Source organism: Ctenopharyngodon idella, chromosome 3, assembly GCF_019924925.1.
Source record: "Ctenopharyngodon idella isolate HZGC_01 chromosome 3, HZGC01, whole genome shotgun sequence".
Taxonomy (NCBI): Eukaryota; Metazoa; Chordata; class Actinopteri; order Cypriniformes; family Xenocyprididae; genus Ctenopharyngodon; species Ctenopharyngodon idella.
In genome coordinates, this window is record NC_067222.1 from 22,318,959 (window position 1) to 22,463,137 (window position 144,179).

Consider the following 144,179-nt stretch of genomic DNA (forward strand, 5'->3'; position numbering starts at 1 on the left):
ATCATGTAAACACAAACATTTTAATTAGTGGAAACTTAGCTAGCTATAACAAGCTAATTCAGAAAATGCTAATTTGTTAACATGTAAGCAATAGCATGATATAGCACTTGAATGAATACAGCAATATAAAACATTTAACATACCTGCTCTCAAACCAAGCCGCATGAACCACTTTTCATCATGATGGTAACTCTCCAAAAACACATTAACAGAAACTCTTCTAAATACGCATAAAACACTCCCACTTAACATTGATCTTGCACAAAAACCACCCCACCAAAAAACATTATATAACTTCATTTTAACATTTACTCTCCCTTTCGAGTGTCATGGGCAAAGCATGCTGGGAAACAGTAATCCCAGCCCAGTTTCAGTTAAACTTAAGTGTGTCTAAATTAAAAGAAATACGTTCATAAAACTCAAAGCAATGACACAGTCAACAGTTCAGTTTACTTAAAATATATCAGTTCTGTGAACTTGAAAGAAAAATAAAGTGCTAAATACTCATAAAAGTTCATTTGCCTGAACTAACTCAAACCAATTAATTATTTTGAGCATTAGGGCTTACAGTGACAGACACATTAAATTGATCAAAACTGACAGTAAAGATAATGATACAAAAGATTTCTATTTCAAACAAACGCTGTTTTTTGAACTTTGTATTCATCAAAAAAAATAAGTAAAAATGTATCATGGTTTCCACAAAAATATTAAGCCACACATCTGTTTTCAATATTGATAATAATAATAAATGTTTCTTGAGCAGCAAATCATCATATTAGAATGATCTATCTATCTATCTAATGGAAAAAAACATGCTTTTTCAAAGTCACATAAGGGTGAATAAATTACAATAGCATTTTAAATTCTGCACTTTTCCTTTAAGAATTCATGCATGAACCTTGCCATGGGTGAAAATTAGTAAACTAGAGAAAATGGCCCTAAACTGAACCCAAACTTTAGGATTTCAAAGATCCAGACAAACTGAAGACCCCAGAAAAACCTTTAAAGTTGTACTGACCTAAATCTGACACACATTTAAATCTCATGAAGTCTGCACAATTAGCAAGCCTTCTTTGAGAGCTTTTGTAACCAATGCATTTTTAATGCTTTAAGTTGGCAGTCTCTGCATATTTAACATGTCTCTTCTCTTATCCATTGTTTTGTAGTAGAGATGCACATCGCTGAGGTGGGGTCTCCCCCTCTGCCGTCTTTGTGGAGTGACAGTAAGCAAACAAAGGCCCCTGTCTCTCAGGGTGATGTCATTTTGGGTCCCCATCCCCCAGCAAGGGCCAGGAGTGTGTTTATGTGGGTGTCATTAAACTTTCGCATGATTCATGGGAGCAGTTGGGGAGCATCCATGCAATGAGACAAATGATGTGCATGTGTAATGATAAGTGTGTGTGTGTGTGTGTGTGTGTGTGTCACACTCAAGTAAAGATGCTCACTCACACAAACTCATCAAAAGTGACTCAGGCATCTAAGACCCATACACGCTGTCATTTCTTTTGATTGATTTTCTCTCTTTTCTTTTTCCTCACTTTCTTTGTTCATGATGTATTTTTCTCACATTCTCTTCACAGCTGAAAGCAGCACCGAGGTGTGATATCACAGCCAAGAAAATTGCTTTAACCTGCATGCATCCCTAGGTGAATGCAAGAGAGAGTGTGTCTAATGTGCCCTTGTTCTCCACAATTGTTGTGTAGAAAGGAGTCTCTCTCTTTCTGTCTGTTCTGTTCTCTTTTTTTGCTTCTTTCTTTCAAAGAGAAGGGTACATTAAAACATTAAAAACAAGACTCTTTTTGTGTTTAATCCGTGTTTATTAAAGAAATACTTCACCCCCAAAATAAAAACATTGTCATTATTAGTGTTGGGAATAAGAAGCTATTATTCAAAACCAGAGCCATTAAAAAAAAAACCCTACCAGAACTGAATGATTTTTTTGATTTCATTAACAGTTCACACAAGTGCATTCTTCCACCAATGCCACTGAACTCTAAAATACTCTGAAAGTGTTTCCTGGATTACTGTTAAGCACTGCAATTTAAATCTGATTCACTGGCGAATTATTTTTATGAGTCTTTTTCTGTTATGAATCAAACACATACAGCACGACTAGTGTATCGTGAATTTTAGCATGAATGGCGCCGGTTCCAGAGTCCACCACACCACAACTATAATGATAAGGGCACAGAGAAACAATATCGTTGGAATCACGTTTATAATTATTTTTTCCAGCTGATGAACAATAAAAACATTGACAGCAAATCAGGATCCATACTTGTTCATAGAGCTGCAGATGACAAAACTGGAGCGCACCCTTGTAGGCTAATAAACAGAATAATATTGCCCGCTGGTGTGGATGCTAATATAGGTATCTTTATAGTTATCATTCTTGGTGTGAACGGGCCAGGTTCTTTTTTAGTGTATCTGAAATATGCAGTGCAACCAGTGAAGTCCGATTTGCAAACAAACGACTCTTATAAGCCAATTAAAGGAATAGTTCACCCAAAAATGAATTAAATGAAGTAATTTACTCACCCTCAAGCCATCCTAGATGTATATGACTTTCTTCTTTCAGCCGAACACAATCGGAGTTATATTAAATAATATCCTAGCTCTTTGTAATGCCATTGAATAGTTTGCCCGAGTTTTTGAAGCTCCAAAAAGCGCATCCATCCATCATAAAAGTAATCCATACAACTCCAGTGGGTTAATAAATGCCTTCTGAAGCGAAGCAACAGGATTTTTTAAGAAAAATATCCATATTTAAAACTTTATAAACAATAATTACTGTCTTCTGGCAACGGCCATATGTGCATTCACAAAAGAGCCGTCATTCGTCGGGTCAGAGGTCACCCTTCCGCCGGAACTTGACTTTCTCATGAACGCACGTACAGCTGTTGCCAGAAGCTATGATTATAGTTTATAGCATTTTAAATATAATAATAAGCTGGGAAGAGCCAGGATATTGTTTAATGTAACTCTGATTGTGTTCAGCTGAAAGAAGAAAGTCATATACACCTAGAATGGAACAATATTCAATTTTGGGTGAACTATTCCTTTAAAGGGATAGTTCACCCAAAAATGAAAATTCTGTCATCATTTACTCCCCCTCAGGTTGTTCCAAACTTGTATAAATTTCTTTCTTCTGCTGAACACAAAGGAAGATATTTTGAAGAATGTGGGAAACTGAACAGTTTTGGGGCACCATTGACTTCCATAGTATTTTTTTTCTACTATGGAAGTCAATGGTGGCCCAAAGCAGCCTAGTTAAAAACATTCTTCAAAATATCTTCATTTGTGTTCAACAGAACAAAGAAATTTATACAGGTTTGGAACAACCTGAGGGGGAGTAAATGATGACAGAATTTTCATTTTTGGGTGAACTATCCCTTTAAGTCATCGACTAAGGCTCGTTAGACCTAAATAAGTGTATTACACTAAAAAATGCTGGATTAAAAACAACCCAAGTTGTGTTAAAAATAGACAAAGCCAGCGATTGGGTTGTTTTGACTCAGCGGTTGGGTTAAATGTTTGCACAACGTGCTGGGTTGTTTTATTTAACCCAACTATTGTTTTAAAATTACTATATGGCTGGCTCAAAATGAACCCAAAATCAATAAACAGACCCACAGTCATTTTTAAACAATAGTTGAGTTAAATAAAAACTACCCAGGAGGTTGGGCAAACATTAAAACAACCCAATTGCTGGGTTTGTCCATTTTCAACCCAACTTGGGTTGTTTTTAACCCAGCATTTTTTAGTGTAATACACTTATTTAGGTCTAACGAGCCTTAGTCGATGACTAAAGGGATAGTTCACCCAAAAATGAAAATTCTGTCATCATTTACTCCCCCTCAGGTTGTTCCAAACCTGTATAAATTTCTTTGTGTAGAATAAATAAAATATGTTACAACATTTTTTTGTTTTGTTTTAGACCTTTATTGAAAGTTGAAATTTGGCAACCAAATTGCATTTCTGTTTTCCAAATATTTCTCAAATTCAACAGAATCGTTAAGATAGGTCATCTATCTGGTGTGAGGCCTGAAACAGTAGCTACACATTAAGAAATGTAGCACAATCTAGTGATGCTTCCTAATTGATGCCAAGCTAAATGATGCTAGGCCTGAGGATCACAGTGAAATAATAATCCCATGAAAGTGTTTTTTTGAAAATGTTCTTTAGGGGTCACATTACCATCTTAATCTGCCAGACTGACTGGGAGGAGGGCGTCTGCACTGGGGTAAGACAAACGACTTTCCTCCTTATGATGTGTATGGATGTGTACCGGTATCAGGGATGAGAAGGGGGGGTTTATAGTGCTTGAAAGTGGGTCTGTTTAATGAGTTAAAGATAATCTCCTTACGGCACAAATTGTCCACACACACACACACACACACACTGATCCTGCACTCTAGAGGCCTACAACATTCATCTTAGTTTCTGTTTGTGTATGAGTGTGTATGAAAGAGTGAGTGTGTTTCCACATGAGAGGCTTCTGTCTAGATTTAAAGGGGTTCCCAGTCTAGTAAAGTGTTGGACATGATGGATCTATTGTTTATTGTGAAAATAAAAGGCTGTGTCTCACTATTCTGACTAAGGACATTGACGTTTTGTTGTGTTTACTCGTCCGTACAATACATTCCAATTCTTTTCACAAAGCAGAATGACAACATAGTGAGCGTGTGCACTTGTGTGTTTGCGTTGTGTATGATAATGCATGGCATAAGGATGGCGTTGTGACAGCATAGAGGGGTGGGGGGACGTATTTAATGAGTCATCGCAGATGTGAGCTCTGTTCTCCTCACTCCAGGGCAAGAGCGTTAGGCTCCTGAGGTCATCCATCATCAGAGTGTGTGTGGGTGGGTGGGTTTATGTATCCATGAGGGCTGGTGGGCTCCACTGCCAGGCAAATATATTAGAGAGTCATGTTCATTACAAAGACAAATATGCTTATGAAATTACCATGGTAATGGCTTATTTTGCTTTTGTGAAAATACTGCTCTGTTTTTGTTGGGTTTCTAGGAGGAAACTAATATAAACATACAGATACAAAAAGTTTTATGAGTAGGGATACACAATACGTAACTCTATATTGGCCAATTGCAACTGCAATTTTTTTAAATTATCAGCATAAATCTGATAACACTTGACACATTTGAAGAAGATTTTATATATATATATATATATATATATATATGTTATCCTTAAGCTTCAATCTTCAATCAAGCTACAAAACATATATTGCTCATATAACATAAATATGTAGTCACTGTATCGACCAATTTTGACATTCATTCATGTCATTCCCAGTTGCAGGACCTCATCTGGCTTTAGAGTGAATTTATTTATGGGTTCATTACCCTTAAATTCTCTTGTTGAGAGAACAGAAATCATTATAAAGCCATTTGCAGCACTTTGATGGTACGCCTAATGCTGTTGTGGGGGTGCTTGTGATGAAGTCACAGACTATGCATGTTGACATCATGTCAGTCATCTTCAGAGAAGGTCATATGACTAAACAATATGACAAACACTTGACTCTGTCATTCTTTTGACACTCACACACATCCACATCTGACAGCCACCCTAATGCAGTGTACTTCCCCATTCAGTGGGGCCACAGAAACCACAGAGGTAGTTGTGGGATAAAATGTGGAACAACCTGCCGTGAGATAAACGGGGGAAGCCACAAACTGTATAAGGGTGGAGAGAGTGAGTGTGTTTGTTATATTAGTTCTGTGTCCAGCGGATGACTGCAGTGGTTCACCCCATGTGTGATTTCCACCTCTCTGCAGCATGGTTTCACAATCATTTCCATGGTGACAATGAGGACCTCTACTGACGCAGAGCTAAATTTATACTTTTTACCGCCTGCAGTTTTGAGCTTGCAGACATGGCTGGGTGAAGTCACACACTCACAGCTCTAAATTCAACAGGATCATGTAGGATATCTCTGAGGTACATTTTACCCAGCCTGACCTGAACATGTTTGTTTGTGTGATGTCACAGAGGGCGGAAATTCCCATCCTGAGGTTTTGCCATGCACAGTCATCTTATATGATGTGCGGAAGGAGCTCTAACCACAGCTGAGTTCATCAGGGTTTATCAGGCAGACGATTTTCTCTTTTGTTGATCAGGGACCATCTCCATAGTGTTGGGGATAACGCATTACAAGTAACTTGAGTTATGTAATCAGATTACTTTTTCAAGTAACTAGTAAAGTAACACATTACTTTTTCAATTTAAACAAAATATCTAAGTTACTTTTTCACATTTATTGACTGACAACTCTCCTGTCCCCATGTCGAGAGAAATAAAGAGCAGAGGCGTTGTGTGTGAACATGATGGTTATTGTAGTTCTAGACTAAATGTGAACATGCATTTACTCATCTCACTTGCACGAATACATTCAGTATTCCTCAAAAAGAATAAAAACAGTGAAATGCAATCTCAGAATTTTATGCAAACCTGTAAGAATTAACTATATTAAATTACACAAATATACTTTATGTATTTAAACTCACTTTATTCAATGATTTAATTCAACCATACTAATAAGCAAAAATCACTTTAGATTATCTAATAGTGTTCTTAATTTAGAAATAAGAGTGTTGAACTTTCTTCTCCTGTATTCTATTTTTCTTCAATCCAGAATGGCAGCACAGCTGAAAGGTTTGTTTGAGCTGCGCCCTCTACTGTACAGGCGTAAATATGCTTTTCCTTCAGGCTGAGGTTTATTCATGTCACTTTTGGTGTGAAAGCGCCTTTACATTTGCCAAAAATATAACTTTTTTTTTGTTGTTATTAAAAAAACAAACAAGCAAGCCCAGCGCAGGTGAGAAAAAGTAACGCAAACATAATGTAATGCATTACTTTTCATAAAAAGTAAATAAGTAACACAATTAGTTACTTTTTTAGGGAGTAACGCAATATTATAATGCATTACTTTCCCCAACACTAATCTCCACTAAAAAATTTAAAAATGACAAAATGCAGATATATACTTTAATAGAGATTACTGCTGTACAAAATATACTCTTAGAAGAAAAGGTCCTGTATAGAACCTTAAAAGGTTCTGTCAGGTGCTTCATTTACTGAACCTTTCAGGGATTCCCATCATGGGATCATTTTATGGATTTAGTTTTCATTTATTTAATTTGAATTACATTTTATAAATTAAACAGCTCATAAACATACTTTATCACTAGAAAAAAAATCAAATAACCTATTATACATGAAAGTATTATGCAATAATTTAAGGCATTTCTGCCTAGAACCTTTAAGGCATAAAAAAATGCTTCTTTAAAATTGAGTCAAGAACCCTAGGGTTCTACACAGAACCCATTACACCTTTTTTCTAAGAGTGTAACTAGCTATATTTTATTTGTTTTGTGCATTTTATTAGAGAAAGTCAGGTCATATAACAAAAGTGTTTTATAAACCATGCACATAGACCTCATTAATTTTTCAAAATAATTTTTGCGGTCTGTCTTTTAAGAAAATGAGTTGGTATCTATTCCCATGTGTTGCAATTATTCTGTATTCAATTAAGTGTCCAGCATAGTGCGGTTACCGATGGTCACCGGATCCCATATTTACCCCTCATAGGTGTCTAGGGATACTGTTTCCTGACAGACGTTTGAACAAGACACCATGTATGGCCTGCCAAACGTAACTTAATACTGATAATGAAGTTGCTTACTCTATTGGCTCACAACTATAAGCCACTTGTACCCTGACCAGGCCTGAGGTCTGATGGTGTCAGAGTGTGTCTCCTAATAAGTGCCTTTGATTAAAGTCACTTAAATGCAATGTGTGTGTTCATGGATTGGTTGTGAAAGAGATAACCCCTTTTGTGCTTTCCAGCTGGGCAATTTGAAACCATACAGCTGGCTAACTGTAGACCTTAAGGAGGATAAGACACATGCCAACTGTAATTGATACAGCACAGAACTTTAGTCTCAGGTTCTACAGTAATGAATGTTGCTGCTGTTATCTTTATGTTTTAAAAGATGGACAAAAGTCCATGTAAAATAGATGCTCTTCATGTTCTTAATTCTACTTTGCCCTGTTCTTATTATGTGTTCACATTATTTCCACTATTTCTACCGTAAAAGAGCTAATGGAACATCCTTTGGCATTCCGTACATAATTGTCACTTAAAAATAAAGGTTCCAAAAAGATGTTTCTACAGCGATGCCATAGAAGAACCATTTTGGGTTCTCCAAAGACCTCTCAGTGAACAGATTCTTTTGCTTAGTGTGAAGAACATCTTTTTTCCACTATAAAGAATGTTTTGCAATGAAAGGTTATATCATGGAACCATGAATTCCAATAAAATAACTTAATTTTTAAGAGTAGGATATAGAAGTTGAAATGTCATAATAACTGTGGTAAGCTGGTATTAGTCACCACTGCCATTAAAAAGATAAAAAAGTTTTATGTATTCATATAGGCCTATTTGTTTCAATTGTTTAGAAGTAGAACTCTGAAGCATTCATATATAGGAATATCAAACTTTGAGACACATTGCACAAACATAGTAGCCCATTATACCAATTGCCAACACACCAAATAGTCGGAACATTTATTCAATATTTCCATACCACATAAATGTAACATTTTGGCGTGCATGATTAGGAACAAAATGGAAAAGCCTATCCAAATGTTCAGTCTTTGGCGCACACGTGGGTTCTTCAGCGTTAGTATATGAGCTTGTGACTGCAATTGCTGCGATTCAAAGCAATTGAGCAATATCTCTTGACACCACCAATAACACACGCACTCAGCTGCAGAGAAGGCGGGTGGAGAGAGAGAGCGCGCGGCAGCGAGAGAGAGAGAACTAGAGAGAGAGATAGAGAGAGGGTGTGTAGCCTGTACTGTATGTGTGAGCGACGGAGCGCAGTATTTGTGCGGACTCGAGGCGCAGAGACACTCGGTACCGTGAGAGAAAACATAAATACGGATACCACAGAACCAGTCAGGGATCTACAGACACGGAATAATCATCAATATCGAGTCGCGCGTTTGGTCTGCGACGGAAGCCGTTTCCTTCAGACCTGCTGCGGTAAACGATTAATTTATATGGTCCAGCATCTTGGCAGAGACTGATTTATATATGTATACGCATAATTAAGTACTACCTGCTGCTATTTTCATCTTTTGTGTCTGAGTATTCGTCTAATTGACTCATTGATCAAGGCTTCGTTGACAGTGGCAATGATAGTACACATATAGGCTTCTTCTCGAGCTGAAGGACTGCAGTGGAGGACGGGTTTCCCTGGGATACGTTTGGATTTTTTTTTCTAAGGGTAGTAAGGACTCGATCAGCATCCACTTGTGTAAAATGAACATTGAAAATGGCCGTGTGTTATTCTTGACACCTTAACACAGCGGGGAAGATTTTCTTCAGGCATTTTCCAATCAGAGTTGGGTTCCAGCATTATCCAGCTATTATGTAGCCTATACGCTCACGTCTATACGGTTATCATCAGTGTTCATTATTGAGTATTAATTAGAATCAACCCAGGGCCTTCTTGTGATTTCTGTCATCAAAATGCCGGCTGGAATGAAGCCTCTTGAAAAATTCTTGAAGAAACAGACCAATGCACTCACTCGGGCGGGTGGTTTTGGGGAGAAGGCCACCGGCACCGGGGCATCCAGGCGGCGGGCCAGCCTGTCCCGTGTGGTGCCGTTCTTCAGGGAGACGTCTCCCGAAAGCGGCCCGGCGAGAGAGGTGTTCAGCCCGGAGACCGAAGAAGCGCCGTGCTGGCCATCCGCCACTGCGGACATCAGGAGCCCGTCGTTGTCCAGCGATGAGCAGAGCTCAGAGGCGAGTCTGGACACGAACTGGACCCCGCTGACCGCGGACACTCCAGACAATCTAGCGCTGGCGCTGCTGGATAGTGTGGCGGGAAAGCGGTACGCAAACTGCACAGGTGAGATGAGTCCATTTTCCCACTGTTCATGCTCCACTGACAGATATTCTTGGTGGATCTTTGAAGAGCAGGTCGTTTACAACTATAGTGACCGTTTATGGTGCACGCCCGTGTTGTAGCTATAGTAGTGGGTTGCCTACAATAAATAATCGTTTCCGTAAGACTTGTCGCGATTATCAACTGATCGCAAATTTTTTTTGCAATAAATGCGATTATTGTGCACTTTAAATGCACTTTTACTTCAATTTAATATTTGCGTGCATAATATTTTAATAATCAGTATTATATTGCTATAATATAATAATCTGAATTGAAACTGAATAAAAGTGAGAAATATTTTAAACATCTGTAAATGTTTTAATATTTTAAATATTATCAATGTCAACCTGCTCCCGCATAATTTTTTTTTTTCAAATCCTTAAAGGAACATTACAACTTTGAATAAATTACTTCGCACTACGGAGCCCCGCACATGACATGCAGAAAAAAAAAGTTAATCGTGCGCACGGTTTACTAAGTCGCTCCCTTGAGTTACTAAATCGTGCGCACGATTTACTATTTCGTTCCCTCGATTTGATAAATCGTGTGCACGATTTACTACTTCGTTCCCTCGATTTGCTAAATCGTGCGCACAATTTACTATTTCATTCCCTCAAGTTGCTAAACCATGCGCAAAATTTAGCAAATCGAGGGAACGAATAAGTAAATCGTGCGCACGATTTATAAATCGAGGGAACGACTTAGTAAAGCACGTGCACGATTTAGCCTACTGTTTTTTCCTGCATGTCATGTGCGGGGCTCCGTATCTTCCTAAGGTGTGTGGGTATGTTTACATATCAAGGGGAATAAACAATTACATTATAAGTCGCAATTATTTTTTATTTATGAAAATGAATTGCCAAATAAAATTTCATGATCGCAGTCTCGCTAATTCCGCTACTGAGCTCCTCCGTAACTTTTTTTTTACAAGACATTTAAATTGTTGGGTGTTTTGTCATGTCTTGCTATTATTTAAAATATTTTTTGCATTTTTGTGTCATGCCATGAGAATTTTGTTTGTAAGACAATGTATTAAGTTAAAAACAATTCAACATGAATCACGATTTACGTTGGGAATATGATGTAAAATGAGACTGTAGGGCAGTTGTAGAGCAGGACTTTTATCAGGAATTGATTAAATCATGAAAAGTGTTGTACCAGAATGGAACAAGACCTTAAAGGGATAGTTCAGCCAAAAAATGAAAATTTTGCCATCATTTACTCAATCTCAAGTTGTTCCAAACCTGTATAAATTTATTTGACACAAAGGAAGATATTTGGAAGAATGTTTGTAACGAAGCAGATCTCGCCCCCATTTACTACCATAGTATTTTTTTCCCACTATGGTAGTCAATGGGGGGGTGAGATCTTCAAACATTCTTGCAAATATCTTCCTTTGTGTACAGCAGAACAAATAAATTTATACAGGTTTGGAACAACTTGAGGGTGAGTAAATGATGACAAAATTTTCATTTTGGGGTGCACTGTCCCTTTAATTTTGGGAAATATTCTGGCCTCACAGCTGCATTTTCAGGTAAACTTGTGCTGTGTAAACTGTATCACACTTGACAGCTACTTGTCAGTTATGTCGTATAGTGCAGTAGCCTTTCTGTTATTTACTTTAGTCACTAGCTCTATGGTTACAGATGTTATTGACTGCTATTGCGAGAATAATTAGGTCATAAAGACAGTATTTGGGCCGCTTCTGTAAGCTGTTGTATGAATAAGTCATTTTTTGCAGTACCATTATATATTAATTTGTGCCTTTATATATTAAATGAGGAATTATTTCACAGAGATGTGGCATGACAGGGGACCACTGTATTCTAGGAAGGCAGTCAAGACTAGTCGTAAACCTTGAGATTATATTGAGCACTGGCTGGCACCATTTAAAAGGTCACATCAAAAGGTCACAGAGAGTGATGTCATAAAACAAAGTGCTTTCACATTTGTCAATAACAGATCCTATCACTAAATGAGGAACTGGCTGGGAAATATCTTCAAGTAGGGTGGTGCTAGGGTATTTCCACTACTATGGGAAAGCTTATGTCAATAGAATGAAATTAAATGTTTCCATGGTGCTTTCTTGTGTGTTTTCCCTCAAACTGGTGTTATGGATGTTTCATGATCCCACATGTGGATACCACCCACACACACACCTGACAACAACATACAGCACTGAGCACCTGTATGTAGAAAACACCACAAACCAATCAATTCCTGTGCCGAGTGAGGGGGTTTCTATTTTAGTCTGAGACAAAGGACTTTTTACAGGGAAATGACAAATTGTGATGTGTTGTGATGGGAATGGGTTGTCTGTAACAAGTGCATACATGTTACCTGTTCCTGTAAGTTCCAGGACTTTTATGCAATGAAGAATGGCTCTCCCACACATTCATTGGCAGTGATGCTTTGCAGCCATAGTGCTGCAGTTCGCACTGCACATGTGCATTAGAGTGTTTTTGTGAAGTAACCATGGAAACTGCAGGGATTTCTACAGTATGCCGGTGCATAAAGAGAGAACTATGCTTGATGTGAAATCAATGGGCAGACCGGCCGTTTGCCTTGGTTCAATGCGTTAATAGGATGTACGGTAACTAATAAAATGTCCCTTTTTTGTGGACTAGGTAAATGATGATGATGGATAGGCTAGTTTTGGTCTTTTTTATTGGTGTGTGGTGAAACTTATATAAAGGTGAGGAAAGGATTATGTGCACATCAAGCTCAGTTGAGGTAGATTGTTTGTTTAAAGGGATAGTTCACCCAAAAAAAAGGAAAATTCTGTCATCATTTACTCATCCTCATGTTGTTCCAAACCTGTAAGACTTTTGTTCATCTTAGAAACACAAATGAAGATCTTTTTAATAAAATCTGTGAGATTTCTGTCACTCCATTGACAGTCTATGCAACTACCACCTTGACGCTTCAAAAAGCCCATAAAGAGACCGTAAAACTAATCCATATGAATTTAGTGGTTTAGTCCAAATTTTCTGAAGAGACTTGATCATTTTATATGATGAACAGATTTAATTTAATTTCCGTGACTAGTCCGAAATGTCCATTCAGTATAAACTCAATAGTGCAGTCGGCAGTATGAGCATGCACAATGCTAGAGCTATTTAAACAGGTCACGTGCTGCGTTTATCCAATCAATGATACTGACACCACAAATATGCAAATAAGAACGTTACCCCAGGGTTTAGGAATGTACAATGTGAAACGGCAGATTATGAATACCCATGATTAATTGTTAACCTCGGGTAAATTATGAGCAGTGTGAAACGTGAAGGAAGATAACCCAGGATTCCGTTTACCCGGGGTTTAGAATGACCCAGGGTTAACTATTTCAAGTGTGAAAAGCCCTAATGAGGTTCATTCTCGTGTTACGACAAAGTGGTTGTTGTCAATGGAGGGACAGAAATATACATAAAATATCTTGATTTGTGTTTCAAAGTTGAGTGAAAGTCTTATGGGTTTGGAATGACATGAGGGTGAGTTTTTTTGGGTGAACTAACCCTTTAACAGAGCAAAAGATAAAAAGCCAGAGGTGTTTGAGGAACTTGCAGAATTGGAAATCTTTAAACGGACTTAAACCGACTGAAAATTGTGACTTGAAACATTGCTTAATGATTCAAATTCAAAAGTTCATTCAGTATTTCTTTTCAAAATACATTCTAGCTCTTGCTAAACTCTAAAATGATGCCATGACCTAAACTTTCATTCATTTGGTGTGCTTAACAGCTCATGTCTCTTCTTCTCCTTTGGAGGTGATTTTAAGCAATTTATCTTGAACCTCTGCTCTATATCAAGAACAGATCAGAGAGAATTTTTGTCACAGACTGAGACATTTGGCCTCATTCTCAACCTGTTTTACTTCTTTTTTATGTAAAGGGAGATGCCAAGCCTCTAGATAAGACTTACATTTTCTCTACAATTTGTCATTATCGAGGCCCGGGAAATTTTGAAAATGTGCCACTAATCCTGGATTAGCCAACAATGGGCTTGCAATTTGTCTCATCTAGTGTTGTTGTCCGTAGAGTGACTGTGGATTATGGACTGAGGGAAGTCCACTGATCCAGGGTCAAGAGGTAACGCACTGAAATAAGACACTGCTTACATATCAGTCCTGATGCACATGCAGTCAGTTCATCAGTGTTAAGAAGACACACAGCCCAGCTGTTGACCGAATGAGTAACTGTAGACAGATGCACTTTCTGGTACATTATGAATTTAATGATTTTGAAATATTAAAAACCTGGTATACTTTTATTACCTTTATTTCTTGGGTTTTCTATGTGGAATCCAGAATTCCCGGGAACCTTAATTAGCTCTGTTCTAAGACGACACACCCACGAAACAGCTTTATCTCTGGAATGTGCACGGACACCTTATGAGTGTGTGCAATGACTGGTAGTGTGTAATGCAGTGATTTGGTAGGGCTCATTGAACTGAGATTAGCAAGTTGATCATTACATAACTTTGTTTACCTTTAGCCCTTCCAGTTGTGAGCCTGAGGCAAAAGTAGTTCTGTCGGTTGGCGTGTCAGAACAAAGTTCCAGAGGGCAGGGCAAGAACAATGTTATGGCTGTATGATTCGTTAGTGGTGGCAGTTGACAATTTTGGGAAATTTTCCTCCACTCTTATGTGCCGAGTGAGGGGAGTGGCTTGTGACTTCATGCTTAATTGTTTTTGCTGAAATGTTTTTGCAGTTCTTATCAATATATATTATCGAGAATATCATTTTGTATGAGCCAACAAGACTGTTTGGTTGATTTTTAAGAGTATATTTTCACTCCCATATACTATTTTTGATGGCTAACAAATATTAATGAATCAATACATTTAAAAAATTTTGCAAAAGGGTTTTTAATGTCTAGAAGTGACAAATGCTATATTATAATTGCCCTTAACATATATTATTAAAAATGGGCTTAACTATTTATCTTTCCTAAAATACTGATAAAGTGCTTCTTTAACTACTAGTTGTCGTATCATCCAGTCCGTGAGTTCACTGATTTAAGTTTCACAGTTAGTCGTAAGCTGTATGAGTTTGATATGTTTCACTAAACAGAACTGGTTCATTAGAGTTATTCGTTCAGCAGTCGGGACTGCACGGTTTGCCCTGTGTTTTTGACTCACTAAATATAACCAGCTGATAAGAATAATTCATTTGGAAGTCAGACTTGATTGCGCTGTATGTTATAATTCACTAAACATGGAAGAATGCAAACCTTCAACGAAACTGAATTTCATAAAATGATAATGATAAATATGTAAAGGAAACAGGGCATCATTAGTTTCCGGTATTTAAAAAAATGAATAAAAACCCCTTCTTGGTTCCCATACTCTTAAGGTGATGATACGTGGGGCAACTTTTTGAGCAATGTTGCCGTCAACGGGCAACCTGGTGAGACACAGGGCAACTAATTAGGGCAACGGACAGGCAGCAACCAATCACAGAGGAGCAAATCTATTGCCAACCCAATAAATACTTTATTATAAACACTTTTTAGGCACTTTATTTAAACTTTTCAAATATTTTCTTCTTTTTTATTAAATATAAATGCCTTTCTGATCTGATTTGTGATAGGAAAAGAGAGAAGAGCGAGTTTGGCAAAAGGCGGATTTGAACCGTCAAAAGCTACTTTCATGTGCCATACGCCCCACAGCCTACGCCACTTCAGACGTTAAACAGAACGCGTAATATCATTGCGCCTGCTGCACCCATGGTACGGCAGCAAAGTTCCTTGATTATTACGCCGGAATGAGAGTATAGTTCCTAGCCATGTCGGCCTAGAAAATCGCAACTTTTCATTTTCCTCCGGTCTTAGTACACGATGTAACTACAGAAGAGTCAAGTTTTAAATAGGAAAAATATCGAAACTCTTTGGTCATTTTTGAGCGAGATGCTAACGGTCTAATCAGATTCAATGATCTATGCTAAGCTATGCAAAAAGTGGTACCGCCAGACCCGGAGATCAGCTGGTTGGATTCGAAAACGGTAAAACTCTAGGGGAGTTGGAAAATGAGCCTATTTTCAAAAATAGTGGAGTGTTCCTTTGGTAATTCCCTTTGGGTTGACACATGACAACTTACCAGCGTAAAAAGATATATGTTCACTTTCCCTTTCTTCGCTCCACTGCCGCTGAGATGCCACTACCTTGTTTGAATTTTTTCTGAAAGCTCCAAGCCGGTCATGTGATCGGCTGCTTGCATTCTGATTGGAGGATCTCAAAAAATTGCCCACGACCGATCTAAAGTATCCAGATAGAAATTTGTTGCTCATTCTCAATGGGAAAGTGCCCAAGCAACATTGCCCGGCAACATTGCTCAAAAAGTGTATCATCACTTTTAAAGGAGTGAAATGGACTTATTTCCCCCTGTCTGCTGCCTTTCACGTCACATGTCAAGACTTTGCTATAGTAAAGGTCTGGGACTGTGTGTTTCTTGTTCAGCATTGTCATGACGTCATTTTTCTTTGGTTACAGAGTGATGGCATTTACGGCTCAGATAATTTTCTTAAGAGCTTCTGTAGTCATATGCACAAAGATTTCTCCAGGTATTCTCATCAGAAGTTAATGATGGCAAATAGAGATGTAGATGGTCTCTACAGACTGAAGTCTGGTTGAATAAGGACCACCCCACTCTCCATGTGCTGCTTTCCTGTGGGCCGAAACTGTCCTGAGGGTGTTTTAAAGAATCTTCGGCAAGCGAGCAAGTGTGGAGAAAGAAATAAATGCATGGAGGGAGATAGAGAAGTGCAATCGGAGAGAGTGTGTTTGTGTAGGAGGAATGCTGGCGTTTTTTTCTTTTGAAAAGAGTGAGGGATTAGAGTGGAATGACTGCCCACTCACTGGCCTCCCATTGCAGGGCTTTACATAACATTGTGAGGAAAAGCGAGATATCTCTCTCGTTCTGTGTTTGTCACCCTCTCGCCCCCCTTCTCCTTGATCCTTAATGGTTATGCCCACTCCTTTTGTGCTTATCCACGCACCTGGGCAACTCTGCTGGAGAGCAGCGATGGTGTCCACCTCGACTGTGCATTTTGAATATGTTTATTTTGATGTATTTTAGTGCTGCAGAAGTTGTGTGTGGAGGAGGTGCTAATATACAGCAGTGTATTTTCAAGTGTTTGTGTTATTGTGTGATATATGTGATTAATTTGCACTGTTCCTGCATATAGGCAACTTAGGCAACTCTTGCAACAACTCGACACTTGCTTTGCAAATAGCGCTCACAGTTGATTCCTACAGATTTTGGTATTATCGAATAATGCTATTAACAATATTGTTGTATTTGATGCACTTTTGTATCTACCAAATGCATAAACCCATGACTTTGTCATTGTTATAGTGCTCATACTCTTGAGCTACAGGAAAAATAGTTCAATTAAATTGTACTAAACTTTCTTATCAATGCTTTGCAGTGTTATAATAAATATATTTAGAATCTGCTATCTTGGATTATTTTTTCTGTGTGCTCAGCACAGTGCATTCTGGGATTACCGGCAAAGTGTACAAGTAGTGCTGCCTTAGAATTGGGCGTATAAATATATATATTTTTGTAAATAGATGTTTTCGGATGCCATTCTCTCCATGTTCTGATATGGATGTTTGTGTGAACATGTTGGTGCCTCTTAACACAAATGTTCCTGTGTGAAGGAGCCTCTCTCAGACTCAGCACCTGTTCACATGGCAACTGTCGCTCTCGGAAGAGGTGGCGGTGAAGATGAGGTAAATGGAAGGTGGCGGGAACAGTGGGATAAGCGGAAAGCAAGTGTTAGAATTATACAATAAATTTCAGTGCATTTTTTTTGGTATTTGTATTGGAAAAAAAGATGAGCACAAGCTAAATTGTCTTTCGACACTACTAGTAGAGTAAAACAAATGTTAACCAACTTTAAATATTTTAAAAAGTTTTTGTTATATATTTGTGTATATGTATCTATATACCATTCAAAAGTTTGGGATTAGCAGATTTTTTAAATATTTTTCAAAAAAACTTTATGCTCATCAAGGCTACATTTATTTGACCAAATTACAGTAAAAACAATAATATTATGAAATTTACAAATAACTTTTTTTATTTTAATATATTTTAAAATGTAATTTATTCCTATGATCAAAGCTGAATTTTCAGCATCATTACTTGAGTCTTCAGTGTCACATGATCCTTCAGAAATCAATCTAATATGATGATTTGCTGCTCAAGAAACATTTCTTGTTATTATCGATGTTGAAATCAGCTGTGCTTCTTAATATTTTTGTGGAAACCATGATACTATCCCTTGATATTAGTGTAGAAAATCACACTCAGGCTATGTAGACACACTTTTTGAAAGCGATTATAAGGCGGCACTTCTGAAGCGATCTCTCTCTCTCTGCTCTTTTCATTCTGCATTACAAAAACAGCATTGCAGTCACTGCGAGTCAGTGCCTGAATCAAACCATAGCAAATGCGCCACGTGACACCCCTTTGAAGTGACAGCAGAGGTTGCTCTTTTCACCACGCAGTTTGCACACTCAAACACACGCGTGCACACACACACAGATGGCCTCGAGCTCCCGGATCAGTGGCTTGACCGACAGCCCTAATAACAGCCTGAAAACAGCCTCCTGCTTGCTAGAGAGAAGGATGTGATTAGCACACAGTGATCACTCCCACCAAGAAGCAGTTGCACATGGAAAGCCTGTTCCTTCCGAAACAGCTTACCAAAAGAAGATACAGAATCTTTGAGCAGCTTCTCATGCTTTTAGACCACTGACATAAACAATAATGCAGAGAGTGATAAACGTAGCAATGAGTAACATTAATCACTGCGTACTATAAAGGCGATGCAGTTCATTCTTGTAGTTCTTTCACTCTAGTGGAGGAGGGTGATTATGTATACACAACTGTTTAGCCATAAAGGAGCTTTTAGCTTTGATGATCTTCTTATCATCCTAATCAAACATGTGTTAGATGTTATTTTGAAGTATTGGGGCCATTCTTGCTGTGACGATGGGCTTGGTGTGTTCATCTCTCTTCGCCTGCGGGAAACAGAGCGATGGGAGGTGGAAAGTGACACATTTTTCATAAGAAAGTTTATGCGTATGCAGTATTTTACAAACACAAGCTTGGATATCTATTATGTATAAAGGTGTGATAAACTTTTAAAAACAATAGGTAATGAAACTTGACCCCATTTACGTTCTTAGTAAATGGTTTATTGTTCATGAGTGCACTTTAGGAAATATGTTTTTTTTTTTTTTTTTCAGCTTAATAAACTTTTTAGTCTTCAGTGTCACGTGATCCTTCTGAAATCATTTTAATATGATGATATATAGCTCAATAAACATTTATTATTATTATTAATGTTAAAAGCAGTTGTGCTGCTTAATGTTTTTTTTTTCAGGATTGTTTAATGTATTGAACATCTGAAAGAACAGAATTTATTTGAAATAGAACACTTTTTGTATTATAAATTAAACTTTTTATACAGTTTAACTGCACAGTGGCTGCTAAAAATGACAACAAAGCCAGCAAAGATTGCAGTTCAGTCTCCATGTTATTGTTTACACTGTTGTCAAGGATATGCAGCAGAGCAAACATGGGCAGCCATGCCATCGTTTTCAAAAGTCTCCATTTTGGTCCGTTTATACTAAAATGCAACCCCGGCGTTTTCAAACTAAAACGGGGTCTGTAGCGTTTTCGTAAGTCTCAGTTTTTGAGGTTTAAAAATCGCCAGCGTAGTGTAAACGACTGCCGTAACCGTAGCAAAACTTATGTGTTTTAAAATGAAAACGCACTAAACGGGACCTCAGTCTCCATGTTATTGTTTACATGGTTGTCAAGGATATGCAGAGCGAACGTGTGCAGCCACGCCATCATTTTCAAAAGTCTCCGTTTTTGTCCGTTTACACTGAAACACAACCCCAGCTTTTTCAAACTAAAACGGGCTCTGCACTGCAGCATTTTCGAAAGTCTCCATTTTCAAGGGTCGAAAATGCCGGAGTAGTGTAAACGACAGGCGTAACCATAGCAAAAGTTATGCATTTTAAAACGAAAATGCACTAGTGTAAATGGGGCCTTAATGCATCCATGCTAAATAAAAGTATAAACTTATCTCTCTCGCTTACAGAAAAAATCTTACTGACCCAAACTTTTGATTGGTAGTGTATATATATTTATAATATATATACACACACACATTAGAGTATGAATATATGGGTACACTAGGAGTGTGAATGGTTCAAATTACTCAAGGTTCGGTTTGTATCATGGTCAAACCGTTTGTAAAATGGTAAAAGGACTATAAATAAGAACAATTAATAATCAAACTACAAGTAATAGCACAAATAAATACAATAAAGCAAAGATACAAATAAAATAAAGGTTTTCAGGTAGATATTACAGTAGTTTTCAGGTACAGAAATTAAAGTAATCAAACTCAACAACAATGCATATAATCTTCACTGTAAAAATTAAATAAAGATTAATCCTTATTAAAGGTACAAAAGTTATTCAGTCAAGAGCAGTGCTCGAAGTGGGTCAGTACTTCTATATTTGGCACTTCTTCTACCCTGCCCCCCCACACACCTCAGCACCCCTAGTTCCCGTGGCAGTGCCGACAACCATTACACCACACCATCTTTGAATAAATTATGTGATAAAACTGCACATATTTGGATTCGATGCTGCAAGAAAATTTGCAAAACGCCTGCAGCGGTAACGCATAATTTCAGGGCCAGGTTCAAAGGTCGTGCACACGGTTGGCAAACAAATGGGTGCAAAATGAACCCTCTGCTGTGGGTTTGGATTTGTTTGCATGGGTGTTCTGCTCTCTGGTATTCTGGAGTTCAGTTGTGTCGTGCTTTCATGTGGGCACATCTTGGACTGATATTGTTCAGCTATTAAAACATCTCTCATTTTCATGTTATGTAATACCAGTCGCAGAGGTTTCAAATCATTTCTCCCGGTTGACCAGAAAGCAGGCTTTAAAAATGCTTTTTGTGTGTCCTGCTCTAGGAACAATCTCTCCTGGGGCCAGTTTGAACTGGGTTAGACCTAAAAAAGTGGCATGCTTCTAAATTCAGCAAGCTCTGTTTTAGTTTGAAGGCCGTAAGGTGTTTTTTTTTTTTTTTAACTTTTCTCTAGACTGGTGGCTTGACATGGTCTCTTTCTTGCTTTTGTCAGCTTTTGAAAGACTCATAGTGTATGTATTTTTATTTGCACCTGCTTTCTTCCTTCCAAACTGTATGGGAAGTTTTCACCATGAGCATTTATTTCAAAGGATTGTTTCGAGAATAGCGGCGGTCCTCCAGTGGCGTTCATGTATTTACTTATAGTTGGCGGGCCGCCAAAGCAGATTTGCATGTGAATGATGGTGTTTTGTGTTAGGATCCAAAGAAAAGATGGGAGTTGAAGGGTGAAATGCCTCCCAGAATGGATGAATTTTGTGCAGGGGGGGTCGAGATAAAGCAGATACGAAGAACAAGCGCATACAGCCTCAGAGAATGAACAGAGACCTTCAAAACACACACCAATGCGCACACACGGTGCGTCATGCCAAAAGGCACCAACGTGAGCGAGGGAGAGATGAAGGAAAGACGGCGCGAGGAAGAGAAAGGAGAGCATGCGTGGGTAGTGGGGGTTTTAGATGTGATAAGGCCTCCATGGTAACGGAATGTCTATCATGGTTTATGTAATGCCACCCTGGTCCTCTCCATTACGCTCTCCTGAAATCCCAATCTCAGATCTACAGCTGATTACAATCTACATTGACCACATCCGTGCAGCTGGGACTCTCAGCCCTCTTTACAGACAGACGTTTATTGAGCATGAACCCCCTGTGACCCCTAACCTTGAGGTTTACCCATGCCTAAAAACATTTATATATAGACACAGAGGAAAATGAAATTGCTCAAATGTTGCTCTTTCAACCTAAAAGAGTCTATATCATTTTAAGGGTCTTCAGCAGGGGGGGTCTCCAAGGGGTCAGCCAATTATAATTTTTTTAACTCGTTTTATGAAGTTTACAAAGTATGTAACTACATTAATACGTTACTATCCACCTTATTTTTAAAGTAAGAGTGGGCGCTGCCATTTGCAACTTGAATGTGCAAGGCTTCTGGTGTCATTCGCTTCCAGTAATTTTAGCAGAACAAAAACAGTCCGTTATGCTGCTGCTTGATATTCAAATATGACTCCTTGACATGACTCCCCTCCAGTGTGGATCCAGCCTCTTACGAAGACTTCAGATGCCCCTACACCTGTAAAGAGATGACTCTTGCAAGGACTCCAGATGAAGCAAACTGAATCAACATGCACCAATGCTAAAATTTCTATATATCCTAATCTTTTTTAACACGTAAACTTGGTATCTTGGAAAATCTGAGCACAGTTTGAGACATGGCTGAGAATGAGAACTCTTCTGAAACTCTAGACAGACATATTTGAGACATATTACTGGTGTCTAACCAATATAATATATATTCGTACCGATACTAAATGTGACGTGTAAACACTGCAGATCATTGACTGGTCAGAGAGAATCGTCACTGCCAGCGTCATTGGATTTAAAACATGAGACACCAAACCCGCTAGATTTAAATAGTCAGTAACAGCCACCGCAGTATCATTTATTTGGTACTAAACTGCAGTGGAAAAGCAAACCGAAAGTAAAGTGAGCCAAGCCGACCCGAGACGAGTAGTACCACACAGTGGAAAAGCACCATAAGTGGGACTCAAACCCGGGTATGCTGCCATGGGAGTCGGGCGCTCTAACAAGGAGGCTAAAGACCGCAGTCTCTAGTGTCAGTCGCTGGAGCGCCTCTTGAGTTCGAGGGAGTGATGTTTACACGCACAGCTCTTGACTGACTTTCTTTTGTAAACATAAAAGAAGATTTTGAGTGTTTTTGTCCATACAAAGAAAATCAGTGTGGTGCATCCAAAATATTGATTGGACAATGTCTTCTTTTGTGTTCTGCAGAAGAGTTAAAGTAACAAAGGTTTGGAACGGCATGAAATAATGACAGATTTTTCATCTTTGGGTAAACTGTCTCTTTAAGCAAAAGTCTCCATTTACTCACCATGTATTCTCATTAGTGTATTGTAGAAACAATTAAGACCTCAGTTGTGATTTTGAGCCTATATGTACACTAGACAGAGGATAATAAGACCTCTGTCTTAGTGTCGAGACTGCAAAACAAAGAGTGTGAAATGATCCCAGTTTAGTCTCATCAAAGTTGTTTTTGCTGAAACTGAAATTCTTTGAGACGGCCTTCAGTTGCACACACCCCGTTTCCTCCCTTCGTCTAAAGACAGCAGGATTATGGTGTTTTCTTTTGGCAGGAGCTTCTCTCGACCTTAAGATGAAAAGAAAGGGAGTGATTTTCACTTGTCTGAACGATAGGTGTTCTGTACGTGTGATGGGTGTCCGTCTGGACTCCCTGCTGCATCTGCTCAGTTTGGTTCTCACAGTGCGAGAGCATGTGCTGGTGTGGAGAATACATGTGCAGTTTCTATATTTGACAGTGATTGTGTGTGTTTGTGCATGTGATTGTGTGGGTATCTGGATGTGTGTGTGGTGTGTGCATGTGGGTATCAGGGTGGGTGTTGGATTTTACTCTATTCCCACTCTTTCATTTAAAGAGATGCATTTTGTGCCAATCTGGGCAGGAGATTTGCTACACTTTAAGCTTTATCATAATGTAAACTAGTGAGTCGAAAGGGGAAAATGGATGAAAGAACGCTGGAGAACGTGGGGGCCGTCAGTGAAAGAAGGGATTAAATAGAGAAAAAGCATGCGAGGCGGAAAGGTGTCATATTTGTGTCTTCTGTGCCTCATCTTCATGCTGATTTATATTTCCAAGCTAAACATCAGCACTGACTAATTTACCACTAAATATGGATATCAAACGTTTACACGGTTAAGCTGCATTGACATTTCTTATGGAAGCCTGTTTCCACCTAAAACAAGTAATGGACACAGGACATAAAGTTTAAAATAAGAAATATTCACATTGTAAGATGTAATGTCACAAATGAAACATATAAAGTCACAATGATTAGAAATAAAGTTGCAGTTGAAAGATTTAAAGTCACAATTATAAGAAAGTTGCAGTTGTAAGATGTAAAGTCTCAACTGAGAGATAAAATGTAAAGTTGCAATAATAAGAAATAAAATCGGAGCTGTGAGATACAAAGTTAAAATGAAAAGATAGGGTCACAATTGAGAGATATAAAGTCACAACTGAGAGGTATAAAGTTGTAATTATGAGTTGAAGTTGTAAGATATAAAGTCGCAGTATAAGAGAAAAAGTTGTAATTTGCAGATATAAAGTCACAATTGCTTGAAATAAATTTACAGGCTTCTGTTTTTTCTGCTTTTGCAAGGTGCAAAAGCACATAAGCATTTTCTTGTTTTGTTGCGTTGATTTACCTTGATGTGGTAAAATTTTATTAGCATAAAATCTTCTTAAATTTGGCTTGAGTCGAAGCCAAGAGTGTTGAGTAAGGACAGCTGGATGCATTAAATGTGCGTGATGCGGTGATTAATCACGTGTTTTAGGAATTTACTTGGCTCCTCAGAGCAGTTTTGATGCTCTCTGCTAAGCATGATATGCTTGAGGGAGGCAAACAGACCCACACACTGACATAACACATGGCTCAATTACGGCTGCAGCACAAGTTATCGAGAATTATAAACTCCCACCCTAATTTAATCTCAACAGCCATGACAAATGCTAATGAAGAGAGATGGCCATTGCCCTAGAAAATAATGCTTTCATTTGACCAGAGGGGGTTCAGAAGTGTTCCAGTCAGCACTCACAATCACACACGCTCGCTGCAGTGACTAAAAGTGAAGTTGCCTTAATATCTTCTACACCCTCTGCTCTGACACAACACCTCAGCGACTTTAGTAGAGGTTGTGGCGCGCGTCTTCCGTTCGGTTACTAACACGTGCCTCAGAGGGTTTTGTGGCTATCAGAGGTGGTAATTAACCCGGTTGACTCCTCCTCCAGTAATTCCGTTCCTGTTTTTCACACTAACTCAACTGACTTGATTGCCTGCCTTGCCCTCGTTTCTGGCTTTGCATCCTATTTGCTTTTTTGTGGGTTTTACCTTGATTCTTTTGCATATGTCTGTATGCGTACGTATGTCTGTATTTATGTCTTGCTCTCTGTCTCTCATCTATTTTATTTCTCCTTACTCACCATGCAGCCTCTAAAGTCAGCGTTGCCATGGCAACCACAAGAGATCTGCAGTTGCAAAGATGTGGAAGGAGCCTAAAGGCCCCGTTTACACTAGTGCGTAACAGCGTTTTAAAATGAAAGCGATCCTCGTCTACACTGGCGTTTCCACAGCGTTTCATAAACGACCTCCGTCTACACTAAACGACCGAAAAGCTTGTCACATGACCGTTCATGCACACTGGGTATGCGCGTACAACTTGCGTAAACAGTTGCCTCTTGCGCATGTAGGCAGCTGCAGTATTAAAAAATGCTGAGTTTAACTGCACAGTGGCTGCTAAAAATGACAACAAAGCCAGCAAAGATTGTAGTTCAGTTTCCATGTTATTGTTTACACGGTCGTCAAGGATACGCAGAGCGAACGTGGGCAGCCACGCCATCATTTTCAAAAGTCTCCGTTTTGGTCATGCGCCAGAGAAACAAGCGCGCCGCCGTCTTTATAAAATTGTCTTTGAACTTCCGTTTTTGCGGTAGCTCTGTGCATTTCTATGGCATCGCTGTCAAAGAATATTTAGCTGGTGAAGTGGATTTACCTGTTGTAGAGTTAATGAAAGTTATCATGAGCATTATAAAGTTTAAAGCAGATGTCTTAACAAATGCCAGTAGATTTTAAAATGAGCAGTTCGTTCATAAATACGTAAGATCGCTGTGGAAATATGAACTGAAAGTCAAAAGACAACGAGCGCAGCGCTGAAAAGGCGCGGAGCTACATAAGGTCAGAGAATGCATCTTTGCACGAGACGCGGGCAGTGGAATGGGGAAAAAACGCAAGGTCTCGAGATGCGTTTGTTTAAAAGTTGAACTTGAGTGCCACGTTTTTAGAACCGTGTCATGCGCGAGACACTGCAAAAGACACAAGATGTGAGCACAACGGTCATACACGTACATCTAGCGTGTGTTTACATAGAGAAACAATGGAAATGTGAACTTGCATGCCCACCTATGTAGCATATATATATATATAGAGAGAGAGAGAGAGAGAGAGAGAGGTGTGCATGTGACCTTATCTTCCCCAAGCTTCCATTATGCCTCACCTGTAACTCTCGAAAGAGGTGTGACTTCACAGAAACATGCACAGAGGTGTGAAGTATGCAGGTCTGAGCATGTTTCTAGTATGCACATTAGAACGCTTTGAGTGTACCGTAATGACAGGAGGACGTTTGCGTCATTTTTTCGATAATCACACTCAGGACCTGAAACAAACAAGTCTGCACCAATCAGTGATCAGAAATCAGTATGCACAGCAGAGGATGATTGTGGGAATCTTTGCTGTTCAGGTGATTCATTCAACTAAGGACAGTTCATCTTAATTAAATTCATCGTCTCACTGAACCAGTGATACAAGTTTATTTTGTGTCGAAACTACTGCTCTGAAATGGGAATGTATCAGTTGATTTATTTACATGGCGCATGAAAGCTTTAGCATTTTGAACTGAACTGACGTATTTATTATGTGCTACTGACTCTTTTCTCATTCCTCTTGGCGATCACGTTTTTTTATAGTCAAGTATCAATGATTTATGTGCTCCACATTGATATAACCCAGATACATAATCAGCATCATGTCTTCTCATCAGCCAAAATATAGTCCCTGAAAACCTCACTGTCAAGATGTGCCCCAGATCGAAAGATATTACACACATTTCTATTCTTTTTTGTGCATTTCACACAGTTTTTCAAAGTCTTGCTTATTTATTATGCTGCTTATGATTCCCTTTTCACTGTTGACTTTTTTTTATTATTTTTTTTACGCTTTTTACTTTCGTCTGCTGATGTTCGGTCTCATATTGTACAGGCAGATATGCTTGTACAGTACATCACTGCAGCCTTCGGGAGTGTCTGTGATCCAAAGTGGGCCAGAAAGCACCGTGATTTATTCTACCCACAAACCCACTGTCCTTGAGATGAGCTAGCAGAGGTGAAGGCTGGTGCCGTCAGGTTCAACTTTTTTGTTTCTCCACACATACTCACAGAGCGAGTGTTCACAACCTGCTGAACATGAACAGCTATGACGAAGTGTGCACTAAAGTTATCATTTTCTCTGACTCCTTCTCTTTCATAATTCTGTCCTCCTTGTGTCAATCTCTGCAACTGTTTGTTCAGACAAACATGAACATTTTGTTCAATTGTGATGTCACTAATGAGGTTGTGTTCTATTTCTGCAGAAATACTCCTGGATGACTTCATGCTGACACACCCAATCTTCCTGGCCCCAGACAAGTTCCAGCAGGTCTTGCTTCAGCAGTATCCTTTCTCCTCACCAGAAACATAAGTGTCAACCTCTTCAGTTCTGAAAATCTTCAATGGGTGACCATAACCCTATCATAAGGTGATTTATCCAAGTAGAACATGGACCTGGATCATCATCTTTGAATCAGTGCTTCTGTTAGCCAGTTAGTTTTGCGGGGGCGGGCAAGGATAATGGTCTTATCAACCTATCGTTTCAGTTAGCATTAGCATTAGGAGTAAAGTTAACACAATGTTGCCCTCTCTTTGCAGAAACCCTCTCATTTGCTGTAGGAAAGTGGAGTAGACTGTATATATATATATATATTTTTTTTTTAATTAAATAATTTAATTTTTTCATTTTGATTACATTATTTGTTCTTTGTATTTGATTATTTATTAAAAACAGAAGCCCTGTAGTATGGAGAGACATGGTGAAAAAATAGGATTGGAATAAAAATGATTTTTCAGTCCTTTTGCATTTGTTTACAAAAAGTTTTGCATTCCCCTGAGAAACTTTGGATTCACTCCCAAAACTTTTAATATGGGAGGAAAAACTATATTTCAATGCTTTTGCGAGCGATTGCAAAGTGTGATACTTTTGCAAAAGCTTTGTGATTGAACACAAAAGCATTGAATTATAATTTCTCCTCCCATCAATTTTTTTCCCATCATAATATCCCCTTAGTGGCTCTGTACTATAGTGTGACATCATATCCTGTTGTCTGCATCCATAAATTTCACATACTCAAAGTCTAACATGACTGTGCTTTATGGTTTTCCAGACCAAAGGTTACACTCTAGAAAATGCTAGGTTAAAAATATCCCAAGTTGGGTTAAAAAATGGACAAACCCAGCGATTGGGTTGTTTTGACCCAGCGTTTGGGTTAAGTGTTTGACCCAACCTGCTGGGTAGTTTTATTGAACTCATCTATTGTTTAAAAATGACTATATTGCTCACTTAAAATGAACCCAAAATATGTTGGAAATTAACATTTATTAATAAGTTTATAAATAATAATTAAATAATAAACATTTATTAAATTGCTTATTAATAAATGTTCACCTTTTGATTATTACTGTTGCCTCTAGTAATTATGTGTCTGATTTTTAATTTCAAACCTATTTTAGGTTCATTTTAAGCTAGCCATATAGTATTTTAAAACAATAGATGAGTTAAATAAAACTGCCCAGCAAGTTGGTCAAACATTTAACCCAAATGCTGATTCAAAACAGCCCAAATGCTGGGTTTGTCCATATTTAACCCAACTTGGGTTGTTTTTAACCTAGCATTTTCTAGAGTGCAACCTTTGGTCTGGAAAACCATAAAGCACAGTCATGTTAGACTATGAGTATGTGAAATTTATGGATGCAGACAACAGGATATGATGTCACACTATAGTACAGAGCCACTAAGGGGATATTATGATTGGAAAAAAATGGACTCAATCCAAAACTTGGTTAAATCACGTCTAAATTACTAATTGTTTTTCTGCTGAAATTTTGTGGTGAAACGTTAAACGTTAAAACTTAATTATTATTAAGTTTTGTTTGTTTATGTTACTGTGTTCGAAATTAAATTATCGCAGTGACAGCTATGCTAGTTCCCAACATGTTCTCCAATCAGTTTGTTTACTTTGTAACACTCCAGGAAAACTGAACACTTGTCAGTCTTCAAAACACTTCCAAACCTAACGGAATTATCTGCTAAAAACAGTCAACGAACATAGCCGAGAAGCCCAGCGTCTTTCTACTGCAGGGGGCTAAGAGCAGTCGCACATGCTGCTTAAGATTTGGGTCAAAATGATTTACCAATTAGCCGCAATGCTAACCTACCTCTATCAGACTCTGCGGGCCCACCCCCTTTGTCTCTCAGGGGGTCCATCGGGGTTGCCTAAATTCAGATAAGAAGAGTGCAATGTGGGGAATGTGTTTGTTTTGTTGCTTTAGGCAGAGTGTGTATAAGTGTGTGTGCAGAGGACACCCCTCTCTCTCTCTCTGCATAAGTCCCCTCTTATTTGGTGACCTACATTCCTTCTGTGAGTGCCATAGCCCCCCCTATCCAGACCATAATGGCGTCTGAGGGGCTTGTCTGCAGATTTTAAGCACAAAGGTATTCCTGGGGAGGCCCGTCTGCATGCCTCAGTGCTCCTAATGCAGCGTGTCTGCTGCGGATCTTCTGCGGTAATCAGCGACCCTCGCTAATCTTCCCTGACTGCCGTCACCACCTCGCCTTATGATCCACTCCTCTCTTTCTCTTTCCTCTCCCTCCTCCTGAGCCATTTATCTTTCTACTTTCCACACCTTTTTTTTCCCTGGTCTATGACTTGACCTAATCCAGGCCTAATCAGATCTTTTTGTTGTGGCAACATGTCTGCTTCCTGCTAAGAAAAGACCTGTCTCCTACACTTCCCAGTCAGGGCTCATTTAAGGGGTTTAATAAATAGATTTCAAAGCAGGATGATTCCTTTTCAGTCAGGACTGATAGTGCTTTCAGCTCTTCACACGTTGACACACACTCCCGGCGGAGTCGGCCTGGCCGGGCTCCAAACCGCGATCCAGGACTCGTGCAAGGGAACAGAGTTCATCTTTTGCAGCTGCCCAGTGGCTCAGACTGCTGCTGTTTTTTCGGCATCCAAGCAGAGGTGACGGCTCTGGATATAGATTTACTAGATCTGGGATGCCATTTGGAGAAGCTCCTCTTGGGCTTTTTTTGTACGGGAATAGTTGTGTCAATTTTAGATGGGGTGTCGGGAACTGTTTAATTATAGGCAGAGAGGCTCAAGGATACTCCACTTTAAAATTAGTCCGCCTTTCAGGTTTCCTGCTCATATGAGTGGTAGGATTTGGGACAGGGAGTCTTTGCAGATTTTTAGGTCATTTTACGTGTATGTCTTTGCTTAAATGCTTATGTGTTACTTCCCCAACCTGACTTATGTAAGTGTGTGAGTAATGAAAACTCTGTTCTCTGTGTGTTTATGTTGTAGCGTGTGTGTGTGTGGGTGTGATGGGTGTGTTCCATAGCCCTCAATACTTTTCAAAGGTTGTAATTATTCTGTCTGGCCACAGAGGCATAGATTTTGTTTTTCCAGTGTGGCATCTGTGTCAGGTGATCGGACAGCGGCTGTCTGAGTATGTGTTTATCCACATGCACTCCGCAAACCCACTCAATACAATTTCTGTGCTGAAAAACACCAGCTGTATATTGTGTTTTAGGCTACAATAGGCAAAAGGCTATCATCTGTCTGTCTGTCTGATGTGTGTTAATTTATATTCACTTCATGTTATGAGCGCAGGTGTGTATGTGTTGGCTCGTGAGTGTGTCGTTTCTTAACTCCTGGCTCAGATTCAGCTCAGAGGGTAAACAGGGTGAGGGCTGGCCCGGCTGGGATGGAGCTGAGCGGAAACTTGCAGTTCTGACTGTGGCCTTCCGCTATCTGGACACATACAGAGACTTACTGCAGGAGGAGGGAGATCGCTCCAACACCTTCCCAAAGGTACTGCACACGTGTGTTAAAACCTCAAAGGAATACTCATAAATGTTTTTTTCAAATGCACACAAATCATAAAAATAAAAAGCTAAAAACAAACTCACAAGCACATAGAAAAATGTATACTCAAATATTAAAAATAAATACTCAGTAGAAAAATATATAATCAAAAAAAGTTAAATAGACATTGAAAATGATCATATTGTTTCAGTGTAATTGGGTCAATGACGTGACGGGTCATTTTTTTGTCCACGGGCCTTAATAATAATAATAAACAAAGATATGATATCCAAAGTATGTAAGGTAGTACAACTAGATCACTTTCATTGAATCCAAAAGGTTTTAATTATATTTTGCTACATATAAAAGTATTTTAAAGATTTTGAAGTGTCAAAAGGTCATTCGGTTTAACCGTCCAAAGACCAATACAGCCATTTCATTCTTCATCTTAAAATGTAATAAATGTAGATATTTTTTATTCTGGCATGATTTTATAACATCATATATCAACATAATGCAAAATGGTATTAAAATTATGTGTAGAAGTTGTTGCTTTGTTATGAGAAAGAATGTCCGGAAAAATAAATTTCTTTGATGTCATGCGGAGTAACCAATATAAAGGCACCATTTTGGATCAAGTCACGTGGTCAGTATCATGTGACAAGATGTGACATCATTCAGACACCTGCAAAGGACCACATGGTCGTGAAGCAAAGTAACTAACTCTCTACATATATAAATAACTATTTGAAAAATTCATGTTTTCACTTGCTCATACGCATGTCCCGAAACATCAGGTCATTCGGTACAACCGCTATAAAACATGGAAAATGTTGTAATATTTTAAAAACTTAAAATATTACAAGTCAGCTAGATATCAGCCTGTTAGCATTGTTTGAAAACATCGTCATTCGGTATAACCAAAATTTTGGTTAAACCGAATGACTTTTTTGGTGGCAAATTTTGTCCATCTTGTAAAAAAAATGACAAAAGCAGTGTTAATTGATTATAAAAACCACACAATCTCATTGTTAACACTTAATAAAACTTCAAAATAAATTATATCTCCATATCTTCTATTTTTTTTTTTTACACTTTTAAAAACCTTATTGGTCAATGACCCAATTATTTGCAGTATTTGTCAGTAAAATTACCTAAAAATCCCTTAAACTAGATTAATTGATTTGGGAAGAAACATGAGTCTTGTTTAGAGAATATATATTGAATTAAGATTACTTTTCATACCCCAATGACAATTTTTTTCTTGTTTTAGGCATAAACCTCATAAAATTTTGTTAGAAGTTTATTTAGAAAAATAAACCTAATTGCAGATTTGTATATGTTGTACCTTTTGTGCAGTTCTTGGAGTATCATCATTGGTATAAGAAAAACATGGGAACAAAACATATTACATAACCCCACTAAGGAGAATCTTGCTCTTTTTGCCTTCACATCACCTGTGCTCCAAACTTTTTTCCTGTTTGTGATATTTTGTTATTTTCTGTTTTCCTTGCTATGTTTTTAGAAGTCAGACCATAAACTACAACTTTGTTTTATACATTGCCATTTTATTAATATTTAAAATATTTAAATAATTTATAAATTGTTGGTATATAAAGAGTTTCACTTTTCATAATCATCAGTTGCTTTTTCTTCTTTATTCCCTCCCTCCTAGTTTTAATAATAATCCAACCTATGGTTTCAGGATCTGTATTTGTGCGCCGTTCAGGAGCTAAGTCGCTTTCCTGAACTGGTGGAAGACGTCCTGAAACTTCAGCGCTGGACTGAGATATTACACAGCCCGTAAGCATCAAATCCTCTTCATCCTCACAGTGGAATATTAATATAAGCTATAAATGTTTTTTTATGAGCTATAATGGCTGCAGAAATCATAGAGGAACATGAAATCATTTAATACATGAAGACTCAGAGCCTCTTAGTTTTGTGAAGTACAGCATGAGTTGTAAAGTATTAAATGAGGCGCATGTAGTTGCCCATTAAGAGCTTTAGAACCAGATTAATACTTTAATGTGTTGTGTTCGATTTCGATTGTGTCATTAAAAGCCTCTCAACAGGGCAGCAGTCTTTTCATAAACCCTTAAACAGTTTATTTCTGTAGCCCAGTTTATAAAAAATAGGCCTAAATATTTTCTGTTTGACATTAAATTGTCAATGGCATGTTTGGTCTTTCTGCAACTTTAAATTATAAAGATGCCATGTAAACAGAATGTCATTTCCACTGTTTTGGCATACTGGAGTTTAAAATTTCTTGCAGTCCAGTCATAACAAATAGTTTAAGAGCCTGCCATGACTGGTCCTCAAATACCTTGCCCATGCATAGAGCATTTTCCATCCCTGATGCCATTACCAAACTAATTTTAGGATTCTAATCATCTTTTGGAGACAAATAACTTATTTAGTTATTTACACTTGAATAGCTACCTGACTTGTTTTCCCTCCTATCCAACAGAGCCGAGGAAGACAAGGAAAGTCGCAAGAAGCAAGTTCGCCCGCTCTTCCGACACTTCAGACGTATCGACGCCTGCCTGCAGCCCCGAGAGGCTTTCCGTGGCTCAGACGAGAGTACGTTTGAACCTGCGTTTTAATAGAATGCATAAATATTGCACAAACTGACCACAGTTTATTAACTTTGCATTTGCTTAGCTGTGCAATAACGCCCACGAGAATACCATTAGTGAATCATCTTATTCATCTTTTTTTGTAAAAGTGCCAGTCTGCTTCCACTTCATTCAGACCAGGATGACAAATCGGGTCACGGGGTAGCGTCTGCCAAGTTTTATAGATGCAATGAGCTCATCAGATGGAATGGGACTCTTTGTAAGGGCAGTGGCTCAAGCCAAGCTAAGTGATTTCCCAGACCTTAATCAATAGGCAATCTGACAGTACAAAATGCTGCTACCCTGAAGCCTCCAGTGACCCAGTTTCTGCTTTTGTCAGAGCTGCAACTGGTGAATGGAGAGGAAGTCAATACTGTACATACTTAATACTATTCAAAGTTTTGGATCTTTCATTTAACTTGTCATATAATGATTCAGTATAAATGGGTGAAGGTGATGCTGATACTGATATCTGGAAAGTCTAATAGATACATATATATACAACGATCAGGCATAACATTATGACCACTGACAGGTGAAGTGAATAACACTGATTATCTCTTCATCACGGCACCTGTTAGTGGGTGCGATATATTAGGCAGCAAGTGAACATTTTGTCCTCAAAGTTGATGTGTTAGAGCAGGAAAAATGGGCAAACATAAGGATTTGAGCGAGTTCGACAAGGGCCAAATTGTGAAGGCTAGACAACTGGGTCAGAGCATCTCCAAAACTGCAGCTCTTGTGGGGTGTTCCTGGTCTGCAGTGGTCAGTGTCAATCAAAAGTGGTCCAAGGAAGGAGCAGTGGTGAACCGGCAACAGGATCATGGGCGGCCAAGGCTCATTGATGCACGTGGGGAGCGAAGGCTGGCCCGTGTGGTTCGATCCAACAGACGAGCTGTAGCTCAAATTGCTCAAGAAGTTAATGCTGGTTCTGATAGAAAGGTGTCAGAATACACAGTGCATCACAGTTTGTTGCATATCTGCATAGCCGCAGATCAGTCAGGGTGCCCATGCTGACCCCTGTCCACCGCCGAAAGCACCAACAGTGGACATGTGAGCATCAGAACTGGTCCACAGAGCAATGGAAGAAGGTGGCCTGGTCTGATGAATCACGTTTTCTTTTACATCACGTGGATGGCCAGGTGCGTGTGCGTCGCTTACCTGGGGAACACATGGCACCAGGATGCACTATGGGACGAAGGCAAGCCGGCGGAGGCAGTGTGATGCTTTGGGCAATGTTCTGCTGGGAAACCTTGGGTCCTGCCATCCATGTGGATGTTACTTTGACACGTACCACCTACCTAAGCATTGATGCAGACCATGTACACCCTTTCATGGAAACAGTATTCCCTGGTGACTGTGGCCTCTTTCAGCAGTATAATGCGCCCTGCCACAAAGCAAAAATGGTTCAGGAGTGGTTAGAGGAGCACAACAACGAGTTTGAAGTGTTGACTTGTCCTCCAAATTCCCCAGATCTCAATCCAATCGAGCATCTGTGGGATGTGCTGAACAAACAAGTCCGATCTATGGAGGTCCCACCTCACAACTTAAAGGATCTGCTGCTAACATCTTGGTGCCAGATACCACAGCACACCTTCAGGGGTCTAGTGGAGTCCATGCCTCGACGGGTCAGGGCTGTTTTGACAGCAAAAGGGGGACCAACACAATATTAGAAAGGTGGTCATAATGTTATGCCTGATCGGTGTATACACATACATACATAAGACAGTAAAGACATTACATTAATACTGTTCATTTGAACTTTCTATTCATCAAAGAATCCTGAAACTAATACTGTTGCCTGAAAGTTTAACTGAATGTTACAAAAGCAAATTTGACTTTGTGTTGGAGAGCAGGATTGACTGTTTGGTCTTTGTTTAGTCTTCTGCAGGGTTTATACACCAGATCACTCGTACGTGACCATTCGGAGCCGTCTTTCATGCCGGGTCGGGGAGATCTTGGCTCTGGTGAGAGAGAAGCTCCAGTATAGTGAGGACCAGCCCACCCAACCTGCCAACCTTATACTGGTGGCCGTCACCTCATCTGGAGGTAAGAGCATTAAAGTTTGTACCCATAAACACCATGCAAACTTACCAAGACTTCACTTGCACACTAAAACCTCAAACACAACATCATTTGTGTACAACTTTATAATGATCCAGACCTTGATTCACTGTTTGGGGACACAACATTTTTCAAAAATACTTCGATCATCTGCTTTAACGTCACAATCTAATCTGTGTTTGTTCAGAGAAGGCTGTGTTCCGTCCCAGCGACGAGGCCGTTTTCACCACCCTGGGCGTCAACACCCACCTGTTCGCCTGCGAGCCCTCAGAGCTCGAGAGCTTGGTGAGAACCGTGGGCAAGACACTCATGTGGGGAGGGGAGTGGGGGGAGTGGTGTTACCATGGAGACTCTTATAAATAGCAACCATAAATGCCCACACTGGAATGCTCACTTATGATTATTGTGTGTCAAACACCAATGAATTACAATGTTTAGTGAAAGTGTTACCTAAAGTAACTTTTTTCAGTGGTTTAGAAAGCATTAGATTTCCATCAAAATCTTGTTTGAAAGTAGTATCTCGTCACAAGTCAAAGAGAGCGCTTCAGTTATTTAACATCTGAAATTGTTGTTCTGTCATGACAACTCTCGGAGTGATTGGCATGGTAATGGATATGACAATTTTGATGTTTGGTGATATGTTTTGATCTGCTACATTGCTGCTGCTGCTCTTATTACTGCTGCTGTGAGCAAGTAAGACATGCTGCTGCTGCTGTACAATATAGCACACGTGAATTACCCGTAGCAGATCTATACAGGTGGAGCTGGGGAAGGTGGAGGGTTTCAGAAAGCGCGCTGCAACTGCTACAGAAAATGCTGACTAAGTATTTGAAGGTAGAGCAGCGAGCTCATTGGATACTGATACAGCAGGAACCAATCAGCTGTGCCTTATAGCAAAAGATTTCAAGCATGATTTCAGCCTGCACCATCTAGAGTTTAATGACAGAACTTTGTATTTCAGCTTTGCTGTGTGAGAGAAAATATGGTTAGAAACCCAAGGATGTAAGCAAATATTCAATGCTTGGGGGCAATAAATGTAGAAGTTATTTAAAACCCCATATTGACTCGTCCCCCTCAGTGTCTTTTGGTGATTCTGGTCCTCATCCACATTTCTTTGTCGGTCAGATACCTCTCCCTGAGGAGATCCACTGGTCACCAGGCGACAGCAAACTCCATGATATGAGTGCAGAGGAGGTGGCCAATCAGCTGGTGGTGTTCGACTGGGAACTCTTCAGCTGTGTGCACGAGGTCAGGACACTACCGCCCTCAAATCATCAGCATTCAGCAGCGCTTCCCCACACACTCACAGTCCAGCATACAGCTATTTTATTGCATTGTGCACATAATAATATCAAAATATTTCATGTTTCCAACTATTTTAATTGGCAGATATCAGGAGATTCATTCTCAAAGGACAAATTCCTTGTGGTCTGTGCACTAAACTGGTTATTAATTGTTGTTTTTTATATGCATGGCAGATGCTTTTATTCAAAGTAACTTACAGTGCATTCAAGACACATTTTATATGAATGTGGGAAACTCATGACCCTTTTAGTTGCTAGTGTCATGCTCTACCAGTTGAGCTACACTTAATATATAATTTTTAAATTATTAACATTTATTTATTTACTTTTTATCAGTAAACTCAATTTTTAAGATGTTTAAGGTTTTTGCACAAATAAACGTGATCCTGAGTATAAGATTTTCAGATTGTAGAGGTTGTAATGTATATATTTTTATATTTCTATGCTTCAGTTTCTTTCAAAATTTCTAAAAAAAAAAAAAAAAAAAAGTTTTGTTATTGTTACCTAAAAATAAAACTATTAAAAATTGTTTTTTTGGGAGTTGAAATAAAGCTGAAATTAAATATAATATATTAGGTAAAAAAAAAAAACTTAACCTTGAATAAAAGTTAATGTTAAATTTAAACTTAAAAAATTGTTGCCTTGACAACTAACTGAAGTAAAGGTGAAGTACTAAAATTGCTAAAAGAGTAATAAAAATTAATTAAAGCTATATAAAAATATATAAAACAAAAACTAATAAAAAATACAACAGCACGTAAATACTAAAACTTAAACTAAAAACTGAAAATATAAAAATTAAAGCATTGAAAATAAATAGAAAATAATTTAAAATATTAATAAATACTATAATAGTACATAAATAATACTGAAATAAAATAACAGTGCTATAATAACAATTAATGTCCTAAAATGGTCAACAACATCTTAATCTGTCAGTATGCATATTTTTTAGTGCTGTCAAAACGATTAATTGTGATTAATCACATCTAACCTAAAAGTTTGTGTGTGTGTATATATATATATATATATATATATATATATGAGTGTGTGTGTGTGTGTGTGTATGTTCAACATCGTATATTATGAATATTATATATTTACAAAGTTTTGTGTTAGATGTGATTAATCGCTATCAATCGATTTGACAGCACTACTATTTTTAATTGGTATATCCTTATATCCCTATAGGGTGGGTTACTACAAAGTGCTACAAGACACACTTTCTATTGTAGTTTTCCATTGCAATCAAAAGTATGCCTTAGGAAACTGGCTTTAAGTTCAAGGCTAGTCGCATAGCAAAGTTCATGTAAGAACAACAAAACTTTATGGCATGTTATGCAATGTTTTCTCTGTTTCGCTGTGTCTTTGTTCCTGCTCTCGTTTGATTTTTTTTATTTGGGTTTGTTTGAACAGGTGGAGTTTGTGTGTTACGTGTTCCATGGGGAACAGGCCCGCTGGCGCCCCCTCAACCTGGAGCTGATCCTGCAGCGATGCAGTGAAGTGCAGCACTGGGTCGCCACAGAGATCCTGCAGTGCCAGTCGCTTCCAAAGAGGATACAGCTACTGCGCAAGTTCATAAAGATTGCAGCCTTGTGAGTGTATATGTGTTTGTGTAGGGTACAAGCTGAATCCGCATATGAAGGTGACAAAAATGAATTATTCAGAAATTGTAATGGTGTTGACGTCAGAACTGTGAACATGTTAACATATGACCACCCACGTATATCAGCACCTGTTCAGTATTCAGCAACTTGAAGGGGGTGCTAGCAGTTATTTCACATGCAAAGAGGTTAGCCAATCAGAGCAGAGTTCATTTGCATGTAGTTTTAATGGCCCAGTAGCAAAAAAAAAAACAAATTTCTAAAACTAAAACTTAATTCTAAGATGCTGAAAAAGAGTTATGTAAAATTAAATTAATCTGTTTTTGTTGCAAGAAAACTTGACTAATGTCTTAAGTAGACTTAAGGGGGGAAAAATGCAATGCTTTTTATTAAAGTTTATTTACCTCTTATTACTTTTATAGTTCTATTTAATATTTTGAATTAGATTTTATTTGTTTAATATTTTTTTATTTTAATTTAAGTTAAAGTAATTTTGTTATTTGTTAGTAATTTTACAGTTTTTTTTTTACAACTTTACAACTTCTACATTGCTTCAGTTTATTTTTTTGTCAGTTTTAGTCATTTTAATACTTTTAAATGCTAATTTTTATACAACGGAATTCTTAGTTTCTAAGTTTTTCATCTAATATTTATTGTTTTATTTTTTAATCTGTATTTCCAAGTACCAAATATGATTTTTAATAGTTTTAGATGATTTCGATAACAATAACAGCGCTGTCTCATTCTCTGTCAGGTCTGTGTATGTAATCAGTGCTGTTGTGTGTGTGTTTTTAGATGTAAACAGCAGCAGGATCTGCTGTCGTTCCTGGCGCTGGTTCTGGGACTGGACAACCCTGCAGTCAGCCGCCTACGTCTGACCTGGGAAGTGAGTGCATTTGTTTGTTAATCTCCCTCTTTCTTTTTCACTTCTCTTTCTCTCTCGCACTCACACACAGTCTCTTAGCACCTCTGCCTACTCTCGTTCCTAAGAACCGCCGAGTGTTATTCTTGGCAGGAGGCTATTAGCAGTTGTCATGGCAACCGAACTGAATTAGCTTGTGCCGTTCCGAGGGAAATATTTCCATGTCCACCTGTCCCCGATAATGCCTTTTTAAATAAAATCAAAAACCCATAAATCCTGTTTTTTGCCTCATATGTCTTGTGTTGCATATGTGTTGGTTTTCATCCATCTGATTCCTAATAGAGTTTGAATTGGCACATGAAATGTGTTGGTTACTAATTGCATATGTATGTGTGTTTTGGCAGGGTTTGCCAGGAAAGTTCCGGAAGCAGTTTCAGCAGTTTGAGAGCACTGCGGTAAGCAGAGAAAAATCACAAATGCAATATCTTTAATATCTCAATTGTTTCTCCTAGACAGCAATGAGATTAAATGGAGAGCAAACCCTGACATTTGCTTTGGTCTCCTGCTTTCTCTTGAAGAAACAAAAAGACTTCTCTAGAGTTTCAGAACAGATAACAACTTAATAACTTAATAATATTACTTAATAATATCTTAAATGGTGCTCAGAATTGCAAAGATCGAAAGTTAGAGATCTCAGTATGAGCTCAAAAGTTTCTAATTGGTTTCTTACTAAAGCTGCATTTATATGATTTAAAAATACAGTAAAAACAGTAATATTGTGAAATATTATTACGATATAAAACAGTTTTCTATGTTAATATATTTTAAAATGTAATTTATTCCTGTGATGTCAAAGCTGTATTTTCAGCATCATTACTTCAGTCTTCAGAGTCACATGATCCTTCAGAAATCATACTAATATGATAATTTGCTGCTCAAGAAACATTTCTGATTATTATCAATGTTGAAAACAGTTGTGCTGCTTAATATTTTTGTGGAAACCTTGATATAGTTTGTCAGGACTCTTAAAAGAACAGCATTTATTTCAAATAGAAATTTTGGTAACACTTTACTTAAAGTCCATATATATGATGCATTATAAAGTATTTTTAATGCAGTAATTATGCCTTGTAATGCATATTATAAAGCATTAAATGATCTCATGAATAATTGTAACCACAGTTATATACAATATAATACTTATCTATTCATTGAACACCTTTAGAAAGTAAAATGCATTAAAACACATGACAAAACGACCAATTTCAGCTGTAACAATGAATCTGCAAATATTATAATGCATTTTAACTTTGGTTACAATTATTTACGAAAAGATATAATGTACATTACAATATAATGTACACTATGAATATCTTTATAATACATAAAAGCTTATAGAAAAAGTAAAGTGTTACTGAATTATTTTGTTGCAATATACAAGTCTTTATTGTCACTTTTGATCAATTTGTATCCTTGTATTCAAATTGTTCCATGACCAAATCATCAATGTTCATTTTATAACTAATATAACTATAACTTTTATAACTATATCTAACTGTACATCAAAAATGTCTCTTTTGTGTCTATTTTCGTTCCTACTCAGTACTTATAATAAAATAAGTACTCGTATTTCTTTATTTCAAGCTAACACTTGAATGCAGTGTAACTGAGAACCCCATTAAGTCTCTTGAGCTCTGTAAGAGCAACTTCTGAGCAATACAATTTGTCACTCTAAAGGCTGGTGTGACATTATTCAACAGTATTTGTAATTATGATGATGTTTATGTTTGCTACAGGACCCTTCGAGGAACCACAAGTCATACCGAGACCTTCTAGCAAGCCTGAGAGCCCCACTCATACCCTTCACTCCACTGCTGCTAAAGGGTGAGTGTCCCATATGTACAGTAGCACCAGTGTGCTCTCAATCTCTACCTTCAGCTGTTGTCCATATGTGTTCCTATAAAGTCGCCTCCTGCCGCGGCTGACTCTGTGATCTGAAGTGGGTCTGAAAGGCCCCGCCTCATTAATTATCGCCCCTCTGTTCTGCAGCTCTTTACATGCAGGACTGCAGACCCCCTGCAGCCAAACATACACCAGAGATCAGCATGCATGCAAACACATTAGTGATACATACAAACACGTGTGTTTATGATGGGACTTATATTGTTGTTGTTTTTTTCATTGAGCTAATGATATTTTCTATTCTCTAAGCCTAAACTTAACCATTAAAGAAACATTTTTGCATTTTTAGATTGTCATTAAGACATTATTTAGCTCCTTTATGGGTTTCCTTGTGGACCCACAATATAGGAGTTCTGTCATTTTACAAAGCTTAAGGGGATATTTGGTCCCCACAATAAAAGCAAAACCTGACCCACACTTGCTGCGATTCATTAAAAAGTTTCATTATATGCACACGTTGTTGCCTGAAAAACACATATAATTACACAAAGGTCTCATAATGGAGGCTCAAGGCACATTTTCTCAAACAGTAATGGCTAAAACACCTTTTTTATTACAATCTTTCTCTTACATTCTTACATTCTTTTTTTTTATGTTTTTGAAAGAAGTGCTCACCAAGGCTGTATTTATTTGATTAAAAATACAGTAAAAACAGTAATATTGTTAAAAATAATATTACAATTTAAAGTAATTGTTTTCTTTATTAATATATTTTCAATGTAATTTATTCAGCATCATTACTGCAGTCTTCAGTGTCACATGATCCTTCAGAAATCATTCTAATATGCTGATTTGCTGCTCATGAAACATTTCTTATTATTATCAATGTTGAAAACAGTTGTGTTGCTTAATATCTTTGATGAATAGAAAGTTCAAAAGAACAGCACTTATTTCAAATAGAAATATAGAATATATTATTATATGCAGTATATATAATGACCTAAAACTACTGTATGAGCTTATCAAATTTGCTTTCTTCCTCCTTCAGATTTTAAAACCGTACTTGCGCGCGCACACACACACACACGCACCTTTAAATATATGCTCATCCACATTTTCTACACACATTCATACGCACAGCTGTTATATTCCTGTCCCATCTGTGCTCTCTTATGTCTGTAGTCTCTCTCCATGTCTTTTCACTCTCTGTCTCCTTCCCTGTAGGTGCTCATGACTCAAGCCTGTCAGGATCAGTTGAGCATCAAAGTCTTTGCTGAGCATTGCTCTGCGTTTCAGTGTGACACACACATTACATGACTCTATCACGAGACACACAGGCTTCAGAATACAAAACACAGGCTTTACAAAATAGGAAAAAAAGGCTCAAGAACAATGAACACAGGACCAGTCTGATTGATTTTTATTAAACTGATTCATTTTGGATGAACAAAACACTGAGTTCCCTCGCAGCATTTTAATATTCAACAGGGATTCGTCAAATTGATCAAAAGTGACAGTAAAGGCAATTACAAAAGATTTCTATTTCAAATAAAAGCTGTTCTTTTAAACTTTCGATTCATCAAATAATTCTGAAAAAATATACGCACCTTAATATTTTTTCACAAAAAGCAGCTGTTTTCAAATGTTTTCAACATTGATAACATGTTACACTGAAGACTGGAGTAAATTCAGCTTTGACATCACAGGAATAAATTACATTTTAAAATATATTCAAGTAGAAAACAGTTATTATTGTTATCCAAAACTAAAACTATTAAAAACCTGAAATAAAAAAAAAATATTAGATGAGAATCTTAAACTTAAAAAACTTGAACAAAAATTTGAAATGTAGCAACAAACTGAAAAGTTGAGGTGCTAAAATGACAAAAACTGAAATAAAAACTAAAGCTATATAAAAAATTATTTAAAAAAAATCATAAAAAAGACAAAAGCACAAAACCAAATTACTAAAACAAAAATTAAAATGAAAAATTAAAATATAAAAGATAATTCAAAATATTAATAAATAGTATGTAAATAATATTAAACATTACAATACATTGACTTATATTTGTCTGTCGAATACAAATTAATTAGCACATTATTTTTCATATCTCAACTGGGGAATTAAACCATTATTATCACTTATTATTATTAATAATATTATTATTGCCTGGGAATCCTGTTGGAACTGCTCATATTATTATTATTATTATTATTATTACAGATATTGTATACAATATTATTTTTATTGAAAGCCTTAAAATAAAGCTTCTTAAATCTTGAGAAAGACAGAAGGAGAGAAAGAGGAGTTCATCACGCTTCACCTCCTGACCTGCTTCTCTGAGGCGGTTTTAACAAAAAGCCAAACATTAAAAATGCAACACGTGTCACATTTCGCCCCGCCATCACAAACAAACATCCAAAACGACCTCTTCAGCTTTCCTTCGAAGGTCACAATTTTAGCCCCTACTGTGTAGTCTGAAATCTCCACCCAAATCATTTGAGAAGATTTTTTAACATATTATCCATCTAAATTTATGATGAAGATAAAACGTGGCTCCTGTCCTCAGGCATACAGCATAATCAGCATAACCTAATTCACTGGAGGACATGCCCAATTCATTCATTCTACACACGAACATACATACAGTAGTGCACGACTCCTGCTGTATTCACACTGAAAGGATTTCAGATCAGACAACATTTCTGGACACAAATAACACTGTCTGCCATCTAATAACATAATTCTAACATCTTTATCCCAGCAGACACATGACAATTTACACTTTCAAAGCTCCTGCAGACCATCCATGAAAAACAGTGTTCAAATCCATTAAACACCAGGGATTCCCCACCGTCAGACTACAGATGAAGCCATGCTACACTGTAAAAAAAAATATTGTTGCAATCAGTTATCACAACTTAAAAATTAGTGTCAGAATAGTTTTCCCTGATTTAACTTAATATAATTCAAATATACAAGTTGTCACTTAACACAACTTCACATTTTAAGTTGACTAAACTTATAGTACGAACACTTTAGGTTGAAACAACATTTTTTTAGTGTTTTAGTTCAGAACAAAACGAATAAATTTTAACTTGTTATAAAATAAAAGGAACATCAAATTAAGATGTAAGGTGTAATGAAGAAAAACATATTTGACAAAATTACAAAAATATGGATGAATGATATTTGAGAGATGTCATGTCTTATTATTACCATATGAGTAGTGACAGATCAGCATTACAAACCTTAAAAATGATTTTACGAGACATTTCTAAATGTTTGGACTCAGACACATTGCATTGTGGGCAATAGTCCCTGAGCAATAAACTGGCTGTATACTGTAAATTTGGCAAATATTGTCAGTAATCCTTGTATTACAAATCTATTAGGAAAAAAACTTACTGAAAACGTGTTACTATTCAATATACTGTTACAATATACTACTCAATACAATATACTATTCATTTCAGAAAGTATAAAGCATGCTAACTCAGTCTTAGCAACAATAACCAATAATCGAAAGCAAAACACCAATCTAAAAAACTTTGATTGTCCTGCATTACATTAGTGATGTTTCATTCAAATAACTCTTTTGAACTGATTCGTTTCAATGATTCATTTGAATCGATTTGCATATCACTCAGATTAAAAGAGAACTTTGTTTGGGAGTAACATATATTCTACCGTTTGGTAAGATTTTTTAATTTTTTTTTAAAAGAAGTCTCTTATGCTCATCAAAGCTGCATTTATTTGATGAAACATACAGTAATATTGTAAAATAGTACTACAATTTAAAACAACATTGTTCTATGCACTTCCTTAAATTCAAATTAGCCTCAGTTATCAACAAAATCACCATATAGTAGGTCTGCACAGTTGACTACTTGTGAAACGTGCAGAAAGAGAGTGAGCTGACGCTGAACTGCAGGGCTCAAACAGTCGCGTGAAACTGTACGCCTGCAGATAATGACTTTTATTGGCCAATATGTTGGCGCACGGCCTCTCTCTCTCCCTCTCTTTACTCAATCATCTGTATTCAGTACACTCATCCTGACAGCATGTAGTCTCTAACATTCTCCTTCCCTCTCATGTTACCTGTCTCTCTCTCTTTTTTCACCAGACCTGGCCCGGGTACTGACAGATCACCCATCATGACATGATGACTGTTCACTTCTCCTTCTCGCTGGCTTTCTCTTTTTCTCTTTCTCTTTTCTTGCGTGTGAACGTCAAGCTTCAGTTCAGCTCAGCCAGAAAGAAGACGCCTGGCTGAACGAGTGATGGCATGATGACATGTCATTACATAACCGTTCCCTTTATTATGCATTCACTCTCTCTCTCTCTCTCTCTCTCTCTCTCTTTTTTCTTTCTCTGCAGATCTGACCTTCCTTCATGAGAGCTGTAAGACTTTCCATGGGGAGCTGGTTAATTTTGAAAAGATGGTGAGTTGGCACATATAATGGAAGTAATGATATGCAAACGTTAATGCATACACATATTTGCCTAGCTAACTAAACAAGGACATACCACAGAATTCTGTTATGTTTAAAAAAAAGCTATAATTATTTTAATTTTCTACAGACTAGCTTTAACCTTAACACTTCCGCTAACTTTTTAAACTTCTCAATTTTTTTAAATGAAAAAAGAGACATTATTTACATTACATTAACCCACATGTTGTGTTCGGGTCATTTTGACCCAGGGAGGATTTTCCCATACCCGAAAATGCTAGTTAATGTTATTGCATTGGACTAACAGTCTAACAACTTTGTTTTGATACTTTTTGTAATTTTTTTGTGTTTTTTCTCCACATTGTAACACTTGTGATGTTCCCGGTCAAAAAATTGCTTATAAATCTCTCATTATGCTACATCATCACCGAATACTGGATTCAATCTTTTTGTCAACTTGTTTTCTTTCAGTTGGGACAGGTTTTATATTTCTTTTTGGAATTGATCGATCGTAGGCCTTATTTATCTGAGCTTATGTACCTCAGTTTTTGAGTGGAAAAAAGTGTTATTTGTGGATAATTTTGTCAATTTTACATAAAATATGAAAAAAAATTGCATTGTTCATCACACTAGTGTGCTTTAATGTTTAAGCAAAAAATTTGTTTTGAGTCACACTTGTGGTCTTCACAGTAAAAAATCACTGGCCTACAAAAAATTGCTTAAATCTCTTGTTACGCTATTTTTTTCACCAAATATTCAATGTTCAATCTTTTTGTCAACTTGTTTTCTTTAAATTAGGACAGGTTTTGTATTTATTTTTGAAACCTTTTTGATTGTAGGCCTCATTGATCTGAGGTTAAATTGGTCAAAAATGACCGCCATTGAAAATGAATGGGGGAGTCAAAAATCAGAAAAACAGTTAGTGTTCAGGAGCATGTACATCATGTTCATGTTCACATATGTACATGTGGGCTTGCGAAAATAAAGGCCTCGGACCTCTGCATGTGTGGATGCATCCGCACACATACACGCACATTCATGTACACAAACAAACTATTTTGAGTATTACAGGCTTTCTTTTTCACAGACATGAACTTTATCCTCAGATCAATGAGGCCTACGTTCAATAAGTTTCAAAAATAAATACAAAACCTGTCCTAAATTAAAGAAAACAAGTTGACAAAAAGATTGAATCCAATATTTGGTGATAAAATAGTGTAACAGTGATTTATAAGTTATTTTTCTGTTGGCTGGTCATTTTTGACCGGGAACACCACAAGTGTGATTTTGTGCCATTTTGTAATAAAACCAAAATAAAACCATTTCAAAACAAATTTCCTGGTTAAACATTAAAGCAGACTAGTGTTATGAATAGTGCATTTTTTTTTTTTTTTGTAAAATTGATAAAATTATCCACAAATAACGCTTTTTTTCACTCAAAAACTGAGGTGCATAAGCTCAGATCAGTGAGGCCTACGATCGATCAATTCCAAAAATAAATACAAAACCTGTCCCAATTGAAAGAAATCAAGCTGACAAAAATATTGAATCCAATATTTGGTGATAAGGTAGCATAACAATAGATTTATAAGCAATTTTTTGCAAGCCGGTCATTTTTACCTGGGAACTTCACAAGTGTTATAGGGTTTTCAACACAGCACAAGGGTTACGAATAGGATTAAGAATTTAGTTTCCATTAAAAAAAAAATAATAATAATAATGTAAGCAAATGATTTCCATGATTTTATGTCTGTTTGACTTGGGACAACAAGAAGCCAATAACTGGTCAACCAATTACTTGAAGTGATTTCAAAATTTCACAAACTGATGAGAATATAGTGGCCACGTACACACTGTGGTTAAATTCAGTTGTCAGTTCACCTATTACTGCTTAATCCAGTTGTGTTCACACACAGTTCAGTAATTTATGGGAGTGACAACTGCATTCTACAACTGAATTAACTCCCAAAAAATGCAGGTAGTGACAACCGCATTTACAAAAATAACCGTTAATGACGTATTTAAATGCACATGAGAGATGTGTCTCTCTTCTGTATGAGTGCGGTGCGAGAAAATCACAAGGGGAAGAGGTATGAGCTTTGACTCATTTGTGTTTCCAAATCTTGTTAGAAAGAAAAACAGTGAACAAGAACAAGCCCATAATAAACCAAGATAAATCCAAATGCTTTATATTAAAACCAAGACCAAAATATCATGACCCATATCTGTCCACTTTAATATCCCTATAAAATTGATTGCTTTATTAACCAAACCCAAACAAGCCCAAAAACGCTTAGAATAAGTGGTCATGAGCACGTCATCAAGAGCATGCTCTGTCAAGCAGCCTTAAAACAGAAACAAAACATGCCACCTCTCTAAACAGTGGTTGAGTTAAAAATGCAGAACATAACAAGTCTTTGTTCGCTGTATTATTAGTTTTGTCAAAAATAGTGATACCAATCACACGAGATGCTAGAACTTTGCTATAGTTACCATGCTGTCAACCAAAACAATTTCAACAGTGAGTTGTGTTCTGTACACACACACACACACAGCGATAATTTATTGGGCTCACTCCTGTATTTTAATACGGTTGTCACTCCTGAAACTGTACAGTGTGTACATGGCCAGTAAGTGCACAGTAATGTTTTCCAAACATTATGCATTCTTTTCCCCCACAAAATTACAAAAAGGATTGTTAAAAAGAATCTAATGAACTATATGAAGATATCCTGTACAGCTAATTAGTAGCCACAAATACATTATTTTGTCATTGTATACCATTTTTGAATGAATGTCAATCAAATCTCTGTCTCTTTTTCTCTACCAAGCACAAAGTGGCCGAGATGGTGCGAAGCATCAGGCGGTATAGGAGCACTCAGCTAGGTATGTGTATTTCTGCACACACACAGACAGACAGACATTGGCCTGTCAAATAAGATTAGTGCAAAAGTAGAGCATGTCTCCACCCGCCAACATAACAACATACCTACATGCACACATACTTACACACACACACACACACCTGTCTGAGTGGATTAGTTCTTGGAGACTGCTGCTCCACCCTGCCACAGCCCATCTGTTTAGGACAGCACAGCCCTCGGGGGCCACGAGCCACAGGGCACCACTTCAAACACACACACAAGCACATGCCCACAGCGTGTGTATACACAAACACATGCAACAGCTGGATGGCACTTCAAAACATTTATGCTCACAAACAATACGATTTGCTGTTGTACATGTGTTTGCATGTGCATTATGAGTAACAACATCCATTATTGCAGTGTTTGTTGTTTTATGATTATTGAGACACTATTATAGTTTTTAGTACATCGTTGTCATGCAAACTTACCCTTAGTTTTAGTTATTTTTAAAGCTGCAGTCTGTTAAATTTAAAATCATTTTTTGAGCAAGTACATAACCAGCCAGTGTTCAAAACTATCTCCTTACCTTAGCCTGATTCACAACGGTAAGCTTGTAATAATGTTTTATAATAAAATCGGTACTGGTGGGTTTCCGCGGGAAATTCAAGCAGGCAGCTATTCGTCTTTGTGTCATTACGTTACGTCTGTTTACATAAAGAAGGAGTCCCAGCTAGTAGGATATATGGCATGTGGCGAATCATTTATAGCCTTTTCTTACAGCAGCTGCAATAATTAAACTTATCATTTTGATGGTGGATTGTAATCTAGAAAGGTCTAAATAACAATCATCAGTGACAACTGGAGTTCCACCCGTAGTCAAAAGCAAAAGACTTCAGACTGCGGAGTGGCTACAGAAATTGAAATCTACAGGTAACGCTAATACACACTGATGCAAAAACTTGAGGCAATGAGATCCAGGCAGTACAGCAATGATTATGTCAGAGATCAAATTTGAATAAGGAATAACAAATTTATTAATTAAAAATTATAGAGACAAACAAATTATTTAAGTAATTAATAGTTTATAATAAAATCTAGAGTATGATATCTAATAGATAAAGATGAAGATCAGAATATAGAGAAAGAAGGAACAAAATTAAGACATTTGCAGAATAAAATGAGAGGTAGAAGAGAAGAAGCAAAAGATGCAGAAGAGATGCGAGAAGCAGAAAGAGCAAAGAAAAAGCTAAACTATCAAAGACACAGCCCGTTTTATACCATAAGCATAGGAAAACTTACATCCCACTCAAACTTATGTTTCGGTCTAATAAGAAAAGGTCAAACAGACTTATCTATTATGTCATAGTTGGTGTAACGGCTAGGTCAGAGTGGCTGGTTAAATGTCAAAGATAGATGAAAATACGAGGTGTTGTTTTGACACCCTTAAGAGAAAATTGCAGATCTTGCATTATCACATGTCTGCAGAAATGGAAACAGACATATTTTCATACAAAGATACATCAAATGAGCAACTAATTCTGAAAACATCATCGCTTCTGCAGTACTTGGCAGGCGTCCAATATCTAACCACAAACGTGTCATCATAACCTGTCACATTGGAACACTTTGAAGAACAATTTAATATAACAAGCATACATACTCTTAAAGATACAAGAAGAATAACCATAAAGGAGTACATTAAAGAGTAAATACTTGAAAATATAATGAGGATTAATATATGGAGTAGGAGTACATGAATATATGAAATCAAAAGTAATACTGATAAAGCATAAGCCATAAATGATTAACATGAAATATGAATAAAATGCATGAATATGAATATTGACCATTTTGGATCCACCAACACTAAATACACATAGTCACGCAGTGCTGATGTTGTTAACATTAACAATTTGAGTACAAAGTATAACAATAATACAATTTGCACGGCTTGACATGATCCGAGCTAAGCGATCATTAGATTTAATCACCATTGGTAGCACGATTTATTGTAATGCTTTTTTTCTCAGTTGGTCAGAACAAAAGTGGCAGATTTGTTACTTGTTCAGATGACATTTTCTGGTGAAATCTCTTATTTTGTTCATACTTCCAAGACTACAATCTGTGATTTGAAGTACAGTATCCACACCGATGCGGTGACTGACAGCAAACATTAGATTGATCCGCGCTGAGGAGCCGTGCCGATGCACAACCCACGTAAGGATGATAATTACGCAAATAACTGCAATTGCAGGTTTAAGATGGCGACAAAGAGGCAAAACTTACGGACTGCAGCTTTAAACTAAATGAAAATGAGAAACGTTGCTTTGGTAGCTAGCTGAAATAAAATAAGTTAATACATTAGTTTATATATTATTTTATTTCAGTCCATTTTTATTTTATTTCAAGTAATGAAAATGTTATTTATGGTTTAAGGGGCCGTTCACACAACACCATTATCAACTAAAAACATAAAACTTTTTATGCGTTTTGGTCGTTCATTTACACGACAACAGCATTTTGGGGGCCTGAAAACGCAAACTTTCGAAAATGTGTTTCAGAGTGCAAGTTTTAAAAAAAATGATACCGTTATCGTCTCAGTGTGAGCTACAAAAACATGAATTTGTGAAAATGGTGACATCATGTGCATGCGTATTATGTGTTCAGTCTATAGGCGAACAGTAGTGTTTATTTATAAATTCACATCGCCAACTACTGGCCTGGCAGCGTTTTTAGTTGTTTTCGTGGATCCGTGTGAACACGGATTGTTTTGACAACATTGTCGTCTGTACGCAAAACAAAAAAACGCGAAGGAAAAACTTTTCGTTTTTAGTACATCATTTTCATGTAAACCTACCCTTAGTTTTCATTAGCTATAATAACCCTGCATTATTTGTGTTGATACTGTCATTGGGTGTTCAAAAAATAGCCCTGGTGTCTTTTTGTGCTGATCTTAGACTGGTTTTTGAGCTCTTTTACTCTTGGGTTTTCTTGAAGCTTAGAATTGTTGAATGTCAGTTTCTATTTTACAATTATTTTAGGAGATTTACTGCATTGGAATCTCGACTCCCTAGATTCAAATCTTAACAATCACACAAACAAAACATAGCTTCTATGGTAAGCATGACATTCTGTGAGGTCGAGAAGTCGTGACTCTGCACGCACCCACACAGCTTTCGACTGGTCTCATGCATCATCTGGCGTGTCTTTAAAGAGCGTCTGCACCATCACGCCCTGCAAAAGATTTCTTTTCCTTCCTCTCCACACTAGTGTGTTTGTTTTGAGGTTGTCATGCATAATTGTATCATTACCAAGATCATTTTAAACCACTATTGCTATGATCATCAAGTGGTAAACACAAAAACAAACAAATGTGGTTGAGGTAATGGCTTTAAAGATGATTTGTTATTTAAAAACAGATTTGGATGAGATTTTTGGATTGAGACTTTCCTATAAAATATTTTTATTTTCAGAAAAATAATAGTGACTGAATTTTTAATTAGCGAATAGTACTATAATCATCCATTAAAGGGATAGTTCAACCAAAAATGAAAATTCTGTCATCATTTACTGCCCCTCAAGTTCCAAATACTCAGGCAGTTAGTAGGGGGCGAGATCTGCTTGGTTAAAACATTCTTCAAAATGTCTTCCTTTGTGTTCAGCAGAACAAAGACATTTATACAGGTTTGGAACAACTTGAGGGTGAGTAAATGATGACAGAATTTTAATTTTTGGGCGAACTATCCCTTTAAGTTCTTTTTCACTTATTTATATTTGATTAAACTCAATAGACCAACTGGAGATGTGACAGGAAGTTATGGCAAGAACTGGCCATGAGAAAATGTCGTGAGCCAGATTCCAACATATGAGCAAGACACGACTTGCCTGACTTTCATTTGATGTTGCAACTTTATTTATTTGTTAATGACAATTGCATACTAGCTTGTAACATATCAAAACTGCTACATTTTATGCAGTTCTTGTTAATATCAGAGATATATGTGGAGAAAGTGAAAAATCTAATATCATAATAATCTAATATCATCAAATATCATAACTCTCAATATGGCAGTCGCCTTTTAATAGAGGCATTTTTTCTCTAGAATGCACATTAGCCTTTCCAGCCTAAAAATATAGATTTGAGCTAAAGAAAGGAAAAAAAAAAATGATGATATAGATTTTGGTTCCCATTCAAGTATATAGGAACTACTTATATACTAGTGTTCAAAAGTTTGGGGTCAGAAAAATATTTAGTTCAAAATAAATTAATGCTTTAATTCAGCGAGGATACATTAAATTGATCAAAAGTGACAGGAAAGACTTTTACATTGTTACAAAAAAAAAAAATAATAACAATAATAATAATAATAATAATATTCCAAATGCTGTTCTTTCTGTTCATCAAAGAATCTTGAAAAAAATGTTTCACAGTTTACACAAAAATATTAAGCAGCACAGCTGTTTTCAGCATTTATAATAATAAGAGATGTTTCTTGAGCATCAAATCATCATATTAGAATGATTTCTGAAGGATCATGTGACACTGAAGACTGGAGTAATGATGCTGAAAATTCAGCTTTGCCATAATAAATTACATTTTAAAATATATCAACATAGAAAACATTTTTAAACTGTAATAATAATTTGCAATATTACTGTTTTACTGTATTTTTGATTGAATAAATGCAGTCCTGGTGAGCATAAAATACTTTTTTCCAAACATTTAAAAATCTTGCTGACTCCAGTGTTTTAAATGGAAGTGAATTTATTGCCAATATGGCCCCCGAGGGAAACGACTTACCATAAAGGGTTTTTTTTTTAATGCTGCACCATAGTTTAGCAGCACTATAACTCAGCTCAGGTTTTGAAATGAATCACTAAGAAAATAAGTAACCCCTTTCAGCTATTATTTTAGTATTATTGTTGTATCAGTGCTTTGTGCTCTTCTGTAGATGCTGTACAGTGTGTCCAGTTTGTCAGGCTCTGATGTCAGCCTATTGAAGTCGAGCAGCAGGTCTCGTGCGTCAGGGCACTTATTTTCCTGTCTCTTCCTCTGAATGAGGGCTGTAATTATCAGGGCTCATTCTCCCTCCGTCTACCTGAGTGGATTGCCCTCATCCATTTCCATTAGAGGGATTGATGCCCAGCCAAGCGTACGGCACTTTTTCAGTCTGGTGCTCTTTTTAAAACAATAAATTTTTTTCTATGCACAGCAGAGAATTTCATTTAGATTCACCAAAAACAGCATCTTCATCATTGCATATTAAAAAAAATAAATAAAAAAATTTTATGATAGTATTTCATCAGACGCTGTTAATTTATGCTGGTGTTCCGTGACATTCCATCTGTCACCCACGAAACCGAACCCCATTTGCAATGACATTTCTATAGGGTGGCTGATGTTCATTTGGTGACGTGCCGAGGCCAGAGGGCATCCATTTCTATGGACAAATTGCAGCCATTGACATTTGTAAGACCATGCACAACTCCATTTCCCTTAGAGCGGGTTTGAACTTTGGGGGAGCTGCTCGGATGTGAGACTTAATGACTCTGTAATTGTCTCTAATGCGCTCCTGCTGTCAACGTGTCAAAGGAAGGATGCTGCAGCTCAAAGCAGATGATCTCAGATCAGTTCTGTGATCTGTTTTTACTGTTAGGGAAGGAAAATCACCAAGGAAATTATTTCAGAATCTCAAATGTTGCTCCAAGACGTTAATGAGATACTCATGCAAATACTCGTATTTCAATTTGAAACTCTGTATAAAATTGTCCAAGACCAAATTATCTGGGGTCTGATATCTACTTTTTTTTTTTTGTGTTTATATCAAGTTCCTTTAGTAAACGTCTGAGTTGCGTAAATTAAACATGATTAAATTTCCTGAGCTATGAAAAGGTTTTCCAAGATATTGCTAAATTGATCAATATTTTTGTCTACTTAAATATATTTGAACATCCTTAGCATAAGTTTAATGAACACTACTGTTCAAAAGTTTGGGGTAGGTTTTTTTGAATGTTTTTGAAAGAGTCTCATACTGACCAAGGCTGCATTTATTTATTTGATAAAAAAAAAAATACAGTAAAATAGTAATATTTTGAAATGTATGATTTATGTATCATTTAATTTTGTAGAAAATGCCTTCCATAGACTTCGATGTAAAGGCGGATTGACCGTTTTCTTCTTGAGATCAGAGAGGGCGACGTGCAGCTATTCATAGCTACTGAAAGAGCTGCTTTCCTTTCTTTTTCTCTCGGTCTCTGTTCTTGCGGTCTTTTTTTCCGCTCACTTTCTTTTTAAAAAGTGTGGCTTAGCAACGGATGCTGTGAGTGTAAAGTGAGGTCAACTGGACATGAGCGTTTGTGAGCACGTGCATGCCGGTATCTCAGCTCTACCACGCCACCATGTGGCCAGCCACAGTATCACCCCATAATCAATACAGATCATTTCTTCAGTGGAACACAAAAGATGTTTTGCAAAAGAGCAGGTTGATGCTGTTTACTAGCTTTCATTTTTTGCAACCTTGTTTTTTTTTTTTAAATGTCTAAATAAAGTATAAATCTTGATTGTGTGATTGAATGATGCTGAAAAGTCAGCTTTTCCATCACAGAAAAAAATACATTTTAAAATATATTCAAATTGAAAACAGTTTCTGAAACTGTAAAAATATTTCACAATATTACTGTTTTTACTGTATTTTTGATCAAATAAATTCAGCCTTGGTGAGCATAAGAGACTTCAAAAACATAAAAAAAAAATCGTAATTATTCCAAACTTTTGACCTCCAGTGTATACTGTTATAAATATTGCTTACTTATATTTACAACCCGAATTCCGGAAAAGTTGGGACGTTTTTTAAATTTGAATAAAATGAAAACTAAAATACTTTCAAATCACATGAGCCAATATTTTATTCACAATAGAACATAGACCAAATTCCAACACCAAAACTCCAGAAACCCATAACCTCGATGCCCAGACATTTTCACACTGTTTTGAAAGAAGAGGAGATGCTACACCATGGTAAACATGCCCCTGTCCCAACTATTTTGAGAACCGTAGCAGGCATCAAATTTGAAATGAGCTCATTTAGTGGATAAAAGTGTAAAATTTCTCCATTTAAACATTTGTTATGTTATCTATGTTCTGTTGTGAATAAAATATTGGCTCACGTGATTTGAAAGTCTTTTAGTTTTCATTTTATTCAAATTTAAAAAACGTCCCAGCTTTTGCGGAATTTGGGTTGTAAATAATCATAAGGTTTTACAAATTAGAATTTTAGATTTTACAACTTCTGTTTCTTTGGATTTTTTTCTTCAATTGATTTTTTTCTTTGTTTTTTTTCTCACAGCGATGGAGGCCGAGCCGTCCCCTTCTCACCTCCAGACGAAAGCGTATGTTCGGCAGCTGCAGGTCATCGACAATCAGAACCTGCTTTTTGAGATGTCCAGCAAGCTGGAGCCAAAAGACATGTGAAGGGACCAAGTGTACCCACAAGCCATATCTACAAAACCTCTTGTTCCCCCCAATAAACCCAGACACCAAACCCTTCATTCTCCATTGTCGCAGATTAACCCAGCTGGGCTGTCAATCATCTCAGGCTCCGCCTCCGAATCATTGAACGAGGACATTTGTTCATGAAAATGGTGTGAATTGTGCTTTGAGTGATTCTGTGTCGATGTTAATTATGACCACGCATAGGGATCTGGATTCATTTCTACCTTTATTTTTTTCGCTGTTCACGACTGAAGGGAAACCTGTCCTGATTGCACTGCCATCAGTTGAACTGAACCAAACCGGAATAAGCTTAATGCGTACAACTTTTCATCTGGGCCTTCAGAGAAACAGACTGCATTTTGGCCATTCATTATCCTAAAATACATGAGACAATCTGACCTCTTGAACTCTGACCTCTGGTCTTCCCTCTTCCCCTGCCAACATTGGCACTTACTGCAACCCTGTGTGTAACTTGGCTGCAGTCGTTAGATCTTAGTGTTCTGAACAATATGGATCCCCAGCCATCAAATGAGTCCCGAATCCAAGACCAGCTCCAACGTGCAGGATGTTTTCATAAATAACCCGAATAATGTAAATGAAGTCATAATCTAGAAGAAATTCACTTTAACTGGACATTGAAGTGAATGTACAGGAACTTGTTTACTGCAAAAAATGGATTATATTAATATTTCTGTCTTGTTTTTTCAAGAAAAATTATTTTCTTGAAACAAAATTGCATAATAATAATAAAATAATTTAATATTTAAACATTTAATAATTCCAATATATTTAATATAGATTTTAAATATTATATATAATAAACACTACATTTTTTTTTAGATTTATACTTCTAAAAAAATGAGTATAAAAACTATTGTGCATACTCTGAAAACAAATTTTAATATGCAATTTTGTTTCTCAAATCAAATTTGAATTAAAATGTAAATGTATCTTGTTTCAATGTTTAGATATTAGTTCTGAAAAACAAGCAAAAATACTGATAATTTATTTATTTTTGCTGTTTTTAAGCCAAATTTAACTTTCACTGCTGTTAATATATTAAAAATTAGTACCAGACCAAAATGAAAAAAAGACCAAATGCAGTATCTTATGTTTGGACAGAACCACTTATAACGCTTTATGTTAATATAGTTAATATGCCGTTAATATAGTTCCTGATGGCCCAGCTTCGTTTCTAGTCGAGCTTTACTTGGTCAAGCACTTGTTTTCAGTATGCCCTTGTGTTATGTTGAAAGGGCCAATGGTAAAGTTAATTCTCATGACTGGAAAAGTGTTTATTTGCACCCAAGTTTACTCCTGAACGACCCCAATCTAGTAAGTCAAAATTGGCTCTGAGCAGGCCTCTGTACGGGATGACTTGTCTTGGATTGGACTCTCTCAGGATCTCCTCCTGAGGTCATATAAGGGACAGCCTGTAAGGCTGCACTGTACATATGTCATGTAAATAGCAAAATAAATATGAATATGATTCTATTTTATGTAAGAGCTATGAGATGGACTCTCAAGAAGAATATTTGTTTTGTAAATCTAAGAAAATAAAGTATGTGTACAGTTTAAAAGGAGACAACCCAGACAGAGTCTGTGGTTTGCGATGAAAGAATTGTATAGCATATTTGCTGGTTTTGTTGTTTCGGTTTGATATCATTTCTTATCCATTACAGATGACTTGTACATATCCTCTGTTTTGGTTGCATAGTTTTTTTGCATTGTCTGTCTGCAATGGATGAATTGTACAGCATGTAGTTGGTTTAGTTGGATTTTGCTGTTTTTATTTGGTAAAAGTTTCTCATTTTGTTTTTATTTGATCTTTTTAAAGCGGGTATTCTATTGTTGTTTTTGGTTTTGTACAGAAGTCCGTGTTTACAGTGCGTTTCTCTGAAACTCAGACATGTCCAATGAAAGACACGGAGGGCGGGGCAGGCGACACTGCCCCGCCCCCTTTTATTGACATGAGTCAAAGATGCATCTAAAATAAAGCCTCTTGTGATGAGCACTCGAGACGCTCTGCCTCAGTGTTTATGTGGTGCAATAATGGTGTTGAGTTTTATATTGCTTAAAACCACAAAGCTTTCTGGCTGACAAAATGTTACTAAGTATACAGGGATTTTAAAATCACAAATTATGAATTATCAATCAGCACTCTCAAACTTAGAGGATCATAGTAGTACTCTCGGTTCTTGGCCCATTTTGAGTCAGGCAATACCAATTCAGTGATTTTTTTAAATAAAGACTTTAATCAGTTTGAGAGCTCTTAAAGGGATAGTTCACCCAAAAATTAAAACTCACTCTCAAGTTGTTCCAAACTTGTAGGAGTTTCTTTATTCTGCTGAACACAAAAGAAGATATTTTGAAGATTATTGGTAACCAAATAGTTGATGGACCCCTTTGACTTCCATAGTATGGAAGAAAAAAAAAAAAATACTATGGAAGTCATTGGGGACCATTAACTGTTTGGTTACCGACATTTTTCAAAATACCTTCTTTTGCGTTCAGCTGAAGAAAGAAACTCATACAGGTTTGGAACAACTTAAGAGTGAGTAAATGATGCCAGAGTTTTCGTTTTTGGGTGAACCATCCCTTTAACGGTTGCAAATTGGATAAGTCGAATCCAAATTTTGAAAGAATGTTCAGTTTTATCATTTTGCTAACATGATGAAAATGTTCCTTTTGGATGTTCTCGAAACCATCTGTTAGTAACATTAAAAAGCATTAGACGAACGTCCAGCTAAAATGTTGAGCACAGAGAAACGTTCAATGACCGATGTGTGAACATCGTTTTTGTGACGTTATTAAACACCAAATAACTTTGAACAAACATTCTAGGCCTAAGCTACTAACGTTTCTGGAAGAACGTTTGTTCATAACTCTGAGAGAACCAGAACGTTAGCCAAAGTTCTTAGAACGTTCCCTGTTAGTTGTTACGGCCCCAAATGGAATAGGCCTAGCAGAAATAATGACATTCCAAACATAGCCACATTATTCTTTTCCTGTCTTATTTTTTATCATGGACAGAAAAATAATAATGCACGGCCCCTGTGGTCTTCTGTATGTTTGTAGGAACCAGACATATTGCTTGGTGATACTAACATGTCAAATAAATAACACATTTCAACTCCACAAAACGTCATAGAGAAAATCACCTACTCAACAATGTCAAGCCTCTTCGCACACTGACTTTCAAAACAGACAAAATTTGCTGTTGCTCAGCACATTTCTGCATTTTATTATGACAGTACTTATGCAATTATTGAACATGATGACGCTTATTTCAAATGGAGAACATCTTCCTCTTGTTCATGTGGTAGCAATTTACATGGCAGGGGTAAAAAGGAAATAAAACAGTACAGAGAAAATGGAGTCGAGTTCGTAAAACAACTATAAAAATCAATGGCGTTCCTGCTTTATGTTAGGTGTCAGACAAATGTGCTAATGTCATAATTATGAAAATTACAATCAAATTACATGTTGTTGCATTTTTCCCCCCTCCAATATAGTTCCAAGTTGATGCATGTTTAACGACACCACATCTTTAAACATGTTATTCTGTACTCATTAGATTTCGATTTAAATACACTGTAGACACCGAAAATAAAGAGGAACCAACTATTACACCAGCAATTGAGGAGAGAAACACAGAGCTCTTTCCTGTACATGGAAGCAAATTCCTTTCATTAAAGGCAGCAGCTAAGCTAAGCTAAGCTAGGCTAAAGTGTGAAATTTAAAAGCGTTAATAAGATTCAAAGTCGACCATTTCCTTCATAACTCAGTTTGCTCATTTCTACAGTGTAAAGCAAGGGGAAAATAAATGTTTCCATGTCTCAACTGAATTGTGCCACCGTCTGGACATCCATACACATAAGCTCATCGTGTACTAGCCAGCACATTACAATAATAAATCCCAGCAAAAGAGGCTCACAGTAAACAGAACTGTACACAGCAAATATGACCGTTTTGTTAGAATATCCTAGGTCCTTGTCAACCCAGCGGGCTTCCTTACGGATGGGAAATCACGGTTTCCTTGACATTGTGCAAATAAAAGAAAAAAGCCCTCAAAATGGGTCTATTTTTGAGATCTATATACATTTATCAATCATTGTGTAATCCTTTCAATTCAATTCCTCAAATATGTTCTGCACTTGGTTGCGAGATAACACTGAAGTTTCTAGTCAGGGTTAAACAGTCAACGAATTAAGAGCAGTGAAACTCAGATAAAAGTCCCATAATTAATCAAGCGAGAAATATCGTTTCCAGTCAGTGCTTGTCCTCGCTTGCTTTAAAAATTGTTTTAGGTGACTATTGACAACGAAAGTCAGACATAAACTCATCTTATTTCGTTTTAGGATGATTGACGTACAAAATATTTTAGACTTAGCTGCGGAATATCAATGACTTTAAGATTTCTAGAATAGGCTATGTTCGTTGCATCGTTTTGCAAAACTTTGTCCTTTGTATTCTCAGTGTTATCCTGATGCTCATCATTTTTAACCAATGTAAAATGACTTGTAATATTTAAAAAATGTATTAAAACTATATGAAAATAAACAATCACATAAAAAGCTAAACACGTAAATACTTTCGGGGGGCGGGGGGAATGGAAGAATCCAATAGCTACTCCTGAGGGGTTTCAATACTGCGCTGAGTTTTCCGACATTTGAAAAACAAACTCGATTCTCTTTCATTTTATATGGTTGATGTGAGAGGCCCAACAGTGAAGAGAACAGGCCACAGCTATCCGACCAAACTATAATCTGCGCTTCACAGCACTCCGGTAATTGATTGATTTTTAAGGGCTGTGTTCACACAGAAGACGTTCTTCGGTAAGGCGCTGCGTCCGAAAGCCGAAAAATACACGGAGGTAAGAAGTCAACAAGGCACGTCCTAATCCACTGATCGTCACATCCTGACTGATCCCTTCAGCTGATCGATTTTTGAAGGCAGCATAGATGTATCCTTCACTGCCTATGATATATCAAAATCCTGTGTGTTCCATTCAAGAAAATTAGTATTGTAATTTTCTGTTATCACCAAAGCTCTATTTTGTTGTAGTCTGTCCTACACTGCCCGGCCAAAAAAAAAGAAAAAGTTGCTGTTTGGATTTTAATAGGCAAATACTTAAGAGTCTATGAATGGATCATTATTACAGCGATTATTATGTTTCTAGCATGTTATATGTTTGACAATGGTTCTTTTAACCCTAAAAGATGGAGTGTGTAGCTTTTCATTTCTTAAACAAACATGTAAGAAGACACATTATGGCCATATTCCAGGATAACAATGTCAAGATTCACCAGGGTTAAAAGTGTGAAAGAATGGTTCAGAATCATTTTCACACATGAATTGGCACCTCTGAGTCCAAACCTTAATTTCATTGTAAGTCTTTGGGATGTGCTGGAGTAGACTTTACAGAGTGCTCGCCTCTTGCATTGTCCCAAAAACTTACACTGAGGTTAAGGTCAGTGCCAATTCATGTGTGAAAATGATTCTTCATGCTCCCTCCCAACAATTCTTTCACAATTTGAGCCTGATGAATCTTGACATTGTCATCCTGGAATATGGCCATGATACATCTTAATACATGGTTGTTTAAGAAATGAAAAATTACACACTCCATCTTTTAGGGTTAAAAGAACCGTTGTCAAACATATAACATGCTAGAAACATAATAATCACTGTAATAATGATCCATCCATAGACTCTTAAGTATTTGCCTATTAAAATCCAAACAGCGACTTTTTTTTTGGCCGGGCAGTATATATTGTGAGGTACCTTCATGTGCAAACGCTGCCCGCAAAGTCAATGCCTGATAGGGCAGCGAGACAACCTTTCGGACGCAGCCCAATAAAGAAAAGAACGCAGGGTCTCGAGACGCTTGACATCTTCTTAAAAGGGTTAGCTCACCCAAAAATGAAATTCTGTCGTCCCCAAACCCACAAGACCTTCGTTTGTCTTTGGAACACAAATTAAGATATTTTTGATGAAATCCGAGGGTATCTTATCCACACATAGGTACACAAGGTACTACAGGCCAATACTGAGCCCCCGTTCAGACATAAACACTGAAGCTCTGCAATGAAAATAGCGTAGCAGTATGTCAGGGGACAGACGAATTTGTTGAATAAAGTCATTATTTTTGTTTTGTTCTCGTCGCCGGTTTTAACGATGTCTTTAGTACCTTTCTGGACCTCAAAAGGTGCAATGTCGTTGCTGCCTATGTGTGGATCAGATACCCTCGAATTTCATCAAAAATATCTTATTTTGTGTTCCGAAGACAAACAAAGGTCTTATGGGTTTGGGATGACATGAGGGTGAGTAATTAATGACAGAAATTTCATTTTTGGGTGAACTAACCCTTTAAAAATCGTCACTCATGTGCGTAGCAGTGGTGGAAAAGTGAGACGGTCCAAAACGTTATTTTCTTACACAGACAAATAATGAAAAAGCAGCACTGTAGAATGCAAAACGCGTTCTGTGTGAACTAGCACTTACAAGAATTGAAGCACTGAATTGGATGCAAGAATTTACATAAGAATGGGTTTACAAAGATTTTACACATAAATTACACTCGTGTCTTATGAATGAGGCTCAATATCTCTAACACACTTAACTTAGACCATTAAAGCCTCAAATTCCTACAATTGCTGTCAAAATTCCAGTTTTCCCAGGAGTACAATTAAAAAGAACACACATTTAAGACAAAAAAAAAAAGGACAAAAGTGGCTTATAACACCACAAAACAACTAAAGGGATATTCCACATCAATGTATATGGAATGATAATACTGAATCAATTCACGTCCAGCAGGACAGAGGAGAATGAAAGCCAACAGAGACATAAAACTTTAGGATTCTCCAGGACTCTCTGTAGTGCAGTCCAAGTGCACTTATCGTGGTCCCTGGAGACCAATACATTGGAGTAAACACACTAAGAGTCTGCTTAAAACAGAGAGGGCTGGTGAAAGGTTTTGTATAGCAGTTCAACAAGGCCATATTTCTGATTGATTCAGAATTCTTACACTGTCGTTACAGAGTCAGGAGACATTGCAGGGTTGACCGAGGCACACTGTGCAGTGCACATAAACACTGCTCTAACTAACCACAAGCACTGGAGTTTAAGCACAGGGTGATGTTTCTACTGTGAAGAAACCATTACCCATAAGCCCCTATTCATTCTACACTTCCATAACCATATCTTTTACACCGAAAGCAAACATGAGAAGCTCCTGAATGCTAACTCTAAACGTCAAGATTACACTTTTCACACCCTGTTTTCCAATTTTGCCCTAAAAAGAAAAGAAAAAACTTGATACCATCTCTTTTGCCATGCAAAAATGGACTTTGACTGTATTATTTGCCTAGATGTGAAAAAGCCCTTACCCCATCTCCTCCCCCCAGTACATTGCTTAAGCGATTTTAATATTTAAATATATGCCAGAATATATACAAATAGTCCTCTTGTCAGTCACTGCTATACAGGCCGCCCCTCGCTCCGATCCTACACTTATTGAGGGTGCGTGTGGGCATCTGTGCCGTCTTTGTCCGGCAACTGTTTCGTTCTTCTCCTGCAAGCATGTGAGTGAACATTTATTAACGAAGAGGTTCTACATTCCTGCCGAGAGCAGAGAGGCTCATAATACCTTTAAGGGCGCTTAAAAAGAAACAAGGAGAATATGAATAAATGACTATAAAAAGGGCCTCCTGATGGCTAGACGTCCCTCAGGCGTCTGGTACAGTGTTTGTTTTGTCCCCTCTTTGTCCCCGGTAACATCCCCTCAGCATGTTTCCTGTAGTTCTTCAGGTTCTTCAGGTCATGGAGGAAAAATGTGGTCGGAGGGTAGAGTGGGCGGAGTTGAAGGCGTTTATGTTGTTCTCTCCGTCATTTCCACAGTGGAGGGCTTACGAAGGCTCCAAGCTCTTCAGAGCGCCAACCTTTGACTCCAAATCGGTAATCTGAGATAGAAACACATTGGAGTTACACTTAATATTTACATTTTTATAGATGTGGCAGATGCTTTTATTCATAAATTATTTAAATACTGTTCAAAGGCTGCATTTATTTGATCAAAAATACAGTAAAAACAGCAATATTGTGAAATATTATGACAATTTAAAATAGCTAATTTAATCGTCGTTCTAAACACCGCTTTTAACCTGGGGTAACGTTTCACACTTGTATTTTAGAAGCGGGGTTAGCACTGCTTTTTACCCAGGGTTATGAAACCCTGCTCCGGAACAGGGTTAGCACTGCTTTTACGGTGTCCGTTCAGTATAAACTCGATAGTACAGTCGGCAATACAAGGATGCGCAATGCTAGCTGCGCTTATCAAATCAATAACACTGACACCGCAAATATGCAAATAGGACCCAGTGTTTACGAGTGTACAATGTGAATATGAATATAATTTACCCACAATGTGGGTAAATTATGCGCAGTGTGAAACGTGAAGCAAGATAACCCAGGATCCGTTTACTCTGGGTTTAGAATGACCCAGGGTTAACAATTTCAAGTGTGAAAAGCCTTATAGTGATGTTTGCTTTAGCAGGAACCAATAATGTAGTATAAAAACTAGTATTTGCATTCAACTATGTGTCACTATAGTCATTTACATGCTTATTATTTTCTGTTGATCAGATTATTTCAGATCTACACCACCCCTTTCAATCCATTCTAAATTTCATTTGGATTGAGCTCAGTCGGATCAAGTGATGTGTTTACATGAAGTTTCTGGAAATACTGATTTCCAAACGCACCTTCTCCTGGAGATTTTCTGTCTCCACCTTGTGGCTGGCCTCTGACTCCTCTTGTGCTCTGCGCTGCGCAGTCTCCTTCTTCAAATACTCAATCTCTCTGTATAAGGACACACAAATATACACAACACAACATTAAACCCCTTCGATAGGTCACATGAAGGAGTTTTGTCTAAATCCTTCAATCACAAACCCCATGGTACATGCTTATTTTGTTGTGTAATCCCTGAAGTCATTATATTGAGTCTGACTCTTTATTATCCACAATTCCTCCGCACTCACTTCTGCTGGTACTCTTTGATGAGGCGTTTGGCTTTGCTGTACTTGCGCTCCAGCGCCTGGTACTGCGCCTGCGTCTCTTTCAGGTGTTCGTCCACTGCTTGGCACAAGCTCTGAGCCTCCATCCAATAGCCCTCCAACTTCTCCATCCGCTCCTTATTCTCTCTCACCGTCTGCTCCAACTGAGCCCTCTCCATCCGCCAGCGCAGCTTATCCTGCTCAGCGTGAGCCAGCTAGAGACAGAGAGACAGAGATCTTGTCACAAGGGTAAACAAAGGTTGTTTAAAGATCTCTTACAAATGTTTATTATTCTGAAACTTTAAATCTAAAGCAAGGAAACAAGTCATACCTTCCTCTTGAGCTGCTGGATCTCAGCCTGGGTCACAGCATGTTTAATCTGGAGCTGGAGACACAGAGATGGAGAGGGTACTTAAGCGTTAATGTACATAATGTACATTTTTCTTGATTACTGATTTCATATCAGATATATGTCTACAAAACAATTCATTTGAAATTGAAATTATATAATAATATATTTAGCACTTTTAAGACTTATTTTAGGGATGTACAATACTGGTGACCATAATGATATAAACCAATATTCATATTTTTAAAAAATATTTTTTCCCCAATATTGGAAGCAACAGATAATATCAGGCCTTTTATTTTTAATTTTTATATTCTTTTTTTTTTTTTTTTTTAAATATCAAGTTTTAAAAGTACTAAACAGCTATCCATCTTTCCATCTGTTCATAACTTATTGCCATCTGAATTTACTTAGTCTCAAATCTAGAATTTTATGTTTCAGTGTAGAATTTTAAGTGTGAATGCAATTTTTTTATTAACAAGCAAAAGAGCAGATTTATAATAATCTATAATGTCAATCTTATTGCTTATTGATTGTAACAAAAATATTGATTGCCGATTTAGACCAACATTAGATAGATAGATAGATGATAGACAGATGATAGACAGACAGATGACAGATAGATAGATAGATAGATAGATAGACAGACAGACGATAGATAGATGATAGACAGATGATAGACAGACAGATAGACAGAGACAGATGATTGACAGATAGACAGACAGACAGACGATAGACAGACAGACGATAGACAGACAGACAAACAATAGATAGACAGATAGAGATAGATGATAGACAGACAGACAGACAGACAAACAGACAGATAATTGAAAGACAGACAGACAGACAGACGATAGATAGACAGACAGATGATTGACAGACAGACAGAGGATAGATAGATGATAGACAGACAGACAGACAGACGATAGATAGACAGAGACAGATGACTGACAGATAGATAGACGATAGATAGATAAACAGACAGACAGACAGATGATTGACAGATAGATAGACAGACGATAGATTGATAGACAGATAGACAGACGATAGATAGACAGACAGACGATTGACAGATAGACAGACAGACGATAGATAGTAGACAGACAGACAGACGATAGATAGATGATAGACAGATGATAGACAGACAGACAATAGATAGACTGATAGATAGATAGACAGATGATAGACAGACAGATAATTGACAGACAGACAGACAATAGATAGATTAACAGACGATAGATAGACAGACAGATGATTGACAGATAGACAGACGATAGATAGATAGACAGACGATAGACAAACAGACAGACAGACAGACGATTGACAGATAGATAGATAGATTCAAAATATACAGTTCAAAATATAAATATAATTATCAGATATTGGTATCTGCAAATGTTTAATATTTGTGCATTGCCAGTTCATTTTATAAGGTAAATCAAAGTCAATAATGCCAGTTTGAACAGGTTTGCATATTTTTTTCTGGTCATGTGTTTACGAGTGGCCAGGTTTAGAAGTTCCTTGTGTGTTCTACTGACCTCCTTAAACTTGTGAGCAAGTTTCTCTGGGTCCATCTCCACAGGAGAAAGCATGTCTTCATTCTCTGCCAGGTCAAACACCTCGATGGCATTAGGAAACATGGGGCTCATCTCTTCTTCTTCATCTGTGGCATATTCACCTGTCTGAACATGGACAAGAAATCGAGAGAGACAAAAAAAGAAATACATTGAGGCACATGCCTTTTTTAGTGCAACTGAGATTTGTATATCTGATATTAATCTTATTTTTATGGATTTTGAAGCAAAAGAAGTTTATGTATAGGACTTTGGGTATGTAATGGTCTGATCAGTGTGTTAATAGCTTTAACCACTAGATGTCAGAGTTAAGCTAGGCAGCAACCGATTGGATCAAGGGGAAAATGCATGCCAGGACACTGTAAAAAAAAACCTGTGACTGGCCAACCACCATTTTGAATTGACTGTGCAGCTGCAGGAAGATGAAGTAAAGCCAGATAAAGTAAATTGAAAGAACTGCAACCACCTGATACATTGATGTGCCACATTTGAAGTGATTTGGGAGCTGTCAAGACCTTGGAGAATATCTTGGACCTTAGCTAAACATATACACACACGTAAAACCAAAGTCTCACGTGTGTTTCTGAGAAACTGCATGCCCCAACACATCTGAAATAAAACAACCAGCCTGTTCTCCACATCCCAAAACTGCAATTGCTCTGACCCCAAAAGCCCGTCGTACACCCAACACTCCCTAAAAGCCACTGCAAATACACCACTATTACAAACATCCTTTTAACAATGGACTTCCCCTGCAAGTTAGGACATGAGCAGGCTCTCGCACAATGACTTCCTGTCTGGATGAGTGAACAGTATAAACTCTTATCAGGCAAACAGCCACAGTTCACGACACATATGACAGAAATGCTTGGTGAACATCTCGGTTCCTCTGATGAAACGTTAACAATCTGTCTTATTTCGTAGGTTATTAAGTGCTGTATACACTTGAAGTCACATATGTGCTTAATAATTAGTTTTTATTTAATTGTCACATGTCACCGATAGGACTAATAACATTTCTGTTGAACAGAAAGTTTATAAAAATGGTAGAATGTAATATATATATATATATATATATATATATATATAGACTTCAGATGCAAAAACCATCTTCACATTTTTCTTTTAAATGAGCATTTTTATGTTTTTAATTTTACTCTTATCAGTGACATTTTTGAAAAGAAGGCATTTCAGTAACTGACTATAACCTTTTCACTGCCATTAAAGTGAAATGTCTAAACCTAAACATTGTCTAAGAAAAAACTCATTTAAAAGAAAAATGTCAGACGGACTTTTTTTGGTTTGAGGTTTTTGCATCTGAAGTCTTCATATATTTAAATTTAACATTTAATTGAAAAACAAGTTTCAGTTTTCTCAAATTGCATGTTCAGACTTAAGAAATTTAAGATTTAACTTCATTTACTTCAAATAGTTAAAGAAATTTATAATAAATACAATAACTTTTATTAATTTAAATTATTTTAAATGACTTTAATGCACTTATTAATGTATTTTCTTTTAATAATATAAATGTTTAAGTCGGTGAGCCCAGTTTGTCATTCGGTCTCCCTGGGTCCATGTGTCGGTTTGAACTCTGCCATGTGGGTGAGGCAGCAGACAAACTGTCTGTTTCGGCACTTCTCAAACATTAAGACAACATCAGACTGACGTGCGCTCAGTGTTGCGGAGGAGAACACGCTGAGAGGGCACTGAGTTGGCAAAAGAAGCTGCGAGACAAACTGGTGGAATTCTGCCCTACCCAAGATCTCCAAGAATATCAAATGCGAGAACTGTGAATCTTTAACATCTGAATTAATAATCAATTCCCTTCACACCATGGCAATGTGGGCAGGTGTGGAAGACAATTATGAGACATGTACAGGATGTACAGATTTAACGTGTTAAAGCAATGAATGCAGTGCTTCAAAACGGAGCTAATTATTGTTATTTCATGATTCCTGAAAGAGTGTCTTGACATCCTTTCTTCCACTGCATTCATCCAAAATCACTAATAACCTGTCATTAAGGAGTACAGCAAGATGAATGCAATTAGAATGTATAAGCTGTTGAAAAAAAACATTTCTTTTAATTTAACATGATTTATGAGGTTTGAGCATTTTAAACATGTCATAAAAACTGAATACCTCAGGTGTGTTGATGCATTGCCAAGAACAAGGTAAAATACCATTCCGCCATAAATCTGTCACATACTCAAGTGAAAATTATATGTTAGAGATGGACAAACATGCTGTTGCAGACAGCTAAATTTATGATTACAGTCTCTGAAGTAAAAACAAACAAAATGTCTGAAATTAGTCACTTGACTCTTCACCTCTAACTAGCTTTCACTGAATGTGTGTAATATTTACAGTATTTGTTGTGTTAAAGCTGCAGTCCGTAAGTTTTTCCTCTGTTGCCATCTCTGTTTGAAACCTGCAATTGCAGTTATTTGCGTAATTATCATCTTTATGTGGGTTGTGCATCGGCACAGCCCCTCAGCGCAGATCAATCTAATGTTTGCTGTCAGTCACCGCATCGGTGTGGATACTGTACTTCAAATCACAGATTGTAGTGTTGAAGTATGACCAAAATAAGAATTTTCACTGGAAAATGTCATCTGAACAAGTAAGTAACATGTCTGCCACTTTTGTTCTGACCAACTGAGGAAAAAAGCATTACAATAAATTGCGCTGCCAATGGTGATTAAATCTAACGATCGCTTAGCTCAGATCATGTCAAACTGTCCAAATTATTATTATTGCTATACTTTGTTCTCAAATTGTTAATGTTAACAACATCAGCATTGCATGACTATGTGTATTTAGTGTGTATTAGCGTTACCTGTAGATTTCAATTTCTGTAGCCACTCCGCAGTCTGAAGTGTTTTGCTTTTGACTACGGGTGAATCTCCAGTTGTCACTGATGATTGTCATTTGGACCTTTCTGGATTACAATCCGCCATCAAAATGCTAAGTTTAATTATTCCAGCTGCCATGAGAAAAGGCTATAAATGATCCACTACCAGCAGCATCCTCACATGTGATTTAGCCTACTAGCTGGGACTCCTTTCTGTTTACAGACATGATGTAAAGACGAACGGCTGCATGCTCGAATTTCCCGCGGAAACCCAACAGTAGCCTACCACCCGAATTAGACAACATTGTTACAAGCTTACCGTTGTGAATCGGGCTAAGGTAAGGAGATAATTTCGAACACTGGCTGGTTATGTACTTGCTCAAAATTTGACTTTGGATAATCTTTAACAAAAAAAAGATACGGACTGCAGCTTTAAGCATTTCTTAAAATGGAAGATTTCTCCTTTCCACCCACTATTTACTTGTGATAAACAACTATTTACTTGTGAGTTTTACAGAACAAATTAGAAACTTAAATATGGTTGTTTAAAATTCAAGACAAATACAAACTGAGTCTCCTAAACCCCACTCATCCCAATATGTTGAGAAACAGATGGCAGCTGACAAGGCTGAAGACAGTTCTTCAGTAATCTTGTGTCCATATTCAGTAAGAAAGCCTCTGACCGTCAATGCCATCAGCAAATGTTACATAAAAGTATGACACACACTGACTAGGATTTCCAGTCTAATTTATGAAATCTGAGGCACAAAAAAGGAGTACCATATGCAATGCATAGGGGTGCCACTCAACTGGAGGCAAAATAATAGATTTACTAGATGTTCTATAACACCCACAAATATGTAAAAGTAATTTTATACAACATATTTGTATATGTAAACAATGTTTATTTTTTATGGGGGTGTGCATGAAAAAAATGAATATATATATATATATATATATATATATATATATATATATATATATATATATGCATTTTGTAATGCTTATATAACAAAAAATATGCTTGTGTCCGTTTCACAGTCACTGGCAAAATATCTACTATAATATAATGAAAACTTTGCAATTAAACGGTTAATTTAAAACATTCTAATGGTGAAGTGTTTGAAAAAAGAAAGTAGGGCTGCACTATTTGGGGGGGGGGGGAATCAAATTGCGATTTCTTTCTGATAAAAATTGTGATTTAAAATGTGATTTAAAAAAAAAAAAATCCAGGTTTGCTGTGCTTATTTGTAGGGCTGCACAATTTGGACAAAATTTTGTGATTATATATCAATATGGCTATAAAATAATGATAATAATAATAATTATTATTAGTTATTAATAAATAAAAAATACTTAAAAATGAGACATATTACTGTTGTAACATCTCACTTTATTTTACAAGTATAAAATTACACTACTAATATTTATGGCTGTCTTGATTTTTCATTTTCAAACAAACCATCAAAATTTTATTTTAACGAAAACCACAGAGAGACCTTAAAGCTTCTCTTTTGTTGATAAGCGCTTCTAATTATAAGTATGTGAAGATAACGTATCTTCACATCTTCGCAACGCATGTTTTGTTCCCAAATATATGTTGAATCAACCCAAACTCAGAGCAGATGCAGAGATGGAGCTTGTGTGGCGCAGCATTTACTGCGAACCGAACCGCTGCAAACACTGGCAGATATTGAGCTGCTCGTGTGTAAGAACACAGTGCTGCGCTTCACTCTGAAACACGCAGGGCATACGTACATAACTTTTAAAATAGTGATAGCCAGGTTTTGGGGGGAAAAAATGTCCAAAATGTGACTTATACTCAATCTGCATTAGTCACAAATTGAAAAAGTTGTCTGTTAAAGGCTCCATTGCGTTTCTCATGAAGTTTTACCTCTTCGTCCTCTTCCATGTAGGGGTTGTAGCGTTGCTCCATCATTTCTCTCTGCCATCTCTCTTGTTCCAGTGTCTGCTGGATCAGCTGGGCCACCTCACTCTGTTCCCCCGGCTTCTCTCTGCCAATCACAAACCTGCAACACAAACACCAGCCAATCAGGTGAGCATAAATATGACCTAGTGGACTAGCTGCCATTCCTGTACTGTTTTGAGGGGTGATGCTTAGTGAAAATATACTGTATATGGATTTACAGGAAGGAAAAAACCTGCATTATAAAGCCTGAAAGGCCCTCAAAAACATCACCATCCTGATGTATGCCTTCAGCTGTATCCTATTTAAAAGCGACTGATTGTCAATCGCCTCTGTGCTGAGGTATTCCACAAAAATAATAGTTATTATTAAACATGTTCTCTCCCACTGGGCTTAAGCCTTGTCTATTAATCACATTTTCCATTTGCCTGCACTACAATCACAGACCATTCACGCCGAGCCAGGACAGATTAAGAGGATACAGGACGCAGATGCGTGAGCTTGTTTGAACTGCCACAACTACCCAATCCCTCATCTTGATTGTAGATACAACCACACAGGTCAAAGTAACAGAAAGCAGCAATCTAGTTGATACACTGTATTATAAGGGCAATGTTAGAGATGACAGTGAGTCAGTGAGTATCTGAAAAAAGAGACAACAGAAGATAATGCTGGATCAACTAGAGGGAAATTAAGTTCTAATACACCTCAGCCTGAGGTCTACCTGAATTTTTGGCACTAACACATGTATAATGAAAATTTGAATTGAGGCAGAGGAAATTCACTGAGTTTTAAATATCATACTACAATAATCTATAGTTTTTATGACTGTTTTGAATATTTTATCATTTTCTGTCATTGTCAGTCATGTAATTGCATCACACACACTACTAAAGTTTGGGGTTAGTTAGATTTCTTTTCTTTTTTAAAGGCAAGAACACACCAAGCTGGCGCCGACAAACTAGTGGCGACGAAAGCAGCCTGCGGGGTTGGCTCATGTCAGCAGCATCTGGGTCCAAAGTTGGTCTTTTCTTTTTTTAAAGGCAGGAACACACCAAGCCAACGCTCGACAGCCGACGGCCAAGTAGCACGTCCGTTCTGCGCCTGCGTAAGATGAAATGCCTTTCCATACCAGCAGTTGGCAGTAGCTGAACAGCCAATCAGAATGATCAGATGGCCTGACTGACTGACGAGCTCCGACGCCAATACAACATGTCGAATCGGCCGAAAAAAAGCTGTCGAGGACCAACTTCAGCCGACAGTGCGGAACACACTGAGAAAACTTAGTCGGTCAACGAACAAAAACTGCCCGACGGCCGACCGTCAGCTTGGTGTGTTCCTGCCTTTAAAGAACTATTATTGAGCAAGGACACAATAAATTGATCAGAAGTGACAGTAAAGACTTTTTAAAATTTTTGACATTGTTCCAAAAATCTATTTCAAATAAATCGTTCTTTTTAACTTTCTAGTCATCAAAAAATCCAGAAAAAAAAAAAAAAAAAAATTTGTTTCCAAAAAATATTAAGCAGCACAACTGTTGTAACACTGATAATAATCAGAAATATTTCTTGAGTAGAAAATCATCATATTAGAATGATTTCTGAAGAATCATGTGACACTGAAGACTGGAGTAATGATGCTGAAAATTCAGCTTTGCCATCAGAGGGCTAAATTACACACACACACGCACACGCGCGCACGCACGCACACGCACATTAAAATAGAAAACAAATATTTTAAATTGTAATAATATTTCAAAATACTACTGATTTAACTGTATTTTTGATTTTTTTAAAAAGCAGCTTTGGTGAGAATAAGAGACTTCTTTCTGAAAAATTAAAATTAAATTAAAATTAATCTGACCTGACTAAACCTTAAATTGTGAATTTGATCTCAAATGAAGTCGCCATGCAAATGTTGTTTTATTTCCTTACTTGACAGTGCCGCTGGTGTTCCTGAGGACAGATGCAGCGAAATTCTGTGTCACGCCCACCAGACTGGTTCCGTCCACCTCCACAATCAAGTCATTCACCTGGATCCTACCGAAGGGAAAAAGAACCAGGATAAAAGCTCAGGGAGAAAAAAGCGCATCGGTAAAATAGCCAAGTTCCTGATCAATCTCATCACTCTATGTGTAAAGAAACTGACATTGCCAAAAGAATAATTTATTCGGTCTTAAATAAACCTGAAATCCGACCAACAGCAGCAGTGAATCAGTGCCCCACTTAACTAAACCACTTCTTGTATTTCAGGCCGTTAAAATGATCGATCGACACTCTCAGTCACAAAACATGTCAAACTATCCAACCCCGTCCAAAACGGCCCGTAGCAGCCTGTTTGTCAGGGCAGCCGTAAGTTTGATTGACAGCAGAAGAACCAATCAGGTGCCAGAAAGCGAGGATGAGGTCATTTCTGAGCGCTAAAGTCAGTCCCATTCAATATCTCGGTGCTTGGAAAGACACATGTGGTTACAACTCATTTTAGCATTGGCTCATTAGATCTGTATGTCTCTTGTGGCATCTAGGTTTCTAACTGTCATGGCAAAATGAGAAGGAAGCCACTGCAATGCACCATGAACCTACTGACTCAAGACCGGAGAGAAATAACTAACGTTATGAATTTTTATTAAGAATCATAACACTCGCTGAATCTCCTGTGATCTGAAGGATTGTCATGAGCAAAAGTGGGCTTCTCTAGGCTGAATTGCGGGGGGGGTTTTTTATAAACCTCTTTAGCTTGACGGGTAGAAGTAGCTTCTCCGTGACCTCAATGACTCACTCCAGGGTCTGAAAAGCCCAGATGCCTTTGCAAGATCAGATTCTACTGAATATAGATCAAAAAACTGCACCATCCTTCCCTTCATGCATATGTGTTGACTGAATTCTCAAGCATGATGAACTTCTGTTTTATAAAGTAACAAAACCACGGACAATTATGGACACTACTTATTTTGACAAAAGCATAAATGTGGTCTCATATCAGTCTAAAAGCATTAGCATCACAGTTTCCAGTGCATGTCCTATGTGACTTTGGCGTTTAATCTAATTTGCAGACTGAACTGATGAAAACAGATGTCCTGATAGTGCAGACGGACAGAAGGTAAAGGAATTCCACTTTCTTTTCACTCTTCATATTTCGCTTAAATCCATATAAATCCCACTCATGTCCAGTAATTCTCTTACTGACCTTCCGTCTCGGTGGGCGGCTCCTCCTTCAGTCACCGTCTTGACGAAGATTCCAAGTTTTTCTAGGCCCATGTCTGCGCCGGCACCCATCCCAATAATGCTGATTCCCAATCCGTCTTTATCTGACCGGAAGGAATCAGAGTGTTAATCATAACTAGTTCACACGTCTCGTAAATGAAAACAACACCAAGTTTTGATATGCAAATTTTTTTTTTTTGTGAATAACACTTACATTTCAGCCTGTTCTACATGCAAATTCATTGCACCATTTCTGAAGATGTGGCATATAGCAGATGAGTCACATGAACTACTTTAGTGGTGCTTTATGGTGTGAGTAAATAATGACAGAAATCTTTAATCTTGACCATATCAAACTTTTAAGAAGGAAGACATCAAGTCTATAGGCTATAATGCTGCAGAAATGACTGATTTAGTTATTTACCTAATATGATCAATATAGCAAAAAATAATCTTTAAATCAGTGTTGCTATTGCTAACTAAAACTAAAGACTAAAACATTTAAAAAAAAAAAAGGTTTTAGCAATTAAAATAAAGCTGAAATAAAATCAAATTACTAAAATCTTAAAGAAAATTAAAATGTTTCTAAATTAAAACTATATAGAAATATTTTTAAAAAATAATTAAAAATTACAAAAGCACATAAAATTACTAAAACTTAAACTAAAATTGAAAACATAAATGGCAATTCAAAATATTATTAAATATTATAATAGTATATAAATAATAGTAAAATATACTAAAATAATGCTTTAAATCGTAAATGGGCACTTTAGAGAGGTTTAAGACGCCAATAACTAAATATTGGGATAATGCGGACTAATGTGACTAATCCTGTGACTGTAAATCATTTGACCAGATTTTGAGATTATAATTATTTAGCAATTATAAACACATTTGATTTCAAATAATCCTCTTTGAATGATCTTGTTCTTAATCACTTAGTCCAGATTGATTGTAGCTTTAATTTTACCACTGCGATATAAAAACTACACTGCTGAACACAACTCCTCTGTGTCTACGCTGTGATATTTCATGTATGGTAGCTATGGTAAACACTTTAGGAGAGAGGACTCGACCCCTCAGACTTTCTAATCAGCAAAAGCTGCTTACTTTACAGACCAAACAAGCTGCTTCAGTCAGTTTGTTTAGAAACAGGAAGTTAAGGACCCTTAAGAAAACATACCACACAGGCTCTAAAAACACACACGGCGGGTCACGTACCTTTTTCCAGCTCGACGGGGAATAGGTCCAATCTCTCCACCCTCTTCTCCAGCTCATATTCGGCCGAAGCAGCCATGGGGTCAACCTCATCATTGCGTCTGTCGTAGTCCTCATTCGAGTATGTGGTGAAAACCTGGGAAAACAAAAGTCACCAAGCTTGAGTATGTATAGAGTACAGATAAGCAAAACAGCAAACATTTTATTTTTGCTTTTTTCTGCAAGAGATGTTGTAAGACATTCACACGGAGAGTGATGGAGCAGGGACAATAACTGTAAGAATCACAAGTTAATTAAAGGGATAGTTCATCCAAAAATTAAATTTCTGTCATCATTTACTCACCCTCATGTTATTCGAAAGCTGTATGACTTTTTTTCTTCTGTTGAACACAAAACAGAAGATATTTTAAATAATATTGGTAACCAGACAGTTGATGGACTCCATTGACTTCCATAATATGAAAAAAAAAACAATGGAAGTCAATGGCTACCATCAACTGTCTGGTTACCAACATTCTTCTCAATATCTTCTTTTGTGTTAAACAGAAGGAAGAAACTCATACAGGTTTGGAACGACACGAGGGCGAGTATATGATGACAGAAATTTCATTTTTGGGTGAACTATCCCTTTAACATCGGCTGTCTGGAGACTTACAAAGACGGTCAAAGTCCCTTTCAAGGAAAGTCTGTTCACTCAGCGGCCATATTTGCACACCTCCGTGCAGCTATTTTGGGCATCCAAGACCAAGTCCTATCTATTTGAATGGGGGAATCCTGAAATCTCAAAAACTGCTTGGCAAACTCACACAATTAAATAACATATTTCAAATCAGCAACAAAATCTGACATGAACTGTCCCTTAAATATAGTTTCTTATGCTCAAATAGCGTTAAAAAGCTTATTTTTCAGGCTAGACGAGCCAATGCGCATGTGCAGTCCTAAACGAGAATCTCGAGTTTCTTTGGGAACCGGAACTTCTAACGGCAGCTGCAGTGACGCAATGACCTTACCAATCAGTGATTGGCTGTTTTATTTAGAAGGCGGGACGTATCCCACCATACTGCGTGTTGCAGTTTCTCCTATTCATAACTAATAGTAGTGAACCGTCTTTTCTATATCTATAGTCTTTGAGATGGTGCACTCATATTACTCAGAATAGGAGAAAGTTCATCACGCAATATGGTGGAATAAGTCCCGCCTTCTAAATAAAAGAGCCAATCACCAATTGGTAAATCACTGTGTCACTGCAGCTGCTGTTATAACCTCTGATTGCTATAGAAACAGTCAGTGTTCTGAGACACGCGCTTATGACTGCACATGAGCATTGGCTGGTCCAGCCTGAAAAATGCAGTGTTTTGTCATGATTTGAGCGTTTAGAAATAAACTTTATGAGACCGTTGTTATCAGAATTCATTAGTCATTTTTAATATGAAATTTAATCGTAAGCTTACTGTACAGCTTTGGAGAATTTGATGAGATAGGAGCTGTACTTGCATGACTGAAAGAGCTGCCCGAGAGGCGCTTCAAAGATGGCCGCCGAGTGAAATGACTTGCCTTAAAGGGACTTGGGTTCAGACACTGGTCACACATACATTGTCAATGTCATATCAGTCAATCACCACAACAGGGTATGCTATCTGCAGCACGTCAACTCATTGGGCAGCAACATATGAAATACAAGTTGTCAGCAGTTGGTGGTACAAAAAATTAAGAACTCTAATTTTTGAATGACTGTCAACGGAGAAAGAAGCAGGGTACAGATGGTGTAGTTATGACTTCTACCAGCAGGTGCTAACTGAAGCATGCTACTGTAACCTGACAAACAGTGTCAGACAGATGGAGTGTATGGGAGACAATCATTATTTTACAGTTTCATTTGCTACTGCTAGTGGAAATTACACACCTTTGGGAAAACTGTCCAGAGCTTAGGTAATCTTCTTCACTGAAGTAAATTTTTCTATAGCCCTGGGTGCCACTAAAGCAGCAGTTTTTACAGCTACAGTCATGCATCATGTTCTCTGTCAGAGAGACCTGGGGCCGTGAAACCACACAAGCATATATGGGTGTATCACTGTGGGTTCATTTATAATAGTTGGAACTACAACGGTAAGCCTTGCTCCGGAAACAGAGTGTCATTCTATATAAAGCGCCACAGTTTACCCATGAGTCTTTAAGCAGCACTTGTGTACATCAGCTGAAAATCTTGTGGTAACAGCTTCCTGTTTAGAGTTGTCTTTGATCTAAGCTTGCTAAAGCCCCATGTTAAAAACAATGAGAGGGCACAGGACAGAGCAGAAAACAAGAAGACACTTTTTTCATGACGCTAACAAGTAAAAGTGAGTGAGTCATTTGAATCATTCATTTAACAGATTTGTTCAAAATCACAACAAAAGAAGAATTTTGATGAGTGAATCACTGAAACATTCACTCATCCCAGTTGTTCAAAAACGCAGATTCATTCAAGAAACTAGTGACAGAATGATATATTCAACAGATTTGTTTAAAAATATTAAATATTTAGCGCTTATAGCCAAATTACAAATGCACATGATATATGGCCATCCTTCCCATATGATATTACTTATAAAGTGATTCGTTTCATTTAATGTGAGTAATTTCATTAATTAATCGGCATATAAAATTTTCAATTACATTTTGATTTAAGTTTCAGTCATTTTTTCTTGCAGTCATGTTGAAATCTGAGTAATTTATCCACCATTGTTTCTTAATACAGCTAACAAAGTTAATAATTCATTCAGAACAAGGTTTATGTCATCATTCTGAATTGTTATTTCAAACAAAGCAAAGTTTTACAGATAAATGTTTTAAAAAAAACATTTTCTTCCCATGCCCTACTGCAGTGGGAAATAAAATTATATCAGAAACTGCTGATGGAGGAAATCTACATCAGTAGCTGTGTAACGCAGTGCTGCCGTCAACTTCTCTTCTTCTTGAAAAAAAATACAGAAAGTTCTGCAGATCAGTAATTGGGTACAGGAGGACATAATGCAGCAAAATTACAGACATTGACTTTTCCCCCAGCTTCTCATTTCTGTTTAGTCATTTTCAACTTCCTCAGCCCACCCCATCCCACTGAGCTTGTGCCTTTCACAACCACTCACTTCCTCTTATTTCATCTCCCTCTTTTCATCTACTCAACCAGTACATTTCATTCTTTCATCCCTTAATTTCAAGGAATATTTCACCCCACAAAAACGTTTTTCATTTAATACTTCTTTTCTTTTGTGGAAAAAAAAATCATGCAGGTCTTAAAGGAAAGGGCTCAAAAGTATATAGTCTATATAATGTCTATGTAAATTGTCCATACCAAGGTCAGCAAGTTGAGCTATGAATGAATCGCTCAAAAGATCTGCCTCAAAAAAAAAAGAAAAAAAAAGAAAAAAAAAGAAAAGATGGTTAAGTTGAACTTCCTGACTCAATGATTCAGTCACAGTGGTTAACTCCACACTGGATGGGAAGATTTAGCCGTGAAATATCTTCAATATGAGTCTGTTTCTCACACAAAACTATCATATGGCTTGAGAAGAATATAGCACTTATATATGGACTACTTTTATGGTGTTTTTTTGGATCTTAAAGGGTCAGTTCACCCAAAAATGAAAAAAAAATTGTCATCAATTACTCAACCTCATGTCCTTCCAAACCTGTAAGATGTTTGTTCATCTTCGAAACACAAACGAAGATATTTTTTAATGAAATGAGATTTCTGTCCCTTCCATTGACAGTCAAAGCAACTACCACTTTGATACTTAAAGTTCATAAAGAGATTGTAAAACTAATCCAAATGAATCGAATGGTTTAGTCAAAATTTTCTGAAGAGGCATGATCGCTTATATGATGAACAGATTTAATTTAGGCTTTTATTCACATATAAACATTAATCAGCAAACATAAACAGAAGCTCAACTGTACTTGCTTGACACACGAGAACAAACCTCATTGGTTCTTGTGGAAGCTCAAATGAGCTGCGTAACACAAACGAGCTGCGTAACACACAAGAATGAACCTCATTGGTTCTTGCCAAAGATCAAAAGTGCTGCTTATGTTTGAAATTTTTTTAATTATTTGAAGCGTAATTGGATTTTTTTCTTTGGCTCACGTCCCATTTGATTACATGGAGAGGACTGGGTTTTTTACTGCAGCCAGTCACCAGGAGGTGATCAAAATGATTTGGCTTCACTTTTCAGGACTTGTGCGGCACACTTGGTTTGGAATGACATGAGGGTGAGTAAATGACAGAATTTTCATTTTTGGGTGAACTACCCCTTTAACAGCAAAGGTCACCATGAAGTGAATGGAAAAGACCCGAGAGAATATTCTTCAAAATATCCTCTTTTTCCACTCCACACAAGAAATAAAGTCATACAGGTTTAAAATGACAAGGGACTGAGTACATGATGAATGAAGTTTCATTTAAAGGAACACTCCACTTTTTTGAACATAGGCTCATTTTCCATCTCCCCTAGAGTTAAACAGTTGAGTTTTACCGTTTTCGAATCCATTCAGCCGATCTCCGGGTCTGGCGGTACCACTTTTAGCATAGCTTAGCATAGTTCATTGAATCTGATTAGACCGTTAGCATCTCGCTCAAAAATGACCAAAGAGTTTCGATATTTATTCCTATTTAAAACTTGACTCTTCTGTAGTTACATTGTGTACTAAGACCGACGAAAAAAAGAAAAGTTGCGATTTTCTAGGCCGATATGGCTTACTCTTATTCTGGCATAATAAATCAAGGAACTTTGCTGCCGTACCATGGGTGCAGCAGGCGCAATGATATTACGCAGCGTCTCTCACAAATGGCAAGGCACGGCACGCTCCCTGTGCAAGCAGGGGATCACAGGCGCTCATAATATCATTGCGCCTGCTGCACCCATGGTACGGCAGCAAAGTTCCATCGTTAGCGAGATGCTAACGGTCTAATCAGATTCAATGAACTATGCTAAGCTATGCTAAAAGTGGTACCGCAAGACCCGGAGATCGGCTGAATGGAGTTTTACCGAAAACGGTAAAACTCAACTGTTTAACTCTAGGGGAGTTGGAAAATGAGCCTATTTTCAAAAAAAGTGGAGTGTTCCTTTAAGATGAACTATCCCTTTAATTTCCTAAAATACCAACTAAAATTCTGTTGCCACTGACATTTCATAACATGAATAAGGTTTGATATTATCTTTCCTGCTGGAAAAACTGGGCCAACTCTGCTTAAGTTTTTGAAAAATGGTAGCTGGTTTATTGCTGGTCCAAGGTCACCAGCTCTAACCAGCTTGAAACCAAGTCTACCATCCATCTAGACCACCTAGAAACCATGTAAAACCAGCTACCATCAGGATTTTCCAGCACAGCTAGATTTAATATACCACATCACCATTTCTTTCTCTCTCACACCTCCGTCTCTCCTCTGGGTCACTCCTCCCTTCCTCAGATCCGCTCCATCTCTAAAAATATTCCCTGTATCTCAGTGCTGAAGTGAACAGCAGGTCGGAGCACCCTCACTGTGAATGCCATCGGCCTGCTCACATGTCTCTGTCTCCATGGCAACGGCCCGGCTTGTGATTATGACATCGTTGTGCCATTTTCCCCCCTTTTCTCACTCTCTCCCTCCCCCTCCTCTCTCTGTCCTCTCCTTCTTTTCTTTATTCCTCTTGATGGCTGTACAAGAGGGGAGGGACAAACGCAAATGCATACAATACTAAAATCATGTCTATACTGCCTACATCACTGTATATGCATATATAAAATTCAATAAATTTCAATTCTAGGATCTCTGGATTCAAGTAAACACAGATTGGGTCACTCATGTCTTATAGGCCAATTCAAACACTGCAGTGCAAGTGCCATCTGCGGGTTGTCATTGGCTAGAAGTCAGTTCCATCTCAGTTTTTCGAGCTCTTTTGGTGTCTCCTTTTCTGTACCTCTTTCTCCGTCTCTCTCAGATGGAATGTTGGAAGGGACGACAGAAATTCACAGGCCAGATGTGTCTGAAACACATGCATCCTCTGTGAACTCCTTCCATAGAGCAGACGAGACTTCACTCAGTGTAGAAGCCACATTAAATTTGATGCAATGACAATAAGTGAAATTAATTGCAAGAGTGAATCCTCTAAATCATGGATTTTATGGATTTTAAAACTTAATGCATTAACTAATGAGACCTTATTGTAAAGTGTTAAAAAAAACTGAATCCAATACACAGAATTGTTTTTTAAAGCAGGTTTAAAATTAGATGTGGCCTAAGACTTACTGAAACCGCTTAAAACCAGCTGAATGGACAGTACTTCTCTCCTTCATAGCCTCATTTTCATTTGTGCTAAATAGTGTCTGTCAACCCTTATTATATAGCCATTTGAGTCTTGCGGCTCACATTTACTTTCATTATTCGCATTATCAAAGACAGAAATGACAACAAATTCAGCCTGCTCAATGCACTGTACTTCAAAGATCTGCCATACTAACAGAACAATACATGTCAAGCATATGACACAAAAACAATAGATTACACAAGCTGACAGATACTACTGCTAATAAGAGCTAGAAACAGTCGCAGTGTGTGCATATGGAATGCAGCTGGTTCGACTGTGTGTTTTTGGCTCAGACACTCTAAACTCTCACTAGCTGGTATGCAGGGGGACAGTGCAGTGTGTTAGCGTTACAGCATGCTGCTCCCCCTCCCTCCCTCACACACAAACAAACCCTCATTTCTCTGCATGTCACATCACTAAAGTTAAAAACAGGAAGATGTGGAGGGTCCTGGAATTTCGAGCAGATGCTTCTACAAACATTTGTGAAAGAATGGGTCGCTCTCAGGAGCTCAGTGAATTCAAGCGTGGTACCGTGATATTACCTGTACCTGTGCAATAAGTCCATTCGTGAAATTTCCTCACTACTAAATATTCCACGGTCAACTGTTAGTGGTATCATAACAAAGTGGAAGCAATTGGAACAACAGCAACTCAGCCTCGTAAAATCAGAGTGGGGTCAGCGCATGCTGAGGCGCGCAGTGCGCAGAAGTCGCCAACTTTCTGCAGAATCAATAGCTACAGACCTCTAAACTTCGTGTGGCCTTCAGATTAGCTCAAGAACAGTGCGTAGAGAGCTTCATTGAATGGGTTTCCATGGCCGAGCAGCTGCATCCAAGCCATATATCACCAAGTGTAATGCAAAGCGTCAGATAAAGTGGTGTAAAGCACGCCGCCACTGGACTCTAGAGCAGTGGAGACGTGTTCTCTGGAGTGACGAATCACGCTTCTCTGTCTGGCAATCCGATGGACGAGTCTGGGTTTGGCGGTTACCAGGAGAACGGTACTTGCCTGACTGCATTGTGCCAAGTGTAAAGTTTGGTGGAGGGGGGATTATGGTGTGGGGTTGTTTTTCAGGGGTTGGGCTTGGCCCCTTAGTTCCAGTGAAAGGAACTCTTAATGCTTCAGCATACCATACCAATTTCATGCTCCCAACTTTGTGGGAACAGTTTGGGGATGGCCCCTTCCTGTTCCAACATGACTGCGCACCAGTGCACAAAGCAAGGTCCATAAAGACATGGATGACCTCCTGACCTCAACCCGATAGAACACCTTTGGGATGAATTAGAGCGGAGACTGTGAGCCAGGCCTTCTCGCCAACATCAGTGCCTGACCTCACAAATGCGCTTCTAGAAGAATGGTCAAAAATTCCCATAAACACACTCCTAAACCTTCCCAGAAGAGTTGAAGCTGTTTTAGCTACAAAGGGTGGACCAACTCCATATTAAAACCTATGGATTAAGAATGGGATGTCATTAAAGTTCATGTGCACGTAAAGGCAGGTGTCCCAAAACTTTTGGCAATATAGTGTATATAATGAAAATGTAATGTTTTAATGATGGCAAATGATCCATACACAAACAGGATATTATGATGTTAATATTTACTGTAAAATTACTGTAAAACTGCAACTATTATACTATGGATGGATGCAACTATATATGGATGGATGTGGATGGAAACACTTTCTTCAGGTCATACTCTTTGGTATCATTCACTGCCATGATGAAGCTCGGATGCGTCAGGATATTTATTAATATATCTTCGATTGTGTTCATCAGAAAGAAGAAAGTCATATACACCTAGGATGGCTTGAGGGTGAGTAAAGCTTGGGCTAATTTTCATTTGAAGGTGAACTAATCCTTTAAGTTTAAATTATATCCAACACAACTTGCTAGCACAGTTCATTTTTCATGATTTTGTACAATAAATTAACAATAAAAGTGTCAATATTATTATGTGAGACCCTATAGTCTAAACAGAACATCAGTAGTGGAAGTAATATTTCAAGATTAATCTGTCCATTTCTACCAAAAATCTGAAAATCAATGTCAAATGAACAGCCTGACCGATGTATATCAGTCTTTCACTAAAAAGGGAGCATTTATTTTCTATGCGTGTATGTGTTTTCTGGTTTTCTGTAGCCGACCCGTTTTACCCAAAGGGACTTACAGGAACAGCACACTTGGAGCTATCTAGCTTAAAGTGACAATGGCGGCAGAATAGATCACCCCTCATCCAAACCCTAAACCTGGGTTTTATCAGACCAGATCTTCAATTCAACCCCAATGCAACACATGCAGGCAATAAACAAACACAAATGCGTTTGTATGCACTTTTGTATTCCACTAGTTTATTTTTTGCTCTTCTCCGAGCAGGCAACAGTGCTAATGCCTTTCTCTCCGAGCCATGATGAAAATCAACCTCTCCAGGCACTGTTTTGACACTCCTCGCCTGGTTGCCATGGAGATTGTCTTTAAATGCAAACCGATACACACTCCACAGACACAAACACTAATACAAAGTGACACCGGTGCACACATGAGAAACCCCCGGGTGTTCTGAAAGGTTGTGACAAATATTCTTAGCAACCTGTGTTTGCCTAATAATTAAAGCCCTGAAAAGTCACACGTGGTTCAGCTGCAGGGTGGTCGACAGTATCCCCCACAGACAGGTCAAGAAGAGAGAGAGAGAGAGACCCACACCAGCGCAGACACTGCAGGGTGGTCAGGACAGTACTGAACACTTTCTTCATTTCCCTTCCCATTTAATATTCATCTAATGCAAATGAACTCATCTGCATATAACAAAACCAGTGATGTCCTTCTCTTATAAACATTTCATTAGTATTCAATCCATTGTTGAATGTCAAATTTGTGAAGACAAGTCCTGAACATTTATGAAATATGCAAACTTATGAAACAGACATGAACTGAAGTCTGATGTACTAATGTTCATGACCATGACAACAAAGGATGATGGATAAAAACTGGACTAGAATACTAGCATTGTAAATATATCACACTAAATGCTTACAGTTTTGAAACAGCATGATGTATGCAACATGTTCAGACAGTAGTATGCTACACTTTAACAACTTGATGTTGATGTTGCATGCTTAAGCTATCATCTCAGGAATAAATGCAGTAATTTAGCATAAAAATATTATATATTGTAAAATATAATATTATTATTAAAATTAATTATTATTAATTGATAATTATTTTAATATAAGTATGTAAAAACTCTTGGCTGTCTGATCATATTATGCCTTGAGGAAAAGATGCTACTTTTGGCTCATTTGTCAGATTGGAAATAGAAGGTTGAGCACAATGCATTGTGGGATATAGTACTGTTTAGTTGGGGACACTTAATATTCAGCAATATTAGTATTGTCTTAGATCTGCTTTACAGCAGAATTGAATTGTTTGCATCACTGAATGCAAATTTATCACTGTAAAGCTACTTTGAAACAATCTGTATTGTATAAAGTGCTATATAAGTAAAGTTGACTTGACTCGAAAAACATACTTGTTACAAAATATAAATATAAATATAAATCTTGGATGAAATAAATTAACTGAAATAAATTGAAGCACTAAAATTAACCTGAAATGAACTAAAACTAAACCTGAAATAAAAGTAAATTATACATAAATATTATTATTTATGTCAAATATTATTATTAATGTCAAAAGCACATAACAAATTTCACTTAAAATATAATACAAAAGATTAATACAAACTTTAGAAATAATACTAAAGTAACAATGCTCTATTGTATATAGCACATTTTGTCAGTTGTAGTGATACAATTCTATCTACTGTATAATCTTACAGTATACATACTATATATATTGAGAAAAAAAAATGGTAATATGCTATTTCAAGCATAGCCCAAATCTGTGTCAAAAACTAACCCATTATGCCTGCCTTCCTGTGTTTCCTCTAATAAACATTTATCATTGGGAGGTGGTTTCTCTTTTGAAACAGCTGTGGCTATGATGTGAATAGAGGAAGTTGATCCTAATCCAGTTTAAAAGTGTCTAAGAGAAATACACAATCAGGTGGCACACATCCTTTTTTTTTTTTTTTTTTTTACTCAAAAACAGCTTCCTCTTATCAAAGGCCCTGAGATAACATTCTGCCATCTAGATACATTTAAATGCACTCCCATCACAGGAAAACCAATGAAAACCTTTTAAACCACACTTCTTCTCTAAAAGCTCTACGATCATTAAGGGTTTAGTTGCACTGAACACTGCAAATCAGGATCTTCAGCTGCACTTGAAAATTACAGGCAGGTACATAAGAGCAGGGTTGTGAGTATGTGATATAAAAAAAAAAAAAAAAAAAAAAAAAAGAAAGAGCTACAGTGTGCGACCTCTCAATCATTTTTGCTTAAAATAAACGCAACGAGCAAGGTAACAGGAAGCAAACTTTGACAACAGGAAGTTGTTGATTAAGATCAATGTTTTACCAAGCAGGGTAAAACACTGCAGAGCACTTTAAAACTGGCACTGCTCGCCGACAGTGTCAAAGGAAGCACAGTAACACATCAACTATTAGCATTAACACAGTTCAGCTTTTTGTAACTTAACTTTGTGTAACTCTTGTTCCTCATTCAAATAATAGCTCACCCAAATATTATAAATAGTATATTAATATTTTTTTTTCATTTAAAGGGGTACTTCACCGCTGACAAAATGGGCTTTCAATAAAACTTTGCTGCCTATACAGTAGAAAGTAGAGCTGTACGATTTTGGATAAATTGAGAATCATGATTTTTTTTTTTTTTTTTTTTTTGCTTCACAAAAAAAAAAAAAAAAAAAAAAAAAATCAGATAAAGTAATCAGAGTTAATTATTTAAAAAAAAATATTTGAATGAATGATTCAATGACTTCACTTTTTTCATTACTGGATGAATCAGCATTTTTGAACAAATCTCTTGAATGAATGATTCAATAACAAATACATTTTTAACAGTCACTTGTTGCCACCTGGTGGCGTAACGATGTAATCGATACAATTATTTGAAGTGCCAAGTTACTTTCAAAAGGTGATATGCTCTATTTTGATCGCTTCCGTAGACATCAGTGTTTATATCCGAACTATAAACTTTTATTTTACTTCTGTGATTATATGAATATTTGTATACTGTGTGGTTGAAAAGACTGTTTGTGAAGCTGTTTCATACCTATACCGTACATGATAACTGCTCTCTCTGGCTCAGCGGCAGCGCAAACGCAGATTTGAATGTTCCGGTGTGTTTTGTCAAAGGATTAATAGACACAGGCGAATCGTTGTCATTTAGGAATGAGATTGCATGAGTGTTTGAATCAAGAACTTTTAACTATTAATCATGCAGCTCTAGTAGAAAGGCAAAAAAGTTTTTGAAATCGTTGCTACCTGACTAGAGAAAACAGAGATAAAAGGCTGTTGTCTTTCTTCTAGCCAAATAGTTAGGAAAATTTCAACACCCATAATGCACTGCTTGTTGCCATCCAAGGCCACGCCCACCAGTCTGCTATGGATATGCATGACCAGTCAAATTTTGTCTTGCTTTAGTAGGAAATACTTCTTATTAAACTTTTAGTCATAATGGTGCTGACTTGTGTTGTTCCAGGGTGCAATTATTCAAACAGTAACATTTAGCGGGAGTGAGTTATTTTCGGTTACAATGTAAAACCTGAAAAACTTTGTAGTGAACATTTTAAACTGGATGACCACAAACACAGTGTTTTAGACCAAACGGAGGGGAAAAAACTGAAAGAAACTGCCGTTCTGTGAGTTCTACCTAAAGCAAAACGCTGACATGTACAAGTAAGAAAGCTGTTGTCATAAGTGTTTCATTTTTACCATAATGCTGTTTAAAGAGTAGACATAGTATGATACAATTTTCAGTGATAAACCTACCCTTACAATAACTGTTCTGTTAATAACCCTCTGTCAATCTGACTGTCCATGGGCGGGGATTCAAAAATGGGGAAGTATAATCTGTAGTTTACACGAAAGCTCTGGCTTGAGCTGTCACAAGTCTGTTCTGCATCATCCGGCAGCCTTTTGCTGAGAACTAAACATGAATTTCTCGGTCCAGGTAACAGGGAGAACGAGTAAACATTGTTAATTTACATATACTACTGACATTGTAACACTACAAAGCGGGTTGAAAATCTGGTAAGTCACACTTTAAGTGGTTGTAGTAACCTTTATTTAATCAGTTAAAAACTCCCACAGCACTCCAGGACCTAAAATGTAGCTAGATTGTATTAAAATCATTAAAATCTATACATGGCTAAAACACCAATTTATGCACTATTGATTCAGAGTGGCATCAAAGAGAAGCCAATCAATCACCTATCAATTGATTCATCAACCTGTCTCTTACATCATCAGACAATGGTCTGCATTTCAAGTGCCATTATTTTTAGTTTGGCTTTGTTTGCCCAAAATGCAGAAGTTCAAACACAAACAGCATCAGAATTTCTTTCTTCATGTTATTTAATGTTTTATTTAATAATGAATCACAGTGTGTGTATCATCATTTTCCTACAGCATAAATGTCAAGTATTTTTAATTATATACAAAATATTTAATCATCATTAAAATACAGACATGCATTCATCCATCTAGAAAAAGAGACCCAGAGCCAGACTACAGCTCTCCTTCCTCAGCTATGACAAAGTTGAGAAGTCACATTCATTTGAGAGGAAATGTGACAGTAGGCGCCTCTGCAGCATTACATTTTTCTGAGTAATTACATTTTTCCATTTAGAGGTCATGTGTGAACAAGACCTGTTATTGAAATGAATTTGGCTCGAGCAGTATGTCTGACTAGTTCTGTATTGGTACAATGTGTGAAAAAAAAAACAGTATGAGAGGTGAAAAAGACTATCAAAAAAGAGAAAATCAAAAAATGTCTTGTGTAAAGCATGGTAAGCTGTTGCTTATGTGAAAAACTGATGTCGTATTTTTACCTTTATACAGCAATTTAATGTTTTCTATGTGTAAATGTGGCTGATAAAGCAGATTTTTTTCATGGATGTGTTTGAAGGATTCACTCACACGGAGTACACAAGCAGCTCTAAGAGCTTTCCAGTGCAGTCAGGTTAGGAGATGTAGAGACACACATGCTATTCATAGTAAACAAGCACACACAGAACAACACAAAACTCTCAAACTCATGCATATGCAGCTTTTGCACCCAATTATCTAATCTGAACATACAAACAAATTAACAGGAAGCCGCTCCAGAGACCAGGGATCTTCCTGCTAATGTCTGCTGGCAAAACTGATCTTATGCAAAATGGCTTTACTCACCTCTCCAAAACGTAATGTAGCTGTCAATTAGACACATCAAATGATGTGATATGCTGATTAATCAGCTGAATTATCTGTGTCAATATATGCTAAAAAATCCCAGCAATAAAGATAATTCAGACTTTTGTAACAGATAAAAAAAAAAAAAAAAAACACTATACAAAAGTCAATATTGTTTGTTTTATATCCATATAATTGCACATTAGTTTAACTACCAGCCTTTCATTTTGCAATCGAGTTTCTCTGAGATAATACTTCATACAGGACACTCCTGTTTAAAAGGGTTGGTAAGATTTAAAAAATATATATATTTTTGAAAGAAGTCTCTTAGGCTAAACAAGGGTGCATTTATTTGATTAAAAATACTGTATAGAAAAAAAAAAAGGAAAAAAAAAAACTGATTTTAAAATGTAATTTGTTCCTGTGATGGCAAAGCTGAATTTCAGTCATGACAACTCTGCTGCTGCTGCAGAGTAGGAATATGACTTGCTTCTGTTAAATGCTCAGAAGAAAAATTAAAGGTGCAATGTGTAATATTTTTGCAGTAAAATATCCAAAAATCACTAGGCCAATGTTATATATTTTGTTCACTTGAGTACTTACAATATCCCAAATGTTTCCAACTATTTGTAAATCGTGAGAAAATTGCAATTTTAACCAAGGCTCCGGGACGTGTGAGGAGTCGCCTGTCAATTGCGTCATACCTGCGTTAACCCTCGGTTTCCGGTTTTATTTTGTAGAAACCATGGAAACACCAAAGAGGCTTTAATATATTACACTTTTTAATAGACAAGGGAACAACTGTTTTGATATATTTATAGACAGAAAACTAATTATTGTTATATAGCTCAACACGTTTAGTCTTGTTTAAATCTAATTTTCTTGATTTTTTGCGAGTATCATGCTTTACCATGCCTCAGAGAAAAACACTATTTTGTGAAGTAGCTAAATAATAATCAGATGCAGCTTTATTTTTAGTAGAAGTAATACAGAATTTTCTCCATCATACAATATGTTTCAAAATTAATTGCATGCCATTTATCAACACAAACCATCCAGCATTTAATATGATATTCTAAAATCGATCTATCTTACTGCAGTGTGTCTCAAACAAGTGTCTCACAGCAGCCACCGAGCGAACGCACAGAGTAATGTTATAACATAATTTTCAACACTCTCAAATGTATCTAATATGATAAACAGAGCTGTGTTACCTCATACTCATGACCGGAAAAGCAGAAGCGGTGCCGGCGACTGTGGCATAATAAAAGTTCCGCTGCTCATGAGGCGTGTGTTGCGCAATCGCTCCAGCGGCCTCGTTCAGCTCCTACAACACTCGCTCCTGCTCTGCTTCATACTACAGTAACATTAATAATCACATCCATGAACATGATTTCTTCCCGAGTCCTATCCCTATTCTTTTGCACCGTCCGTTGAGGTGAAGACCACATGTCCTAAGATTCCGCGCTCAAACTTGGCGTCATCAAGCTACGCCTTTGTTTTGAATAGGCTTCTAGCGACCTCTAGCGGACAAAATTTTTACATATTGTACCTTTAAGGGGAACATAGCAGATCTAGGCAGGTGGTGCTGGGAAGGAGGAGGGGGAAAATAAGAATCTGCATAGCACACAAAGTTAATGTATTCATTTGGATGCATTGTGGTTATAAAGGGAAGTAGTCATGGAATACATGAAATCGATTGGCTGTGAAAGCTCCATTATAACAACCAATCAGAATGCGAACAGAGTTTCATGGCTGAACTATTCATTTTCATCTGACACATGATTCTTCAGAAAGAAAATTCTGATACGCTTTTTGCTGCTCAAAAAAAATTCTTATTATATCAATGTTGAAAATATGCATAATATTTTTTTTTCTTTGAAAAAAAAAAAAAAAAAAAAGCTTTCATTTAAAACTGAAAACTTTTGTAACGTTATAAATGTCTTTACTGTCACTTTTGATCAATTTAATGTCCTTGCTAAATAAAAGTATTAATTTCTGTCCAAAACACCATTAGTTTTTCATTTAAAACTATAATAGTATATAAATTAGTGTTTGTCTAAATATACTGTATATAAATCTGTGAAAACATAAAACACAGTCACAGGTTATTGTAGGTTACAGGCTGTACACACTGCTAATCTCACAAGACACACTGTTAATCCTTAAGAATCAACCTGTTGGTTTAATCCCACCAAGTGGCTGTGAGTCCTGAGGACATTTGACCTCTTCTTGACTCTTTGCTTTCAGTAGTCTGTGACTGAGGCATTATGGGTGATTTGACATGGATGAAGAGCTAAAAGTCTGTTTATATGGACTAAACATGTTCTTTGGACTAAAGTGTTCACATGATATCTCAAAAGACAAACTTGCTTTACTTTGAATAGATAATGAAACTTCTGTCATGATTTACTCACCCTCATGTCATTTCAAATGCGTATGACATTCTTTTTTCTGTGGAACACAAAATATATTTTGAAAAGCACTGGAGTCCAAACAATATTGGACCCCATTGACTCTCATTGTATCGACAAAAACAGGTTTAGAACAACATGAGGGTGAGTGAATCACGACAGAATTTCCATTTTAGGTGAACTATCCCTTTAAGAGTAGGGATTTTTGATGGACACTAACCCAACACCAAACCTTCTGAGATATGTACATGTGAGTTTTTTAATGCGATTAAAAGTCAGCACCTACTGTACTTGTTATTTTCTTGGCCACTGGAGTCTGTAAAATGGGACAGTGGGTGTTTTCAAGTGTCTTTTGGGTGAAATGAATAGGCTTACCAGATGAAGTAAAAACAATCATGGTCACACACACGCATGCCTTCAGGGCTTCCTGTCCAGGCCACAATGGCTGGTCCTGCTTCCACTAATACTACCTTAATATTGATCTATGGACTGACCAGCTGTTCCAGCATTTTCTAGCACAAACACACAAATGTAACTAATTGTATTACAGTCTCTCGACATCAGGACTTGCTATTCAGAGCACTGGAATGCAGTCTCTCGGGACCGAATGACTAAAGCCTTTGTGATTAACTTCACAACGTGTTTTAATGGCTTGTGCATCAGTAACTCTAGCCAATCTGTTTCGGGAACATTACAGGACATCCAGACAAGATTTGAAGGGATAGTTCATCCTAAAATTACAATTCTGTCATCATTTACTCTCCCTCACATTGTTCCAAACCTAATTACAAAACCATCCTAAAGTTCGGGGTTGGTAAGATTTTTAAATGTTTTTTTAAAATAAGTCTCTAATGCTCATCAAGGCTGCATTTGTTGGATCAAAAAAATACAGTAAAACATGTAATGTTGTGAAATATTATTACAATTTAAAATAACAGTTTGCTATTTGAATATATTTTAAAATGTCATTTATTCCTTTGATAGCAAAGCTGAATTTTCAGCACCATTACTCCAGTTTTCAGTGTCACATGATCCTTCAGAAATCACCATGAGGGTGAGTAAATGATGACTATTTTTATTTGGTGATCTATCTCTTTAAGTGTTGACTGCAGGCAAAGCTACTGACCGAATCTGCAGTGGTGCTGTCAAGATGTGTGCACAACAAATGGATTTAATAAGAAAAGCATCTCTGGCTCTGTGCCATCACTCCAGGTCCCTTCGCTGCGGCGTTCAGGAAAACCCATCCGAAGATGCGTTATCAGAGCAAACAAGGTGGCAGAAAGAGAGGACCTCAGAGTCTGATCAGTATTGCTGAAACATTTAGAGAAACATGACCAGAAGATTCAAGATCATGCATAAATAATGTGGAAAATGAACCAGCCCTGCAACCACCAATTTGAGGTGTTACTCATGGTGTAAAAATAGAAAACAGTAGGGTAGAGATCACGAAGTCAACAAACGTGATATAATGTTTCTTAAAGAGGTCATAACATTTTTAATTTTCTTTCCCCTGAGGTCTACGTATAATATTTCTTTTGTGTGCTAAAAACAGTCATATTGTTGTTTTCATGACCATTTTAGGATATTCATACACTGTAAAAAAAATATCTTCTAACTTCCTCATCTGCTTGAAGTAGAAAAATCTGTTTGGTACCTTATGTACTGATAACCACCACCATAATAATAATACAAGTGGCACAATACATGATGAATCACTTGAAAGTTTTTTTCTGTTTTTCAATTCATTGTTTTGAGGTACTACATATGGTGACAAATTACATTTAATATGATGTTAAGCCATTTACACCGGTAAGGTACATTACAGTTCACCAAGATTTTTATCGTAGCATTTTTACAGTATTTTTTCTGTAAAAACTAAAAAATATTTTTTACAGTGTAGAAATAAACCATTCATTTTGCACTACTGCACCTTTAAGTGCCCAAATCACATACAAAATTCCCAATAACACTGACTGTGCTCCAGCTACAGTACTTTCATGTCTAATATAATTTAGTAAGTCCTCCATCCTCTTCGAAATTCCACATTACATGGTGACGAATTCACAAAACAATCTGCACTAAACGGTTTTATGCATCAGACTGAAATGCCCAACATCTTGTTTAAAATAAATACTAAAGAGTTTCTCATTAAAAAACAACTCGCTCTGAACTTTAGCTACCACAGCAACTGTGACATATTGGCAATGTGACATTTTTAGCAGCCTAGTTTCATTAAATGATCTTGTTGGACTGGGGAGGACATTTTGAGTTCCAATATGTTTTTCTAGTACATCGAGCTCTTTTATGACCCCTTTAAAATGAGGAGGTTGGCTGGTTAGCATGGCCCCATTAGGCCCTGCAGCTTGTTACAGCTCAACAAATTCTGTGAGCGAAAATTTAAGATTTCAAATCGCATGCCTGAATGCGTCAACCAAACAACTGACATTGATACGAATAGGAATGCAACCAGACAGCTTTCTTCAGGTATTATAGACTTCTTTGGAAGGAAGCTTAATAGAGAGAATGTTAACGGAAAAGTGAGTGAGATACCCTGAGCGAGATAATGTGAGAGCGATGAAGAAGTGGAGAACAGAGGCTTCAGTGTGCCCCGTTTCTCTCTCTCCAGACAGACGACTGCTAAAGAGAAACGGCAGCGACAAGAAAGAACGAAAGAAATAAACGAGTGCGCTGGGCATTCCAGCGTGACCCTGGCAACCTTTCTACAACAGACTCCCTGTGAGTTATCCAAGGGCTGACGTTGTGCTCTCCCACACAGAGGGAAAAAAAGCCGCTTGCTGCCTTGGCTGGCATTTCTTACCCAGGAACCAGAGAAGTGACTAAAGGTGCATTATAGACCAAGAAAGACAAAGACTTTGACTCACAAACAAGACCAAATAACTCCGTCCCACTGGCCTCAGTCAAAACAACATCAAAAGAATGCTGCTTCTATCTAGTTATTGTCCTAAACGACTAAAAAAAAGATGCTGGTCGCTGCTTCATCCACTTGTTTTTCTGCTCCGTAACAAAGAGTGCTCAGAGAGGGACGCATTCCACACTGAAAACATCTGGGATAATTATGAGGAAATTACTGCTGAAATAAGTGTCAAACCACATGGTTTTGTTGCAGAGCTTCAGAGACTAAAGCAAGCAACAACAGACACAAATGCCTTTAGTAAGCACTACTAATCGATTATGTTACATTGTTGTATACTATAAAGCCTTCTTACATGCAGAATTTTTACACTAGAAAAAGGCAGTGACTATGAAGATGTGACCTCATGGTTAAAGATCTGAGTTGAAAACTGAAAGATTCAAGATCAGCAATGTGATGTTTACCAAAACTCTTATTATTATAAGTGTACTAACAAGTTGTATTTACAAGTGAAGACTTCAGATGCAAAAGCCTCTAAGTGCCATCTGAAATTTTCTTCTAAAATGAGCATTTTTATCAAGCTTGTATGTTTAGGGTCAGTAATTTCATTCTAATGGCAATTTATAGGTCCTTTTCATTGCCATTAGAGTGAAATTACTGACCCTAAACATACAAGCTTGATAAAAATGCTCATTTTAGAAGAAAATTTCAGATGGCACTTAGAGGCTTTTGCATCTGAAGTCTTCAAGTGCTTTTACAATGTGCATTGTTTGCACGAATTATTTTTATTTAAAAGCTATTAGCTTATTAGCTAAATAAATAAAGGTGAACGTTAATCAGTACCGTATTGGTTGTAAAAATCGATAACCCTTTATATCACTAAATCAGTACAAGTATAAAGGCATAGACAGTAATTTGTCATCACAGCAAACAGAGCTACAGAGAGACATTTTGCACAGTCCATTATTATTAGGCAATCTGATACCGCTTTGGCAATACAACTATGCCATTATTAGTCATGCAATAAAGCTATTTCTCCAGATATAATGTACGTCTCACACCAAGACAATCTCTGCCAGCCTAAATGGAAGAGGTTTTTAAGATGGCAAAGCTGATGCAGTACGCAGAGCTCTATCATAAAAAGATAAACATCACTTAATGGCTCACAGCATGTGAGGTCCAGCTGAATAATGGCTATGAGCAAGAGATCATTTTAAAAGACATCTGACAAGACAGAAGCACCTCTGACCTCCTCTTGTAGCCAGTCCATCTCTCCCCAGGAGCAAAAATAACTGACTACAGGCCACTGAGAAACACCAGAAAGAATCAATCAAACTAGAGAGAGAAAATTAATAGAGGAAATTACATCTTTTCCCTGATTTGATGCCATTGTTCATTGTTTTTAGATCGGTTACCAATGCTTTGTACTCTCTTAATGTGTCATGCACATGTATATGCATTATATAGCTACTGCAGCCAGTGCTGGGTGGATTACTTACAAATTTACTTACAAGTAGACTTACAAAATTACTTACAAATTGTAGTCTGTTAGCGATTTCAAATAATATGAAAAAAAAAAAAAAAACGCAACTCATTACATTACACATTTTGGGTTAGAGTTGTCAAAAATACCGATTTCGGTACCAAGTCGGTACTGAAATTGAGAAAATGTGACACTGAGCGCTATTGAGCGGATTTGTAAACACCTCTGATTGGCCATTGTGTTGATGTGCTCATCGGATGTGTCTATGATTGGCTTCAATGATCAACGCTTTCAAAAATATAGTCATCAATGACACTCTTCACCGAGCGCTTACACAGAGGGGAGCGTTTGAAAGCAGGCGTCTATTGCGGACCAGTCCACTGATAGACGCCTGCTTTCAAACGCTTTCAAATTCAAACACTTCCGTGTGCTTTCAAACGCTCCCGTGCGTTGATCGTTGTAGCCAATCACAGACATATCCGATACGCACGTCAACACAATGGCCAATCAGAGGTGATTACGAATCCGCTCAACAGCGCTCAAAGCATCACATTTTTAAAATTTCAGTACCAATTGGTACCGAAGTCGGTATTGACAACTCTATTCTGGGTAATATAATCTAACTACTTTTTGATTACTTTTAGATTAGTTTTGACCTAACTCGTTTAACAGACTGAATTGAATAGGATAATGGGGTTTGTGAAAGAATTAATAAAATGAAATGCTTTGTTTAAAATGCTCAATTTTCCATGTAATTACAGCCACCTGACAGTGGCTGGTCTGTGTGCAATTTCTCAAAACTAGAACATTTTCTTAAATGTACATAAGTGATATGCTTTTTTTTTCTAATTTAAAACATAAAAAAGAAGAATTAGGGAGAACAAATAAATTATGAACGCTTTACTGCCATTGTGTGAATAATATGTAATCATGTAATCAATGTAGTCTGATTACGAGTATTTTAAAACATAATATTATCTAATTACAAGTACTTTTTGAAATCCAACATTTTGGGAGTCTGTTTACATAATCCAGATTACATATATTCAGTTACTATCCAGCAATGACTACAGCACAAGACTGTGACTGTGCAATGCAAATGATAATAAAATGCTGATAAATGTCATCCTAAGTCTTTTACAAAAGTATTAGAAATTGGCTTGAATCTACCAACATGCTGAAAACATAAAACCTCAATGACAAAGTTGTTTTTATCACATCCAATAAGTGCACATCTGGATATTGGCTAACCTTTAGTTCTTTAATTAAAGTCAGACTTTAATATTAGCCATCAAGTCATATTTGCCTGACTGCTGTTAAACAAACATAAATAAGATGCGGCAGTTTAACCTTGTTTTACACCAGGAGGCTTGTAAATAAGGGTTCACAATCATTCACAATCTGAAATGCAAAGGGATTCCTTTTGAATACTATGATCCAGTCCTTAAAACGACAATGATATAAATGAGCTGTAGTGAACATGCTTTGAAACAGTGATCTATATCACATTTCATACATTCTCCTACTTATTTGATCCCATCTTCAGCTGAAAATGTTAATTAATCATGTTGCATCATTCTCAAAATAACCGACTAAATCTGCTTAGCACTTTTTTTCCTAAGAATCAAAGCAAACGGTTTAAAATGATAGAAAAAGAGAAAGAGAGAAAACATTAAAGAAAACAGCTTCCACTGCAAAAATTGAGAAACCCCTTAAAAGTCTTGGTGTTCAGTCACCAAAAGCTACAAACAAGCTTTTGTTAATGCTCTCTATTCCTAATTGAGAAAAACAACCAGAAAGCAGTTGGAACGTGAAGAGGTTCTTAATCACCAGGTAATTAACGTATTTCATAGGGTCTTTACTCTATAACTGCATATATTTTACAGCCTTTTGCCCAGAGAGGGTACGTCGGGGTCTGACTATGTGCAGTACTAGTCAGCCAATGACTGAGGGGATGGGCAGCAAGAACTGTTTAACAAAATGAGGCCATACATCAATCAATTACCTCACCTAAAAGCTAGCCAAAGGCCCTCTATAGGATTTAAACAGTCAACCCCGTTTTTCAGTATATTATTCAGCTAGCTTAACAATGTCTCTGTCTTTCTCAATCAATGCACACGAGTGGATCGCAATATATCAGTGTTCTAATTGGAAGGTTGGAGGTTATGCTGGCAAACTAACTGGCCTGTTTGGTAACCTCAAGGGCTAAAACAGACAAATGTCATGTAAACAACTTGTGTATGACATTTAATCACACAGAAACCAAGCTGGATGTTTCTAACATGCAAATGCAACATAACATACATATAGACCTCATTAGGGCTGAGCGTTACTTAAAAAAATGCAATTTTGATTATATCAATCATTTATGTATTTGTACTAAAAATCATTATCATTAACAAAATCATTTGTTACTATCATTAACAAAAACTAAATCTAGTAAAATCATTTTTGTTAATTGAAATAAAGACGACAAAATAAAATAAAATATACATGTTATTTGAAAAACTTAAAACGGAAATTATTTTAAATTGAAGCACTAAAATTACTAACTGGAAATAAATAGACATAACTAAAAAAAAAGTATTACTAGTAATATTATTAACTAATATTTAACTAGTAACTAATAAAAAAAAATGACAAAAAAAATGACAAAAAAGACTAACAATTAAAGCAAAATGAAAATGAAAACTGAAAACATAAAAAAACTCATTCTAAATATTAATAAAAACTATAAAAGTATATAAATAAAACTAAAATAACACTTACTGAAATGCCTTAAAGGGATTCAATGTATTTAATGAAAGGAATTTAATGAAACAGCATGAATTTAGTTCAAAAAGATGTTTTCAGCACTGTTTTTCACTAAATTAATAATTTTTTATATTTATATGCATTAAAAAAAACACTAATATGCACCTAAAAAGAATTATTAAATCATTTAAGCATTTAAGTGATGATGAAAATATTCACTGATGTTGATTAAAATATATAACTAAAATATATATTGTATGTGTGTGACATACTGTATAGCTCAGCCCTATTGATTACCCAGCAGCTCTTGATACCGTGAAATCTGGAGAATGATACATAATTTCTGCCACTGGAGAACAAAAATGGTTTGTTAAGCTATGATGCCATGTTAGATTTGTTTTAAGTTAGGCATAGTTTGGCTCTAACAAAAGCAACTCAACATCCCTCTGTGCAGGAGGCAACCAAACAGATGCATCCATGACCAAAAAAAAAAAAAAACCTGCACTGCCCCTTTAAGGCCACATTTCCTTTTTTTCCGTCAGTTTCCTGCTGCAGCCTGATAACGGCCTCATTCAGCAACACAACCGCACCACACAGCACTATTATTCCCCATGTTATTGCACTGAATCAGTGCTACCTTTATCCAGAAACAGCTCCATCTCCACCTGTAGTGCAGAGAGTAAGACTTTGTGGATTATGTGAAAGTGAAGAGAACGCAACTATTTTTTAGCAGCAGGAATGGACACAATATGTTGAGGTTGTGAGCTGCTAAAACACACATATGCCAGCTGAGACAAACAGACAGGGTCCAAATACAACAGTTTAGTCCTGCTGGTAAACAGCAACACATAAGTGCAATGTTACACTGTGGTGAATACTGTTCTGGCATATCTTCTTCCTGAAAAACTGACCAGTATACTTCGATGTAGGGTAGTTACAAACTTTAGTACACTTAAACTTGTAGGATTTTCTTGGGGAAAAAAAAGCTATAGGATACCATTTTCATTCAGAAATTGCTAGTAAATTTAAAACATATTTACAAGGTAACAAAGTAACACACTGAATAAAACATTACATTTTGAAGTAGAAAGACTGAAATGGTATTTTTTTGATAACATACTCCCATAATCAGTTTGTCTTAAAGCGGAATTATGTAATTTGTCTATGTATCATAGTATTAGTCAGAGATTAGCAAACATGAATATCACTTCCTCTGTACTGATTTTTCTCCAGTTTATCTAAAAAGTTACATATAAGTAAATCCTCCACTTTCTACACTGTTTTAGGATCTGATCGCATCTAACCCCACAGCTTTTCACTTCTGAATTGAACTGCAGTACTGGTCTTAGATCACCTTCAAAAGTCAACTTCTACCAACAGCTCTGAGTAAACCACCTCCCTCCCCTAAAATTGCTTCAGCTCTTCCTGTCTTTGAGAGGATAAGAGAGTCTGCCCACGCCTGTCTGGACTCACAAAGCACTTAATAATAAACTAGATGTGAACACTAGCCATCAACAAGAATACAGATGGTGCAATGAACAATGAATATTCATGCAAGCAAACATTCAACAACATTAGCATGTAAGCAACAGCAGACATAGGACACGGATGGATTCAGATAACTTTGAGTCTATTTTCCCCTTCCTTTCCCTCACAAACAAACACTGATACAGTGGCTCCAAATTTGGACACTTTAAACATGAATGAATGCCAGTGCATTAGCTAGCACAAAGATAGCATAAGCATGCTATTCAGCCGGAACATTTAACAAAAAAACAAATGTGTTAAGTTTTAAATGATTAAACAACTGCTTTGAAGACTCAAAGTATTTGGACACTTTCTGGTAGTCAAACGTTAGCAGAACATGTTCATAATTAAATGTAATCATCCACAGCTGTGGTCAGACCGAGTCCATTCATCCACTAAAATTGATACTGGAAGCGGTTAGTTAACGTAATGGCAAATAATGACTGTGAAAAGAAAAGTTAGCATCATTAGCATATTTGTTTACAGATGCCACTTGATTTGATATTTAGATATCTAGGTATTATCTATTGCAGGGATTCCCAAAATTTCTTTGCCAGCTGAACTCCTTCGCCGTAAAATATTAAATAAAAGTTAAATAAAAGATTTTAGGTTACTATATCAATAATTCAATAATTTAAAAACACATTTGAATGTTCACAGTTCTCTGATGTCGGTTAAAGGTCACATGACATTCAGGTAAACAAATAAAATATTTAATTTTTTTAGTATGGGTCTTTTTTTTATTATTGTTTTTGTTTTAAAATCATTTATTTTAATTTTTTTTTTATTATTTAATTAATTAATTATTAACTTTTCATCAACTTACAAATTCTCTGCAGTTCCATCATGAATCCTAGTTTGGGAAAACCTGATCTAATGCAATGAAAAGTGCTTTTTGGGGCCACTCCATGTAAAAAAAAAGTCATTTATACACCACAAACACACTCATCTACATAACATTTGACCCCTTTTTAGTTCATTAAACTACCTACTGTTTTATTAAAACAAGCTTACAGCACTCACACTTATACACACTCACACTCGTCCAGTGCTACCTACAATAGGCTTCTGTCTACTTTGAGCAGTGATAGAGGATCAGACTGATACCAGAGCAGAAGGGACTAATGAGGCTGTGATCAAGCTTTTAGTCTAGCTGAGAGAAAAAAGGGTGAGGAGAAAGAGGAAGATGGTGAAAAAAGGGAGAACAATCAAGAATGAGATGGATGATAGGCTTGACAAGCAAACGGGCTTAGGAGAGCTGGTGTTCACAGGTGTTTCAACCTGATTCTTACTGAATATCTGCGTTGAAAAGGTCAAATTAGGTTTAAAAAAAGTTATATATTTAAAGCATTTCTCTTGCTACTGTAGTTATCATCATTGTTCTGCTTAAAAAGTATGCTATCTCTACACTAGGAACAAAAAGGGACCATGACAGCCACAGTTTTGTAACACAAGGCAAACCCCCGGTATCAAATCCCCTTGACGTCCGTCAGATTACACAGTGTTCACTTTAGATACAGCATGCCTTCGGTATGACTTCACTAGGAGCTGGCCATTCCCATGCTGAGAATCTAGCACCTGCAGGGCAAAGTACCTTTTTGGTAGCGGTTGCATGTTTAAAAGCTCAAAACACAACTTAGCCCTTTGTTGAGCATATGAACAGTTTGAAGCGATGGCGCTCTGATAGCGTTGGTCATCATGTGATTGTGCCATTGTCTCGAGAATACAAATTCAGATGTGAAAGTCACCAAAACACAGAGGAACACGACCATGTGACTCTCATGCAAAGGACACTGTGCAGCACCTGACTAACCATGCAGTATGTTAGTGCAAACTGAAAACAATCAGCGAGAGACGGCTCTTAAACCAACAGAAGTGGGCCGTCAGCAGCTGGAGAGCGCTAGTGGCATGCGATGCGTGTAGGGCTGGGTATCGTTCAAAAATTTTCGATATCGATACCAATACCGACACCTTGACTTTGATACCGATTCCTGAACGATACCTTTTTCGATACCAATTTTATAAAATCTGTTTTAACAAGATTACATTACCTCAAAAATCTTTGGTTTTATATTTTAAGTTTGTTGACATTTTTTTTTACAGATTCAAAGACTCTGAACAAAGGGAAAAAAAGGACAGATGAACAAAATGTAACCAACACAATAAATCAGTGCAAATAGTTAATAAAGTTCAAATAGTTTTCAATGCAAAATGAACAGTTTCAAGTCAGTATATGAGGCTCACTGCAGATCTTTAAATCACTCGGCAATTGTTCTTCACATTTCTTCTAATCTCCTACTCCTGCGGCCATCCAAACCTTGCCCATCCATATTTTTTATTCAAAATGGTGGCTACAATCTTTCATTATATTCCAGAAAGCCTAAAATTGAAACCATGCCCAGTGCCCAAAGCTTTGAAGACAGTGTACACTGTCACCCTAATGCATTCAATTTATTACACAATGCGAGGTTTCTTTTTTTCACACGTTTTAGGCACTTACCTTGATGGGGTTTGTACTGAAACGAATCTTCCTGCTGGGAGGTGGTTCATCTTCTACAGGCAAGCCAGGGACTTCTGAACAGCTGGATTCTGGTTCGTAAGCATCATCATTCTCAGCCTCCTCATCTTCGTCCAGCTGACTACCACCAGAGTCCTCTCCAATCCCGCTGTACGCGCTGATGTCCACCAGATCTGCTTCTGAGATATCCTCTCTGTGGGATTCCTCCTCAGCACAGGCCTGTCCAATTTCCTCCCTTTGTTCTGAGGGCTCATGGCTGCTGGTGGCCTCCCCATTTTCCAGAGAGGCGTGGACATCCGCCTGTACCAGTCTGCTCCCTGCATCCGGTGCACTTGGTGCGGCATGCTCCCCTGGTTTGGAGTCATTGCTTGATGCATTCTGGATCTCCTCTGACCTGGACGTATCGAAAGCTGAGTCAGCGCTGCCAGGAGCCACATCCTTGGAGGGTTCGCTATTGGGTCCATCAGGTTGGATGCTTGTTCTGCTCTTCGGACTCCCAGGTGCACCTTCTTGGTCTTTGCACTGAGCTCCCTCCTCTTGATTTTCTGTTGCAGAGAAGGCTCGTGCCTTTCTGGTGGTGACTATGGAGTTGATTTCTCCGACCTTGGCCGGGGTAGAGCCTGCCCCTTGAGAAGGCTGTGGGGAGGTTGAGGATGGTCGGTAAAGGTTGTTACGCTGGTCTGCTCTTTCAAATACTGCGCTCAGCTGGCTGACCGTAGGGGACACTGCATCTGTGGGACAGTCCCCTGCATCCAACCTGTCTAATGACTCGGTGCTGCCGTTGAAGCGAACCACCACGTCCAGACGGCCATCTTGGAACCCTGACGCTCGCTCTTTCTTTAGCAGTATTCGATTAGTTGCTGCCTGCTTCTCCTGCATGTGACGTTGTTCAAATATCTTTCGTGTCTCCTGAAGCTTGGAGTAGCCTGTGGATGATCCACGGGAGCCGCTACCATCAGTCTTTCCGTCGAAGCGGCTAACCCGCTCTGACACAGTCCCGCCGAGTTTGAGGAGTGCACTGTGATCCACATTCTCATTCAGACTGCTTGCTCTGGGAAGGGACAGTCGGATCGTCTGGTCTTGGGCTTTGGCCTTCGACGGATCCTCTTCATCCCCGGGAGAACCCATCTGCATGAACATGTTCTTGATGCGGTGCACATTGGAGCCGTACCTGCGGCCCCGGCCCTGTGGTCGAGGTTTCCCATCCTCCCCGTTAGCAGCACTGGAATCTTTTACTGGCTTGAGGGATTGAATTCCAGCCTCATAGGCATTCCTGTGCGGCGATGCACTTCTTGCTACAAGGGTGGTGCTAGTGCTGCCGCTGGCTGCAGATGGGGGTTCAGTCTTCATCATGGTTAATCAAACAGCAGTAAAGACAAGCAGAAACAGCATAGCCCTCTGCTTTTCCTCCTTATTGAATGAATAAGAAGTGGCAGCCATCAGGATCAATCCATATTATCAGCCGCAAAACAGAGAAAAGAAGAAAGTATGAATAAGACAAAAATAAATGACATTTTATCAGAAATATAAATCTATAAAAGGTGGACCTTTGAACACTTAATCCACACTTATAAATGAACTTCATTGTATTAGATACAAAATGATGGGATGAATCACTTTGCAAGTCAAATTTTTTTCTCATTTATAAGTTGCTTTGGATAAAAGCGTCTGCTAAATTAGAAAAGTGTAAATGTAAAATAATAAACCAAGTGGCATCTTCAAATAAATTATGCTAGGCCTATTCTCAGATTTCAAGTTCATACATTAAAGTTAGTTCACATAATTTAAAAAAAATCAAATGAGACATGGTTTGATATTTTGCATCCAATGCAAAGTGTAGTTTAAATACTTTTGACAGTTCATTTGACAACTCAATTGGGGCCACAAATATCAGACGGCAACTGCACAGTGCAAATGCCTACATGTTTAGCGCTTACGGAACAAAAATATATGGAAATATACTGCAAAATATAATGGAATATATTACATATTAATACATTTCCATATATGGGAAACTAGTCTTTATATTTTTTCAATATAGTTACTGCAATATATACATTGACCATGTATAGCTATAAAATATTTAGAAATAAAGACAAAGAAATAGCATTACATGTAATATTCATAAAGTTGTATCCTTTATTGTGTACATATATTGCACATATATGTTCCCATATAAATGTTCCCATTCACGGAATGAGTTATAGCAGATTTCTAGTTCCCAGCATGCTTTGCTTCTGACAGTTAAAGGAGAGTAAATGTTAAAATTAAGTGTTATTTCATGTGTTTTTCACAATATTAATATAGGGGGATACCTGTTAGTGTTTAATGTTCTATTATTTTGGAGTTTAAAATGTTTTCTGGTATGTCTGAGTTTGTTGTGCTGAATAGTAGAGCCTGTGGTAAGGCTGATGATTGGCCGAACACCATTAGGACTATAAGTTACTTTATTTAAAAAGTAATGCTTGTGCATTCTTCAGCACAGAAATTGTTTCTTTGCTTAATACTTTAGTACATGCAGGTGTGCTTGTGCTATTGTACATTTACAATGTAAATAATTATAAATATAAGAAATATATTACATTACATATTTCTATATATTTGTGTGTGTGTTTATACTGCACAATTAAATATGTCTGCAATATATTTAAACACATGCAGTACTGTATCTTGTCAAATGTACATCTAGGCTATATATTATGAAGTGTATTACTGAATTTTAAAAATACATACATTATGATATATTAGTATATATATACTATCACATATTTTTCAATATATAAAAAGCACCAATTCCAATTTATTCAATATTTTGTAATATATTAACACGATATTTTTTTCTGTATATTTCAAATATACTGTTAAATCATTTAACATATTGATCTGATCATTCATATATAAGGAAATATATTTTCTTATAGTACCATAATGTGGTTTTTTGAGCATTCATTGACAGTTCTTCCATGGCCACACAGAGGCCCCAGGGTCATAAAGCCAGAAAAGTTACATCTTCAGACACCTCCTACTTTTAGAGTTAACTTAAAATTGCACTAAATCAAGAGTAATTGAAGATATAAGACTAATTTTAATATACAACCTTTAAATTATATATATAAAAAATAGATACAGACTCATTACATAAACAAATGTAACAATAATCAAAGACTGTAAATGAAAGTGTTTACGCATTGATGCAATACACTTCCGTAAAGACTCTAATTTCCTTAAGAAGTACTTTTAAGTATAGCCTACTTCTCACATAATGCTTTATAAGCTTTTCACAAACATAAACTATTCATTTTGGCAGACAACGGTATTTAAATAAGACCAGTAGCTGTGCTTTGGAACGTGTTAGCTCGTTTTTAGATGGCCTAAGATAGAGATTAGATAACACACCATCTTAGACCAGTAACAAACCATCTTGAAGTGGCCAAGATGTTTGTTAGAGATAAAAAAAATGCAGTTTAAACAAGAACATGACCAACTAGAAGCCAGCTACCATGTTACAAAACGCAGCTCCCAGCTTAAGCTGGATTTTCCAACAGGGTCAGACGTCAAATTGATCTTTCTGTCAGATAAAGGAAGTCAGATCATGAACGAAACCGTAAACAGAGGCACAAGAACATGGGACCACTTTAAGTCATTTGATATATATAAAACTGTGCACAAATCCTTGGGAAATACCATGCATACTGGCATGGACAGACAGGCTTTGTTGTGATCCCATGCTGCTGCTGCTGCTGATGCCAGTAGATTACTTATCTTGGCAGCATGAATCAACCAGCCTTTAGGCGCCGAAACATCGGCTGTCGTTTTAATTTCGCTTAGATCGAGATGTTCCTAGTGTGCAAGACAAACCAAATCGCTGACTAAAATCGTAAGCTGTAAAATACATCTTTTCTGCGCCGCTAATTGTGTTGAAGGAGTGTCAACAGATTGAAGCTGCAGCCTGTCAAAACATCACATTAGGACCCTGCGGAGCGAGCGGGCCGCGCTCTCTGCAATGATGCCTCGACTCGCTTCCTGCATCCTCTACCGTCCAAATAACGGTTCTAGCTCTATAATCAAAGGAAATGAGGGAAAGCGCAACATACAACGTGTCGCGCTCTCATTAATAAACTGAACATACCTTGTTTATCGTGTTCATCGAAGACTCCGTCCTTTAATCAACGTAAAGTCCATTGGTTCGCAAATCCATTGTGTCCACGAGCCGTTTTCGCCCTCTTGATTTCCCCCCACGAGCGTGTGACGCGCCTGCCCCCTCCCCTCTCTCCTTCTCTCTCTTTCTCTCTCTCTCTCTCTCTCTCTCTCTCTCTCTCCGCTTGTGCCCTTCTCTCCTCTTCACCGCTAGTAGCATCGCAGGTTATTTTAACCTTTTAAGCACAATATGGTACATATACACCGGTCACTTGACAATAACTGAACAATAGCTTTGCACAGCAGTAGCATACAAAGTAGTAGTAGCCTACAGTAAGATAGACCAATATTTTATAAAGCAGAAGCTAGTAAGCTACAATGCGTATATTAACTCCCGAGAGAGAGAATTTTTTTTTTTTACTTTGTCCCTTTGTTTTTGTCCCATGTCCTATATTTCTTTATATTCCATATAAATGTAAATTCGCCCTGTTTAATTATATTATAACTTTAGCTCGTTCCCTTTCCTTCATTTTCTTTTCCATTTCTTATCATTCTTTAATTAGACATGCTTATTTTCTATTTCAAGACAATAAATGCTTTAATAATAGTTAGTAGTAATAGTAATAGTAATTTAGTATTGACTCTGACAATAGATAGATAGATAGATAGATAGATAGATAGATAGATAGATAGATAGGAGGGCTGAAGGGCGGACGGACGGACGGACGGACGGACAGACAGACAGACAGACAGACAGATAGATAGATAGGAGGGCCGAAGGGCGGACGGACGGACAGACAGACAGACAGACAGACAGACAGACAGACAGACAGATAGATAGATAGATAGATAGATAGATAGATAGGAGGGCTGAAGGGCGGACGGACGGACGGACGGACGGACGGACGGACGGACGGACAGACAGACAGACAGACAGACAGACAGACAGATAGATAGATAGATAGATAGATAGATAGATAGATAGATAGATAGATAGATAGATAGGAAGGCAGAAGGGCGGACGGACGGACGGACGGACGGACGGACGGACAGACAGACAGACAGACAGACAGACAGACAGACAGACAGATAGATAGATAGATAGATAGATAGATAGATAGATAGATAGATAGGAGGGCTGAAGGGCGGACGGACGGACGGACGGACGGACGGACGGACGGACGGACGGACAGACAGACAGACAGACAGACAGATAGATAGATAGATAGATAGATAGATAGATAGATAGGAGGGCAGAAGGGCGGACGGACGGACGGACGGACGGACGGACAGACAGACAGACAGACAGACAGACAGACAGACAGACAGACAGATAGACAGATAGATAGATAGATAGATAGATAGATAGGAGGGCAGAAGGGCAGATGGACGGACGGACGGACGGACGGACAGACAGACAGACAGACAGACAGACAGACAGACAGACAGACAGATAGACAGATAGATAGATAGATAGATAGATAGATAGATAGATAGATAGATAGGAGGGCAGAAGGGCGGATGGACGGACGGATAGACAGACAGACAGACAGATAGATAGATAGATAGATAGATAGATAGATAGATAGATAGGAGGGCAGAAGGGCGGACGGACGGACGGATGGACGGACGGACGGACGGACGGACGGACGGACAGACAGATAGATAGATAGATAGATAGATAGATAGATAGATAGATAGATAGATAGGAGGGCAGAAGGGCGGATGGACGGACGGATAGACAGACAGACAGACAGACAGATAGATAGATAGATAGATAGATAGATAGATAGATAGATAGATAGATAGATAGATAGATAGATAGGCTAAACTCGAGGCATCAAAGACATGTATTTCCTTTGAATCTCTAAAATTAAACCACAGCAATCCGCGAAGGCCTACAAGAAAGACACACTGACCCACTTCAGCCTCATCTGAGCCTCTTTCTGATCGTAGGCAAATGCTGGTGAGTAGAGGGTGACATCGTGTGGTGAATTTTAGAAGTTCAGAACATCCTTAACCATTGTAGACACTGTAGCCAGGACACCGGTATGGAATCCCACACCCTGGGGAGTCTTTGTTACACTTTCAATCTGTGATTGTGGAAACCGTGTCTGTGGGCGCTGAATATGACTGAAGATGAAGTGGGACAGCCTTTTCAGCTCCATTTGCATTGAAATTTGACATGCTGTTGCAAAGAATTTTGAATTAAGGGATAAAGAAGATTTTTACTCAGCCCATGATGTTGCACACTGCAGACACAAAAGATAGACAGGTCATCTGTGACAATCTTGTTTGTAGGCTAGGAATCGTGTACAGGAGCTGTGAGTTGGCCAACAAAGGATCAATGCCCCACATGATCAGTTTCAGTTTTTAGATGACAAACTCACCCAAAAAAACATGATTTGTAACTGAAATGGTTGATGCACAAAAAAATACCACAAGCTGTATGAGTTACAGTTTTTCCGTACTAATCTCAGACTCACCCCTACATGATAAACATGGTTTAAGATGATAAATGCTAACTCTTGATCCTTTGAACTGAATTTTAATCGATATTTTGTAACAGCATCATCTATAGAGTAGACAAATCTAGTTATATTACACTGAATAGTAAGTATTACAGCAAGGGAAAAAACGGTTAATTTAAAGTTATACTGTATAGAGATGTGTGACTCATTACATTCCTGGTGAGTGCAGATCAGCAGAAGCAGATGACTGAGACTTCCTCAGGGACTCAGAACAATTGAAAAGTTTGAGAGCATAATCATGAATTATAAACCGTTTACTGGTTCTCATTAATGTTAACATGCTAATACCATCATGCATCTGTCGCAGGGTTTTGGCTTGTGAACACTTAAGCTTCCTGTCCTTGTTTGGACGATGATATTATTCTTCTTGCTAAAATCTGTATGGTTGCCCCAGCAACACCTCCGCTGCATTTTGACTGCCACAGTGACCCACATTTCCTCTGATACTAATCTTACTACTCACATAACACACACAGACTCCCCCTGCACTGGGCTTTTATGCATGAGTGTGTTCAGTGAAATCGGATCACACTAGCTATTGTTTGTCATTGATCAGACTCAAACAGATCACAGGGTGCCACCTCTTACTGAACTGCTCTACATGCATCAGAGCTCAGTTCATTATTACGAATAGGAATAGGAATTGGTTCTATCTACAAAGTACTTATTCGGCTATACCAAAATTCTGAATGGCCTTTACACTTGGTCCTTGGCACATCTGGGCTGTCTTGTGTTTGGACTGTTTGTTGTCGTTGAACTGGACTGGTATTTGTTGTGTGTTTTTTTTTCTTTTCTTCATAATGCTAGTTCTCACAGTGACCAGAAGGGGGGCATGTTATGTTGGTATGTTCACATTGTTTTGTAGTAACATATTAAAGAATTAGTTCACTTTAAAATGAAAATTACCCCAAGCTTTGCTCACCCTCAAGCCATCGGAGTACATTAATAAATATCCTGACGCATCTGAGCTTTATAATGGCAGTGAACGGGACCAGCGAGTATGAAGCTGAAGAAAGTGCTTCCATCCATCTTAAATGTCCGGCCTTCTGAAGCGAAGCGATGCATTTGTGTAAGAAGAATATCCATATTTAACAAGTTATGAAGTAAAATATATAGCTTCTACCAGACTGCCTTCCGTATTCAAATTACGAAAAAGCGCAACTGACATCACGTAGGACGTAGCAAAAGCGTTTTGAACTGCCAGAGTTTTACACTTTCATCGTAAGCTGAATATGGAAGGTGTTCTGGCAGAAGCTAGATATTTTACTTTATAACTTGTTAAATATGGATATTTTTCCTACATGTTTATAATGGATGAATGCACTTTCTAATCCTTTAACGTGATATGTCGTGGACACAAGCAGTGTTGGGGAAATTTACTTTTAAAAGTAATGCATTACAATATTGCGTTACTCCCTAAAAAAGTAACTGATTGAGTTACTACTTAGTTACTGTCATATTGTTACAGTACAGAAGGATCGCAGACAGGAATTCACGAACAAGGTTGTTTATTGACACCAGTAGAGTAGAACAGCAGTGAATGTGAATAAAACTTAGGCAGTGATGATGAATGGAGTGCTGAATGGTGATACTGTCCTTTTGGTGGTTGCAGCAGTGGAGAACTTGAGTGACGCTGGAGGATCTTGACACGGAGGACGGAGAACACTCACACACAGACGGGGAAATCACACGAGGAGAACAGGAGACGCTGGAAGCAGGTAAGTAGCTCGCTTGGAGTCCTTAAGGTAAGCATACAGGTAAGTCTAGATGCAAACGAGACCGGACATAGAGTGATGTGTGTGAGTGTTCTTTATACTGATAGTGATGAGGTGCTGATGAGGTGCAGGTGCCGGTGATCAGTACTCTGGTGACTGGGTGCGTTGTGATTGGCGGACGGTGGAGCCTGGCGTGTCTGTGACACATATGTTACATTATTTTTGTATTACTTTGCATTTGTATTTGTATTTGTATTGCTTCAGGCTGATCACAAATGAACTACTTCTTCCAAGAGGTTAGAAACATTATTTTTCTTTTGGCCTCGTACTTAGAAGTTGCCATCATGTGTTTAAAAATTACTTTCATTTTCACAGCAAAAATGAATACTAGCCTAACTTACTAGCATAAGTAAAAAGTCAGAATCAGCGATTCGGAGCGCCAAAGCCACGTGATTTCAGCAGTTTGGCGGTTTGACACACGATCCGAATCATGATTCGACACACTGATTCATAACACTCCAAAGCTTCATGATGCAGTGTTTTGAAATCGGCCATCACTATATAAGTCTTTTTTTTTTTTTTGGTGCACCAAAAATATTCTCGTCACTTTATAATATTAATATTGAACCACTGAACTCACATGAACTGATTTAAATATGTTTTTAGTACATTAATGGATCTTGAGAGAGGAAATGTCTTTGCTGGCTATGCAGGCCTTACTGAGCCATCGGACTTCAACAAAAATATCTTAATTTGTGTTCTGAAGATGAACGAAGGTCTTACGGGTGTGGAACGCCATAAGGGTGAGTAATTAATGACAGGATTTTCAGTTTTGGGTGAACTAACCCTTTAACTTCTCCGCAATGTCGTCTGCCATTTTAAATGCGTGAGCCCTTACTTACATTATAACGGATTCTGATTGGCTGTCAGTGTTTTATCGTTCAGCAGCAGGAAAAAAATCGTTCTGAAAGTGATCCCAAAGATATCGTTTCTCTATATTGTTATCGCTGTGGGGTGGACAGTCCTATTCTTTTAAATTTAGAATGATTTTTAGAACTATATCGTTATGTTTATAGTTATAATTCTTGGTGTGAACGGACCTTAAGACAAAGAATCAGAAATATTCATCAAGCCAAAGAGTCCTCATTACCCACACACCCCAGAACAGGTGTTTTTTGGGGATGTGCATCTGTATCTGTTTTTCCAAACACATCGATAGGATTAATGTTAAAAGGACAAAAGAATGAAAAACATTTATTTAACTCGGAGTGAAGGTGTTTGCGAGTCGACGTGGTGGGGGAAGAGTGCATCCTAAATGTGTTAATATTTTTACAATATTTTTACGTTGCTTAGGCTAGATGTTTTAGCAATGACACTCAAAACCTTTCTGGTGATTCTCTGGGCTCACACACACAAAAAAAAACATCTTATACTGATTTAGTGTACATAAATTTGTTCAAATCAGTTCAGTTATTTATTTGTATAACGCTGTTTATAATAGGATATCGTTTCAAAGCAGCTTTACAGAAAATGCATGTCAACATTACAATTTATAGATATGTTGATCCAGGAACATGCCTTACTTGGAAAAATCAGGACGTGCATAAAAGCAACATCCATTAAAGGCATGTTTACTACTGTGTCACATCACTTTTTTATTTTAATTACACTTTTTTTAAGATTTATTTTTGGTGATTTTTGTCTTTATTATGATAGTATACAGTGGACAGGAAGCGAGGTGGGATTCTCTTGCAGTCGTCGTTGTGCAGTAGTTTAACAGCAAAACTCTCACTATCTGGCCACTGTTACACACGAAATGCGAGTGGATGTGTTTATCACAGCTGACACACAACAAAATGCTTCACGAAAAATAAAGCGCAGTTGATGAACGAACAACAAGGAAGCACAAAAATGAACGTACAGTACACAAGAGTAAATACAAAGTGTTTGTTTTTAGTCGTCAACAGCACAGCAGCTCCAGACAATCAAAACCCAGTGTTACTCACATGAGCGGGATCAAAGCAGCCTCCACGTCTGTTTTCAGGCCTTCCCGCTTAGCTCTCTCCAGCACTGGAAAGCTTTTCTAATATAAACGCGGGTCCTAAAGTGCTTTCCCAGTCATAAACCTTCATTCCAGTGATATTCTTTTGTGCTCTTTTGTATTGTGTCCCATCTCTCATTCTGCAGTTTTTTTTTCTTCTTATTTTCAAATCTCCCTCTTGCTCGTTCTGTCTCCTCAACCATCATATGCCCCCTAATGCTGATTGGTTACACGTTTGTTGTTGGTATTGGCCTGACTAACTTCCAAACAGTGTTTTTGAAATACTACTGAGTCCCCCTTTAACACAGTCTGCCGCTGCATCAAGAAATGCAATTTGAATCGCAAGGTGAAAGTCATACGTTGATTCTATGCAGAGTTCTCTGGGCCCGAGCTCATCTCAGATGATCCAGAATACAGTGGAAATGTGTGCTGTGGTCAGATGAGTCCACCTTTCAGCTTGTTTTGGGGAAAAACAGTTCTTAGATGAAAGGGACCGTCCAGACTTTCATCAGTGACAGGTAAGCAAACATCAGTCATGATATGGGGGTGCATCAGTGCAAACAGCTGGGTGTGACTTGTATATGTGTGAAGGTACCATTGACGTGGAGGCGTATATTGGGATTGTACAGAGACATAAACTGCCATTAAGATGACATCTTTCCTGGGAAGCAAGACAATGCCAGGCCTCATTCTGCACATGATAAAACCGAGTGGTTTCTAGACACTCTCCACCATAGAAGGGATGTGCTCTGTCTCTTATTGAGAATATGTGGCACATCATGAAAAGGAGAACCAGACAACGATGAGCACAGACTGTTGAGCAGCTGTCTTGTATCAAGTGAGATTGGGAAAAACTGCAACAATTAGTATCCTCAATTCCCAAATGATTAAAAAGTGTAATTAAGTCGGCGCTGATAGCCTCGTGGGCAGCGCGCATAGCACCGTTGCACTTCGGGCGACCTGAGTTCGAGTCCTGACTCTTGGACCTTTTCCGATCCTGTCCCCCGGGTGTTTAGCATCATTGGTAGTGCATTCGCCTCGCCTGCCAGTGGCGATCGGGCCGGGGTTTGAGACAGACTCGGAGCAGGGTGGTTAGGATTGGAGTGTGAGTTTTGGAGGCGAAGCAATAAAGAGAGGGGTGGGTTTGTTTGGGTTGATTTCAAATATCAACAATGTCCAACAGCATTGTTCAAATAATACTTACAGCACCTTTAAGTGACAACTGTTTTCCAAAGTATCTATAGTATCTAAAGTGTCTATTTTTAACACAGCAGCATGATGGTTTCTCATGCAGTGCCATCTGAGGGCTCGAAGGTCATGCACATTCAACCGAGGTTTCTTGCCTTGCCCTACAGGGACTGAGATTTCTCTGGATTCCCTGAATCTTATTACAATATTATGTATGGTAGATGGTGAAAGGCATAAATTCTTTGCAATCTTACACTGAGAAATATGATTTTTTAAAATTGTTTGACAATTCGTTTGACAAGTGGTGAGCCATGACCCATCTTTGCTTGCAAAGACTGAGCCTTTGGTGGATGCTACATTTCAACGACCCTCACCTATTACCAATTCACCCGCTAATTGTGGACTGTTTCAAAACAGTTTAACTTGGATATTCTGTAATATTTTCACTTTTATTTTGCCCCTGTCCCAACTTTATTGGAGTGTGTTGCAGCCATCAAAATAAAAATGTGTTTATATTTACAAAATACAATTAATTTGGCCAGTGAAAACATGCACATTTTTCTGTACTTTTGTCAGTTAAATAACAGTTCAAGAGAATGAACAAATCACAGATTCTTGATTTTACTGTGTTTTACAAAATGTCCCAACTTTTCTGGAATTGGGGTTTTACCTTAGACAAGTTGATTCCTATATTAGGGCATGAAATATGGTAGCTCATTGTTTGTGGTGTTTACTGATTTGATTTTTCTTTTCTGAAAAATTATATACAATTTATAACAACGGAACTGACCAAAACTGGAAAAGGTGAAAACCAAAAATATTAAACTATTGTTTTGGCCAATTTTAATGGTAACATGTTTAATGGAATGTACCATTTCATTTGAATATCAATAATCTGCTTTACGCATACTTGATACTGTAGCACCGTATGCTACCTGTCACCATATACTGGCATTTCTGGGCCTTAAATCAAAACTTACATCAATGTTGCCTTCGCAGTTCGAACTCCCAACTATAAGCTAAGCCTCCCCTTAAAACGTTACTGGCCAACCCTACCTTAGTAACTGTTGCCAGAGAAAGCTTTGCACTTTTTCAACTTTTTTTCAAGTCTTACAGAGGATCTGTGTTTTTGTAGTTTGAAACGGGGGAAAAACAGATTCTTGTCCAGATCTTGAGAAGTACGTGCTGTGGATTAAACGATTTGCCAGCGCCCAGTTTCCAAATGACCATGTACAACGTCAGTACGAACACCTATATTTGCTCCAAGGTAAATTAGTTACTAACTTAACATAATTATTTTATTTGCTTATAGAGTATGGTAGTTTTAATAGCTAAAGCATTCACAGTACCATAGTGAAACGTTAGGATGAGCTCTGCTTACACATGTCAGTCTATTCTACATTGCAGTCTATATACATCTAACTTGGATTTTACTTACATATTTTGTCTGTTTAAATACCATTTTGAGCCAGTAGAGGGCGCAGGGAGCCAGTACGAACACAGTCTTCCTGTGTTCGGTTGCATAAACTGTTTAGAGACTAGTATAGTAGAGTCATATATATTTTTTTCCCTTCAAGACTGGTCATAACGTTTTAAAGTCAGTTACATAAAAAGGTAAACTGGTCTAATTTGAATTAAGACTGATCTTGGTTAACTGCTAGTTGGTCAGACTAGCTCTTAAGACAGTCTTAGCATAGTGGCTATGTTTATGCAGCTAGCCCCCTAGCTGCATAAACTAAACTAATCTATAAACTAATGCCCTAAATTAGTCCTCATTGTATTAATAGTTTAACATCTCTGGCTGTTATAAATCTTTTGCAGGCAAAAAAAAAAAAAAAAAAAAAATTCCCTGTAAGCACAAAGAACATAGCATGTGAAGAATGAAGCCCAGTTTTCCAAATTCACCTAACCTCATTTTATGCATTTCTTACTCATATCTTGACTTTTTTTATTCCTTCACCTAAAATGTATTGTATGTGCACCACATGCTAACATTTTTATTTAATATTCATTGTACATGATTTATATGGGGGATAAAAACAAATTTTATAACTAAAAATATGTTCGATGTACAGATTCATTAAATTAACTCAAAAAATCTCTAGATTCAACAGTCACTGCCAGTTGCACAAATTTGTATCATAGTCTTCAGCTACTCTTTAAATAAAGCCTACTATTTCAGTTAGGTTTGCAAAGTTTTCCTCTTCCTCAAAGAATTTCAGTGTTTAAAGTGAAAGTGAGCGCATGGATCCAGTTAGCAGTTTAGACATTCAAGCCCCCCACTACGGAAGCCTCCGCATACCTTACGATACAATGGCCCTGTTGTGTCCTACAGGACTACCACCTTCACCACTGACCACCTTTAGCATTTGAGTGCACACTGCAGCAAAAGACTGGTTCTCCTCAGTTTAAGCTCCACTAAAGCTCCACTTTTAAATACTTGGTATTTCAATATTTTAAAATAAGTATGTTTACAGCAACATCTCTCTCAGCTTTCAAGTCAAAGGAATTCTCTGCTCGCGGATTATACTATCCTCAACCGCTCGGATGACCCATGATTTCAACAGATGTGGAGTTCGGAGCATCAACCATCAACCAACACGAGCGAGTCTAGATCTGAATTTTCACCATTGGATCATTTGGATTATCAGTGGAACATTATCCACATCATCTTGGAGTGCATTGATTTCAAGACGCATTTTTGTCAACATAAGTGCCTCAAGGCTGCACAAGGTTAGTACACGCAAGCATCAGAACATGCAGTATTTCTTTCTAACATGGTAACTTTAAGTTATTTTGCTCAGAGTTTATGTCCTGTTGGTTATGGATTGCTCAGTAGTATAAAAAACTACTTTTGCAAAAACAACATGAAAAAAGCACCAAAAATAAAAGTAGCAGACGTTTCTGATATTTTCTTTAATCTTTCCTTTTAGTCAAAACAACTGTAACAGGTGCAAGCTGTGCTTCATTCAAGTCCATTGGGCAGTCAGGGACGAGTCAAGATCACTTCTGACAAACATAAGGTCGACCACTTAACATGCTTTATTTCAGCATTCAAAATAATTAAAAACATCTCAAATTATTATACATATACAAAATAGGTACAGATCTTCTTGTTTTAACCCCCCTATGGTGTGCTTCTCTCATAATTTTAGGACTTTTCTATTTGATTGCCTGTTTTATGCTTTAAAAAAAAAAAAAAAACCTAGGTGAAAACAAAACAAATCCTGATTACAGAAGGATGGGAAGGAAGTGGGGATATAGCTAGAAGCAACTGGACAACACTGGGGGGATATTTTGCAAAGAAACCAAAAGACAACAACCAAAAAGTGTCAAAAGGTGTTTGGAACATAAAAACAGACTCCACCTGCTTATTCTGCACTTGAAAAGACTGCGTGCATCACAGCTACAGTACTGCTTCTTAACAAAAGCTCTGCTGTCTGGCTCTTAGCTTACACTTGAGAAAGAGAGGCATCTGTTACAACTGGGCAGCAAGATACTAGGGTTTCGTTAGCACCAAAGGCCCTGTGAGCAAAAGCGACGAACAATACATTACTTTTAGAACTTTCAGGACCTCATGAGGAAATAGCACCTTTACAGCTGTCATTTGATCTTTTAACCATACTTCTGCCAAGTAAAATCCTGACCTGGTGTTGGTCAACACTGGGAATTGCAGGTTTCTTTTTTGAGGTAGCCATAAGACATCAAAACAAAGTTGAACCCCTGTCTCTACTAGATGAACTTTGTGTGACTCTTGAGAGGAACGCTGGCATTCGGCACCCGATGGTCCTAATGGGTATAACACAAAGACACTTAAATGTCATTTTACAGATTTATTTAACACCTGAACATGGTACAAAGCATTTGGTTTTGCTCTTTCATTGTCCTTCCTCAGTGGTTGAAAAAAAGTCACTTGTATCATTGTTGTTTCTTTAAAACTCCAGGGGAATTTTACACTTTATAAGTATATATTATTTTCTTGTTGCCAGTGAAACAAATGAGTCTTCTAAAGTATCCTCAGTGTGGGTGGTGGTGACAAAATAGTGGTCCAAAAAAAGCCTGATAACAGACAACCACTGTCTTCTGAAGCACAGGTCTAAGCAAGTGGACCATTTGGACAGCCAAATTGAATTCTAGGGTTTGGTTTTAATGCATAGAAAAGATTTTTTAGAGAGATGATTGCTAGAAAAAAAACACACACGCACACAAACAATCTCAAGTCCAGATTTCTTTTTTACAAGAAGCAGACTGGGCCAACTTCAATGCCAAATTCCTGATTAGGTGCACCAACGTCCATAGGGGCGATGTCAATAATAGGCAGACGGGATGTTTTCGTTGTTTTGTAGTCAATGACTGTCTTGCCCCATGCACCGGTATGCGACTGGAGAGATGGGGAAAAAAAGGAAAACAGGGATAGAATTAGAACCTTTACAAAACCATTCTTTATGTTGCTATAATAATACACTTTTATGTTGCTAAAGTTCATTCGGATAAAAGCTACTGCTAAATGAATAAATGTTAATGTAATCATACTGAAGTAATGCTTGGATATTGTCATTTTAATAATGTATCTTGTATTAGCTCTCAAATTCAAATAAACAGTACTGTTGTGATATTGAGATGCAGAATGATTGTGATGTTAGATCTAGAACTCACCGTGCATCCATCCTCAGTGACACTGTATGTGAAGCGGCTGTTGCCCTCTGCTCTGATCTCAATCTCGTTGGAGCCCTGCAGCAGAAGAGCCTTCTTCAGGTTGCCAGAAGCCTGGTCCATGTATGCAATGCTGTTCTTGCAGTGGTATGTAATGTTCTGGGAGGCCTCAGTGGACATGAGGCGCAGGAAGGTGAGCTGAATGTTGACATCCTCAGCCTTGGAGCCCTCGCTGCCATACTCGAACTGTAGGTTTTGAGAAGAAAAGCACAAGAAAATGAGCAAATATAATAAACAGACTTATGAAAAAAAAAATCTGTTGTACTTTTAGGCCTAGTTGACGTCCTCACCTGGAAGCCATCGGTCATGGCCTCTCCGAACCAGACGTGCTTCTTCTCCTTGATGTTCTTGCTTGTGTACCAGTTCTTCTTGGGAATGGTGGACTCAGTTGGGTAGACACAGGTCTCGCCAGTTTCCATGTTGCAGTAGACCTTGATGGCATCCTGGTTGCAGCCCTGGTCAGGGTCAATCCAGTACTCACCTGTGTTTTGTTTTTTAAGGAATGAGAGGATTAATGTAAGCATAACAATGTAGTATGATGAATATAGAATTATTGTGTAATTGAGAAACGTACCGCTCTTCCAGTCTGGGTGGCACATCTTCAGGTCACGGCAAGTGCGAGCAGGGTTCTTCTTGGTACCATCTGGGCTCATGATGCTCTCAATCTGCTGGCTCAGGGACTTGAGGGTGGTGTCAACCTCCAGGTCACGGTCGCGCATCACATTGGCATCGTCGGCACGGAAGTGGCGGAAGGGATCAGGGGCCTTCTCCTGTGGCTGGGCAATGAAGCCGATGTCAAATCCACCACCAGAGGGTCCGGGAGGTCCAGGGGGTCCGGGAGCTCCAGGAGGTCCCTATATCAGAGAGTAAACCAAATATGGTGGGGTTAAAGTATAGATTTGGTTTACTGGGTGCACAGTCATGTAGAAAAGGAAAGAATCACCCACAGCTGGTCCAATTTCTCCATTGCGACCACGGGGTCCAGGAGGTCCAATGGGTCCAGGAAGTCCGCTCATACCATCCTTACCAGCAGGTCCAGAAGATCCAGCAGGGCCCTATTAATACAAAAACAGAAACATCCAAATCCAGTCAGAATGAACTTCAAGACATTCAGGCCACTGTGTATATGCTTCAACAACTTGATCAAATCAGAAAAATAATGTAAGTACAAATATGCAGCAAGATTATATATTTTATAATAATACTTACTCTAGGTCCAGCGGGTCCAGAAGCTCCAGCAGGTCCAGGCTCTCCAGAGGGTCCCTATGGACAAGAAAAAAGAAGATTTCAAGCTATGGATATTCCATTTGGGATATATTCTGTAAGTTCCTTAAGCTAAACAGAGTCACTTACAGGAGGTCCTGGGGGTCCCTGCATTCCAGTAAATCCTCTGTGTCCCTTCATGCCTCTCTCACCAGCCTCGCCAGTCTCACCCTTGTCTCCACGAGCTCCAGCGGGTCCCTGAATAAAGACATTTCACCTCAGACAACAATAGAGTGTATACCACAGACGAAGCTACATGCAGAGTTCTATTGGGTTTGAGTTTTTGAGTCAGAACTTACAGCAGGTCCACGGGGACCAGCAGGGCCAGCAGCACCGGCAGGACCAGCAGGGCCCTAAGAAGGAAAAAAATAATTTGTTCAATCTACTCCCATGCTTTTAAAGCCATCAACAGTTCAATTCATTATTGGAGATGGGGACACTTACAGACTCTCCACGATCACCAGTCTTTCCAGCAGGGCCAACGGGTCCAGGAGCACCAGGAGGTCCAGGAGCACCGGGAGTGCCAGCAGCGCCAGTCTCACCACGGTCTCCCTATATCATGAGTGGAAGAACAGAATTTTGTAAGGGACACCACCACAGTCACGCAACCTAATGTGTGGTAAAGAGGTTTGACTACTGAATGTGTTGCATTATGGGAAACCATGAAGGCTGCAGCTCACCTTGGGGCCAGGAGCACCATCACGACCAGCAGAACCCTCATTACCTGGGGTACCCTAATGTGAGGCAAAGTACATAGGTGTCAACAAGGCAGGACACTATTGTTTTACTTTGTTTATGCCAATGAAATTCAACAGGTATTGGTGTATAGGCGTGTATCCTTACCTCACGACCAGGCTCGCCAGGAGGTCCAGCCAGTCCAGGGGGTCCCATGGGTCCAGGAGGTCCACGTTCACCAGAGGGTCCAGAAGGCCCCTGTTTGCCAGGCTCTCCCTAGATGGAATGATGAACAGAAGTATGATGAAAGCTTTACCATGATTGATGCTTAAGAAACCAACTTTCCAACAAGATGAACTCTTGAAGGTAGATACTGGCTGAATAAAACAAGTTCATGATGGCGTGTATGGCAGTAGATGAGCAAGCGATCAGTCTAAAATAAAGGAGCCAGAATACTCACAGATGGGCCAGGGAGACCAGGGAAACCACGCTCGCCTCTTTGTCCAGGGAGACCAACAATACCACGCTGACCAGCAATACCTTGAGGTCCAGGTATACCAGCAGGGCCCTGCAAGTAAAGAAGGAGGGATATTAGTGAGATAATATAGCAAGTACATCACAGGCAATGTCTTTCTTTTATTTGTTCTTATAGATAGAAATGATGTATAAATATCTACAAATTTATACTAGCACGGAGATCAAGATGGAAGACAGAGGGTGAATCTTATTTCCCTCTAGCAGAGATGTATTAGAGCAAACAATCGTTCTAACAAGCACACCACTTTCTTACAATTGATTTCTACCTATAATCAATTAAATAACTACCACATTTAGTACATATACAGAAAACTCTCAGCTAAAGTATAACTAATAAAGTTGTGAATTTGTAAGATAACTGTGAAAATGATGACTATCAAGAGCATCAAATAAAGAGAAACAAATCCATGAATAAAGAAAAGGGTACAAATTAATATTATTTCAAACCATAAGTATTTCAAACTATCCTGCCTTTCATTTCAGGGATGACTTGTGAGAGAATTAACTGAGAGGCCAGTAATAAGTAATCTCTTTGATACAGAGTTTACAGGCCTTTTTTTTCCAAAAAGAACCATATTAAAGCTTGTCTGTAGTGTGCCTAAAAGCATAACATTGGGCCAGTTGTAATTTGTTTAAAGATTTTGTGGTCAGATGAGACCAGGGTAGCATTTTAAATGCTCAAATAAATATATGTTGTGCACATACAACACTGCCAAAAAATGTGAGGATTTGAGAGAACTGGTTAAGGAATCTGAATAATTTTTCTAAGCACTGTAATTGATATTATATTCATAATTTGCTTACAGTCATGTATTTAGCAAGGCCATAAGGTAAGGCAATAATGTTATTGATCGGCATGAAAGACTTACAGTGGGACCCTCAGCTCCGGGAGTTCCTTTCTCACCAGGGGCACCAGGTGGTCCAGGAGCACCAACTTCACCAGTGCGGCCAGCAGGTCCAGTCTCACCACGGTTACCTTTCTGGCCCTCCTTACCACCAGGTCCAGGAGGTCCTGGGGGTCCAGCGTTTCCCTAAGAAAGACAAGCAGCAATTAGAGAACCGTCATTAGTTATGGAAGAGGACCACAATTACTATGTAAATCATTGTTATAGAGGTTCTTACAGCAGGGCCGGGAGGTCCAACTCTGCCAGCAGCACCAGGGAAGCCAGTAGCACCCTTAACAAAAAAGTAAAAATGGATTAGTCCAATTGTTTTACGTCAATTGTAAAGCATAACATTTTGCAATTTTTAATTGTGCCAAGTAACATACCAACCCTAACAAATCACCCAGGAATATGAAATTATGGAAGTCATACTCACAGGGGGACCAGCAGCACCACGGGCACCCTTGGGTCCAGTAGCACCAACAGGACCCTGTATGGCACAAATCAATTTGATTAAAAACTTGGATGTCAACAGTAGTAAAGGCAACCATGACTATTACATGGATCAAACTTTATAGACCCAAAGGAGCATGTGTCTGTTTTGGATGAGGAGATGATCTGAGAAGGTGATCACACCTGAGGTCCGGGGGCACCAGTTGCTCCTGCAGGTCCTGGAGAACCAGCATCACCCTTAGCACCATTGTCTCCAGCCTCTCCCTTAGCACCAGGCAGACCGTCAGCACCCTGTTGGAGAGAAATTAGATGTTTGAACTAAGAACTGGTCTGTAATTGTTAAAACACTTTAAGGATATATATACTAGAGTTTGTTACTCACAGGAGGTCCAGCAAATCCAGCAGGTCCTGGAGCACCAGTCTCTCCGCGCTCACCCTATTTGTAATTGTAGAACAGATAATGCCATCAGATCATTTTGAAAAAGAACTTCAATGTTTCTTTAAATGATCAATTTAATATATCTGCATCAAGGATTGTGCTTACAGGTGGTCCACGGGCACCAGTAGGTCCAACAAGTCCAGGAGCACCAGTCTCTCCCTATGTTCAAATACAAATGAACCATGGTTGAATATGCTCTTTGACTTTGTAAGAATAATCATCAGTGATTATGGATGTATGGAATATAGCACAAAAGACACTCACCTTGTCACCAGGAGCTCCAGCAGGTCCAGGAGGTCCAATTGGTCCGGTCATACCACGGATGCCATCTTTACCAGGGGCACCATCAGTACCCTTGGCACCTTGGTCACCCTGGGATAAGAGTTTGTTGTCAGTTTTGTGCCCTTCAATTCATTTGCTCACTTTAATTGCTGTGAATGAGCACTAAGTTTCTTGTCAGGAACAGCTCTCAAAGATTAGAGAGGTGCATCATAAGTACTCACTCTGTCACCCTTAAGACCTGGCAGACCAGCAGCACCACGCTCGCCAGGCATTCCTTGAAGTCCGGGAGGACCCTGAGCGCCAGGGGCACCTGGGGCACCAGCATCACCCTAAGAAAGCAAGAAAAAAAATCATCTTAATGTTGATACATAAAGTGATTTGATATACTCTTCATGACTTTGATTCGCATTTTGGGACATCCTCTGGATTTTGCTTAGCCATGTGTAGGATAACTTCAATAAAGTGTGTGAGGACAGGTGAGACTCACCTTGGCACCATCATTACCAGCTGAACCAGGAGAACCACGAGCGCCAGCAGGACCAGCAGGGCCAGGGGCACCACGCTCACCAGGGAATCCTCTGTCACCCTGGGTAAAAAGTAAATAGAGATACCATCAGTTCTTGTCCATCTCACATATCTAGAACTAGGATTAGTATTATAGGCTATGTGCCATTTGGTGATCATGTTGTAGATACTCACTCTGGATCCAGCAGGTCCAGGAGCTCCAGCCTCTCCAGGAACACCCTGTAATAGGCCAAAGAAGGCAAATCAGTATTGTGTTGCCTGGCCTATCATTTTTAATAGGACTTGATTGCTGTTGCCCATAGCTATTGCTCATAGAATTGTCAAGGAAAGTGCATGTTTATGTATAGTATCCTTGCAAGCAATGCTGAACTTTCATAAATTCACGCTAATCATTTTAGATCTTAAGTTCACATCTTCAGGATTATATAATAAACAGCAGTTCCATATCAACAATTCGTCTAGCAACTTACCTGCTCACCAGACTTGCCAGGCTCACCGGTAGCACCCTGAGGTCCTGGCAGACCCTGTCATTTAGATGCACAAAAAAAAAAGAGATGAGCATATTGATATCAGTGTCTGTAATAAAAATATTGTGTATGAAGTGGATAGGGTGGGTAAGATGAGTGGGCACACTCACCTGGAATCCGGGAGGACCAGCAGGTCCCTGTTCACCTCTCTCACCAGCAGGCCCCTATTCATGAAAACAATATTATGAGACACATTAGCCAAAGTGGTTCATTAAATAATTTATTGTTATTGTAAGTATTATTGTAAAGTAGTAGATATAAGTTGAAGCTATATACGTTGTATTCGTGGCCATTATATGAACATTTGAGACAGTTTGTATAATGGATTAGCTGTTTAAAATGAGACTGAAATAATGTTAAATGACATGATGCATTTTGGGATATTGAAGTGCTACTTACAGCAGGTCCAGGAGCACCAGGGGCACCAACATCACCGTCCTTACCAGGAGCGCCCTATAGTTAAGCATAAAACACAATAGAATAAGGCCCAGACTAAGACACTATGAACCAAAAAGGGTAAAAGATAACTGTGGTGTGGAAAACAAAAGCACATATACTTACAGTAGCACCAACAGCACCCATCACACCTCTCTCACCAGGTTTGCCAGCTTCACCCTGCACAGGGGCAAAAAATAAAAATCAGACTTAAAAAGCTTTTTGTAACAAATGCACACGGAACCACTCAGATATAAAAAAAAAAATAAGCTATCGATGTGGGACTGTCTGCATTTTGACTATGCAGTGAGAATACTGACATTTTATAGTGTAGTTTGTTTCAAACTGAAAGAGTTTAGAGCACTCACAGCAGCACCCTTAGGTCCAGGGAATCCCATGACACCAGGCTGTCCTCTGGCTCCAACGGGGCCAGGTGGTCCAGGGCGGCCATCTTGTCCAGGAGTACCCTATCAAATATAAAACAAAAAGACCTGTGAGCTTTGATCCTTTTCTACCTTGTATGAATATCTGGGTATGTATGAATGAATGTATGGGAATGAATGTATGGTATAGCAATATATTAATTTGGAGGTAATTAACCCCCGTTTTCACAGACAAGGCTTAGGCCTAGTCCCAGACTAAAATGCATGTTTGAGCTGTTTTAACTGAAAGCAACTTGCACTGACATATCTTAAAATATGTCACTGTTATTTTTTTGTCTTAAGATCCACACCAGTAATGTTTTTTTTTTCTTGTTTTTTTCTTAGGCACATTTATAAAAGCTACTTAAATGTCCAAATTGAACTAATGTCTAATCCTGGCTTAATTAAGTCTTAATCAGGCCTATGGGTTTAATGGATTTAGGTCTCTTTTTCAAAACCTCTTTTTCTTTAAATGTTCTGGAATAAACAATCTAAGTGGTCAAAAGCAGTTTTAGGCTTGATATTGTTGGATTTCAAACATCGAATCCAACCAGTAGTATATTAGACCACTTAAACATGCATTTGGGATATCTGTTATGGTGTAGTGGAAATCATGTTTGTTGTGAAATCATGGAGAATTGTGTTGGCACTCACAGATGGTCCGGTCTTTCCATCAGGTCCAGGGCTGCCAGGGCTACCAGTCATACCCTGTAATTGGCATAAAGAGAGAGGGGGTCAGACATACTAATCAATCAATCCCACCAATCATATATAGCATTCCTGTTGATGCCAATTTTCTCACCTTGGATCCTGGCATACCAGGTTCACCATTGCGGCCAGGCTCACCAGTGGCACCCTTAGGTCCAACAACTCCAGGGCCTCCACGCTCACCAGGGGCACCCTGTTACAGAGATCAGAAAGAGTTGCACCATTTGCCATTGCTGAAATATGACATATGAATATCATAATATCCTAATCTGATTTTCTGCCTATTTTCTGTTTAGTTGATAACTAAAAAGGTTGTTAATTAGTATGAAACATTTTGTATCTTTTGTAGACCTACCTTAGGACCTGCAGATCCATCAGCACCAGGGAAACCACGAGCACCAGGAGCACCCTGCACAAAGAGGTGTGTAATTGTCATGGTCTAGGACACTGTTAAGGTACTTACTAAAATTTTTGATTATCTGGAGAGGTAGTGTGGGTACATACACGTTCACCAGGAGGTCCACGGCCACCTGCAGCACCGGGCTCACCACGGGCTCCTCTTTTGCCTTCCTCACCAGGTGGGCCAGGGGGACCCTGAACTCCTTGGGCACCCTGGGTAAGCACACAAGAAAATAAGAAGATGGTTAGACATGAAACTGAGATAAGAAATCAATTATTGTGTAATAGTTGCTTTGTCAATCCTAGGGCACTGTTTTAACAAAGCAGTGGAATGTTTCAACTAAATTTGCTTGATTAGATTGATATAAAATGGAGTTTTAAAAATTATGAAGTGAGTGACAAAGTTTTCTAGATCAAATAAGTGAAGTTTATACTTACAGCCTCTCCCTTGGCACCAGCCTCTCCTTTGGCACCAGGGGCACCGACCTCACCCTGTAAAATGTAAAAAGGATTTGTGTGAAATAATTCACATTTCATTTGAAAAAATGTGGCCGATGATCTGAGAAGAAATGGACACTTACGGTGTTACCCTTAGGGCCAGGGGCACCAGCAGCTCCAGAAGGTCCGGGAGGACCACGAGGTCCAGGGAAACCAGGAGCACCAGCAATACCAGGAGTGCCCTGCAGGTGGCAGCAGAGAGTAACAAAGATGTGGGCGTTAATTTACTGACACCAAAATTCTAATCCAGAAAGAGGAAATAAGTTGCCCTAAAGAAGAACTTTTATCAACAAGAGCATTTGCTGATAAAGATTAAAACGATACTTACAGGAGAACCCTTGGGACCAGCAGCACCATCAGCTCCGTTGTTACCCTACAGTAGAAGGAAATCAAAATGGACAAGGTGGTCAGGACTGAACTGCACAAATATTAGAAATTTAGGACTGAAAAAATCTATTTGATATTTAAAAAGAGAGTCACTCACAGCGGGACCAGCAGGACCAGCAGGTCCAGGGTTACCAGCCTCACCACGGGCTCCCTGGGGTCCCTCTGCACCACGAGCTCCCTGAGGACCAACCTCTCCCTGGAGAGAGCAAAGAGCAAGAGTGAGATGGGTCAACATATCACTTATGAAAAGCTACAAGGGGCATCTCAACTCTCAATGTCAATGAAGAATTGTGTATATAGTCTATAAAAAAACCCTTAAGATGATCAATGTCTCTATGATGCTAGAAGATAAGTTTCTATGTCATCTCAAGTTTCATTATGTTTTTAATGCTGCATGATGACTTTCTATTAAATTATCTATTGTGGATCATTCAAGCTCCAAACAAATAATAAGTTCAAATAAATAAGCTTTTACCTACTAACACATTTCCAAAGGTCAACTCTTCATGTTGGTCTACATAATCAAGATAACTGACAGAGTTGTCGAGAACACTGATATCTGGCTCTATTGGCCCAAATACAGTGCCACCTTGTGGCACTCTAGCTATTTGTTTGGTTTGATTTGGCGTTCGAATATGTTTAATTATGTGAACAAATGAGAGTATTTATTTACCTTAGCTCCAGGGCCACCAGGGAATCCTGGGGGACCAGCAGGGCCAGTTGGGCCCTAAAAATAGAAAAAGAAAAGAAATTACAGTGAGTTTTTTACTCATCATCATTTTTCAGATTAATTCAGATCTGGTGGGATTACAAAAAGAATCTGGTCTGTTTGTTTTTTTTGTTTTTTTTAATGGCTACTTACAGGAGGACCAGCAGCTCCAGCGGCACCATCATTACCACGAGCACCCTGAAAAATTGAGAAGCTGTGATTATTTTAAACTCATTCATTATTTATATATTACAAAGTGCAATCTGTGCACTGTAGAGGACAGGCTTTAGATTTTAAAAGGATTTATAAATGTTGCATTTTATGTTTGAGGGATGATCTAAACCCATGTAAAATGATCCAAAAGGCGCAGTATGTCTTTGCAAAGTGCTGTTAAGCTACTGGGAAATGCTCAATATCCATGTCTGTCCTTTCTTAACAAGGTACAGCATGTCTCATCTACAAATTATGTATAATACTGCAACATAAGTAATATATTAGGACAATAATAAAGTATAGATCACTTCAGGGTTATAAGGGTTACTTACAGCAGCGCCAGGAGGACCAGCACGGCCTCTCTCGCCAGGCAGACCACGAGGACCCTGGGAAATAGAGTTACATTAGAAAGGGCTACATATGTGGATGAGAGAAACAAGTTGCAAAATAGCATGAAAGTCATGCCTAAATATGCAAATCGAGTGTGAATAGATGATACCTACCATAGCACCAGGAGTTCCGTTCTCACCAGGGGCACCAGCCTCACCCTAATGGACAAAGCAGCATGTTAAGTGGCCTGCTTACTGTGAAATTTAGGTTTAAAGTGTAATACTGATTTTAAATTCTGATTTCACCTTAGGACCAGAAGGGCCAGTATCTCCCTTAGCTCCATCTAGACCGCTGAATCCCTGAGGTACAGAGGATGCACATAAAGATTTAATTCACGTAGACATGGGTTGATAGTCATCAAATGAGAGGAACCACTTCCTAGAGCTAGAGCACTCACTCTGTGTCCCTTGATGCCTGGAAGTCCAGGGGTTCCGGGGAATCCACGAGCACCCTAAGGAGAAAGAGAAAGGATTTTACAGCCTTTGCTACTTTTGTGGGTCAAAAACCTAATGCTAATAACTAACATAAAACAATTATAACAAAAGTGTTTTCATCGGAAACCCTGTGAACAGTCCTTTTTGCAACACTCACCTGTGGGCCAGGGGGTCCGCGCTCACCAGGGCGACCGGGTTTGCCAGACTCACCCTACAGAGGAGAAAAGGAGAAAGAAACTGAATGAAAAGAATGTTTAAACCCTAGAATGAATTATGAGAAACGTTTGCTATTTCACTGCCACTGTTTCCTGATTTATCTGTTTCTCTATGACGCTGATAAATATAATGCTTGGCTCCTTGAAATCTTAGATGAACAACATACTGTACTATAACAGAACTATAACTGCATTAATGAATAAAACTTATTCTTACATCATCTTAAAACAAAATCTAAACATTATGTGGATTACTTACATCCTCTCCGTTCTTTCCAGGGGGACCAGCAGCACCACGGGGACCCATTGGACCCTAAAGCAGGAAAGCAGGAGAAAAAAAATCTAGGTTAGGAAAAACATTTGTGTCCATGTGAGTGTATTTTTATGTGTTTTACATTGTGGCGGCATGAGTGAGTCACACTTTGGCAGAGTGAATTATCCAGATGATAAAAAGTGAAATATTGACTAAAAGACTTTTTGCTGGCCAATTACAGACATCTGTTATACAAATAAACAGGCTGGATGTCAAGCATCCACTCAGTAGAAAAGCAATCTAGGTGGCTGAGGTCAAGATTCATGAACCCTGTACCATTTTGACCTCATTTGACCCAAATGGAGTCACATATGTAAGTAGGTGAGAGTAAAATGAATGTGGGTGAATGTAAACAGGCAAAGTGACTTCAGATTGACCTCAGATATTTACTGAGAAAAAGCTGTGTTTGATTGGATGGATGTACAAATGATTTGTTTAGATACTCACAGGAGCACCAGCCTCACCAGGCTCACCAGGGGGACCAGTAAAACCTTGGGGTCCCTGTAGAGGAGGACAATAGGCACAAATTACAAAAAGCACAAGCCTGAAGAACACTGTTACATAATAGAAGCGAGATTACACGCTAAAATTAGCATTAAGGGAATAGGTAGTAGCTCATTTAGACTTCCTGGGTGGATCTAATAAAAGTAACTTTATTCTGATTTTCCCAGGTTCAAAATTGCAGTAATCAAACTAATTTCACAATAATTCATTTGAATATGACAACTTATATTATAAATGCACGGTGCATATATATATTTTATTATTAATTTAATTATGACTTCCAATGTGGAACTGGTTTAAAACATATTATATGTTAGGATGATAAGATTTTTATGAACTGTAAAGGAGTACTCACAGGAGTTCCAGGAGGCCCAGGGGGTCCACGGGGGCCCATAGGTCCCTGTAAAAAAGAGAAAAAGGAGATACAGTCAGTAAACCTGACAAAGTAACAATTGGTGTAGTGGCCTACAGTGAGTTCTGTTTAGATAAGAATATACTAAGTTAAGCTTGTGTTTAGTGCAGCAGCTGATTTGATGCTGTCTGTCAATAAAAAGATGTATGGTAATATTATAGGGAGATAAGTTATAGGGATATCCATATTGTACATTTACTGAAGTGATATTTGCATCACTCAGCGGTTTATAGCACGCATGCATAAGAATATGTGTTATAGGTTAGCATGTGTGCATTTTTACCATGGGGCCTGGGACGGCCATTGCTCCGCCGGATTTCTCATCGAAGCCACCAGACATCTGAGGAGAAAAGTTCTGTGGAGAAAGGGGAGAAAAAGCAAGGACCTTGTTAGTAATTTGGACTGGGATCATTTAGTTCTTACAAAGGATGAGATGGGACCCTTAAAAAGGATCTGTGCTCATCTCAGCACAGGACAGGATGAAACGTAACTGAATGTATCTAACTAGATCATATTCAGGGGCTTATCTTGAGCTTCATCACAAGCTTTGCATGCCTGTGTGCAACAGTAGCTACTGCCCTGAGGGTGCTGTCCACTTTAATGGTGCTGAAATGTGTCAGCCCTGTGACCTTAAAGGTCATTTAAATGTGATTTGATTTCAAATTCTGACCTAGACCAACTCCATAAGTTTTGCACCTGGCCTGAAGGTACTTTTAAGTCACACCTTTCACCTATCTGTTGGAGAAATTGAGTATTTTCCCAATTTAGGGTCAGATACTTACTCCACCAAGGCCAGGAGGTCCAGGGGGGCCTGGGGGCCCAGGAAGGCCAGGCTGTCCAGGGATACCATCATTGCCGGGAGGGCCGGCAGGACCCTGTTTAAGTTCAAGGGAAAGGAAAATTAGGATTTAAGGGGATGAGGCAGATGCTACACTATGGTACAGAAAGGTTTGTACACTGAGAGCAGCTCACATCAAAGCCCTTACAGTTCAAAATGATGCACCACATCTATAGATCAGTCATTTTTACTTGGTAGAGCTATAATTAGTGGAAAGTGGTGGGTTGATAGATAATTCTTTTGTCTTTTTACATTAAATTCAGACCAAATCATCTCTCTGTGCCTCATCGCAAGAGCTCAAACACCACAAATACCATATAATAAGACAAACTAAACCATCTGCATGTACCTGTAGCATAATCTTGTTGTTATGAAGACATGTCAGAAGTAAAGCTTATCATTAGTGCTGCTAGTACATATGAGTACTTATAAGTTATATATATATATATAAATATATATTTATTTATTTATTTATAAACCATGCATAACCTCGCAAACAAACACTCGAACAACTCAAAATCTCAAATCAGATCAAATCCAACTAAAAATCAAATAATCTATAAAATAGAATTTATAACTAAGTATACAAATTCTAACATTATATATAATATACACTATAAGTTTTGTAGAGTGCTAATGACAGCTGATTTAGAATGATTTCTTTTGGTCCCCAAGAACTTAAAGAGGTTCATTAAGTAAACAAAACCCTTGATGAAGCAATAAACAGATGCATAAAAACAGAGAAATATAAACCTACCCTGTCACCCTTCTCACCGGGAGTACCTCTAGGTCCCTAAGAGAGAATGGTGAACAAAATTAGTTTATAAAGATTTGTTTTCCCAGATACGTAACGTAACAACTTTTAACTAGCTTTAGATGAGTTAAAAAGATGCCTGGAGCATGTTATAATTATTGCAACATTCATACTGGCCATTTGACAAGATTCTTCTGTGAAGCAATGAACTGAAAACTTATGGCAATATAAACTGATAAAAGTAAAGCAACATTTACCTCAACACTGGGTTCCTGGAAATCTATACAATTGAGGAAAAGAAAAAGAAAAATTAAAACCATACAAAAACAGAAATTAAATAGATGTCTCTTATCAATTCTAATCAACAATCAGCCTAACAACTGAGTCTCTGGTTTTCCCCAATTAGATTTGAGGCCTTGGCCTTGATTTAGGCCTACTAGACCAAGAACCAAACGAAAAATTAATCCAGTGAATGACCATAAGGCTGGAAGCTTGAAGATCACATTTAAAAATCCAAGGGTGTAAATGTTGTGGATCCATAAGAATTTTCCCATACATTTAAAATGGGGGATGTGGGGTTGTTCTGTTTGCCCAAGGTAAGGGAGAGAGAAAAAAAACGGTGCGTGAGAATCAAGGCGTCGTACCGTCGTCTGGGCAGACGGGGCAGCACTCGTCGTGGGGAATCACTGGGTTGGGGCAGTCGGTTGTGTCCTCGCAGATCACCTCGTCGCACATAACGGTGCCGCTGTCGCACACGCAGATTTGGCATGGCTCTGGTTTCCAGACGTCCCTGTCATTGTAGACCTGGCCGTCCAATGTGCAGCTGCCACCTGTGCCTACGGGAATAACGAGTAAAATAGTTGCATGAGTATAAAAGTATAAATGTAAACATTTGTTATTTGAGCATGTCATAGGATTTATATTAAATGTTCAAGTCTGTGTTTCATGTTTACTGTCGTCCACGTGAGGCTAAATCCGTGACAGAAGGTGGGAAATGCTTATAATGCACCTTTAGTTGTCTCTAAATATTCTCCAGATCCCTAAACTTAAATCTTAGGAGGGAAATATTAAGTATTTGGTATTATATAAACTGAAATGAGGCCATCTCTTTAGCATTTTGCTTTGTAAACATTTCCCATATACGTGGGAACAGAATCGCTGGTGTAAACGCACACCTTTACTTACTTTTGCTTGAAAATGTTTGGTTTGAAAATGACCTCTAGGTGGCGTAGTGCCCTTAGGCCCAGATTCCATTATTCAGAGGAAAAAGCTTGAGGGAAAATTTCCACGCCTGCTGAAGATGACCGTCCATCATGAAGTAATTGAAAACTGTCGGCTTGGCAACGACTAACGTTTTCCTTCAGTGGAAAGTCTGCAGGGTCCGCATGTGTTTTCAATCACCATAACAGAGGGGGAAAAGTGAAAGGGTTGGGGTGGGGGGATCGTCAAAATATCATGTTATTGCACATTTAACCACCAAGTGGCGCTGTGATACTGTCGTAAGCCCCTCATTTGGTAAAATTATGGGTCTGGAATAGTAATTAAAAGTAAAAAAAATACATTTAAACTATTCTTCTTTCTTTATTATTGTACAGAAAATCAAGCAGTTTTTGTTTTAATGTAGTTAGCAGACTTCAATATCCAGCTTGGAGAGATGCTCATCCAAGAATGAGATCATCTCTTTTATTGTTTAGGGGGGGAAACTTTTTTTTTTAAATGGATGTCGCCCATAGCCAGATTATTTTGCTGGAACCGAACATTTTTATTATGACTAAATTGCTTGGTTTTCCCCCCAACTGGCCAATTTATCACTATACAATGATTTCAATCTGAACTTTTATTTCTCTCAAAGTTTTAGGTTCCACATTTTTTTTTTTTATAAGTGAATTTTTAAGTATTGAGCTCATTATGGAATATCTGATCTTCTCTTCCCTGTCTGCTTCTCTCATTCAGCAGCTGTTGAGGACATCAAATTGCGCATGGAGGAGATTCTCCAAACCTGTGCCAACTTGTCTCCAAAAGCTCGCGCGTGCAGAGCGTGAAAAGGCCCGGTGGGTCTAATGCATATTATCCAGACTAAGCAAATGTTCTTCTCCCATTCCAGAAGAAAACTTAAGGATATTGGAATGCGTCTGCATGACCTTTTTTAGTCCTTAGAAAATAATTTATCTAGCTGTTTTCTTCTACAGCATCACAAAATAGCCTCGCTGCTTCACTTTTGCACCCACTAACCTCCAGCAAAACCGAAAAGTTGTGGAAAAGTTATACTTACGATCATCCTCGCCTTGTCCTCTTGCCAAAAGCACCGTTGCGCTGAGTAACAGCGCCAACCGAATATCCACAAAGCTGAACATGTCTAAATATTAGACATGTAGACTCTTTGAGGCGAGGGAAGTTCTTTTTTTCCTTTAGACTCCAATCATACACGGTAGGGTCCGGTCTTCTGTGACTCCAATCCAGACCCCAGCAGAAACTCCCTACTGCCTAAACCAACTCTAGGTCCTGGCTTTTATATCCCAAACTTTCTGGGAGGCGCCGGGCGCAGAAGATAACTCAAGCATGTTCACGTTTAATAGAATAGCGTCCCTCCTTCACCGGACAGGGGGGCTGTCTTCACAACGTTTGCAGAACTAACATCTAAAGAAACCTGATCTCTTAATAAAAAGGTGAGGGTTTGCTCTCAAAAACGTCTTTTTGGTGAAGCTATAGGTTGTGTGCCAAGGTGACCACCTGTATTGTGGGCATATCGCCGGACTTTTGTTTCAGTCTTGAATTCTGGAAAGACCTCTCGACCAAAGACTTTCTTCAGATGAGGACTTTGAGACAAGGACCACGCAATGCTTTCTGAACTAAATTTGTTATCGTTTCTTTACTAATTCGTATACCGACGGAACAATTCTGTTTTTGTAGACAATTTTAGTTTAGTGCATTTTTTCATTAGTAGACATATCTATCTATCTATCTATCTATCTATCTATCTATCTATCTATCTATCTATCTCAGCCTATTTGTAGTAAAATAGCGTTTCAAAAGTTATTTATGTATTGTGTATTATGAATTGTGTATATATTATGTATTGTTTGTACAATTTAGGCTTATAATTATCATTTGCACCTGAAATTATTAGCCAAATACAGTATTTCCTTTTATTTGATGCATCTTTGAAATGTATAGGCCTTATATTCTGATGCTTATTCAGGATGGACACACTTTCTTAATAAAAGCAGAACAACAACATTGTTTTTTCAGCATTCTTTTAACTTGTCACCATGTTTTCTGTCATTTAGGCTTACTAAAATTTTGTGATTGTGAAATATCATGTTTCTTCATGCACTTATCGCTGCAGGATGCCACATTGGCATGATTTTGATTTAATTAAAACTTTAAGGCAGCGATTAAACTTCTTTTTTCAGTTTTAGTGGACTTTTTTTAGTATCTTTGTTGCATTGGGGGGGGGGGGGGGGGGGGGGCAGACTATAATAACGGAATACGCTCTTAAAGGTGCATATCCATAATACGCGGCCACGCACGAGCCATAAAAAGAGATTTGGATTGCGAGCGGCTGCATCTCTCTTCCGCAGACACGTCGCACCTCTGGAACTGTCCAATCAGAGCTTACGCTCTCCCCCTCTCTCTTCATCTTCATAGCAGTGTCTCATCCAAGAGCTGCGTCTGCCTCCTTATTCCGTTCAGAATAATGCAGATGAAAGGAGTCGCGAGCCTTGAGAGAAAGGGAGGGAGAGAAAGAGAGAGAAAACGCCACCTCATCGCTTTCAGGTGCACGTAGGGTCAGTCACGAAGAAAGCGCTTGTGCCACATTCACATACTATGGCAGGTCAAAGCAACACGACTTAATAAGGCATAATGGGAAGGAATGCATGTACTTTTAAACTAATAACCTAAAAACAAACAAACAAAAAACTTCAGTGCAGACTATGTCAGGGGGTATTTTTTTATTTTTATGCAGTTCAGTGTGTGAATGCATGTGCTCAATATGTAGGTTAATACATATTTGCTTAAATGTTTATTTATATACATAAATTACTGCACTTTTTTGTCCCTATCCACCTTTCTAAACGTTTTTTGTTTGTTTGTTGCTAAACTGTTTTACAGTTACTTTATATCATTTACATTATTCATTTAGCAAATGCTTTTATCCGATGCAACTTAGAAATCATTAAAAACCAACAGAAGATAAAATTATTAGTATTAGTACCACAATACTAAATTTGAGTACAAAAGCTAAAGAATTATTACTGTGGAAAAGTAGAGAAAAGACGAAAGAGAAATATATATTTATTTTTATTTTCTTTGGTAAAATGCATCAAATCACTGGCAACACTCATTGTGACCTTTCTACAAATCCACAAAAATGACATTTTTTGCTTATAATTTGTTCCCCCATCCAACAATTTTCACAAAAATAGTAACCAAACATATTTCAAATGAAAGGCATGAAACAAGAACGTTGCCAATTTTTAACAAAACAGCAAAAACACATTCATCTACCTATAAATAACTAAAGTCATAGAAACAGACGCATAATTATATAGCTAACCTTAAGTTACAGACGATTTCCGAAGATTAAAGATTATGTAAATGTTAACCATTCTTTGATTCTCGAAGTCAAGCACATGACTTTCTCATTGCCAATCATAAAGGACTGCTATCATAAAAATGCTAAAGATATAAAGGCTTCTTTTCATGCCATCGTGCACAGCATATTTAGCATATTTTGCCATTTGTTGTCAAGAAATGCACAGAAAAGTCTTTTCGCATGGCCCTGTCATTTGTCTAAATACTATAAATAAAGAAATATGCAGCAGTGGCCAAAGTAGACTTGAAAATTTATTAAAATGGATGCAACCGCAAGAAGCCAAGTATTAGTGTTTAGCCTGGGAGAGCAAAGCCTTCTGGGAGCTCTCACATTGTCCAAAGCCAGCATGAGCTGCAACAGAGAAAGAGCCAAGCACAACACAGCACAGACGGCTTCTAAAGATGTGACCTGGAAAAGGCAGCAGGATAGAGGGAAGAAGAGGAACTTTTCATTGGGGCGAAAAATTGATCCTAAATGAGATCTGGTTGGTTTTGTAATAAAGCGAGTGGTTCGTATGGAGCGAGGAGCTACTGTGGCAAATAAATTTACTTCTGTGAACTTAGACAATTAAAAAGTACTTTTTCTTCCTGTAAGATGATAGGCCTCTGTGTCTGTACATTTAAAAGGATAGTTCACCCAAAAATTAAGTGTTTTTTTTTTTTAATTCAGTAGTGTCCAATGTTGCTTTGGACCGCACAGTCACCGGCCATTCACACAGAAAACGTTTTTCTGGTCTACTGCACTTCTTTTCCAATGTTTTTCTATGTGAACACACACTAGATGGACGTGTTTGACTGTTGCGCTCACGTCTTACATCTTTTACAGTGTCTCGTGCATGACAGAGTGTTCTAAAAATGTGGCGCTAAAGTTAAATTAAGTTTAATAACAACAAAAAAAGCAACCGCCCTGCATCTTGCGTTTTTAAAAAAACGTGTTCTGTGCGAATGAATGGCCCCTTACGCATACATGTTTGGAAAGGAGTGAATGAATTACAGAATTTTTAGCTGAAACTATCCCTTTAACAAAGACCAAATCTGTTGCATCATGATATCTAGGCATTATTTTAAAGCTTTTGAATGTCAACAAACACATTACTCTTTCATTATCAACCAGAATCACTAGTATTTCAGAGGCTACATTCATACTTGAGGAAAAGGGACACGCTGGCGCAGCAGCATTGAGGAGCTTTCCGACCGTCTTGTCATTATACGGTAACTGGCTCGGTCTTGCACGGTCAGAGACTCTGTGCTTTGATAGGCGGGTGTCTGTCCTGAGCAAACAGGTGTTGTGACCCACCCCATGCTTTCATGGTGCAGAAGGTTGCTCTCCAAAAATACCAGCCTCACTCTACTCCTGCTTCCACAGCTGTTCCCCTTTAGGAAAGTGCTTATCCTCTTTATGGTTCATAGTCCTGCACACACATGCACACACACACACGCTCAATATGATGAAGGATCTGTGAACCTGGAAATATATGGGAAGCATGTGCTAAAGGAATGGGAGGGTGACTGTAAAACACTGATAAATCACGTCAGACGCAGGCCCGCTCATCAGGAGGTTGGGTTTGTTTTATTTTACATTAAAAGCTAGTTAAGGTTCTCCAAAGTTACTCTGTGTAGTTTGGATGATTTTCATCTCAGCCCAATTCTTCAAAGCTCTGCTTTTTTTTTTTTTTGGAAATTTTGTTTGGTTACTCCGAGTTCCTCTAGTTTGAACAAAGTTTGATTTAATGGCATGAGGAAACCACATAGTACAACATAGATTAAACCGTTTCTAGTAAAAAACTACATGCTTGAGTCTAAATCTATCCGTTTTGAGGAATTTTATGGAAGTTGCTCCTAAAAGCCCAAATAAAGGACGAATGCTTAAACAACATGAGCGTTGGCTACCATGAGGACAACAATGTGATCATTTTCAAGAGTGGTGTCTTGGCAAAAGTACATTTAACCACAATGTTTTTGCCAACAAGTCAATTTATATGTTTTCGATACCCTTCTCAATATAGTGCCCTTTTATGTTACACACCATCAGGGTCAAACATAGGCATACTTGAAATTATGCATTTTATTGACTATAAAATTTTTTATAACAAATAAACTGCACCATAAAGGCAGGCGATAAATCAAGAAACTACATTTGTGAGATGCGATGCAGAAGTACTGTGCTGTATTTAGAGCTGTAATTGTGTCTAGCACACCCGCCACAAGTACTGAAATATAAAGTACACAAATATCTGGTCTTGTGCAATATCTTTAGATTACATAATAAGTCTGCAGTTATGAAGGGGATGTATAAAGTTCTTAAATTCTGGTGATAATTGCAGCTCTTGTAGATTTTAAACTCTATATTTCACACATTAACAAGTGTATATTTGCAGGAACGGTGGCCTGTATTTACAGGATTTTTGGAGGAATTGATTGAAATGTAGGCTCAATCCAGACACAATGGAAAAAATCTCCTGGCCCAGGAACGCCGACTCACTAGAGACTGGAGTAAGATCTCTACTAAACTGGAAATGCAGATGAGATTCTTTGGAATGGAAGAGACATATTTTCAGTTGATCCTGAAATTGGTGACCATGCTTGGGGGTAATGCATTACAAGTAATGCGAGTAACGTAATCAGATTACTTTTTTCAAGTAACTAGTAAAGTAATGCATTACTTTTAAATTTACAATAAAATATCAGAGTTAATTTTTCAAATAAGTAACGCAAGTTATTTTGTTTTCCCATGTATAGACTGGCACCTCTCCTGTTCCCATGTTGAGAGAAATCAGGAGTAAGTGCAGAGGTGTTGTGTGCGCTTTGTAAACATGGTTATTGACCTTTACATATGCCAAAATATTACTTTTTTATAAATTAAAAAAAAGCCAGGTGAGAAAAAGTACCGAAAAAGTAACGTAACACATTACTCAGCAGCTAAGTAAGTAACTAACTAAAGTAACTAAGTAATGCAATTAGTTACTTTTTTAGGGAGTAACGCAATATTGTAACGCATTACTTTTAAAAGTAACTTTCCTCAACACTGTTGGTGACACATTACAATAAGGTTTGATTCAATAACATTAGCTGATACATTAGGAGCCATGAAATAACAATATACAATTTTTTACAGGATTTATTAATTCAGGGTAATGTTAATTTATAAATATACCTTTGTTCATTATACATTACCTGATTTTTATTTATCCAAATATAAATATTAAAAATGTTTAAAATTACACCTAATGCATTAACTAATGAACTGAACCTTACTTTAGGGTCAGTAAGAAATTAATATTTTTATTCAGCAAGGATGCATTATTTTGATCAAAAGTGACAGTAATAATGCTAACAATAAATGAACTTTCTATTTATCAGATAATCCTGAAAAAAATGCATCACAGTTTCCATAAAAATATTAAGCAGCACAACTGTTTTGAACATTGTTAATAATCCGAAATCTTTTTTCTCACTATCAAATTATCAAATCATTATCAAATCATTTTCTGATTACCAAATCAGCATATCAGAATGATTTCTGAAGGATCATGTGACACCGAAGTGTAATGCTGTAATTAAATTGCAATAATATTTCACAATATTATTGTTTATTTTTAATCAAATAAATGCAGCCTTGGTGAGCACAAGAGACTTCTAGCAAAACATTAAAAATCTTGTTGATCCCAAATTTTTGAATGGTAGTGTAAAGTACAGTATTAAAGGGTTAGTTCACCCAAAAATTAAAATAATGTCATTAATTACTCACCCTCATGTCGTTCTCCACCCATAAGACCTTCGTTCATCTTCGGAACACAAATTAAGATATTTTTGATTAAATCCGATGGCTCAGTGAGGCCTGCATAGACAGCAATGGTACTTCCTCTCTCAAGATCCATAAAGGTACTAAAAACATATTTAAATCAGTTCATGTGAGTACAGTGGTTCTACCTTAATATTATAAAGCGACAAGAATATTTTTTGTGCGCCAAAAAAACAAAATAACAACTTTTTAACAATATCTAGTGATGGCTGATTTCAAAACACTGCTTCGGAGCTTTATGAATCTTTTGAGTTGAATCGGTGATTCGGATCGCGTATTAAAATGCCAAACTGCTGAAATCACGTGACTTTGGCACTCCGAACCACTGATTTGATTCGTAAAGCTCTGAAGCTTCATGAAGCAGTGTTTTGAAATCGGCCATCACTAGATATTGTTAGAAAATGTCGTTATTTTGTTTTTTTTTGGCGCACAAAAAATATTCTTGTCGCTTTATAATATTAAGGTAGAACCAATGTACTCACATGAACTGATTTAAATATGTTTTTAGTACCTTTATGGATCTTGAGATAGGAAGTACCACTGCTGTCTATGCAGGCCTCACTGAGCCATCGGATTTAATCAAAAATATCTTAATTTGTGTTCCGAAGATTAGCAAAGGTCTTACGGGTGTGGAACGGCATGAGGGTGAGTAATTAGTGACATTATTTTCATTTTTGGGTGAACTAACCCTTTAATGTAGACATTTTTTTCATATCCAGTACAGCTAAAAGTTAATGTCTAATTGTATGGATATTATTTTTAAACTATAAACAAACATTGCTTGTTCAAACTCCGGTCTCTGTGCTTTAATGTTATCTTTACAGTACATGCTATACTCAAAAACAGATTTAGGGAGCATCACTAATGACAAAGAAATGAGGAAACATGAGAGCAGTCATGTCACTTCCATGTCACGCCTCCCTTATCCTTCTCATGCTGATTTCTTTAGTGTTTGTGGTGGATGCCTTCAGCGTTCACTGAGTTTACGGAGCTACAGTGGCAGAAAGGCACAGCATTGAAATAGAAACTGGCATTTTCAGAACCTCCTCGTCTGACCCTGGCCTTTGTAATCTATAGTTCTGTGGTCAGAGTCTCGTCGAGGTCAGCTAGTGATTATGGGTGGAGTCCCACTGGATTGAGAAACGAGGCTAGATCTGAGTAGGGAAATGCTTTCTTTCTTTCTTTCTTTCTTTCATAATACAATAATAGCTGATTGAGTTTGCAGATGGGGGGTTGCTTACTGACTGATGGACGGAGGAGTGATTGTGAGGCAGTATTCATTCTGCAAACAGACACAAAAGACTTTAAAGTGGTCACATAGTGACTGTAAATCGAGGTTACTAAGAAAATTTGTCTCCACTTAAAACACATCAATGAATGGAGGTTATTTACATAAGATAAAAGCAACAGATTTGAGTTCATGGTTCAATATAAAGAAAAATTGCAGGGTATTTTATCAAGTCAATGGCTTCCTGATGTATGAAAGTGTGTATATCAGATAGTTTGTGAACTGTTATACTGCCTTAGATATATTCTTTACTGTATTTTTGCACATTAAATCACCTTTGAATCCACATTTGACAGTTTATCAAGGCAACTGTATATATTAAATTGCAACACCAAAACAGTTTTCTAAGGAATTATGGCTCATACTTGTCCAAAACCCCCAACCCTTAACATTAAACATTGTGGTACGGACACGACTGATACCTCAAATCATGCAACTTGTTTCGAAAAGTTGTGCAATTAATGTGGATTTTTCACATGGCATGCAATAAAATCCCAGTGACACTTTAGGAGGAACACGAACCATTAGGAGAAGAATATTATAGTGACTTGAAAGTGAGCTCTTTTGACTACTCAGATGCTCAAGAAACATTTCCTATTATTAATCAATGTTGAAAACAGATGTGCTGCTTAATATTTTTGTGGAAACCATGATACATTTTAGCATTTATTTGAAATACTACTTTTTATTTAACTTAATGTGGCCTTGCTGAAAATAAAAAAAAAACATACTGACCATGAACATTTGAACGGTAGTGTACTTGTGTGATAATTGTTGGAATGATATTTAGTCCTTGTTTGTCAGATCAAATGAAAAACAACCAGACTTTAATTGGAAATCACTAGACAACTGATTAAGATGGATGCATGTTGCTTTTGAAAGGATTTTTCCCAGCATTCATATGTAAAACCTTCATGTGTTTGTAGTGAACATGATTACAGAACTGTTTATCTAAAGTGTGTAAAAACACTATGAGGCTTATGAATCTCTTGTGAACAGCTGTTTTTTCATCACCCTTCATAACAGGGTCCTAATGAGTACACTGTAGCTGTCTGCACTGACTGCCTGAACCAAAAGGTGCCTCTCTTTGAAGACCTCGCTTTTATGAACGGAAGCAACCCGTTTGAAGAGCTGTTAAAGGACACGTTTGGTGGGAGCATGGATGCAAACACACATGCACACACACACACACACACACACACACACACACACACACACACACACACACACACAACACATGGTTTACACACATCTGCAGGGCAGGAACCGGCCCACCAGGTAATGAAGCATTAGAGCACAGCTCTAATGAAACACTCCACACCTGAGGCAAAGCTGCTCTTCTTTCACCTTTCTCCACTTCTATCTACAAACAAGTTTCTATCGTCTAGAAGATTTGTGGTAGTAGTACAGCAGGGGAAAGTGAAATTTAATGGCTTTCACTGCTGAAAAAC

The 144,179-nt window shown here is 37.9% G+C and overlaps 3 protein-coding genes and 1 long non-coding RNA gene across 5 annotated transcripts; 2 read left to right on the top strand and 2 right to left on the bottom strand.

The window, feature by feature from the left end:
* Positions 1–8,769: 8,769 nt before the first annotated feature.
* Positions 8,770–58,123, top strand: rapgefl1 (Rap guanine nucleotide exchange factor (GEF)-like 1). The gene is made up of 15 exons (XM_051886228.1): positions 8,770–9,944; positions 27,382–27,460; positions 30,789–30,939; positions 32,639–32,736; positions 33,404–33,516; positions 35,433–35,600; positions 35,803–35,900; positions 36,741–36,863; positions 38,336–38,514; positions 39,319–39,409; positions 39,790–39,840; positions 41,182–41,269; positions 45,672–45,736; positions 48,577–48,631; positions 55,959–58,123. Exons 1-15 carry the CDS (start codon positions 9,563–9,565, stop codon positions 56,081–56,083), a joined length of 1,866 nt encoding a protein of 621 aa, XP_051742188.1. The 5' UTR covers positions 8,770–9,562; the 3' UTR covers positions 56,084–58,123.
* A 1,194-nt stretch (positions 58,124–59,317) lies between these two features.
* ppp1r9ba (protein phosphatase 1, regulatory subunit 9Ba) lies at positions 59,318–107,782 on the bottom strand. Its single transcript, XM_051886227.1, has 11 exons — positions 107,631–107,782; positions 103,484–104,911; positions 76,300–76,432; positions 75,059–75,179; positions 73,807–73,911; positions 71,840–71,975; positions 67,054–67,197; positions 65,498–65,551; positions 65,152–65,381; positions 64,873–64,969; positions 59,318–64,071 (listed from the first exon to the last, which is right to left on the bottom strand). Exons 2-11 carry the CDS (start codon positions 104,852–104,854, stop codon positions 64,018–64,020), a joined length of 2,445 nt encoding a protein of 814 aa, XP_051742187.1. The 5' UTR covers positions 104,855–104,911; positions 107,631–107,782; the 3' UTR covers positions 59,318–64,017.
* Positions 92,773–95,710, top strand: LOC127508378 (uncharacterized). 2 transcript variants are annotated; one of them, XR_007928785.1, is made up of 3 exons: positions 92,773–93,161; positions 93,332–93,401; positions 93,560–95,710. It is a non-coding gene; the product is annotated as an uncharacterized LOC127508378 (long non-coding RNA). The 2 variants fall into 2 exon arrangements; XR_007928784.1 differs by having other exon boundaries at positions 92,773–93,157.
* A 10,350-nt stretch (positions 107,783–118,132) lies between the features above and the next one.
* col1a1a (collagen, type I, alpha 1a) lies at positions 118,133–135,544 on the bottom strand. Its single transcript, XM_051887605.1, has 51 exons — positions 135,315–135,544; positions 133,687–133,878; positions 133,300–133,322; positions 133,046–133,081; positions 132,233–132,325; positions 131,734–131,805; positions 131,394–131,438; positions 130,982–131,035; positions 130,481–130,534; positions 130,164–130,217; positions 129,970–130,023; positions 129,818–129,871; positions 129,686–129,730; positions 129,515–129,568; positions 129,123–129,167; positions 128,934–128,987; positions 128,358–128,456; positions 128,202–128,246; positions 127,957–128,055; positions 127,814–127,867; positions 127,481–127,588; positions 127,332–127,385; positions 127,071–127,169; positions 126,923–126,976; positions 126,215–126,313; positions 125,973–126,026; positions 125,811–125,864; positions 125,522–125,575; positions 125,355–125,408; positions 125,059–125,103; positions 124,847–124,945; positions 124,581–124,688; positions 124,342–124,449; positions 124,183–124,236; positions 124,021–124,074; positions 123,822–123,929; positions 123,622–123,675; positions 123,424–123,477; positions 123,171–123,332; positions 122,225–122,332; positions 121,933–122,040; positions 121,770–121,823; positions 121,534–121,641; positions 121,389–121,442; positions 121,180–121,287; positions 121,036–121,089; positions 120,774–120,881; positions 120,401–120,680; positions 120,117–120,307; positions 119,770–120,012; positions 118,133–119,494 (listed from the first exon to the last, which is right to left on the bottom strand). The coding sequence occupies exons 1-51, from the start codon at positions 135,394–135,396 to the stop codon at positions 119,348–119,350; spliced, it is 4,347 nt and encodes a 1,448-aa protein (XP_051743565.1). The 5' UTR covers positions 135,397–135,544; the 3' UTR covers positions 118,133–119,347.
* Between the last annotated feature and the right edge of the window lie 8,635 nt (positions 135,545–144,179).

Excerpts from the sequence above, each read along its gene's own strand:
- rapgefl1 (XM_051886228.1), top strand. The coding sequence starts at position 9,563 with ATGCCGGCTGGAATGAAGCCTCTTGAAAAATTCTTGAAGAAACAGACC. Across the intron at positions 27,461-30,788 it reads CAGCAGGTCTTGCTTCAGCA|ATTCAGCTCAGAGGGTAAAC; the intron begins GTATCCTTTCTC and ends CTCCTGGCTCAG. Across the intron at positions 48,632-55,958 it reads GTATAGGAGCACTCAGCTAG|CGATGGAGGCCGAGCCGTCC; the intron begins GTATGTGTATTT and ends TTTTTCTCACAG.
- ppp1r9ba (XM_051886227.1), bottom strand. The coding sequence starts at position 104,854 with ATGATGAAGACTGAACCCCCATCTGCAGCCAGCGGCAGCACTAGCACC. Across the intron at positions 71,976-73,806 it reads AACACCAGCGGCACTGTCAA|GTTTGTGATTGGCAGAGAGA; the intron begins GTAAGGAAATAA and ends TTTGTGTTGCAG. Across the intron at positions 65,552-67,053 it reads TTGCTCACAAGTTTAAGGAG|CTCCAGATTAAACATGCTGT; the intron begins GTCAGTAGAACA and ends CTGTGTCTCCAG.
- col1a1a (XM_051887605.1), bottom strand. The coding sequence starts at position 135,396 with ATGTTCAGCTTTGTGGATATTCGGTTGGCGCTGTTACTCAGCGCAACG. Across the intron at positions 133,879-135,314 it reads AGGACAAGGCGAGGATGATC|GCACAGGTGGCAGCTGCACA; the intron begins GTAAGTATAACT and ends TTATTCCCGTAG. Across the intron at positions 125,576-125,810 it reads CTGGTGCTCCTGGACCTGCT|GGGCCTGCTGGTGAGAGAGG; the intron begins GTAAGTAGCACT and ends TTTCATGAATAG.